Below are 144,179 nucleotides of genomic sequence, written 5' to 3' on the forward strand. Positions count from 1 at the left end.
TTCACATGACGCCACCCGGTGGCCTAGCGGTAAGAGACTTTCAATCTAGAGGTCGCCGGTTTGAACCACGGCTCGTACCAATGAGTTTTTCAAAAAAACTTAAGAACGAAATGTCATTCGATATTTGTCGGTAACGGAAAATATCCTGAGGAGACCAGACTAATCCCAATAAGGCCTACTTTGGAAGGTCAGATACTTAGCACTCTTAGCAGTCACTTTCGTAAAACTAGTGATTCCGATTCAATAGTTTATACCATTTATCATCTCATAATGATGAGGCCGTTGGGACTAAATATATTGTTTCCTGAAAATAACTGCATCAAAATTAAATATCAAATGGGGAAAACCACACTCGCAAGTTAATGTTTCGATTAAAAGTTAAAGTACGAATATCAGTTATACGTATTGTTTCCTTAAGGGCTCACCCTTACTACCCCCTTACCTCTCAAGGTACCTAAAGACATAACAGGGCCTCCGCATGCGAAGACGGAACTGGGATCCTGTACTAGACAATCATCTCAAAAATTTCCGTCATTACCTACCCATGGGCCTAGATTGTTTATTTATGTACTTAAGTATATATATATTTTTTTTTCATTTTTGTAATTTAAGTTAGGTACTTACAGGAACGGTTATTCGTGGTAAGCACACAATAGGTATTTAATAACTGATTTTTTTTTATTATGTCCGGAGCCTACGACCACTTTTGGAACTAGTTTTCAAAGCGGAATTAAGGCTCCTATAGAAATAAAACTAAGAGCCGCTAAGTTTTATTTCGTCATTAAGGTTCTCTAGTATCTATATTTTCTTAATTATAACAATTATCCTATATAGGATATCTCACGAAAATCGACTTATATTACTAAATGTTGGTAACAAAATAGGATCAATTAAAATTTGCTGACGTGGCTATGTACAAACTTTTTGAGAACTGCTCACGTAAGGAAGATAATGTAGTATATTTTCACAAAAAAAAGTAAACAAGTTATTTTCAGTTTTACAAAAGAGGAAACTGTATTTGCAGTGCTGTATTTATTGAAAAAACGTTATTGTGATAATGGATTTCTGGAAGGCAATGATGTTTTTCTTAAATATACGTCTGTATTTTTTGCTCCACGTGTGGACATCAAAACAATCTCAGTTTTTGTTGATTTAGAGTCGTTTTGCCACAGTGCCCAGATATAAAAGCTATTACGTATGCTAAAGAGAGGACTTCTGATTTGATTCCAGTGAGCATAGCCGAATGCACAAACGCTCACGAAACGCTCACCATAATATCTCTTTCTCGTGACAGAGCCAGACTACATTTCTGCGGCATTTCGCGTCGCAGAAATGCTATTCGGCTACAGGGTCAGCTCTGGACATTTGGTTATTCAATTTTCTTCTTGACATGGCATTTATTTCGTTTAAAATAACATAACAGCCTTCCGCACCGAGGTTTACTTATTACGCACAATAATTCTGCTTTGATTCATAAATTAGATTACCACAAAATGAGTTTAGATGCGCAATCACAGTTTTTAAAGCAATTCTGATGCCATCCAATTTTGAAACACGGCCGCATTATATCAAGTCCATTATGATCCACAATGTGGAAAATTACCCTCTATTCGGTCAACCCCAAATGTATAATCACTTATTGAATAGTTTTAATGACACAATAAAAGTATTATGCCCTCTAGACAAATGGCTTATAGTTTTTCAGAATTGAAGCATATCTGATATACAAAATGACTTTCTATAGGCATAATCAATGAATAAATAATAGTTAATAGCGTACACAATAGAGACTTCCTACAAAAGTGAGGTTTGACAGCAATTGAGGGACAAATATGTGTCTTTTTAATGCATGGCATTATCCTTTTCAGGTATTTAAGCTTTTCAAAGTACCTAATTATCTTATCTGTGGTTGTGCTCGCAAAGGGGCGTCAAGTACAAGTAGCGTGAATGTGAATGTTGAGCAGAGTTCATTTAAAGCGTCTGAAATTGTTGGATTTCAGTAAAAAAAATCATTAAGAAAATATAGTTTTTAACCCCCGACGCAAAAACGAAGGGGTGTTATAAGTTTGACGTGTCTGTCTGTCTGTCTGTCTGTCTGTCTGTTTGTTTGTCTGTCTGTCTGTGTGTGTGTCTGTCTGTGACATCGTAGCTCCCGAACGGATGAACCGATTTAGATTTAGTTTTTTTTTTGTCTGAAAGCTGAGTTAGTCGGGAGTGTTCTTAGCCATGTTTCATGAAAATCGGTCAACTATGTCGCAGTCGGGGGTTTTTTCAAAATTTTAATTTTGTGGTTAGGTTATTATTGTATCAGAAACTGTCTTTGGTCACGTTATTTTAACTTAATTGTCGTTAAAGACATGAGTTAAATATAATGTATTTGAGCTCCGGACAGTTGAAAAAATCTATAATAAATGTAACCCTATTCAATATCAACAACAAACAAAGTATGAACTTTGTCGACAACCTCACTTTCTCGTTCTCGACACGTGGCAAACCAAGAACAAACGGGCCTCTCGCTTGTTTTTGCCCAGAACGTGCAAGTTGTGGAATGAGCTTCCTTCTAAGGTGTTTCCCTTGCACTATGATATGGGATTCTTCAAGAAGCATTAGGGTTCTCAAAGGTCGGCAATGCATAAGTGGCTCCCCTGATGTTGCTTATGTCCATGGGCGGCGATGATTGCTTCCCATCAGGCGGCTCGTCTGCTCGTTTGCTGCCTATTTCGCATAATAAAAAACCGGCCAAGAGCGTGTCGGGCCACGCTCAGTGTAGGGTTCCGTAGTTTTCCGTATTTTTCTCAAAAACTACTGAACCTATCAAGTTCAAAACAATTTTCCTAGAAAGTTTTTATAAAGTTCTACTTTTGTGATTTTTTTTATAATTTTTAAACATATGGTTCAAAAGTTAGAGGGGGGGGGGGGGGGGGGACGCACTTTTTTCCTTGAGGAGCGATTATTTCCTAAAATATTAATATTATCAAAAAACGATCTTAGTAAACCCTTATTCATTTTTAAATACCTATCCAACAATATATCACACGTTGGGGTTGGAATGAAAAAAAAAATCAGCCCCCACTTTACATGTAGGGGGGTACCCTAATAAAACATTTTTTTTTCATTTCTTATTTTTTGCACTTTGTTGGCGTGATTGATATACATATTGATACCAAATTTCAGCTTTCTAGTGCTAACGGTTACTGAGATTATCCGCGGACGGACGGACGGACGGACGGACGGATGACGGACGGACGGACGGACGGACGGACGGACGGACGGACGGACGGACGGACGGACGGACGGACGGACGGACGGACGGACGGACAGACAGACATGGCGAAACTATAAGGGTTCCTAGTTGACTACGGAATCCTAAAAATAATAATAACTATTGAAAATCACACAACACCATTTTCAAAACCGTATATTTCAGGGCGTACACTTTATTGCAACGAAAGCGAATGATAAACGACCCTCCCGCGGTCAAATTAAGCGTCGGACGGTATAAATTGCTGATATTAATCTGTGTCACTTAATACTCCATGATGCTCGAGCGAGACGAATTACCAACGTCTTGATAATTGCACCCTGGGAATGCCAAATTGAGGCACGTGATGTTCTGTTTGTTCAAATATAACGGGAACACGAGCCGGCTAGGGAACAGCAACTAACATGAATAAAATTTTTGACGATTTATAATACCCTACAGATGTAGTGCATAATAGTTTTCCATCGTATTTTCTCGAAAACGTTCGTATAATTTGTCGTATTAGTTCGGTCAACGTTAGCCATTAAGACGATGATATAGGAGGGGTCGATTCTCCATACAAACGCTCTCGACTATTTCCTCCCTGGTTTTTGAAGATAGAACAATGATATTTTCAACACAGATTATTATTATTTTATCTGTTTCGGACCGTTCGATTTCCAAAAACAACAAGGTGCGGCATTCAAAATTGGTAACAATTAGCCAAAAAATCTAAACGGTCCGACTCAGATTATCTCATTGTTATTCAGATTCTCAAAGGAGGAAACACGAGATCGGAACCTCGATTTTAAAGATTTTTTCGCAATATCTTTTAACTGAGTTGTTCTGAATGGAATTTTTTTTCTAGAAATCTAGTTAATAACACTAGTATATTCAACTAAAATTCTCAAATTGAAAGGGGGGCTCTTTTCCATTTTGGCATTTTCGCTCCTGTAGCGCCTTAACTTAACCCAAGATTCTAAAGTTTTCGTAGAATCTTCCGCTTGTAGGTACGAAGCTCAAAATATCATATCAAACTCTCTTGTACAAATAACTACGAGTAGTCGAGTATACTGCCTTGTGTGCAGAGAAGATAAAACTAAATGATCTTGCTTCTACTAAGTAGTAATTTTTATTTAACCATGATCCAAGAGGATCGAGTATTATAGAGAAGTTACTGTCAAACTAAAATGTGTAATCACAGTGCATAGTGCCACCTCTTGACACAGGCTTAAAACTTTTGACCCTCAGTTTATTGACAATTTGGCCCATAGGTATTCTTAGATTGATATATGTTAAAATGTCAAAAAATAATATTATCGCCATCTATCTGCCTATTTATAAGTACATATTTATGTCTTTGCCATTGTTGTATAGTCTATGGTTAGTCTGTGGTCGCATGAGAAGAAAAAAATAAAATTGTCTTTGATCTGAACTGGTGTTTGAATAGCTGCGCTCCCAATTCCCAAAATTGAAATAAATTAATTAAAGCCATCTACGGTCAACGCCCATCGCCAAGGAACAATACAGCCATGACTTAGCCAACATCCCTTAATAAATGCATTTTGTGTTATAAAAGTGGTCGGAGCTATAATCATATTTCCCCAAGACAAACTAAACCGTTTATAAGCCTGACAGTAATAAAATGTCACAAGTAATAGTTTTTCCAGTAAAGTAGCCGTAATACTTTACAACGTGACATGTTTTATAGTTACGGTTACAACACTTAGATACTAACTACCGACAATAATTTAAACGCTCGCAGTGGGGTAGCTTTTTACTTTTTGGAAGTCTTCCAAATATAAAGAATAAATACTTACCCTTACGCCGTGTCTTGCGTGGGCGACGGTCGCGTGACCGTCGCACGACCGTCGCCGTCGCGTCTCATACTTCCATATCGATAAGGTTTGATTTCGTATGCGTCGCATCGCCGTCGCGCGACCATCGCGCGACCGTCGCCCACGCAAGCCACAGCGTTATTCATAAACGTTCACTAACGTTATCAAGCCGATAAAGTTCGTTTGTCCCTTTCTATCACACCAATACGTCGGGACAAACGAACTTTATTGGCTTGATAACTTTAGTGAACGTTTATGAATCCGGGTTAGTATGTATTATTAGGTATTGCATAGATATACAGTGCATTTTTCAATCTGGAGGTCACGGGTTCAATCTCCGGCTCATACACATTTGTTTTTCGGAACTTATTACGAAACAACAATTTATGTTTAACCTTAACTACTAAATGCAGAGGAGACCCTATGCTCAGCAGTGGGCGATTAATGGCTGAAATGATGATGTGATGAACTAATCAATCCTCCTTTACTACTTAAACTAGTCAAAGAACCCACCAAGCATCGTTCCCGACGCAAAGGTGCCCATCACACTTGCTGCTGCGTTTCCGCGCAGTATATGTATCTTGCCAATACTTATACTGATTATTTACTTATGTCACATCTCGGACACTGGCGATTAAATCTATGAAAGAGGCGCGTTCCTACCACACATTCTAAGCTCGTAGGTGAACGCGTACTTATGCTTGTATGAGTGAGAGATACTGGCCATACGGTACAATAGTAGGTAGGTTTATTATACTGTGCTTATGTACAAAATATAATTTGATATTTACACTGAAAGTAAAGGAAAACATCATTAAGTGTAAGCTGAGATTAATTATATGCATCGAATTTTATATTTATATTTTTTATACATTTGAGTGGCAAATGGGGGTTAAGTTTGTATGATAAGTCAATTTTGCTTGGCCCGTCGTCTAACTTCCTAATAATATGTTATTGTCTGTTTCTATGACCATCAAGGCGGCTTAGTTAATAAAGGCAGTTTCTCATTTGCTTGCCCGCCGGGACCGTGGTCAACGGCGTGTGATATTGGTGTTATAGTTGCTAGAGGTAATTAGTATTGAGGTAGTTTGCAGTACATTAGACAGCCAATAGCTGTATTACGTACTCTCTATTGCTTCCCATAAAGTCGTAAGTCATAATGTATCGTTTGCCCACGTTAATCATAATTTGGTTTTTCTCAGAAACGCGTAACTTTTCAGGATTCCTACAAAAGAAACCTAACCTAAGGCGGCTGAAATGATCTATTGATGAAGATTATGAAAAGTTAACCGTTTCAGAATTTTGACATTTATGACTTAATGATAATCTGGCAATTATTACATTATGACTATCAATCGTTATGTCAAACAAAGGTTATCGTTATGCGGGTTATCTAAATATATAAAAGAAGAAACTGACTGAATCGCTGGTCCTAGAGACTCCAAATTTGGCACGTACGAGTGGGTTCATTATAAGGTGTAGAGGAGCACCTAGAAAGGATTTATCAAAATTCACATCCTAAGGGGGTGAAATGGGGGTCCAAAGTTCAACATTTTAACTAGATTATGCGGGCGAAGCCGGGGGAAAAAGCTAGTTTTATAATTATGTATCTAATAAATAATAAAATTATCTTCACGTCGGGTTAACATAGTCCAAAACTTAAAAACGTACTAATTTAACGCAGTTCATGTATGTTCGGTGAAGGAATGATTCATAATGTGTTATTTATTTAGGACAAGACAATTAAGCATTCAAGTTGTGGTTTTAAATCTTAGAACACAAACATCATCTAGATCAACCCTATTAATATGCGATTGTCCCAAAGATAATGTGCCGCTGCAACTGATATTCCGCGTCGACATTCGAGCGACTGGCGACATGAGCCCGCTTTGTCAATATCCAACGTGTGTTTCAAATTGGGACTTCAACAAGTGTCGTAGTCACGCAAGCGTTGGACGTGTTTTCAAGCGAAATGTCGAAAGAGAACGGGTTAACTAGTGCCGAGGGTGTCACGTCATTCATCGTCGTCCGGTGTAGTGCGATGCGAGTATGGGCTGTGTTGTGTGAATCAATATGCAGTTTGGGCTTGCGATGGATTATTCGAGTAAAAATTTAACAGAATTTGTTCATGCATTTAGGCGGCCTTTATTACCAATGATGATAGTCTAACGATGACCGTTTATCAATCAACTGGTAAGTACCTACTTATAGTCTTTTTTTCTTTTGGATGGATCCATTCCACAGAATTGAAGTTTATGTGAATACATAATTTGAATACACATATGTATATTTGCGATATATGTGAACGATTGGTGATGTTTTTTTGTAGGGAAAATTTGGGTCTAGAGTGCAAAATTATATGATGAAAAATATGCTCCAGCCACTAACTATACTGACGAAAAGTGTCTTAAAGGCATGGTAAGAATAGTAATAAAACTTGGGAAAGAAAATTTTAAAATTAACAGAGCTGAATTTCACTAGGCAACAAAAATATTTTTCAAGCGCGGTAGGTGTTGAACAATATTTTTCATTTCTGAATATGGTCTATATTGTCCCAGACTGCCATACTCATATTAATTAACGTTATTGATTAAGCTTCTAAAAACAAGTACATAGCAGCAAAACTGACCTGAAGGACAGCGTAGTCAACGGCCTGTAGCTCTTATGGCTGTTCACATCACTCATCGGCGTACCCCAGAAGTCATTCTCGAAAACTTTCCGCAGCGGATTCGTCCCAATCACATCCGGGTTCATCACGACCGCAGGGATGTCGTCATGCACGAACTCGCCATTCAGGCTGTTGATATAGCTGAGGACGGCGGTGATGACCACCGTGCCGTATAAGGCCAGGTCGCGGTTGAAGCGTGGTGACTCCTCGCGCAACGTGGGCAGGGCCGCCGCCGCTCGTCGCTTCATCTTGAGAGTTCGTACACGCAGTGTCACATTTCGGAACTTGCACATTTAGGTTACTGGAACAAGAGAGAGATCTATTTTAATACATATTTTGTACACATACCTGCAGCGTGTAAAGCTAATACGGGTGAATCTCTTAACCGTGGTGTATAGGACATAAGAAATGTATGTACTTAGATAATTTCACAAATTGAAATAAACAATTATTTTTTATATTAAATAATTCGGCCCGTAATGTAATGAACACACAGCACACACACTCACTTCGGACGCTCATTGAATGACTCCTTTTTAAAAAAAATGGCGCATGATATAAATAGGTATGAACAATTGAAAAAATTTACTGAAGCATCCTCTTAACTAAATACGTTAACATAGACTAGTAAAAACAATCAAAAATTCTACATTTCCGCCTAATAAAAATTATTAAATCTAATAATTATATAACTAAGAGACTTCGGGCCTAGAGACTCTTGCTAGGTGGTTGGATCAAGGGTCAGATGCAGAAGGCGGTGATCTTAGACACGGCGCGGATAGTCCGACGGTTCCTCTCGCTGCAGCCCTAACCACCGGCGCCTTGGGCCCTGTTCCGCTGCTGTTTATATATTTTTATATATTTTTTTATTGTTTTGTAAGTGGTTTTGTATTTTACTTTTATATTCGTATTATAAATAACCTAGCCTAAGACTTAAAAGAAATAAAGAGAATATAATTAAATCTATTTTTCTACCGAAAATATGCCAAACATTTAGATACCTAAATAGCCACCGCCAGGTGCGAACATTAAAATAATAAATATTTATAAAGTGTGAAACTACAAATAATAGAATTTGAACGCAAGTTACGCAACATTGCAGTCCCGAAATCAAGAGTGTCATGATTTTACTTATTTATTTTTTATCTACCATAAACTGCGCATTTTGTGTTCTACGTAGTTTATGCTTGATAAATGCTTCACCGCTCGCTGGCATACCTTGAGTTTACATTTTAGAGCCGCAGTAAATGACCAAGTTTGTACGCCGTAAGTCTGGATAGGATGCACAATAATGTCAAGGTGTTTACGCTTAAGACTCAGAGGAAGGTCACCCTTCATTTGCGCTTTCATGGACCAGTAGCTCTTCCATGTACTTATTTTCATCTATTAGGTTCAAAGATATTGTGCCAGTTTAAAGTTATTTTTCAGCCTAAAATCAGTCATACCCTCGAGAGTAATATACACACACACAATACAAATACTCTTTATTGCACACCTTGTAAGATATAATACACACATATATATATATATATATATATATATATATATATATATATATATATATATATATATATATATATATATATATATATATATATATATATATATATATATATATATATGTGTGTGTGTGTATACCTATATTATATATATATTTATATATAATATATTATAATATAGGTATATATAAATGTAAATGTAACCGGCGGCGGCGGTAAGGCGTGGCTCACTCCGCGATTCTTTCGCCGAGCTACAAGTACATGCCGGCGGCCGCGAATTCAGTAGTAACGACCTTAGCGCCGCCCATTACAGTTCAATGTCAGCTTCTCGCCTGCGGTCCGTTTGTAATGTAGGTAAAAATTTAGAATGGCGGCATTTTGTAACCATCAAAGGAGTGACGCTACTAGAAATGGGTAACTACCCAGGTAAATACCCGACGGTGGGTATTTACCGGGTAAATACCCGATATTTACCTACCCGCGGGTAAACACGCGGGTATTTTAATTTTTCTTCCAAATTTGACGTTTTTAAATGGTGTTTGGGCTAAAATTGATTAATTTAAGTCAGTCTATGTGATTTTACACATAATGTTTATTCAAATTGGGAACGGATAGGTTGCTATGAGATAAAATGTGATTTTAGTGTATCACTCCAACTATAAAAATCGTGTAATATCATTCTCTGACATACGGAAATAATTTCAAATGCTTTTAGTATAAATTATAAGTCTGATAAATTAAAACTGTAAATTAAAAATATGTGAATACAAATATTTTAAAAATCTCTATTTGAAGCTCATAACTCATACATAGTATGTTTTATGACAAAAATGCATATAAACTTTTTTGTAGGAAATTGTGTCTACTTTAGTTCGTACATACAATACTTTTCGATATTAATGATAGTTTCCATGAAATATGAAAAAAATACATTTTACCCTTTGCTGTTGGTACTGCCTCGCCAGCGGCTTAGTAAAGAGGCAACCCGCTTCCGCATGATAGCCGCAAAACCGTCAACTTGTGCCTCCGCAAACATGCCGGATGCACTACAGTGACGAGCTGACGAGGCAGCCCCATCAGCATCCTGAAAGCGTTGTTGTACTGCACACGCAGGTCGCTGTACGCGCGCCGCGTATAGCTACTCCACAGGCTGCACGTATAGAAAGACTGGCAGTAAGCTTTGAAAAGCGTCACTTTAACTGCGTGTGTGCAACGTGCAAACCTGCGGACAAGCATATTGCACCGCACGGCCAGCGACCTGCGTTCCCTCTCTATATCACAGTTATCACTAAGGTCTTCAGTGACCCAATGGCCTAGGTACTTAAATTTGCTTACTCTAAGCAGAGGTGTGCCACATAGAGATACCTCAGGCAATTTTGTGTAGGTCTTAGATTTGGGCTTGAAAACCATTAGCTCGCAATTTTGTGTAGGTCTTAGATTTGGGCTTGAAAACCATTAGCTCGCAATTTTGTGTAGGTCTTAGATTTGGGCTTGAAAACCATTAGCTCGCTTTTTTTTTTTACATTGTATTTGAGACCATGCGTGTCCGCATAGTCTTGACACATTGAAATAAGCCTTTGCAGAGCCCTGATTGAAGGGCTTAGTAGCACCATATCGTCAGCGTAGCTTAGGTTATTAACGCATACTCCTCCTTAGGGTGTTGCATATTTTATCAAAGTTAAAAAGTGCTATGTCTCACCCCCTCAAATTGTTCTCTGGTACTAAAAAGCTATTGTAATTTTTTTTTTTAGAATTTTTCGATAAATTTTAGAGGTCGCTACTACACAATGAAAATTTTAATTTTTCATACAAAATGATTTTTTTAATATATTTTTTTTTTCGTTTTTTCTGTCTAAAATAATGTTTTAAGGTATTTAAAGCTATTTTTAAGGATTTTTGATATTAAGAATAATTTCGTTTGATTTTTAATAATTTTTATTCCTGTACTGTTGGTACAAGTCAATAAAATCCACTAAAATCAGTGTTTCCTACACCTAAAACACGAATTTTATGCGTAAAAAAAAATTAAGCTGTTATATCAAATTTTAGGTACATGAATACAATGATTCGTCATAAGTATCATAAAAAAAAGAAAAAAAAGTAATAAAAAAATCATTTTGTATGAAGAATCAAAATTTTCAACGTATGGTAGCGACCCCTAAAATGTAACGAAAAATTCTGAAAAAAAATTACAATTATTTTTTAGTACCAGAGAACAATCTGAGGGGGTGAGATATAGAACATTTTAACATTAATAAAATAAGAATCACCCTACTCCTCCTACATGGCAACCGACTCCGGTGCTACTAAGCTCCTCAATCAACTTGTTCATATAAAGGTTGAAGAGCCTAGGAGAGGTCAAACCGCCCTGCCTCACACCACACTCCAGCCTATACTCCCCAGCAGAGACCACGCTCCCCCACCTGACTTGGTTTTTTTGGTGGTTGTACCAGTACTGTAATAAAAGTATGCATTCAGGTGCCAGGGTAGTTTCCTTCCTCAGCTTATCCCACAGCAAATCGTACGATACCAGATCAAATGCTTTAGAGAGATCTAAAAAAGCAGAAAATCAGAGTTTTTCTGGTCGTATAGTACTGCACAGTCTGTTTGAGGCAAAGGATAGCACTCTCCGTTGACAAACCGGTTCTAAACCCAAATTGCGTGTCGTTAAGTGACACACACATTACAACCACTAACTTAGTATTTATCTCCATTTTAACACAAATCAGCATGTCCAACATGAAATGAATCTACCCGTCAATTTGGGTAGATACGGGTAAATACCGGGTAGATAGGTATTTACCGGGTAAATACCTGGGTGGGTAGATTGGGTGTTTACCCACGACCCATCTCTAGACGCTACTGTACTTGTACTATTATATTTATATTCTGTGATGTAACGTAATATGAAGTAAAGCGGGGCAGACAGAATGCCGGATTTGATATTTCAAGCACGTCCCGCTCGTAGGCCGGAAAATTCATAACAGCGGTATTGCTGCGTTATTGAAAAATAGTTATTCAGATTAGTTGGCTGGCATGATGGACTTGTGCGGTATTGTGTATCATCACATGTAATGTAAAGCTGGGACCGACAAAATATAAGCAATACCTCATTTTAAATGAAAATTCTTTTCATTCCCCAGTTAAGCCTAGTTACTTTATTAATTTTAGATTTCCAAAAGCTTTTAGATAGCGTAGCGTTAGCGGAGGGTGAGCGGAGCGCAAAGATAGCGGTGCGCCGGCGGAACGCTGGCGTTCCGCTCGCAATCCGCGCTCGTTAGTTCCTGCCAGCGTCCGCTGGGCGCAACGCCAGCATTCGTCCGGCGCACCGCTATCGTTGCGCTCCGCTAACGCTCCGCTGCCGCTCCGCCTATGCTATCAAAACGCGCATGTGTGGCCTAGCTTTAAATGAAAATTATTTTCACTCCCCGGTTAACCTACTTATTTAAGTTTTTATTGAGTTTATGCTTTCAAAATGTATGCACAGTTGTACACCTCTTGAGATAGGGCAAACTCAAATCATACCCATTTAAAACCATATTACAATATTAAGACGATTACAACCTTGCTGTCATATTTATTCAAAAGATCTAATTTGAGAAACCCATTTTAATTTTTTACCGACTACTCAAAAGGAGCTTTTCACTTATACTCACACACACATACGGGTCATGTGTGTGTGAGTATCTTGCATTTTATCAGAGCCGCATTTGACGCTAATTTCAGAAAAGTACCTATGGAAAAAGTTTGATAGACATGGATAGTTTGATTAAAAAATTATAGATAGTTGGAAGTAGGTGGCACTGCTATTGATACACTAGAATTATTAATAGCAACAACTACTTGTACACTAACTTCTTTTACTCACCTAGTAGGTAATAAGTAGATTATGATTTATAATTAAAGTTTATCAATACAATTAGCGTCAAAAGCCTTTTGATTGACGCTGAGCGCGCTTAGTCGTGTCGCAATTAAGTAGCTTTCTCCCGCGGTTTCACCCGCGTACTATATAAAAGTAATATTATTCAAATTTGGACACCGGTTTCACCCCCTTAGGAGGTCAATTTGAAAATTATAAGGAACCTATTTACGTGCCAAATTTGCCACCAACCAGCGGTTTCGGCTGTGCGTTGATATGTCCGTCAGTCAGTATCTTCTGTTATATATTTATAAAGGACTAGCAAAAGCTAGCTAAAAACCCGCGTCTTCGCTCGCGTTAGAAAGAGACAAAAAGTAGCCTATGTCACTCTCCATCCCTTCAACTGTCACCACTTAAAAATCACGTCAATTCGTCGCTCCATTTTGGCGTGAAAGACGAACAAACATACAGACATACACACTTTCCCATTTATAATATTAGTATGGATTATTCGTGGTTTTATTCGGAGATTTTAGAGAAAGAAAACTAGTATTCTTGACTAACGGACAAGCAAAAAGGCGCCAGAGGCGACGGATAAAAAATATATTTCTAAAACAACTTAACAATTTATATGTGATTTTGTTATTCTACGTGTTGTCATGTCTTTCCGTAGGTACCTACACGCTATTCCTTAAAAATCGCCTCTAAAACTATAAGTAGGTAAGTAAACTTTATTTGCATAAAATGTGGTTTACAAAAGGTCTTAATTATAAACGGATTAGTATTACGCATTTATCTCAGTTGCAACATGCGATGGTGTTCTTTGTTCTTTGTTCGGTTGTCGTTTGTTTCCTTTCTTTTAGTGAATATTTTAAATACATGATTTTGACTCATGGAGACCATATACATCTCTAAGGAGAATTAGATTAAGTAGATATACATTTTATCTTTAGTTGTGACATTTAGAGTCATTTGCACCTCTAAAGTAATTTTAGACTTTTTTTTGTATTTGTACTTTTTATATTTAGTGTATTCTTGGTTGTAATTCGACATTTAGAGACCTTCTACATCTCTAATTAATTGTATAGGGTTAACTTTAGTTAGAACTTAGAATTAGTATATATAGTATCAATTGTAATTTCAACTCAATTTTAAATATTTTCTAAATATGTACATGTGACGTGTAAAAGTGCCCCTGTGGCCTATTTGCTGAATAAATTATTTTTATTTTGATTTTGATTTTGATTTTGGTGGTGAACAGGCCTTATGAAACAAGTAGACAACATTACGTACCGTGCAAACTTGAAAGTGCTCGCTTGGCACTCTTTGCTGAACTTGCTTGCTCAAGAAGCACATGAATTTTGCACCACAAGTACTTTCACTTCGCCCACTTGTTTGAGTTAAGATTATTGCGGCTACAATTTGACTGGATTTATTTCTGTATATCGAGCGTTTACTGGTGAAACCCGATAAATCGAGATCATTTTTCTTTGAAATGAGAACATTGTGGAAATTGCACAATGCACATAGTTCGATAATTCAAAAACCAGTTTGCTCAACTTATCGGGTTTCACCAGTAAACCCTCGATATACGAGTAAGTAACGTTTCTTTCTACACACAGCGATATTTCAGAAGTAAGGATTTGTGTTCGTTTTATATAAGTATTTAATTTGTGTTATAATGAGATTCAGAGGCCTGTGTGGTGACGGGTTAAGAATTTCACCACCCCTTTCTTCCCGTGGGTGTCGTAGAAGGCGACTATGGGATATGGGTTAAATTGTGGCGTAGGCGAGAGGCTGGCAACCTGTCACTGCAATGTCACAGTTTCGTTTTCTTTCAACCCTTTATTTGCCAAGAGTGGCACTGAAGCTTTAGTAGTTTCATGTGTTCTGCCTACCCCTTTATGGGAAACAGGCGTGATTGTATGTATGTAATGAGATTCGTGAAATCACGCGCGCGGTTGGTCGCAGCAGTAGCGCCAAAAACATAGGTTTATATACAGGATGTCCCAAGATTATGGGACATGAAGAGAAAGTATATATCGTAGACTACACATTCTTTGACAGTCATTCTCTATGTTGGCAACGTTCGTGACAGAGTGGCGCTGATTGTCATAAACACGCATCATCTTTTGAGCATGTCCAACATTAATGCTAGCGGCGGCCGTTGGAACTAATTTAACACCATACCATGGAAAGCCGACAAAATGAGGGCAGCACCAGTCGTGCTCGTAGCGGATACTTAATTGATTCTCTTTGGTCGCAAAGACTTCACGCTTGGCTCGTATTTGATACAGCATTGTTACTGACACACACTCACACATCCATATTTTATTTCACAGGTAAGAACCTGACGTATTTTAATATTTTTAATTAGCACGGCGTATCACATAATAAATGATCAGAATTATAAAAAGGTAATTCAATACGAAAACTATTAGCAATATTGGCTAAAAGCTCATTAAAATTGATATGTTTCATTATGACCACTAATTAGCTCTCAGTTGGCTATTTGACACGTTCACTGTCCCGCTTTGAATTGTAAACCATACGGCTTTGTAAAAAGACCTGACAACCCGTATGTGGAAACACTGGACAGTGAATATGTTAACATTATGTTAGTGTTAGGTATTTATAAAAGCTTAGCCGAGCTTCTGGTTTATTCTGTGAAGCAAATATTTTCTCTAGTGGTGTTAGCTAAAACTGGTTATCTGATAATGTGATAATACATAATATGTATTAAATTATAGTGTATGTGTTTAATTATAGTGCATACTTAATTGTTAATATTTGAAGATTGTACAATTTTTATTTAACGCAATAATTGATGGGTTTTTAAAACTAATATTTAAATGAGTAACATAGCGTTTCCTTATTACTACATTAAGTAAGTAAGTAAGTAATTTATTTATTGTAAGCTGTGTACATAAAGGTGTACAATACATTACGAAAAGAAGTTCGAAAAGAGCGCCGTTTCGTGTGTGGCGGCGATTCGGGCGGCATTGATCGGTTACCATCAGGCGACCTGTCCTCGTTTGCCTCCTATCCCATAAAAAAAAATCACGACCGAAGAGTAAATCGACACAGTTTATGAATTTAAGTTTATATTGTGCGATGATTTACAGTACATAATTATGGACCTTTGGTTTTTTTAGACATGTACATAAAGTGTAGGTACTGCTTTGCAAGAAAAACACTCCAAATATAGTACTGTAAATATCCGAATACGTCTCCCAATTCAGTTTAATATATACTTCAACTAGGTCAGATAGTGTAATAAAATCGGATAGGTACGCTATCTTCGTCGTTGAGAACCGGACGGTCCTTCGAGTATGGGCCTCACGTCACGTCTATAAAGTACCCGCTAAATTAAATTCATGGCGGCCGTCCGCTTGATACAACAATGTGTGGTTTAAAACTTACTGGCTTAGATGCTAGGGTATTTTACTGTTTTTGTTGGGTATTTTTATACTTGATTTTAGTTGTGGTTGGAATTTAAACGCGATTTAAGGTCAGGTTAAGACGACGGCGATGACGGCATGCACGAATTTCGATATTTTAACCTCTAGGTATGAACAATTGAACAATTTTGTTCTTATTCTGATACATATAGTTATAGACTTACATTAATCACAAATATGCCGAAACGTTAAATTTTTAGACCAATTATTATTTTAAAAATTGTAATTGAAAAATTACATTTAAATTTCAGGCTTATATCTAAAGCCGTGTCTTGCGTGGGCGACGGCCACGCGACCGTCGCCATCGCGTCTCATACTTCCATATCGATAATATCAAATATATCTCGAAGCGGGTGTATAGACTAGTTTTCTATACTTAAAACAAAATATTTTATGCAGTGCACGAAATAAAGCACCACATAATTAGAAGAAAAATGTAATATGGACAGTAGTTATGTTTAAACATAATTTATATTTAATAAGTAATAAGTCAAAGAGAAAGATATAAAGTAAATGAATTGACCGTGACGTCACTCCTCAGTATTTCATAGTAATTCCATATTACCAAATCGTTTTGACAGTTCTTAAAAAGAAACTGATTTGACTAGTAGGAAACTAGCCTATTGACACGCCTCGGACAATTGGCGATCAAATATATGTACTTAATAGGCGCGTTCCTACGCACACAGTCGTGCAGTCTAAGCTCGTGTAAGTGAACGCGTACCAGGCTCGTATGAGTGAGATATGACAGGACTGTTTGCATTTTTGATAGGCGGTAATTATGAGGTAACCGAGAGCGAGTGGGCGGCACTTTCAGCGGGGAGCGGGATTGGTCATACTCATAGTTACTGTACGATAGTACTTTTATATACGTGGTATTGACTACGGTACTTTCCCAAGTAAATACACCCCTCATGGCATAAAGCAGCAAAACCCCGGGCCCCGGTTCGGAGTAAAGGCTTCTGGTTTTAGGAATAACGGAAATTAAAGGGCGTAACCCCTCAGGAAATAAAATACTAAAATATAATGCAAGCGAGATAGACGCGTTATAAATCTTCGTTGATCCTGTTAGTGTAAAGTAGTGTGTTTAGCGAAAAATAAAGTGAGAATTGAAGACAAATATAAGATAGATGTTAATGATTAGTGTAGGAAAATACATAATTTTAGTTGACACAAAACATTTAGCTCCACTCGGAAACTTGGTTTTCAATTTAATTAAATAAACATGTACATACTTGTTTAGGTAAATATATATATATATATACATTTACGAGGAACATAGAGGAATTCAATCAAGGAATTTAATTGTGTATTAATGTAAGGTACATTTAGTTTAGCGGGTAATTTCAATTACCTAATCGTTTTTTCTCCATGTATTACATTTTTTACAATATTACATATAATGTCCACATGCACTGTTCACTGGTCACATATAGCACTCATGTTTAGTGAATCACTCCCAGTTAATAGTGTAAAACATTGCAAATGTTTTATTAGTTCTTGAAATCTTCCACTAGTCCCTATTTGTTTTTTTTTTCGATTGGGATTCCTATATAATATAAAATTATTGTAACATTTAGGCCCACTTGCACCAACAACTTAACTCAGGGTTAGTGGGCTGTCAACTGTCAAATTCCATATAAAATGATGGGTTAACCCTCGGGTTAACCTTCCATTTTCGTTGGTGCAAGTGGCCCTTGGTATTTTTACAAGCTTTTATTCAACTTGCCTTGTTAGTATAGGTATACTAGGTATGTTAGTGTGCGTCAAAACGTAGAAGCTAGATTTGACCCACTTCCCGGTTTCCGATTGAGCTAAATTTTTTCAAACATATGTAAATCACGTGACAATGAAATATCATGGTATTGTGGAGCTGATCTGATGATGGAGCAGAAAGGTGGTAATAGGAACTCTGTTATGAAACGTCGTATCCCCATCGAGTAAAGTGTTTTTAGAAACGTCTCGGAGAGCAGTAAATAGATGACTGTTGAAAGAAAGGTACAGTCGGCGCTAAAAGCTTGTACCAAAACTGAAGTTTTTGCAAAAAAACTTATTATTAAATAACAAATTATAAAAGTGGCTACTCAAGAACATGTACGTTCTTCAGAAGCATTCTTGATGCTATCTCTATTGCAAGTGCATACTTATCATGCGCGGGCATAATTTGTATGCGCATGTAATGGAGAGCAACAGGCGAGTCTATGCAAGAAAATCCTTCTAACGTTTCTTCTTTATGGACTAAGAGCCCAAAGCTGCCAGACTTTCCTCATTTTCTCAAGGACGAAACTTTGGGATAATGTAGGAGATCGGTTCGACGTTTAAAGTCTGCATATTACCTAGTTCGGCCCATCGGCCATTTTTTTGCTAAAAGGATTTTTTAACACTAACTTTCCTTAAATTCCCAAGGCTTATTCTTATATAAGTATTAGAAAATACTGTAAGGATTTAATAATCATCATTTCCTGACCATTTCCGACGGCCGTTACTTTTACCAGACACTTGAAAGTCTCTCTAACTTACCTTAATTTCTCAAGCTACGGCCGGCGCAAATGGTTAGGGAATGATGATTATCAGTTCAACAGTATTTTCTAACATATACATAAAAATCAGCCTTGAGGATTAAAGAAAAAGTTAATTTTTTTGGAAAAAACTTTATAGCAAAGAAAATGGCCGACGGGCCGAACTAGGTAATATGCAGACATCTACATTCTCCCAAAGTTTCATGCTTGAGAAAATGAGGAAGGTCTGGCGGCTCTAGGATCTTAGCTTAGTCCATTAGTAAGTCTTTATAACCAATGTTTTTTAGTTTCAATAATATTTGAAAAAAAAACATGCTAATATTGTTTCTGTTCGCTGTAAATGCGTTTATCTCTTCGGTAAATTGAGGCGGAACTAAATAAAACAACGGGCACATACAATAAATTCTCCGATACCGATGTTAGGGCTGTCCGCCGTGACATTTAAAGCTCAGGCTACTAGTTTCTAAGTAGGTATACGAAATCAGCAAATAGACAACACTTTTATAAGAACAAAAACTTTTTCCAATTACGGAGAAAATAAAGTAAATTAACACTGTATAATTAATACAATTCAGGGCCTTATTTTTCTTACAGTGGGTACCTATTACTTTGACTATTTTTGTAATAAACGAATAAGATATGGAAAAAAGGCACCTTTTAAAATATCTTAACAGAGTACGAAATTAATGAACTCAGGCATACTTTTTAATGAAGTCTAAACTAGATGTCTCAGTTTATTCATTTAGAAAATAAAGGAAAACAAAGCTGTTCATCACAACCTGGCAAGACAGACCAGACAGTCCCTTTGAAATCGCCGTGTGTTCTAAGAAAACGGGACGACACCACAATGTGGGCACATTTTCCATCCATTTCCATTTTTTGTCCATTAGTCCGTTTTATTTAATTTTGATATTTTTAAAGAATTATTTACTATTTCTACTAATTACTTTCACTACTACTCAGAATTACGAGCACTTTCTATCCCAATAGGAGAAAAAAAAAGTCCCAAAATTACATTACTTTATTTTGTTACCCCATACCTACAAACTATATATATGGAAAATGGTAACACAATAGGAAAAAACATAATGAGACACTTTTTGACCTATTAGGACTTTAAAAGTTATTTAAGTGATTCTGAGTAGAAAATACATATATTCATTAAAGATATCACATTAAAAAGGATGAGCAAAAAATCTTTCAAAATCTCCTCTCTTTTGGCAGGCTGTAAACAAAATTTGTGCCAAAAAGAGCAGAAATTAAAAAGTGGCAACATCGTAGTGTCGGTCAGTTTTCTTACACATATTGATTTAGAAAGGGATGCCAATGTTGCTACTTTTTAATTTGTACTCTTTCTGGTCAGGATTTAATTGTAATCTTATATAACAACGACGATAACAATATAATATACACAAAAACTAACGACACACAAACAAGTAACCATACACACAAAGGCTAACAGACAAAAGTGCCACGAAATGGTCTCATCTCAGCATGTTGCTGGCGACTTCCAGCGCTGGTCTTCCGATGAGGCCATTCGGTGAAAACAATCACGACAGGTAACAATTTATGAATACAACACTAATAAAAATAAAAAATAGCAGAAAAGAAAGTATGCAAAAGACAACAAAGATTTATTACACAATATTATCGGGTCGGACTCGTCATAGCTGTACATTAAAATATGACTACATCTAGCGCCATCCGGCCATTAAGGGAACTAAAATGACATAACAAAAAGCACGAGTACAAGGACAAACAAAAATTGGCAATGCAAAGTTAAATTATTAATTAATAGCAATAAAAGGCTGAGAATATTTCAGAATGTAGTGTGCCATGGCAATACAGACGGAACATAAACTATGTGGTAAGTAAAAACAGAGACTACAGGCAACTTGTATCATGTAAGCAGGTTTCCTGGTTGAATTGGTGGCTAAGCATGTATTGTTTGAGCTTTGTTCTGAAACTATAAATACTTTGCAGGTTCCTCATAGGTGGTGGGACATTATTTCAACACTTTGAAGTGTTATACCGGTAGCTGCCCCGGAAGGCTGCCGAAGCATGGCGTGGCGTCAGCAAATGAATTCCACAATTGCGGCGGTCGCGGTTTTTCAGTACAGATGCTGCTTTTTTTACGCACTAGTGCGAGACGTGGTTTATTTCTTGTCAGGTTGAAACTTCGGAGGGCCATCTGGGCCATTTTATTCAAAGTTGTCCACCCCGAAAAAAGTTGATATGAAAATGAAACCGATAGAAATTTATTAAAAGCTATTTTTATAGATTCTTTAATAAATAAATTTATATAAAATATAGAAGGTTCACTTGACTTTTAAGTAATTAATGAAAAAAATATGTTTTTGTTTAGTTGAGGGGAAGCGAGTGTTCCGTTCCGCAACCAAATTTAATCGCAGATAATGTAAATATAAAAGGTTTGGGAATTTTACAATATTTTTATTATTCATTCTTAAATAACAAATGAAGAAATTACACTTTCATTTTCACATAAATGCGGACTACTATTTTTTAAAACCCATATATATATCCGTTCCGTTACTTTCAGTACAAAATAGAGGAGAATTTTTAAGATTACTATACTGTTTCACAAGTTTATAGGATGCCATCACTTGTAATCAATAGTTTAAACGTTACTATTTCAATATAAAATAACGGAAACGTAGTTTAATAACAAATTGTATTTAATTTTTGCAAATAAAACTATTTGAAACATGGGACAGTAACGGATCTGACTGTATGGGTAACGGATGAAAGCTAAGGTCTCGTCTACACTTGAACGTGGGTACCTAAGACCTCCAAAGCATATCGCGAGTAATGACTAAAACAACCGGAGTGTGTAATCCGTGATTGATTACCATATTTTAGATGAGTTTTAATCCCATACGTTTTTCTTTTATTTCCCGCAATCAAATGAAACTAAAACATCACATTAAAACCACGTGAATACCGCTTTATACTTCCATTCCGATACGTTTTTCTTTCCGCCTATACGAAACCAACGATCTAGTATCGGATCGGAAGTAACGGAACGCTACCTCCGGCGATATTTTACTTAATTATTTATTAAATAATCACAAATCTTGTTTTTAATTGGCTTATTTGGTTTCAATATTAGTACTTTGTTTTAGGAATCGATGTTAAAAGGTTGCATATTACGTATTTACCCGCAAATTTGGTTTCGGGAGGTGGAATGAGAAAATGTTACCCCTGAGTACGAGCTACTTTGATGCGTGTTTGGCGGCAACTGGCAAATGCAAGATGACGGTATTGAGTAGTTTTAAATTAATTTTGCCAAGCTGAATAAAATGCTACCAAATGTTAGGAACTTTCTTTTAATTTTAACAGTCATTCTGCGGTTTCGGAATGGAAAATTCCACAATTACCAGATTCCGTCTCGGCAAATTATACTATATTTTAAATAGTACGTTTATTTATTAACATGAAATATTTTATAACATAATAGCGTATAACTCAATCTTTTCAAATTATGCCGTCATCAATATTTAGTACAATTAGTTATAGAATAAAATCCATAACAAAAACGATATTTGACGTGGGACAGCAAAAAATTGCCCATTTTTTATCACATTATAATTTTTAACAAATACATAATTATAATAAAAATTTAAATGAATATTGTAAATTACTGTCAACTAAATTTGGGTTCGAATAAAAAATAGTCTTCATTAGTTTAGACTCTTTAAATACGCTAAATATTATATCAAAAGTATGGGACAAGCCAAAAACGGGGTGGACAACTTTGAAAAAAATGGCCCGTCTGTACTGAAAAACAAAAAACCTCCCTTCGGTCGTGTTTTAATTTATCGCCCCTCATATTGACCGGGATAGAGACCGTGATTACCTTTTTGATTTTTGTCGAGCTCCCGATATTTGGACGCAGTTGCATGTAACATGTAGATCGCGCAATGTCTAGGTACGCAACTTTCATTTGACATCCAGTGCCTTCGTCAGTTTTCCGTGATCACGATGCATGCAACTGCATCGAAATATCGGGAGCTCGACAAAAATCAAAAAGGTAACCACGGTCTATATCCCGGTCAATATAAGTCTAATGAAAATAACCGTGAATCATTCAAAACTCTTATCGCCACTCGTTTCGAACTTCCACTTTTTCGCACTTGTATCGTAATGTACTATTTCAGTGTAGCAACCCTAGTAAAAATAAAGAAGATGGCACACAAGAGGCAGCTGATTGTCCGAGAGCACAAAGGCGTGACGCATCCTAGTTTCGCTATCGAGCGTAACGATGCAATGGCTTCAAATGACACTTTCAACAAACGTCTTTTAATTGTGTTGATGCTCGGCCATTAAAGTAGTTTTATTATTTAAACTAGCTTTTTCCCGCGGCCTGCTGAAACCTCCATACAAATTTCCACCATTAGAATGAGACTAAAAGTCACTCTGTATCCCTTCATCTATCTAAAAAAATCACGTCAATTCTTCGCTCCGTTTTGCTGTGAAAGACGGTCAAACAAACAGACACAGACTTGCCCATTTATAATATTAGTATAATATAATATGGATGATACATAAATTAATATTATAGGACATTCTTATACAAATAGGTAAATAGTTGAAGCCCACCGGTAATCTCAGATGAAATACTGGCTAATATTGAGGAGTGACGTCACGGTTAATTCATTTACTTTATGCTTAAACATAACTACTGTCCTTATATTTCTTCTAATTTTGTGGTGCTTTATTCCGTGCACTGCATACCTAATAGCTATTTGTTATACAAGGGGGCAAAGTTGTATTTTAACGCCGAGTGTGGAATTGAAAAACGAGCAAGTGAAAGGTTTCTATAGTTGAACCACGAGCGAAGCGAGTGGTTCGAGAATAGAATCCTGAACTTGCGAGTTTTGTAACACACGAGAAGTAAAATACATTTGCACCCGAGTGTAACACAAAACTTTTCCCCTCACTATAGCGAGGAAACTACAACGCAAAAAATGCGTTTATCACTGCTTTCAGTAGTTCCACAGGTGGTAAATCATCTTTATTACTAGATTCACCTACTCGTATCAATTTTAAAGCAGTTAATTTGAATTTATTCAAGGTCAAATTACTTTACCCACTAGTGGATAAAATGCGTTTTTACCCGCTGGTATTAAAGGACAAAACACGTGTTTTCGAGCTAGTGAGGGGAAAACGTCTTTTAATTGTGTTGATGCTCGGCCATTAAAGTAGACAGGCAGTTGTCATTCGTTTTTCATGTATCAAGAGAACCATCACCACTATCACCAGTTGGTGTGTTAAAGAATAACTGTTAGGCCGTTATCATCCGGCGAACTGATTGATAGTCAGTGAGCCCTTTATAAGTTTTTTTAAACGGAACATAATTATTGCGTTTATTTATTTAGTTTAACCAGCAGTTCAGCAATTCTCTATAGGAGTCGTATATTCTCAAACAACTCTCGTGGAATTTAGCGAGCAGCTCCAATAAATAGGTACTTATATAGATTTATAGTCGTTTTAGTTCCTGCACTTTATTTTAAATGACAGAGCCATAGAGGTATGCGCAGTTCACATATTTACATAGGTACATAGTTAAGTATACTCACGCCTGTATTTCCAAAACAATAGACAAAGCAAATGAAACTGATGAATTTTTAGTGCAACTTTTAGCAATTAAAGTGTGAAATATTAATTGAAAACGTGTAGGTTGTCTCAGGATACTTAAATACCAAGTTAGAGTTAAAAGTTTCCAACCATTAACAGTAACCAATCATTAACATTACCTTTTTTTAATCTAAATAGGTATGCATTTTTTCTTTTTTTTTCTTTTTTATGTACAAAATGTACCAAGTAAAAATACATTTTCATACGGAACAACATAATACCTATTCACAAATAACACAAAAGCCTTACAACTCATAAAAGACAAGATTCAGATTCGCTCAAACAAAATTTATGGCGCTAAGTTCTTTTATAATGAAACCCCAAGAAAAGTCATAAAATCCCCTAGTGCTATAATCACCCCATAGTCGGTAGCCCTGAGATGTTATGCCCGTAGCTAACCATACACCGGCGACACTAAGGCATTACTCTTTTTTGACTATATCTGATTGCTAATAGATGTTACTGATTTGGGGTTCACCTTACACTGGTTCATGTAAAAGTTTTCTCGTTCTGCCTGTCTCGAATACATGCCCTGTTAACGTCGTCCATTTATCGGGCATAAAAGGCGTAAAAATGGCGGTAGTTCTCCCATCGTACAGCTCCGAGTCCCTTCTTGCTATAAGATCTCTCGTTCATTAAATAAGTATGGTAGTTACGACTATTTAGACGTGAGGTGGTTTGGTGAAGGAAGCTTACAGGAGATTAACCGGTGCTGTAAAGATGAGATAAAGGAGGGTGATTTTAATTATGTGAATATAGGGATTTTTAGACGAATAAATGAGAAGTTAGTAGGCGCCTATACGAAACCATTAGGAGGATACAATGATTAAAATAATGACAACAGTGGCGTATTCTAGATCTCCAATATCTCCATCTTTATTAGTACTAGCCCCTTTGAACGTGAAACTGGACTTCGTGTGTCTGACTGACTGTCCGGTTGTTTTAAATCATAAGCTTAATTGATACGTACCAAAAGTCTTACCTAATGTTTGTGAATTTCTGTGAACACGTTGGATAATTTAAAGTATTTTCGACGAAACGAAGGTTATCGGAAACAAGAGTATGTAAAGTCAATATTCTGAGCAAAGATTATTTTGCATTATGAAATTATTGGAAAACATTTTCTACAAAACAAAGGCAAACCAGTCACATTAGATTATCTAATGTAAAATGCTAAGTAAGCAGCAAGTATTTAGTATTATAATATTGTGTGATTTTTTACTGTACCTAGAGCAAAAATATTGTCGAATATCTGGGCGTTTTAAAAAGAAATGAAAACCTGATTCTCACAAATCCCACTTCTAAAAACAGACATCAACATCTGGCCGTTTTACCTACCACGTCACGTTTTAGTAAGAATTTTTCATCTGTTGCACGTGAAGTGTAGGTACATAGTAGCACAGTATAATAAAGAGTACTATCGTACAGTATGGCCACTCCCGCTCCCCGCCGAAAGTGCCGCCCACCCCCTCTCGGTTACCTGACAGTTACCGCTTGTCAAAAACGCGAACAGTCGACCTGTCATATTTCACTCATACAAGCATAGTACGCGTTCACCTACAGAAGCTTAGACTGTGTGCTAGGAACGCGCCTCTTTCATATATTTGATCGCCAGTGTCCGAGGTGTGATAGTAGGCAGAAACTGATACAATTTCCAAATGTTATTGAGTTTCTTATTATCACGGTTGAACCCGAGCTGAACGAGCCCGGAAATACCAGGAACTGTGACAATCAGGTTTTAGGCATCTATTTTAGATTAAGCCCGTCTTTGCCAACATTGATTTAAACCATCAAATTATAAGGTTCTCCGAAAAACGTCGCGCGAGTGACTAAATAAGTACACACGCGTATTTTCTCATAAATTCTAAATTAGGAACGTCCAGGCTAATGGTATAGTCGAAATTCTCATTAAATGGAATAACTGAAAGCCTGGAGCAATTACTAGCGCCTCTGTCAAGCCAATCAACGCGATAATGAGTAATTTCGTTAGCGCTACAATTCAATGGCGCTGTTTGCACGAATTAAAAAGCGAACTAACCAAGAAGCAGATTCTGACTCAGGGATTTATTAAAGCATCGTTTGGACCATTTCTTTTGGCACTTTTGGCGGACTTTTAACAGACTCTGTGCCTTTTATAAAGAGGTTTACTAACGAAGTGTTTGATATTCACGGATCAGGTTAGTTAAACCCGTTACAACCAGTGCTATGCCATTAGCTAACATTATTGGTCAGCACATCTCTGGTGAAAAGGCGTTCTTAACTAATTGTGTGTACCAATGTAACTAATAGTGAGCTATTTTAAAATAGTAGGTATGTACCTAATAGCATAGTCAGACCAATATGCATTTAATCAGAATAGACCTCATTTTAGGGCTTTATAGGTGGTTTTGACATTCCTTTTTCCTTGTACATAGGTAGTAGAAGTAGACATGTATCGAATACCACAAACGTGATAAGGTAATAAGTAATTTTATCAACAGTACAATTAACCGTCGTAGCCGAATGGCAATCGTCGACGCCAGACGCCGACAGAAATTCTGTCAGGCTCTGCGCGCCAATACGCAAGAGCGATAGAGATAGATAGCTACGAAACAGATATTATCGTGAGCGTTTATGCATTTGGCTACGTACCCATGCTATTTGCACGAGTTGTTTCGCTGAGATAATGTCATCAGTCTTAACAAGGGCACTAGCTGATTGTAAGTTATCCAATTGCGAAAGAAACGATATACATAAGTTCCTTGCGTGGACATATTTTACGGATTCATAAAGGTTTTTTTTTTATTGAAAGTTCCTCTCCTTTTCAGAAAAAATATCATTTAAGCGAGCGGCTGGTTTGAGCTGGAGCGAGGCCACAAGGGTCGCTGAAGATAAGTCGTGGCGCGAGCTTGTGAAGGCCCATTGCACCTCTGGAGTGCCTTAGGACTACAACAACAACAACAACAACAACACGCCCTATCTGTGTTGTTTTTTCTTTATTTAAGATATTAATGTTTCATTCGGTGTATTTAAATATAAAGTTTGAATCATAATTCGAGTACGTACGAGGTAAGTAGCTGGTACTGGGGAGCCCCTGCCCATAACCGAATACAGCATTCTAGGTTATTATATGTATGGGAGAACGTACCCCTTATAAAGCATTTACTTGTCGGCATCTCTGTCCTTTTCCACTCTGCACAATTGACAACATTTCATATTTTTGAGTACTACTTTTTATTGTTTGGTTTGAAAAAACTCTATACTAAAAGATACACGTATTTTTTTATTTTTCCAAAAACTGCTATTTTAATGAGAAAATCCCTTCTTATTACTACTTCGAGCAGAAAAAAATTTTAACAGTCAGCTTAAACAGTCCGGTATGTCTGACTGTGTCAAGTGTCACTGTCAACCAATAGTGAATGACTACGAACCAAAGACTAACCCATGAAATTTTTAACGTCTTTGCTACGAACTGTGATAAGTGTCACTGTCAAACTCAAGTGACATCCCAACTGGAAGATTCTTTTGTTATAGTGGCAGCTCTAAATCAGCTATTTGACGTCACTTCCCCTTTAAACTATTTTTAAGATTTTTTTATACTAAAAATACGGAAAAAAATTACAAAAATTATTTATGTGATCTACAAGCGTATATCTCGAAATGGTTTTCGATTTAGGGACATTGAAAATTTTGAAACGTTGTCAATTCAGTTCAGTTCGGATCTAAGTTTAAAGGTCTGAGGCATATTTGTACCGTCGCCTCTCTTGTGATAGAGGGTCTACAGCTCCGCGTGAAATCAAAATAAACCTAGAACTAGTCTGTGGTGATTCATCTAGTATCCTACTCTATTGTCAATACAACAAGAAGGTACTCGCAGATACACAGATCTTTTACGATGTCTTGTACGACCGGTCTGGCCTAGCCCGTACGCGTACCCTGCCTGCTAATCCGCGGTCCCGAGTTCGAATCCCGGTAAGGGAATTTATTTATGTGATGAGCACAGATATTTTTTCCTGAGTCATGGATGTTTTCTATGTATATAAGTATTTGTATATTATGTATATCGTTGTCTGAGTACCCACAACACAAGCCTTCTTGAGCTTACCGTGGGACTCAGTCAATCTGTGTAAGAATGTCCTAATTTATTTCCGCCGCTTATTAGACCGCCTCGACCCAAGTGAACGAGCTGGTCTTATCTGCTCTTACTTGGCTGTGTCCCCACCACTTGTTGAACCCACACGGTGTGCCAGTAGTATAATATTATTTTCCCAACAACCCGTATACATTTAGGGTACCGTAATAATGTTGCCACACTTCAAATGTATTTAACTGCTATCATAAGTGTAATTATAAATAAATCATGACATTCGACATACAGAAGGATCGAATAGTGTGGGTGTAAATGTTATTGGTGGGAGTCTGTTTTTAGGAAACGTAACTGTTCACTGGCCGATTACACGGGTTCTGTTACCGTGAACTGTGGCCGGGGTGTAATTTACCAATGGTTAAAAATTAAATTGAAACGTATTATATAATAGCGTTCGTAAAATAAACCCACTATTTGTTGATTGGTCATTTATAATTCAACAATTCGTAGGGTGTTGGGAGTTGCACAGAAAGGATTAACCTCGTTGATTTAAATACATAGGGATGTATGAATATCAAATAAAGTGTGGGGTAGTTAGTAAAACAAAATGATTCCATGATAAGCATTGTTAGAAAGACATTCATTGTGATACTTACTCAGGATTTATGGCACCACGTTTCTGATGGTATAATAAATAAGGTAGCGTTGACATCGATTTTTTTTGCCGAAAACAATGTCTTGTATTAAAATAGTACATTACGATACAAGTGCGTAAAAAAGGAAGTTCGAAATGAGTGGCGATAAATTAAAACACGACCGAAGGGAGTGTTTTAAATCGACACGAGTTACGAATTTCCTTATCGCACGTGTATCGTAAGACGTTTTTCAGTACAGATGGCACTCCGAAGTTTCGACCTGGCATATAATGAACCACTTCTCGTACTAGTGCGTAAAAAAACACCATCTGTACGGAAAAGTATTTTGTATTTAGTGAGTTTACGCGACACTGTCTTTTGACCTCATGGTTTTCAATAAATAAAATAAATTATATTTCTACCTATTATATTCATAACCATCAAATATTGAAAAGAAATTAAAATGATCCTTAAATAGTTACCTACAAAGAATATGTCGCCCTTATTTTCACACTCACAGACCTGTCATTTCGCTAACGCTTGATGAAATGTGCGAAAGAGAAAAGCTATCACGTTTTAAACATCCCACGAGTGCAAAAGAGGATGACTACATTGACTTCATATGAGAAAACGTGATCATTTTTAACTTCGACGCCATTTCAATTCCATTTTGACAGATTAATCGTACTTTTCAGCTCAAAAAGTTATATTTGGGCCATTTTTTTCAAAGCTGTCCAGCCCCCTTTTTTGTAACATGGGTATTTTTTACGCGATTCATACAGAATCGCGAGGTCTTTCGATCCTGATAGGAGAAAAACATGTCCCAAGATTTCCATACATTTTTCAAACCTTCCATTCCGTTATGGCCATACAAAATGTATGGAAAAATGGTAACGGAATGGTAACGGAATGGTAAAAAAACCTTGGGACACCTTTTTATCCTATTAGGATTGAAAAAGCTAGCGATTCTGAGTGGACACCACATAAAAATTCTAAATTCAAAAAAACGTGGGGGGGGACAACTTTGAAAAAAAATGGCCTATTTCAAGGATACAGTAAATGTTTTGTATTTCGACTAAAACTGTTAGAAACGCAAATGATTCACGTAATCATATATCACTTCTGAATTTAGTACTCCCAACGACACTCGAAATTGCTCCAGTTTTTGGTCGCGCTTTTGATATTTGGCAGTTATTCTTTGACATCCTATTTCCACGGTCGCACTATACTAAGTGTCAAACTAACATGTTTCGCTTCACATGATTGTGAGCTAACCCTTACGGCCGGCAGTTTGCACCCTTCGGTAAATGCGCGCACGGGCCGCGAAATGGGGAGATTACCGCCGCACTGGCCACTTGCCTCGACCACAGAGCGGCCGGGAAACGGCCGGTTTCTGATTTATAAAGTGCTCAGATTGTCCGAGCGGTAACTCGTTCTATGATGTTTACATGCGAAATGGGTTTGAATGTTGTGGATCAGGAGGCTGATCCTGTTTCAAAATTTTGGTGTTTGGTTTTAATCTTTTTCATTGATATCGGCTTGTATTTTCTTTGCTTGCTTGACATGACTAAAAGAAGCTTGCGCTGTTGATTAAGTACCCATTTATTGAATAAATCATAACCGTTAAAAAAGTGATCAGTTTGATTTACATAATTCAATGTTTTACAGTTAATATTAGTATGGTGTAAAATTTTGTGTTTTTTTTGATTCAAAATTTGTTTCATCTCGCCTTGTTTAAATTTATTAAACGAGCCATGAGCTCAAGATTCCACATTCTGAACCCGCTACGCTCGCTTTTGGTCGGGTAAGTGTCAATATTGTCACGTGCACAACTTTGGCCCCTTGTAAAACAAATAACTTTTATTTCTATCATGATATTCATGATGCACAGAAATCGCTAGAAAATTTACGATGTCTGTGTGCGTAGCCGAATGGACCAAACGCTCACGAAACGCTCACGAAACGAAACGCACGTAGATCGCTCTTGCGTATTGCCACGACAGAGCCAGACCACGCCAGACTAACTTTCTGCGGCGTTTCGATTTCGGTTTGCGTCGCAGAAATGCCATTCGGCTACGGGGCCAGGCCGAATGGCATTTCTGCGACCCGCTGAATAAACGAATACTAAACGAATACTAGCGGTCGGTACTGTCATGGTTACCGCGCTGTTTTCCAATCGTTCGGGATTGAGGTCAGCTGACAATACTCATTACTAATGAATGGTATTCAGTAATTGAAACAGCTTGGGCGGTGTAATTCAGTTTTAATTTATGTCGCTATCATATTATGTTCCGAACCCAATATGGGTTTAAAATTAATACTCTCAATCGATACCTAAGTACATAAGACGCATATCAGATAAACAAATGAACTCTAAGGTTATCTATCATTCGTTAAAAGTTGTTACTCAGAGTTACTTTCATATTTCAGATTCTACTAATAAAAGAAACTAGTCCCGTTAAGTCCCGTTTTAATTTAATAATATGAGTGAAGATCGTGTTAGTTTAAATCAATATAAAGTATAATGAATCAAAAGATTGAAAAGTTCCTGCCTTGATTAGGATTTCACAAACTCGTTTGGTGGTAAGATTTGCTGGCTATAGATTAACGCAGCACACATAAGTGCATCGTTCATCTATTACATATCAGACACAAAAGAAAAAGCGACCAAATTCACTGATGGCCGAAAGAATCGAACCCGGATTCTTCAGCTTACGCGACTAACGTCATTTCCACTACCAATGTCGGACCTCTACTTTTATAAAAACAAGTAAAAATAAGAGATCTTTCTTCCTTTTAGCAAAAGACCGACATGCCAAACCATTAAACCTCCGCCAAAATAACCACCTTTCACTGCCCACATCTACTTTAAAAATATGTCACTCCGGACCACATATGATGTGCATAAAAATATTTAATAAACTTCCTCAATCTATAAAACAAATAGACAGTATTAAATTATTCAAAAAATCCCTTAACACATATCTAATAAGCAAAACCTTTTATACATTGCAAGAGTTTTTTGATGACAGAATGTTTAATTAATACCTATTATAACAAAATTAAGTAGCTAAAAGTATTATTAATAACTTGTAAAACCTAATTTGTAATTTATTTATATACCTACTATTAAGTAGTTGTAAGATTGCTGCGCCCTTGCAGGGTCATATTACTCCCACATGTTATATGTTTGCAATAAATGCTTTGCTTTGAGTGCTTTGCTTTGCTTTGCTTTTTGCTTTGAGATATTTAATGAAGTTATTGTTCCCCATTTGAGTACTTACATCTAAAATATTTCTTGTTCCCTACTCGAGTAATATACCACGGTACATCGTATTTCTACCCACGACAAATATCGTATGCAAATAGAATCAATGTAATTTAACAACATTCCACAAGCAGCGGTATCTGTACAGATTCAAACTGTGTCCCAGAAAGTTGGATACAACAATCTGATCCCAATTGAAACTCGGTTGCATTGTGCCGCGCTCTCACTGAAACAAGTCTAGCACTAATTACACGTAGTGTAAACATATGTAGCAAACTGTTGCTCTCGTACCTACAACTGTGCAGAGTATATAGTGTTTGGGATTAGGTAAGTCTCAGCGGTATGTAATCTTTGAAAGTAAGTTTATGCGAAGTAGGTATTTACTCAACCAAGTCGACAAAAATCGTCGGCGAAACGAAAGCCAATAGACAATAGATTTGGCAACTTAGTGGTAGATGCCTATCAAGAGGCGTTTATGGGGAACCGACTAGTTTTAGTCCAGGGGGTCGATCCAGGCACCTAGAGGTACTGGCAAGACAGTGTAGCGTAGGATCAAGTTTAGCTTCACTATAGTGACTAGCAGGTGTTTATTAACAAGTGTCTCCGGCGCATCTTGGGTATTTACTGGCCGACAACTATTTCAAACGCTAGATTGTGGCAGATGACGGGACAAAAACCCGTAGGCCAGGAAATACGCGCACGGAAGTGGCGATGGATAGGGCACGTGCTACGCAGAGCAGACAACCACCTGTCCAAGCAGGGTCTCTGCTGGCAATCACCTGGCAGTAGACGGTCGGGGCGGCTTTGTACCACGTGGAGGCGGTCAGTGGAGAAGGAGGCTGGCGCAAGTGGACTAGGCAGGAAGGATTTGGAAGCAGTCGCCCAGGATCGTGAAAAGTGGAAGATTCTTCTAAGAGCCCTATGTCCCTAGTGAGGGATAACAGGAACACATCATCATCATCATAGTGACTAGCAGGAATATGAGCAAGGTTGGGACAGGTGTTTTGGAGGCCAAGATTATTTTTGTACACTGAGCCACAATAGTTAACTGTCCCAAATTATGATTTATGATGCTTGATATTTTACACTATTTTATGCCTTTTTATATTATATAATTAAATTAAATTAAATTATGCTAGCTTTTGCCCGCGGCTTCGCTCTCGTCAGAAAGAGACAAAAACCGGCCAAGAACGTGTCCGGCCACGCTCAGTGTAGGGTTCCGTAGTTTTCCGTATTTTTCTCAAAAACTACTGAACCTATCAACAATTTTCCTAGAAATTCTTTATAAAGTTCTACGTTTATGATATTTTTCATATTTTTTTAAACATATGGTTCAAAAGTTAGAGGGGGGGACGCACTTTTTTTTCCTTTAGGAGTGATTATTTCCGAAAATATTAATATTATCAAAAAACGATCTTAGTAAACCCTTATTCATTTTTAAATACCTATCCAACAATATATCACACGTTGGGATTGAAATGCAAAAAAAAAATCAGCCCCCACTTTTATTGGCTGATTTATACAAAATAAAAAATTAAAAACCGGCCAAGAGCGTGTCGGGCCACGCTCAGTGTAGGGTTCCGTAGTTTTCCGTATTTTTCTCAAAAACTACTAAACCTATCAAGTTCAAAACAATTTTCCTAGAAAGTGTTTATAAAGTTCTACTTTTGTGATTTTTTTCATATTTTTTAAACATATGGTTCAAAAGTTAGATGGGGGGGGACGCACTTTTTTTTACTTTAGGAGCGATTATTTCCGAAACTATTAATATTATCAAAAAACGATCTTAGTAAACCCTTATTCATTTTTAAATACCTATCCAACAATATATCACACGTTGGGCTTGGAATGAAAAAAAAAATCCGCCCCCACTTTACATGTAGGGGGGGTACCCTAATAAAACATTTTTTTCCATTTTTTATTTTTGCACTTTGTTGGCGTGATTGATATACATATTGGTACCAAATTTCAGCTTTCTAGTGCTAACGGTTACTGAGATTATCCGCGGACGGACGGACGGACGGACAGACAGACATGGCGAAACTATAAGGGTTCCTAGTTGACTACGGAACCCTAAAAACACTTTTTTCAATTTTTAATTTTTGCACTTTGTTGGCGTCATTGATATACATACATATTGGTACCAAATTTCAGCTTTCTAGTGCTAACGGTTACTGAGATTATCCGCAAATTGTAACTTGTAGCTTTGAGAAATGGGCCCCAGGACCTACTTATATTACCTAAAGCATAGTTAATTTAGAATTCGTACGCGATGGGAGGAATTTAAGTTTTAAATGAAAAGAAAAAAGTAAACAATATTTTTTATTGCAGAATATAAAAGATCGTTTATTAATTTATAGCGTGTCACATATATTTCAATCATTCAGTATGTTTATGCACAAAATTACGGACTTTTCTGAAAATAGTATTCATCATCCTCTGAACAAGATTTTCATCCATCTTTTTTGTCTGTTGATTCCGTGTGGACCGCAAGGAGTGGATATTTTGAATTATTTTGCCACTATTATTTAATTGTCCTTTAATGAAATGATTTGGGCAATAATTATTGCCTAGTAGTTTTCTGGAAATTCAACAATTTAGCAATCATTGACCCAGACCAAGGGGATTTTTCACGTATTTGTTCACAGTGCATTTTCGCCGGTCAACGTCCATCATCAATAACTTACAAACGCAAAAAGTTAGATCAACCAAATTTCTAATATAGAGTTATCAACGTATTAAAATTAAGATGTGATTATCAGTTTTTTTTAATTTTTAAATTTATTTTTTTTATTCGTCGCTAAACGCGTGCCAATACTATGTTAACTATGCTTTAGTATAATAACAGGCCTTTGCATCTATAACAGATGATTCAAGCAGCATCCTTGCGACACTTACGTTCGTGGCTGTATAGCCCAATTCGAGACCTATTATATAATTACAATTCTTGGGGTTAGTTGCTAAGACGACTCTAGGCTCCCATGAGCCGTGACAAAAAACCGGGATAACGTACCTAAGACAAATCGATATTCTTTGGCATGTCACAACTTCACAACACTTATTCATTATCATGATATTCCTAGGAAAATTGCTAGATCTCGATGTGTCAAATTTTACCACTTGCCAGCCACTACATAGTACTAGGCATTTATAAATGTACCTTGTTTCTCAAAGTAGATCGGGCAAGCGGTTTCACTGCGCGTTTTTATGTCAAGTACCACTCGGCCTTAGTTCTAACAGCGACTACTTTTTTTTAACCCTAGCCCTGCCCTCTAAAGAACAGTTGCGAGTTTAAACTCGATTTAGAATAATGCTTTTATGATGTAACTAGAAAGGGCCCCAAGGGCAATTTACATCAATCAATCGGACGAATATCGTGGCGATCGATCGGTCACATCGAAAATGCCAGTCATACACGATGCGATTTATCGTTACAATTGAGTCATACACGACGCAATTGATCGTTACGATTGATAGTTTACTCGAACGGAATAGGCACTAAACCGGGAGTCATGGAGGTTAAGGGGAGAGGCCTTTGCCCAGCAGTGGGACACCATTACAGGCTAGCTAAAAAAACGAGTTCTACTAGTTCCATAAACCTAGACTATCTCGTTCTTTTTCGAGTGATATGTCCGTGCCATTAGAAGCTCACAATATTGCTTTCAAAGTCGCCTTAATTACAGTCCGGCGCTTTAATAACAAAATGACTAAAATCCAGCTAAAATATTGCTCAAAATTCACTCTCCTCCAAACCAGATTATTCTTTTGATGCGCCAATACGGCGCCGATAAGGCCAGAGATCTTGAATATAATAGAGCCTTTAATCCTCGCAGCGAAGTAATTTAAAGAAAAATAACATTAGCAATTCAAATTCACGTCGGAGGCATTATTACGAGTAAGTGTCAAAGTAGCAAAGTGTGGCAAATTGACTTTGGCGTCCTGATTTATCTGATCAAGGGTTTATTAAAGACTTCGACGGACTATTTTATGCTTACAATATAAATAAAAAATATGTATTGTAAATTGAATTGAAATATACATACAGTTTGAATTGAATACTAGTCCGAGATCTTAACCAGATGTACAGTCCGGTCTGGCAGAAAGCATGAAACTTGGCATGTATATAGCTTATAGGTTTATAAGAAAATATGGAAGTAGAAACACGCCGAGGTGTCAATGTTTCCCCTCTTTCCCCCCACTTTTGTATCCCTGATTTCAGTTTTTTAATATTTCCATGAAAACCATGAAAGCTATCATCACAATGTCTAGGAGAAGTATAATCTTCATAAAATTCTCTACAATATTGTCTACGTAAGTATAAAGCTAGAACTTATAATTTTCAAACTATGATCATTTTCCCCTAACAATATTTCTCTTTGATGACCTGAAGGATAAGTAAGACTAGCGACTTTGCTCTTTTACCTGTGGCGATGTTGCTTCACAAAATTGTTCCTTGGGTGAAACTGATCCGATTTAACTCAATAGTCATGAAATCGCACGTCACTACCCCCCACAAAGACAAAGGGAAAGGGCCGGTTTCCTCGGTGAAATCTATGCATTACTTCTTTTTGCTCTTAGCGACTAGGGCAAATCGTATATCATTTTCATGTAATATAGGGACGAGTTAATCATTTCTGAAAAAATCGTTGCACCTTTTCATACAAAAATAACGTTTTTATTTCCACGAATAAAAAGCCACAAAGGAAGGAACTGTAAACATTTTGTGTGGAAAATCTCACGGTTGTAATTAAAACATTAATTTTGACATATAAGAGACCCGATATAATATAATGACATCCCCGTATACATTTATAATGCGGTTCAGACGTAGCACCAAAGAGAGTTTCGGCTTTCATAATTATCTGGCGAATCCACATTATAATGTAGGTACACGCAAATTAGCCGGGATGTTTTATTCCGCCTTTCTCGGGGCATGTAAATAGGTCTTAAGTACCGCCGTTGCTTTGATTGTGGATGTTCTCAGATGTACCAATTACGGGAAAATTTAGGTACACGAGACTTATTAAATATTATGGTAAAATTTTGGTAGCAAATAAAGGACGAAAAATACGTTTTCAAAAGTTACATTTGAACAGATGTGTCACAAAATAGAAACTCTATCAAAATCGTTGCCCAATTAAGTTGATCTCTCTGGTATTCGTTTTGGTTATTAGCAAGAAAGTTACAGTTTTAGTCATTAACTACACATAACTACATTACTAACTTTGTTAATCTCTTCACGGTACCTACTTTGTACCTAATCGGCACTATACGAATTTGGGCATGTTTATTTTGACATAATACGATTTTGGTATCTACTTTGCTAAATTGATACTACGAACTTAAGCATATCGTCACTACATTTAAAAAATCTCGTATCTCACGCTGTTCCTCAAAGTTAAAACGCAGTAAGTCTATATGCATTCCATACATACTTACTACAATTTTCCTTTCATTGACAGACGAAGATACAAGTTTTTTTTAAAGTAGTGACGATATGCGTAATTATGTATGTTGACAAACTACGGATTTTGTATTAAAGGGGAAGTCTCGCAAGTTTTCCTCCGTCAGTCACTGACAGCTGACTACCCACACCTAACGAGCCGCCGATATCGAGACCCTAATGGAATACAATCGGATCGGCGGATCAATATTTGATGTTTGCGGACACTTGAATCCGCCGCGCCTGTGGCACGAATAGTTTTTTTTTTTTTTTTTTTTTCATTATCTAATGGGATTTCACTTGTCCTGAAAATGTGTTCTGAAGAGTTGTAGGTTAGAAATTATAAAGACGCGTCTAAGGCGTCTCTAAATACGATACATGACTTTATGCTGCACGCTACGATAGCTGAGTATTTAAAAGACGGTTAGTGAGGCATCAAGATTATTAAACAAATCGAACGTGATTAATTAACAATATCCGAGCGTGTTTCGTATCATGACATGTGTCGCCATCTAGTTCAAAAAGTCACATCGAGCGAAAGAATTCTCAGCCTTAACAGGTCGACTACTCCACACGAGATGATTTTAAACTCAAATAGTGTATTTTCTTTTTCACCCCCAAAAACCCCCACATAACAAATTTCTGCGAAATCGTTAGAGCGGTTTCCGAGATCGTCAGTGTAAATAAATATATATATAAATAAATAAATAAATAAATAAATATACAAGAATTGCTCGTTTAAAAGTATAAGATAATTTTACCTTTTTTTTCAACGTTTCGGCCAGGTTTCACTGGCCGTGGTCGCGCAACCTGGACGGGGACGGAAAAGGTAAAATAATGTTAATTTATCGCGTTCGACTTGTATGTGACTTTACATATGTGTACAAAGTGCGAGAACTTAAAGTTTATACCGTAAGGGCATTATACTTACTAGTGGCATCGATTCTAAGGCACACATTGCCGACGTTTCTGATTGTCAAAAAGTTCTATGTGTATTTATGTATGATATTTATAAGGTCCCACGTCCCTCCCACCGCCCAGAAGGATAGAACCACTCTACTGCTAGAGTGAGAGAGAGATATCCAAAAGCCGTGAAATCGTCTCACCCAAAACAGTACTTTTTTAACCGTCGCCCCAAATCTCGAGGTAGGGGTTCTCAATTCCTCTGTATGTTTTGTTTTTGTTTGTTTTTATATTTGTTATTCGATATGTCCGTCGTTACTGGACCGATTTAGATTTTTTATTTATTTAATGTATATAAATACAGATTGGTCTCATTTTTATCAGAACCCAGTTCTGATGATGGGATCCTGGATAGATCGAGGGAAGTCCTCAAACCTGAACGGCACACCTATAGTGACTTTGGTATTTTTATAAGAACAGCATGCATTTATGTTTAGAACAGTGAAATTTGGTGCAGTAGAACTACTGATGATGAACTACACACACATTTCTACATAATCTAACATTCGCAAGCTTGTACCTTTCACCAGAAGCGGTTTTTTTCTTAAAAATTATGCACTGTCAACTTTTCTATCGGTATAGAATTACTGAGCGTTATCAAATATTATATAAGGCATATAATATTATATAAGACCGAACGCACGTACCACTGTTTAGGGCGATTACAGTCCTCGCGCACGTCTTCGTTTTACAGCCGCCACGTGTGCGGCGGGGCTTACGCTATATTATTCATACAACCGTCTATACTTCGACACGCAATACAAAGTCGTGTAAACGAATTCAAAATGTCATTAATTTCATCTTTTCCTGTGTTATCTTGTTTGTAACTATCGTGTCACGGTCCTAAGAGTCTCAGGTAAGCTCGACATTATATTATGTACATTCTGATACAATGAGAGTTTTCGTTCGCATTTAAAATAGGTACCTAAGGCACTGGCTGGTCCCATCAAAAGTGAGTTTTCGTTAACGGCCTAAGGCCTGGTCCCATCATTGGTCTAAGCGCGACAGCGGTGAGCGGCGGCCATACATTGGAACGAGACAGCGATGGGGCTTTTCATTCGCACGTATGACTGCCGCTCACCGCTGTCGCGCTTGTCCAATGTCGTGGCCGGGCTGTAAGCGATGAGCTATCGCCGAAAGAAACGAACATAAGATATCCGCTCCCGTGAAAAATAAAAGAGAGAGCGAGCGATTTCTATCGCCGTGGTGGAACCAGTACCTAAGACGAGCTGGATAGTGACGAAGCATTGCACATAGAATAACAAGAAATGTGTTAAGCAAATCAGTTTTATATTACCTCAGTTATAAAATACAGACAAAAATAATGTATTTTGTATGAAAAACTACGTTCACTGTATTTTCAAGTACCTATGATATCAGTGTGCGTAGCCGAATGCACAAAGGCTCACGAAACGCTCACGATAATATCTCTTTGGTAGCTATCTATCTCTATCGCTCTTACGTATTGGCGCGACAAAGCCAGACTACCTTTCTGCGGCGTTTCGATTTCGTTTCGCGTCGCAGAAATGCCATTCGGCAACGGGGACTGACCTTACTGACCTTCAATTTCAAAGGAGAAGCTAGCACGTATTGAGATTATTTCGGTTTCTTCATCTTCATGATATTTTCTTTTGCCAAAAAGGAACTAATAAGTAATTTTATTATATTTATAAGTAGGTAGATAGTAGTCCAAGTCTTTATTTCTATAAGAGCTTCATTTTCATACGTTGCATAACTTAATAATTTCTAGAGATGGGCCGAATATTCGGTATTCGACAAATTGGCCCATTTTTCAATGTTCGTATTCGGCCGAATAGTTCGGTTACATTGCCGAATATTTACCGTATAAACAAATAGCGTAAGTTGTTTCGTAATTCATCGTATTTCAGCATTCTAAGGAACAACCAAAGGGAGTTAAAAATGCGTTAAAATATAAAATACAATAATTTTTAAAAACGTTAAAATAATATATCTTAAAAAACAAAAACCAAAATTTTCTTATGCACTAAATTATAGGAACATTAAGAGCCTTGGTAAGATAAATTAATGTGTAATTAATTACCAATAATTGAAACATTTTTAACTCTAAGCCAGGATGTAAAATATGGCTCACCGAATATTCGACCGAATGTTCGGTTCGGTAACTGCTGAACCGAATGTTACGCCGAATATTCGTATGCGACAGAGTCCGTATTCAGCCCATCTCTAAATTAATTTCACTCTTCCAGGGACCACCCTGGTAGAGGAGATTTTTTCTGCATATTATGGCTGCTAAGGACTGTATTGTTAATTATAGGGACAAAACAAACCTCGTCTAAATTGTATTATTATGGTCCGAGAGTATGATCTGAAGGTATTGGTAAGTACTATTTGATATAAGAAGGTCTGATATTTTTTTTATTTTAGGGACTTTATGGTACTTTCATTAAGGTCTAGTAAATAAATTTCGGACAACCCCTAATCTGGCTTAATTTGAGAATATCTCAAAGAACCTTTGTACGATTTCGACAAACAAAGGTTAATATGCTGCCAAAATATATTTTTTAAGAGTCCTCTTCATGGTTGTTCAATTGGGTACTTGCAGAATAAATGCGGTGAATTTATATAATTAAAAAAAACGCATTTTTGAGTAACGTTCCGGATTGCCGTAAATTTTTAATACAAGCAGGATGAGAGAAATAGATAAAAAAAATTAGGCATAGGCCAATGTCTAATAGACATTCATGGTGTTTGAACAGTGCCTAAACCAGATCGATATAAACAGTGTATGATAGTTAAATTCGACATCAAAGTCGGAGTTAGCGTAAGCGCCATGCCATATTCTTTAAATGGCCGCCATACACAGATCATGAACTTTATTTTTTAAAAATAACAGTGGCTAGACTATGTCTAGATATCCTGCTTTGCGGATCATGTGTAGTTGAGGTTCGCACTGTACAATTTTTTTTCGCAATTGTGTCGTCTTGTAAGCACTTTGTGAATTTTCTAGTAGCATTTGTCCGAAATCGTAATTGGTACTCGGGAGGATTAAGTCAATGCTGTCTAAACCACATGCTTGCGTCGAGTTTCTAGGACAAAATGCGTACCTTATTATGTGCCTTATTAAGCCCATGTCTTGTTATAAGAAAAAAATATAATAGCGAATAAATACGGCTACTCAAAGTTGTATCCATATTTAACGATACAGTCTTTATGTTGCAATTTAAATAAATAATAAATATGAAATACATTTACCAAAATAATCAGCTACTCCCAGTGTGCAAAGCATAAATAAGTACCTGAAACAAATAAAAATAATGTTGTTAAAGGAATCATGAAAAATGCTTGTGAGACGCGTATTAACAGTCTGCAATAAATACAATAATTTTATTAATGATTAGAATAGAATAGAAAATATTTATTTGGCATATAGACTCTCCTTCAAATGCTCAAAGGTTAACTGGAAGAGATCCCTTAAAGGGATAAGTTCGCCTTTGTACTGAAACTTTTTATTTTAAATATTATGTGCTGTATTATTTTCCTGTACAATAAAGTGTTTAGTTACTTAATAACTAGTACACCAAATAGGATGCCACTCAGCGAATACCGTGTCTAATAGACGCGGCACAGGTTTTCAGGGCACCGAGAAAATTAATAACTAAGTCCTATTAACTAAACAGAACGTAAGAGCACTTATACAGAAACTATGTTTGGACGTGATAGAGAAAGTGTGAGTGTGTTTACTGATTAGGTACCTACATAGGTATTACAGGGACATTTGTTACATCACATCTCACCTTTGTTATTACTTATTAATAATTTTTAAGAGCCCACACAAAAGAACTACTTTTATTAAGTAAAAGTAAAAAGTAAAAAGCATTTAATCGTCCAACATAGGTAATATATAGGTACATAAGTACAGGTCTCATGATACATTTTTGTCCCACTATGTGGTGCCGTGAGGCGTACAACTTTTAGTAAGTACTGTGCTGCATGCTGTGCACAGTTATCACGAATTATTAATATTCACTAATACTATAATAAGATTTATCAATTAAAAATTTAAATACCTTGCTTGCTTTAAATTTAAGATAGAAGAAATAAGTAGAGGTATAAGTTCTTTTTTCTGTATCTTTTGCTGAGCTGTGCCAATAAAGAGTATTCTATCTATCTATCTATATTGTACATATATATAATAGATACATGTATGTGTATATTATGTGACTGTAAATTATATGTGTATGTTTATTTTATTGAGTATACTTTTTATTTCATACAACAAAGGGTTGTTACAATTTACTGTTGAAATTGTAGGACCGCTCACAATCTCTCTGCTCAGCCTCGTGGTTGACTGGTATAGAATGCTTTAGAGCATTAAGTCCGCCTTTTTGTACTGCAAGATTTAATTTTGAGCAATAATGATTAAATAAATTAATCTATGCGATGTAAGATGTGAGTAGATGCGGACTAGCCAAACTTTTTGACTGGGTTCATTTGAAACGCTAAGTAGATATGTTTGGATGGTAGGTAGTGTTAAAGAGGTTCAGAAATGAGACAAAACTTTAACTAAAATTATTTAATTTTTATAATCGTAATCTCAAAGGCTCAAACGACGGTGCGTGCGCGCTGTAAGGCGGGTCGCGGGCAAATGGACGAGCTCACTCTTGTGCTGTGGCGACTGCGGGGCGCGGTGTAGGGGGAAGGGGAGCCCCGGCGGCGGGGCGACAACTCCGGAGTTCACCTTCCCTTACAGTCGACCATCCTGATGGTAATACGCCCACGGATTACCTGAAATTCATAAAATTCCTATAGTGGAAGTCAGAGGAACGTTACAAATGAAAGACCCATCCAAAAATTCACCGAGCCCGCCTCAAATCTAACTGACCTTAGCCTATCTGGCCATGAACGTTGTCTAACTGACTTCGCTCACGAGGCGAACTCTTTTGAATCTTGTCTGTGATCTCTCTAACTTATTTGGTCCTAATCTTTCTGATCAAAGACCTATCCAAAAATCTGTCTAGCCCGCCTCAAATCTGACTGACCTTAGCCTAACTGGCCATGAACGTTGTCTAACTGACTTCGCTCACGAGGCGGACTTATTAAATCTCGTCTAAGATCTCAAACCTATCTGGTCTTAACCTTGCTGGTCATAGGCTCCATCTATCTGATGATACTGAGCCTACGAGATCTAGACAAAAAAAGAAAACACTTTGCAATCTGGTAATCCAATCTAAACATATGTCTTCGTAGGATTTTATTCCATCTATCTGATGATCATGAGCCTATTAATAAAACACAAGATATTACGTCAAGAACTTCATTGCAATCTGAAACTGAAAGCTATGGTTCTGTTGATGAAATTACTCCAAAACTTGTAATCAAAAGTGGTAAATATCAGACACATTTTTTTTAGTTAGTAAATTAAACATTTAACTAACCTTAGACAATATCGGACGTGAACTTCAAGTATGCGTATGTCACAGTATCGCATTACTATTTCTTTCGTTGATGGATGATTTAATAAGAAATAATATAGCACAATCTGCTTCAATATAATAATATTATTTAAACAAATAAACACTTCAACGTCATTAACATAACAAAATACAACAAAGTCATAATTGACTAATCATAATAGTTTACTATTATTGAAGACAGCTACGATATTTTTGTACGTTATATTCAGAAATTTAAATGGTAAATCTACCTGATACATTTTTTTTTTACTGGCAGAGAATATCACTCAATTTTCAGAATATTTTCAAATAAACTAGAATTCTCTTTAGTTATGAACGGTTTTGCTTTGTCTGCGGCTGTAACACTACACTTCCACGAGAGTATCCCGTATAGTCTTATAAGAACCAGTATTTTAATCGATTTATTTTCACTATTAATCTTTCGCCACTATTTTACGCTCAACTTAAACTAAATCATAATTATCATTAATGTTAAATTGTAAATACAAAACGCGTTAATCATTACTACGGTATTACGAATCTTATCGGCAGCGTTGGAATAGGCTACTTAGCTTCTAGTCAAATCAGCGTCTTTTTAAGAACTGTCAAAACTAATTTGCACGATTTGCTAAGGAATTAATATGAAATCGACTTTAGTAATGTCATGGTATACTCATCTACTTTATATCTTTGCATCCGACTTAATAAATTGGGTTTACAAAATAACTATTGGTCATGTTTTCTTATATTATCTGACGCATTATTTCGTGCGTATAAAATATTTTATTTTGAGTACAGGCAGATAATAGAAACTATTGTCTTCATGTGAAAATGTGTCTACACAAGGAACTGAAAATGAAGATGAAAATAATAAACTTTTCGGACTTTGCCTTATAGGAGTCATTAACCGTTAATATTTAATGCCACTTTATACCTGAGTATCACTGAAATAATGCCAATATGTAACCGAGCATTCTCAATACTCAGCCCATAATTTTCTTTGGGTGGTATTTAAACGAAAATCAAAAAAATAACTTTTTTTACGCAAAAATAGTCCAAATTCATATCAAAAATACTAATTGAACAGCAAAATTTCAACTCAAAATATGACTAAATACACTTCATTATATATTCGTGCGTACATCTATTTTAATTTTTAGTAAAGGTTTTTCATGAATGCATCGCTAATAATTTACTAACGCACATTATATCTAGCAACGCTTTTTTTTTAAAATGTAGCATCTATTTTTACATATTATACAGCAGTTTATCTAAATGACACAGCAATTTATTTTAATTGCATTCAATTTTTTTATTAACTACAACATAAAGTGATCAGTAAAAAAACCTAAAATTTAAAGCGCATTGGTTCTTTATTAAATGCACAGAGAGGAAGAACGGCTTTTTAACACGCTTTTATTAGGTCGTCGTGTATGTAACTATGTATGTAATGGAATCTGCGGAAGCTAATTTAACCATCTTCCAGGAGTCGTAGCGTAATGAAAATTGGCAGCTATATGTAGTTCCGATGACAATACAATAATATGGTACTGTTGAGCTGATCTGATGATGGAGTCGGAAGATATGAACTGGAACTACATGATGGAACATCGTATCATAGCCGTTTTTGGGTTTCTTAGAAAAGTCTTGTAATGAACTTTGACTACAATTAGGTTTCAAGGTCTGATGATGAAGCCGAAAGATATGAACTGGAACTACATGATGGAACATCGTATCATAGCTGTTTTTGGGTTTCTTAGAAAAGTCTTGTAATGAACTTTGACTACGATTAGGTTTCAAGGTCTGATGATGGAGCCGGAAGATATGAACTGGAACTACATGATGGAACATCGTATCATAGCTGTTTTTGGGCTTCTTAGGAAAGTCTTGTAATGAACTTTGACTACAATTAGGTTTCAAGGTCTGATGATGGAGCCGGAAGATATGAGCTGGAACTACATGATGGAACATCGTATCATAGCTGTTTTTGGGCTTCTTAGAAAAGTCTTGTAATGAACTTTGAAAGACTACGATTAGGTTTCAAGGTCTGATGATGGAGCCGGAAGATGTGAACTGGAACTACATGATGGAACATCGTATCATAGCTGTTTTTGGGCTTCTTAGAAAAGTCTTGTAATGAACTATGACTACGATTAGGTTTCAAGGCCTGATGATGGTGCCGGAAGATAAGAACAGAAAAAAGGGGGGGGGCTCGAGGGGGGAAGCATGAAAGAAAGATCAACGTAGTATTTAAAATAAGTTGGGTTAAGGTTTTCTTGTGATCCTTAAGAGTAAATAAAAGGGGGGCTCGGGGGGCGAAGCCCCCCGCATGAAAGAAAGATCAACGTAGTATTTAAGATAAGTTGGGTTAGCGTTTTCTTGTGACCTTTAAGAGCAAACAAAGGGGGGATCGGAGGGCGAAGCCCCCCGCATAAAAGAAAGATAAACGTTGTATTTAAAATAAGTTGGGTTAAGGTTTTCTTGTGATCCTTAGGAGTAAATAAAAGGGGGGCTCGGGGGGCGAAGCCCCCGCATGAAAGAAAAATCAACGTAGTATTTAGAATAAGTTGGTTTAGCGTATTCTTGTGATCTTTAAGAGCAAAAAAGGGGGCTCGGGGGCGAAGCCCCCGCATGAAAGAAAGATTAACGTAGTATTTAAGATAAGTTGGGTTAGCGTTTTCTTGTGACCTTGAAGAGCAAACAAAGGGGGGCTCGGGGGCGAAGCCCCCCGCATAAAAGAAAAATTAACGTAGTATTTAAAATAAGTTGGGTTAGCGTTTTCTTGTGACCTTTCAGAGCAAACAAAGGGGGGTTCGGGGGCGAAGCCCCCGCATAAAAGAAAGATCAACGTTGTATTTAAAATAAGTTGGGTTAAGGTTTTCTTGTGATCCTTAAGAGTAAAGAAAAGGGGGCTCGGGGGCGAAGCCCCCGCATGAAAGAAAGAACAACGTAGTATTTAGAATAAGTTGGGTTAGCGTTTTCTTGTGACCTTTCAGAGCAAACAAAGGGGGGCTCGGGGGGCGAAGCCCCCCGCATAAAAGAAAGATCAACGTTGTATTTAAAATAAGTTGGGTTAAGGTTTTCTTGTGATCCTTAAGAGTAAATAAAAGGGGGGCTCGGGGGGCGAAGCCCCCCGCATGAAAGAAAGATCAACGTAGTATTTAGAATAAGTTGGGTTAGCGTATTCTTGTGACCTTTAAGAGCAAACAAAGGGGGGCTCGGGGGGCGAAGCCCCCGCATGAAAGAAAGATCAACGTAGTATATAAGATAAGTTTGGTTAACGTTTTCTTGTGACCTTTAAGATCAAATAAAGGGGGCTCGGGGGCGAAGCCCCCGCATAATAGAAAGATTATCGTTGTATTTAAAATAAGTTGAGTTAGCGTTTTCTTGTGACCTTTCAGAGCAAACAAAGGGGGCTCGGGGGCGAAGCCCCCGCATAAAAGAAAGATCAACGTTGTATTTAAAATAAGTTGGGTTAAGGTTTTCTTGTGATCCTTAAGAGTAAATAAAAGGGGGCTCGGGGGCGAAGCCCCCGCATGAAAGAAAGATCAACGTAGTATTTAGAATAAGTTGGGTTAGCGTTTTCTTGTGACCTTTAAGATCAAACAAAGGGGGGGCTCGGGGGCGAAGCCCCCGCATAATAGAAAGATTAACGTAGTATTTAAAATAAGTTGAGTTAGCGTTTTCTTGTGACCTTTCAGAGCAAACAAAGGGGGGCTCGGGGGGCGAAGCCCCCCGCATAAAAGAAAGATCAACGTTGTATTTAAAATAAGTTGGGTTAAGGTTTTCTTGTGATCCTTAAGAGTAAAGAAAACCCCCTTTTCTTTACTCTTAAGGATCACAAGAAAACCTTAACCCAACTTATTTTAAATACAACGTTGATCTTTCTTTTATGCGGGGGCTTCGCCCCCGAGCCCCCTTTGTTTGCTCTGAATGAAAGAAAGAAATATGAAAGATCAACGTAGTATTTAGAATAAGTTGGGTTAGCGTTTTCTTGTGACCTTTAAGAGCAAACAAAGGGGGGCTCGGGGGGCGAAGCCCCCCGCATAAAAGAAACATTAACGTAGTATTTAAAATAAGTTGGGTTAGCGTTTTCTTGTGACCTTTCAGAGCAAACAAAGGGGGCTCGGGGGCTCGGGGGCGAAGCCCCCGCATGAAAGAAAGATCAACGTAGTATTTAAGATAAGTTGGGTTAGCGTTTTCTTGTGACCTTTAAGAGCAAACAAAGGGGGGCTCGGGGGCGAAGCCCCCGCATAAAAGAAAGATTAACGTAGTATTTAAAATAAGTTGGGTTAGCGTTTTCTTGTGACCTTTAAGAGCAAACAAAGGGGGCTCGGGGGCGAAGCCCCCGCATAAAAGAAAGATCAACGTTGTATTTAAAATAAGTTGGGTTAGCGTTTTCTTGTGACCTTTAAGAGCAAACAAAGGGGGGCTCGGGGGCGAAGCCCCCGCATGAAAGAAAGATCAACGTTGTATTTAAAATAAGTTGGTTTAGGGTTTTCTTGTGACCCTTAAGAGCAACGAAAAGGGGGCTCGGGGGCGAAGCCCCCGCATAAAAGAAAGATCAACGTAGTATTTAAAATAAGTTGGGTTAGGGTTTTCTTGTGACCCTTAAGAGTAACGAAAAGGGGGCTCGGAGGGCGAAGCCCCCGCATAAAAAAAAGATCAACGTAGTATTTTAAATAAGTTGGGTTAGCGTTTTCTTGTGACCTTTTAGAGCAAACAAAGGGGGGCTCGGGGGGCGAAGCCCCCCGCATGAAAGAAAGATCAACGTTGTATTTAAAATAAGTTGGTTTAGGGTTTTCTTGTGACCCTTAAGAGCAACGAAAAGGGGGGCTCGGGGGGCGAAGCCCCCCGCATAAAAGAAAGATTAACGTAGTATTTCAAATAAGTTGGGTTAGCGTTTTCTTGTCACATTTAAGAGCAAACAAAGGGGGGCTCGGGGGGCGAAGCCCCCGCATAAAAGAAAGATCAACGTTGTATTTAAAATAAGTTGGGTTAGCGTTTTCTTGTGACCTTTAAGAGCAAACAAAGGGGGGCTCGGGGGGCGAAGCCCCGGGGGCATAAAAGAAAGATCAACGTTGTATTTAAAATAAGTTGGGTAATGGTTTTCCTGTGACCCTTAAGAGCAAATAAAGGGGGCTCGGCAAAAAAGAAATACTTAAATTTTGTTTGAATTAGTTGAAATGTGACAATATTTTCTAATCGAGTCAAACAAAATCCCACTAGCTGAGAGCTTCAAAACAATGTATGGCGAAAGTATGTCTCTCTAATGTCTTCAAAAAGTCCGCGATGGCACATGTCTATATTGTCTATATTTTACGGATAACTTACTTGGTATAAATATTTTTATGATAATACCGTAATAAGAAGGTAGCCGCTAGTTATTATTAAGTAGCAATTAGCAATAAGTACACGTTAAGCCACAAATGGCATGTAAAATCCGTCTACTTGAAATAAATTTATGTATAAATCTTAAAAGTATTTCATTATTAATGACTAAAAAGTATAAAATAAATTAATAGTTTAAAAAACACTATAAAACACGCTTTTATAAATGCACGTAAAAGCCAAAAATAAATTATGGATCGTTCAAGTTGTCTCTATTTGTGAGCTGAAGTTTAAAAACTATGTGCTTTTAATTATAATATTTGATTGTAAAAGCGTGGGGCGCTGGAACAGGAAAGACTTTCTTGTAAACAAATACTAATCCGAACTTCCTGGCGAATGAAGTTGCATAAGAACATAACGTTTACATATGCCACCTAAGGGTTACCAAAGAGAACCAAACATATCTCGTCCACGAACAAGAACTCTGCATCCTGTCACTGTAGACACTTTCCCCTTTTGTACTTTGATTACCGGAAAAAAGCGGCGTTCTAAGTGTCGGTGACTGTCGACTCTCCTCGCTACTAGCGCATATTTTGTCTGAGTTCGACAAACTGGTACCTACTTTGAACACTGACTTTTAATTGATTTGACTGTTTAATGTAGAACCTACTAGTCATGCTGCAACTCCAGTTAGCGCGTCAATCTGTGGTAACCTCCTTCCCGTAACATAGCATAATTTGATTTATCAGCAAGTTATACAAAAAGTCTTTCCTGTTCCAGCGCCCCACGCTTTTACAATCAAATATTATAATTAAAAGCACATAGTTTTTAAACTTCAGCTCACAAATAGAGACAACTTGAACGATCCATAATTTATTTTTGGCTTTTACGTGCATTTATAAAAGCGTGTTTTATAGTGTTTTTTAAACTATTAATTTATTTCATTGCATCGAACAGCTTTTACGGTTCAACGCATGTTCAACGAGTGATAGTCGCATCCCTACGCAAGACGACGCGATTGGCGGATCGAGAAAGATGGCGAACTACTGTTTGACAAGTCTTATGACAGTCGTAATTGTAAATAATATCCCATCAAAAACAAAACTTGTAAAAACACCAAGTCTCGCAACTCAGTACTTCTGGCGTAAAAAGAGTTGAGATCCCTTTAATACCAAGTCGGTTAATTTATTCAGTCCCTACTTAAAGGACCTTCTGCCGTAAGTTATTACGTAGTTTACCCATAGCTAACCTAATAATATCTTATAACGACCATATGTATCAGTATTAAATATATTTCATGTTTTAAAGAAAATGGACTGACTTGGCAATCGCAATTTACACCGTTGACAAAATTGTGTCATGCGATTGCCAAGTCAGTCCATTTTGTTTAAAACATGAAATATATTTAATACTGATATGGTCGTTATAAGATATTATTAGGTTAGCTATGGGTAAACTACGTAATAACTTACGGCAGAAGGTCCTTTAAGTAGGGACTGAATAAATTAACCGACTTGGTATTAAAGGGATCTCAACTCTTTTTACGCCAGAAGTACTGAGTTGCGAGACTTGGTGCTTTTACAAGTTTTGTTTTTGATGGGATCTCATTTCTTTTTGTAGACCCTCTGTAGTCCAACTTTTTTTCTTCTTTCCTATTAACCTCCTCATACACGCATTAATAGTTAATAGGTATATGGCCCTGGGGCTGATAGGGGATATCGTGTTCATGTTCCTACACGTGACCCAAACGCGAAATTTTGACTAAGAGTATGTAAGTAAAAAATGCATTCTGACTACCATTTCAAAGATATTTATTCGATGGGAATAATAAGCGCGAGCGAAGCGAGCGCGAATTTTTTTCATATTATTGACTCAATTTATAAAGACTCAACCCGCTAGTGGAGAGGAAGGTGGGATTCTATCAAAACCCTTGTCTTTCATAGGCCAAATGTACTTGCAGGTCCATAACTGTATCGGGATGCCCATTTCGGTGTTTTTTTTCAGTAGGGCCCTTCGGTTTCCTAGTGCACATCATCACGCTTGCTCCTTTGACTCTCTGAGATGTTTTTTTTTTATGGGATAGGAGGCACACGAGCAGACAGGTCGCCTGATGGTAAGCAATAACTGCCGCCCATGGACACCCGAAACACCAGAAGTGTTGGAGGTGCGTTGCCGGCCTTTAAGATGGGTGTACGCTCTTTTCTTGAAAGTTTGAAGGTCGTATTGGTCCGGAAATACCGCAGGCGACAATTCTGCTGGCATAAGTTTTATGAAGAACTCCACTTCGGACAGTATTTTAGACACATGATATTTAGATTAGGTACGACGTAACTTTGTAACTACGTAACTTTAATTGATGCAAGACAATACCACATAATTGATAGGTACAATTTCAATGGATTATTGTCTTTCAAAGGTTTGTCAATTACTAAAATCCTCCTTTCATTTAATTGCACCTTATGAATGTTGTACACTGCGACATTTTGATACATCGTTCCACAATCATTTCAATATCTGAATTAATTCCTGAGACTTCTCGCTAGCTGGTGGCCTATCGGTAAGAGCGTGCGACTTTCGATACGAAGGTCGCGGGTTCGAACCCCGGCTTGCACCAATGAGTTTTTCGGAATTTATGTGCGAAACGTCATTTGATATTTGCCAGTCGCTTTTCGGTGAAGGAAAACATCGTGAGGAAACCGGACTAATTCCAATAAGGTCTAGTTTACCCTTCGGGTTGGAAGGTCGGATGGCAGTCGCTTTCGTAAAAACTAGTGCCAACGCCAAATCTTGGGGTTAGTTTTCAAAGCGGACCCCAGGCTCCCATGAGCCGTGGCAAATGCTGGGATAACGCAAGGAGGATGATGGTGACCTCTCGCTATTTTGGAATATGTGCGCGCCCACGCAATATAATATTTTTTATTGGTTTTTTTTCACATGTAGGTACGATTTTGTCGGCCCCCTTACCATTTGGTGCCTAGAGCGGTCGCTCCACTTGCTCTAGCCTTAACCAGCTATACATTTTTTCACCTTAACCCATTGCAAATTAGTTGAAAAAACGTACACATATTTATGATCTCGACTGTACCTACTACGACTGTAGCACAAGTTTTTTTTATTACATTTGAGCATAATATTTAAGTACATACATAGCTGGGCATTAACTCGTTAATCCGTTCATCGTTAATTAACGAAGTTAACATTTCGATTAACGGATTAACTTTTAAGTTAACTTGAAAAAATGTTAACGGACTCGTTAACTTCCGTTAAATTTCTCCGAGTCCGTTAATCGTTAATCTAGTAGGGCACAGGCGCCATCTGCGCTGCGAAAAACACGTTCTGAACGCTACTATAAAAGCCCGAAGTACGGCAAATCCTATGATTTGCCGGTAAATCCTAGGTTTGTTTAATGTCGATTGCTAAAAGTCCGAAATATTACCTAAAAAAGTATTCTTCACGTGGATTTGCTTTAACTAACTTTGATTCGGTGAATCCTAAGCTTTACCATGGCGACTGTTGTAGTGATAGGGCAGCAAATTCGAGCCCTATTTACGACCACATTCGCTTCCCTAGCCTCTACCGCCCAAAGTGCCACAACAGTCCCGTCACCGCCAGCATCTCTCCTGACACAGCTCTAGGCAGTAGCTCAGGCGATCACTGCCTTCCACGTGCAGCCTAGAGTTCAATAGGCTAGCTGTACTTCGGCCTTTTATAGAAATAAAATACGTTATAGTGGATACTGATGCAACTAAATATTTAAAGAAAAGTTCATTTTTTTTCACGTGTTAACGGATTAACGATTAACTTTAACTTTCGTTAAATCTGTCGAAATGTATCGCTTTAACGATTAACGAAGTTAACTTTTTTAGTAACGTATTAGCGATTAACGAAGTTAACTATTTGATTAACGGTGCCCAGCTATGAGTACATATTTATATTTAATTACATTTTACAACACATTTACAGGTACTCATATATTTATATGGGTATATGAAGTTGGTGATGTAGGTAGAATTGCAATTTACTTGTTTTAAATTTTTGCTGTACTTGGCGAGGGCTCGCCCTCATATCTATATACATACATAAAGTCGCGCATGTATTTTTCCAACAGGGTACGCACAGCACACGAACTCGTTTCAGTGCAACTGTTGGCAAAATTATGAAGGGGTTGTCAGCCTATTCGTCCAGACCACAATGGAACCCATATCCCATAGTTGAATTATACGACTCCCACCATGTAAGGAAATAGGGTAGTGATCGTGAGTGAGACATCGGGTATCTGTATAAATTTACATAGACAGGTACACGGATTTATTTACTGTAAATCAACTGCAAATATAACATGGTAATCCCATATATTGATATGAGATTACAATGTTATTTATGCAGTTGGTGTATCTGAAAACCTGGAATGAAATTGCAACATTTTTTAATTTTTGTGTGATTTATACACTAAACACTAACTGTAATCTAAATTTAAAGCTTCCAAGTGTACTAGAAGTGTCTTATTATCATTGATGATCGTGTGTCAGTCAGCCAGTGAGTGACAAAACTAAGAAACTTTGGCTAGTAATTATTTCTAAACTATTGGTTCAAATTTAATGAAATTTGGAATATACCGTGTTTATACAATGACTACTTGGGTGCTGAAAATTGAGGCTTCTAGTTTTATCCAGAACGGAGTAACAGGGGGTTGAAAATGGTCTGAAATGCTTCGAGAAAAGGATGGTACGGCCGTGCCTCTTTTTGCTCGACTTGGTGGGGGCACTGCCGTGCCCCCAGATATATAAGTATAAGTTTTTAGGTTAACACGCCGAAACGCCGGCTCAACGCAACTTCGAATGAATGTAAACAATAACAAAAGCTCGATGACTGCGTAACACCTAGACACTGACAAAATATTTCTATTTCACTCTTACGCGCGAGGCCTACGGTTAACTCCCGGCACGGTGCGGCTTAGTACTATCTCCCTTGCTCGCTTTAATCTGCAGGGATCTTGTGTCAAAAAAACGCGCAAAAACATTTTCAGTGAATTTGTTCTGCTCCTTAAAAATATTGCAATGAAATAAGATATTGTAGCCATAATAATTATTATATTTGCTGAACGCGACTACTTAAAAAATAAGACAAAAATGATGAGCATGGTTAGAGGTGCTTATTAGGATGTATGGTCATCGAATTAAATAGTTTGTCATGAAGACGGGTAAATTTGCTGTGCAATTAGTATTTTTGATAAGACTGTTGTATTTTTGTTAGTAAAGGAATTTAATTGTCTTTCAATAGAGGAAAAAAGTAATGTTGTGCTGATGTGTATTTTGGAATAATCTGCAGTACTAGTTTTGTTAATCATTTAGTTTATTTGCAATGAAGTAATTAATTTGATGTACAGAAGTATATTATTGATGACGATAAATTGATGTGCGATTATTTTTTTGCTGTGCGGTTAATAATATCCCATTTTCTTTATGCAGGTATTATGCGACTTATGCAAGTGTACACAAAAAATAACTGAGTAAAATAATACTTGATCTAGTAAACCGCCAAAAAAAATTGTTTAACTTCAGCTTCTTCTTGAAATGACATACATTTTATATGACTGGTAGCACGAATAGATAAGCGTCAAGTTTTCCGACACATTAATATAAATAAATTAAACATAGCCCCTATAAAATGTGCTATTACGACCACGAGGAATTCGCACAATAACTGTATCATCACAGTGTCCTTAATTATCATAATTGGTTCATAACAGTTTAAGTAGAACTTTTTTTAACATCTTGAGAAGAAAACTGTGTTGTACCAATGATTAAATAATATCCAATCATCAATTCATCAGATGCCAGATTAGTACTACGGTACTCATCTAACCTATTTCTACTACAGTATCAGCTGATTGACTGCATAAATAACTCTGTAGTTGACTCTTGATCTACTGCAATACGAGTTATGAAAATAAAAGCTGTCATAAGGTAACTTCTAACTTTAACAGCAAACCCGTACGACCACGACCGCCTTAGCAATAGTGTTAATAGTGCTGCCAAAATTCACGGGTGCGATTAACTCAACATGATTGATTAATCAAACAGTTTTGTGATATTTTCTGTCATATACATCAACATCTTACATTTTAAACAATTTTAATAGGTTTGTCTTTCTTGCGAATACAGTTGGCAGCAACGTGGCCCCACTTGTCGCAACTAGTACAATGTCTGTGCTCTTTGCAATCAACACTAACGTGCCCATATTTAGAACAACGATCACATTGCTTTACATCAGTTTTTGTGCAAATCGAAGAGATATGACCTTTAATACCGCATTTATAGCAAGTGACGTCATCGCGCTGAGGCTGTTTTCGCCCTGTGTAAGATCTACCCACATCGTTGCTAACTGAACTAGCCTTACTTTTATTTGAACAATCAAAACCAGAATCTGTTAAGTACTTCAATAAACTTTTAGTATCACGGCAAGCGGCACCCCGCGCGCCGGTCGTCAACAAAGGATCGTTCAACGTAAAAATAATGACGTCGGTTATGACATGATCTGGTTGATCACATTTTGTTCCTAGTAACAGTTTTTTGCAGTAGAAGTCCAACACGTTTTCATTATTTTCACATTTTACGGTAACAAATTCATACAATTTTGAAGCTATGCCTCGTCCTTCAGGAAAATCACATATTAATTTTTGTTTCCACTGGTCCCACGAATAATCAATGTTTTCTAGGGAATTAAACCACAATCGAGTATTACCAGCAAATTTAGTCGTCATTTGATAAATAAGAAATCGTTCATTCCAGTTGAATATTTTTGCTAGTGCCTCTAAACGTCTTATCCAACATTGAACTGTCATGTCACTTGATGCATCACCGTTAAAATCAGGTATATTATCAGAGCCCGATAGTAATTTGTTCATCTGACCTTGGTCCTGTGTACAAACTGAGAAAGAGTTGCAGCTCGCTCTCGAGCACGAAGCCGCGACAGGCTGTCTTGCCGCGCACCGGGCCGCGGCGGCGGCAGCTGGCACCGGCAGCAGCGGCGACCGGGGTATGGCGCGCTCCCCGCACGCCCCCGACGACGTCAAACCGCCCGCCGACAACACAGCGCCATCGCTGCCAAGCTCGGGAGTAGACCTTGCTATCGGTGGCGTAGTTGATAAGGTAGCGCCATCATTTGTCGGGTCTACTGTAACTGAAATGGCGGAGGTTATGTTATTTTGTCTCTTTGACTTATTTTCCACCGTCGTCGAGCCTTGAGAACTTGAACTTATCATTTTTTTTCATCAAATGTTCTAATTTGTTAAGCCTTGTATCTAAATCAACATCAATATTAATCGACTTTCTACTTTTTGGAGTACGCCTTCTTGATCTACTTTTACTATAATGTCGCCTGGTACGCGATTTACGTCGCGAACGTCGCCCAGAGCGCGAACGCTGCCTGGAGCGCGAGCGCGAACGTGATTCTTCAAAATCTTCATCCATCACAAACCACAATAACAATATTTGAAGGTAGTGGGCGGGTAATGTTTACTTATTAAAAGTAAGCTCGATCCCACTTCTGAACTGTTAAAGAGGTTCAGAAATGAGACAAAACTTTAACTAAAATTATTTAATTTTTATAATCGTAATCTCAAAGGCTCAAACGACGGTGCGTGCGCGCTGTAAGGCGGGTCGCGGGCAAATGGACGAGCTCACTCTTGTGCTGTGGCGACTGCGGGGCGCGGTGTAGGGGGAAGGGGAGCCCCGGCGGCGGGGCGACAACTCCGGAGTTCACCTTCCCTTACAGTAGATATATAATAAAATCTGTGGCCTATGCTACTCTAGAAACGGCTCCTTCAAATCCCTTCGCATATACCTATTCGTCTAAGTAAACAAAATCTCACCTAAAATAAAATAAAAAAATGTTTCATCACAAGTAAATTAAAAAAATAAAAATAAACATCTAAAATTAACCTTCTGTTAAAATCCGTTTGATTATTTAAAACAAAATCTCAAATTAGACAATATTACGTTCGAAAATTCGGAATAAAGAAATATGATTTGTTTATACTTAAGTACAGTCAGCATCAATATAATACATGAAACAACACACCAAAATTATCTGCCATCCTGAATAACTTCTCTGATGAATGATAAATCTCTCCCAGATAAATCTGTACCGTTTCTTGTCAGAAGTATCGTAATCAAATTATTCTACTAACTTTAAGGAAAGATTCTTTATCTCTAAGAAACAAGTGTCTTAACTTTTTCAGTTATGAAGTTATTAAAATAATGAATTTGATTAGGTACTGAACACGTGTGTGGTGTGATCTCCTTATACCATTTTGACATGTGCCCTCAGATACCTGTTATGTTATGTTATGTTATTCTTAAGAGGATACGGTAGCGAAAATGCTAAAATGGAAAGGAGCCCCCCTTTCAACTTGGGAATTTTAATTAAATTTAATATACCTACAAGTGTTATTAACTAGATTTATCGAAAAAAAATTGTCCATTAAGAACAACTCAGTCAAAAGATATTTCAAAAAATCTTTAAAATCGAGGTTCCGCTCTCGACTCTTTCCTCCTTCAAAACTTAATCAATCGGAACGAAATTTGAGAATCTGAATAGCAATGAAATAATCTATGTCGGACCGTTTAGCTTTTTTGGTTAATTGTTACCAATCTTGAGTATCATACCTTTTTTTGCGCCACAATGAAAAAGGCCGTTTTGGAAATTTTTGATTGGCTCTAGTCTTTAAAAAGCAGAATATCTAAAAAATCAAAACGGTCCGACACAGATAAAAATAATAACAATCTGTGTTGAAAAAATCATTGCTCTATCTTCAAAAACCAGGGAGGAAATAGTCGAGAGCGTTTGTTTGGAGAATTGACCCCTACCGTATCGTCTTAAGGCCCTCTCACACTAATAAATTCATTTATTAAGTACGAAAACGAAACAAGTTTTTTTTTCGAATTTCACAAAAAGTGATAATATACCAGTGGGGTATTTCACCACAGTGACATTTACACTTGACACTGGCAATTCTGAGCCTACTTCTGGGTTGATAAGTGACATTGTTACTCAGCGTCAATATTTCCTTGCTGAACAGGCAATGAACGGCGAAGTCACTATCGGGCGACAATTGTCACTATTGTGACCTATGTCACAGGTGGTTCCTGTCAATGAACCTAACGACGTGTCACATTTAACGGAAAACGGTTTTACGAGTATTTGTATACACCGTATTTTTATTGAATTCCGTTAATTTTAAAGGAAGGTTCTTTAGATCAAATAGAACTAATTTCTCTAAGAAACTAGCGTCCTAACTCTTACGGTTATCGAGTTATTTAAAAAATAAAAATTATTACTGTACACGTGTGTGACAGTAACAACTCTTACCACTTCCTAAAGTTATTTGTTTTGACATGTGCCGTAAATCACTTGACACTAACTTTAATGTTATTCTAAAGGGTCTCACACACTGATTAATTTATTTATTATGTATGAGAGGCTGGCAACCTCTGTCACTGCAATGTCACAGTTTCGTTTTCTTTCAACCCCTTATTTGCCAAGAGTGGCACTGAAACCTGAGTACTTTCATGTGCTCTGCTTACCCCTTCATGGGACACAGGCGTGATTGTATGTATGTATGTATGTATGAAAACGACAAAAAAAATGTTTTTTGCGAATTTAACTAAAAGTAATACACAGGGTGGTTCCTGATAATGAACCTAACGACGTGTAGAATTTAACGGAAAACAAAAAAAAACACGGTGTATACACACTTCTGTTTTTGTTTGGCGGTTATAGAATGGTAGTGGTGGTATAGTAGTGGTATAGTAATGGTATATAATGGTGGTATAGAATGGTGATATTTTTCATGCGGACTGTACACAAAATACAAAACAAAAGAAGCCCACCTTCAGCGTTGTTATTTATAAGGACGGTTTAGGAACCAAGAAGCCTCTTAAATGGAGTTGATTGAAAAGTAAGTAATTGATGTTTTTGGTTTGTGAGAGGTTATTTTTGTACTATCGTTATTTTATTATTATACCCGCGTGGTGACGCACTCTCCTCGCCTCGGCAGACTATTACTTGTGATCTTATTTACTTTACTATTTACTTTACATTACCCCCACAAAAACTTTAAGGAAACAGACTATGTAAAATAATTAAAAACAAATATTGGGGGACACCTTATGTACACAGATCAACCGAACTAAGCAAAGCTTGTACCTACTATGAGTGTTAGGCGACGATATACTTACTTATATAGATAAATACATACATATATACATAGAAAACATCCATGACTCAGGAACAAATATCTGTATTCATCACACAAATAAATGGCCTTACCGGGATTCGAACCCGGGAGCGCGGCTTAGCAGGCAGGGTCACTACGCGCTAGGCCAGACCGGTCGTCATGTAGGTACCTACTTAATCCAAAAACTTTAGTTCTATCTGATTGTAAGATTAGCAATAATTGATTATAGAATTAAAGAATTAGGCGAATGAGCCTTCCGAATAAATAAACTCATCGCTCAAAAACGAAATCGGAGTTGCACGAATGATCCATAACTAAAAACCTAATCAGGCCACATGGCATCGCGGCCGAAGGCAATTAATGCCACTGCAAAAATTAACAACTGCATTGCGCTTATGACTCGCTATTGCTCGACAAGTCGACACCGAACGCTGGGAGTCAACTGTGAAAAGCGGATTTTAGGGTTCGGTTTTGACAGGAACCAATTGTAGCAGCAGAAAGTCTGTTTTGTTTGTATGTTGAATTATGTAGTAATATTCATAAAATACATTAATGAAATAGTATACAGAAAAATAGAAAATATAAATATTTATTAGGTAAGTGGCAAATGGGCCATTTTTTTTTTTTCAAAGTTCTCCACCCCACTTTTTTGTAATATGGGTATTTTTACGAGACTCATACTCATAATTGAGAGGTCTTTCGATCCTGATAGGAGACAATCAATGTCCCAAGATTTCCATTTAACAAAGTGGCACGATCTTACCACCTTTACTTGAACTTATCATGCTGAGATGTCATGAATATGACTAAATAGATCGTGCCACTTGACCGTGTCGGGCCCAAAATCATGCTTTGTAGTTATTAAATAATATCAGTCGTTTTCATTACCCACCATACCGTTCTGTCCCCGGCTAACTGAGAACGAGTCGACAAAGAATCAGTTCAGTATTTTCAAGGTGTCGATAATAATATCTACTCACATCCTACAGTACTTAAATAGATGTGTTATAGATGGTCAACATATGGTAGACATACACGATAGAGATCGAAGTGGTGTTCTACGTGCTTTTTTTCGTGTTTGATCCTGTAGGGTCGGGACGCATTGGGCATCATGAAGTGGATTAAGCCATGAAACTGGCACATCAAAAGGACTTTGAGAAATAGTACTGAATTATGACAGACGAAAGACGAGGGAACACACTGGCAGACAACTGAGTGATGTTCACGTTTAGTTTGCTTAGAACTTTCAACTTGGAACATTTACCACCGTTCACCGGGTCAGTCAGTTTATCTATTTAAAAAAAAATCTGCAGATTTATCCTAGGGAGGAGCACGTTCAATATATGTAAGTAGCAATTTATACATAATGTACAGTCAGCTGCAGAGAAAAGTAGACCCCCTTGTATACAAATTTGTGTGCAGGTGGGTCTACTTTTCTCTGCAGCTGACTGTACTACTAGCCATGTCAAATAGACATCAGTCCATATAGTACCAATTCATACAAAATAAATGGAACAATTACCGATTTTTTGGCAGAGGCTCTTTAAAAATGCATCCATTTGAATTATAAGCGCTTTGGTGAGTAAAACATTGTAATGAGCGCCTAATTCAATTGATAATTATTGCTTTGTTGTTACAACTAAAATATTTACAGTGCAAATTACCTCATACAGCATTATTCTAAAAATGCTTCTATGAATTTAAATTAAACGTCATTGCGATATGATACCGATTAAATAGTCAGCATCAAAAACTACACTTTAACAAACATTTTTGTCATTTTTGTATCGGATCCATATCGTACCTCGCGCGTGATTACATCAAGTGCGATTCGACGTATGAAGTCGAGAGCGCAAGTTGTACTAGTGAGAGTCCATATACCAAAATACAGCCAATCCTATAGTGACATGTCTCCCATGTTGCAACGAGCACCCTCCAGAAACAGGCCACGGACGCAACAACCGTTTCGTATTCTGTAGTACCCTGGACGTACACACACCATGTACTAACGTGTTACAGCCAGTTGTGTTCTACTCTCGTAGAACCACATTCGGATGTAGCACATAGAGTGCCAGCACGCTACGAGCGTAGCCAATAATATTTAAAATTCCGTAGATAAAAAACAGCTACGCGTTACGGAGAGAGCGCCCGCTTGGCGGGAGTAAATGTAATAATTGAGTTTCTGTAGTGATTGCATGTTTGATATAACACCTATATCGAAATACGTTTTTCGAACCATGGATCGAAAACCCACCATGGCTTACGGCTTATCAAATAAATATAATTATGCTATGACTTATTAATGTTTAATACTTATTGGACTGGCGCGCTAACCCGAAATGAATTTTAGCATCCGATACTGAGGCACGACATTTTAATCGATATTATGAGGGGTATCGCGCCAGTTCTCGCCGACGCCGAGTTCACGGACCACCCTGTCCGCCCAATGATACTTTTGGCGACCAACAGTGTGCGTAGTCGAATGCAAAAACGCTCACGATAATATCTCTTTCGTAGCTATTTATCTCTACCGCTCTTGCGTATTAGCACGACAGAGCCAGACTGCTCCGTAGCCGAATGGCATTTCTGCGGCGTTTGGCATCTGGGGGCCGATTTTTGAGTCTCACTGTCACTAAAATACCGGTTGAAAACGGTGAATTGCCTATTATTTTCAGTGACAATTTTCTGAATTCGAACGCCGTGAGACTCAAAAATCGGCCCCCAGGACGGCATCCGATTTGTCGACCGACCCAAATAAATTAGAAATACTTGTAAATAAAGACACATTTTTCACATTTTAACTGAATTACGTTTTCACACATGCAATGCCTTTCCGTGTATAGCATGTATTTCGGGACTATATTCATATCAGAACGCTGAACGGCTGGTTTCAAAGCGACCAAGAAGGAAACAATGATTGTATGAAAATTATGCTGATACGCAATAATGTGTTACCCACATGAGTTTTTCAATTTTAAAATTTCAACTTTAATGTCAAATTTTTGAGTTGATATATTATTGAAAAATGCATGTGGAATGACACATCAATGCGTATCAGCATTCAAAATGTAATATTTTGGCACAACATATATACAATACTTATAGCTATTAGTAATAAATAAAATAAAAAATATTGGGGACACCTTACACAGATCAACTTAGCCCCAAACTAAGCAAAGCTTGTGCTAAGCGACGATATATACATATTTAAATAGATAAATAAAACTTACCTATATACATAGAAAACATCCATGACTGACGAACAAATATCTGTGCTCATCACACAAATAAATGCCCTTACCGGGATTCGAACCCAGGACCGCGGCTTAGCAGGAAGGGTCACTACCGACTGAGCCAGACCGGTCGTCAAATAGTAGTATAGTTCCTTCTACAATGTGCAAAGAAGGTATATAGCGACGTAGCAACTATAGTTGCGACTGCTAAAAAGCAGTACAAAACAATTCACAGGCAGGGATCTCTGAAAGGTCCCGCCTCGAGCGATAAATTAACTTAACAGTACGAAAACTTTATCTAGAGGTACGTTTATATAGAATAGTTCCGACAAGGGAGAGCTGCAATTTGTCACGTTTTTGTTTCGCGTGCGTGTTCTTTGAGTTATATTTCGGATGTTTTGGTAAAACTAGAGAATTGTGATCAAGGTTAAGGTAGGGGAAACAAGAGGTTGTCTCAGGGGGGTACAGAAGACCAGAAATATATGACTATTAAATAATATTATTTAATATGTAGTTATACGCGATTAAGTCCCGATTTTAAAAATAATGATGTGTGATAATCGTGAAAGTTTAAATCAGTATATGACTATTGTCAAGAGGGCGCTGTTGTTTTGATGTACACGGTGACAGTTCAAGTATGAAGAAAATAGTTCTAATTAAATTCCGCAACATGGTGCGTAATCATATTTCTGGTCAGGCTATAATATTGTGTTGTGTGATAACTGATAATAGTACATTACAATACAAGTGCGTAAAAAAGGAAGCTCGAAACGAGTGGTGATAAATTAAAACACGACCGAAGGGATTGTTTTAAATCGACACGAGTTACGAATTTCCTTTTCGCACGTGTATCGTACGACGTTTTTCAGTACAGTATGAGCCTCCGAAGTTTCGACCTGGCATATAATGAACCACTTTTCGCACTAGTGCGTAAAAAAAACACCATCTGTACTGAAAAGTTGTATTGTTTAGTCTTCCCAAATTAGGCTTATATGGATATTAAACAACCTTTTGTATTGATTTTCGTTAACAAATGAAACAAATATCTCTTAAAAAAAACTCTAGTATTAACTCTTACTGTTATAGAGTTATCCAAAAATAAATTTAATAACTGAACACTTAAACTTTTTGTTTCTTGTTACATTAAAAACGAATGCCGCCGAATGAAGATTCGGGCTGTCTATACAATTTCGACATCTGCCGGCCATTTTCAGTTACCCCTGATCACGATGCATGTAGCTGCGTCGAAATATCGGGAGCTCGACAAGAAAGTAATCTAGGCCTATATCCCGGTCAGTAAAAATCCGTAAATCAATAAAAATACATACATATATTATATGTTTGTGTACATAATAACAGGCCTTTGCATCTATAACAGATGATTCAAGCAGCATCCTTGCGACACTTACGTTCGTGGCTGTATAGCCCAATTCGAGAGAGGATCCCTCGTCCGCACACACATTTGTGTACATATGTATGAATAAAATAGCAGTGTGATGCTGATAAAACAAGTGAATATTGTGGTCAAATGATTTAACTTTTTCTCATCAAAAAAAAGTTTGTTACATACCCAGAAAAAGAGACGGCGAGGTTCTAAACCTAGCAAAGGCCAAAGGCCGAGCTCCGTGTAGGACCGAAGTCCCGGAGCGTCCCACAAGACGCGCGCTAGCGAACGAGGAAGTTAGAGTTTAAACACTACCCAATGTTATATGACAGTGTCATAAATATAATACTTATGTTCCAAAAAACAATGACTGTTATCTAGTTTGCATCAGGATCAGCGACATCTATAGGAAAATGGTCTTCAAACTAAATACTCTATACCTACTGGCTCGAAAATCGTGAATCAATCAAAGCTCCTATTCCTAAAATAGTATAATGTCGATAGATTACCTAGACAAGTAGACATACTTAAGAAACACGAAGGAGCAGCCTAAACTTGTAACATATTGTATCAATCAATCTTGGCAGGCGTGGCGATACCATCGGGGCGCGGCGACATACTTAATGTGTCTTTGTACCACGTAATGGCTGCCGAGTAACAAATTGATATATAATTATGTTTTCATGGCCCTATACAGTTAACCGGGCTTTCTTAACTTGGCGTAAAAGGGTGTTATTAGGAAACTGATCATGATTTTTTTGCATAGGTGAGTTTTGGCCCCAAAACCTACTCGTACTACGCAAGTTATTCAGTGCTCTCGTTCAGCGTTCGCAAAACGTTTTTAACCCCCGACGCAAAAACGACGGGGTGTTATTAGTTTGACGTGTCTGTCTGTCTGTCTGTGTATGTGTCTGTCTGTGGCATCGTAGCTCCCGAACGGATGAACCGATTTAGATTTCTTTTTTTTGTCTGAAAGCAATTAACAAGTCGGGAGTGTTCTTAGCCATGTTTCATGAAAATCGGTCTACCATGTCGCGGTCGGGGGTTTTAAATTTTCAAAATTTTAATTTTGTGGTTAGGTTATGTATTGGAGTTTTCATCGACTTCTGCTGCATTGCATTAACGTTTCTTTTGGCTGTGGGTGATACTACTGGCTGTAACACGGACCGTTGCCGGCCAACGAACTGATAGAAGACCCTTCAATTCCAGTCCATTCTAACTTGGAAGAGAGAAAATAATCTTTTAGGTAAGCATGTTCATCTTAGTCTGCATCGGCATATTTTGAAGTACGATATATATCTGCAAGGGTGATTAAATTTAAAGTTAAAATCTGAAAAGTTTTTTTTTATAAAAAAAAAGTTAAGTTAAGTTAGTCAAACATGTAACTCTTAATTTTCCCTTTTATATTTTTTTTATTTAACTGCAATGAATCATATATGTAGGTAAATCTTTTCATTTAATATTGACACAGTCCCCGATTTCCAATGAAGACTAAATCTTGCGCATTAATAAATACATATATATAACAACGCAACTGTGTTTAAAGACAAGTACATTTTAGCGATTTAAGCATATACCTAAAATTAATGTTTTGGCAAAAACTTATTTAGGGCGTTCTAATCTCTGAACATATTTATGCTTTTGAATTACATGAAACCCTCATAATCTCTGCCACGATTTAAAATGGCCAAATATGATGGCGACAATCCCTGACTTTACAGCGATAATGCCGCCCTTTAAGCTTAAGTACTTACCTATCATTCCCACAGCTTTTTGAATGAACCAGTTTCAACATGATCCTCTATAACTGCCTGCTTAGCCGAATGGCAATCGTCGACGCTAGACGCCGACAGAAATGCAGGCTGGCTCTGTCGCGCCAATACGCAAGAGCGATAGAGAGAAATAACTACGAAACAGATATTATCGTAAGAATTTGTGCATTTGGCTACGTACCCTGTTACGGATCCTAAGACGAAAGGGAACGACCGACCGCCCCAAAACCGATTTTTCATATAATCGTTGTTCTGAATTTCTTAGCTTGATATTAACATTATCTATATAAAATGTTTTAGTAAAATTTTATCTTGTGCACATAAGTTCTTCATTTTATAGTTATTCTAAAAATTAGAAGCAAAATACGACTTCATACAAAATTTTAAATGCTCCTGAGCCTGACTCTCATTTTAATAGAAAATAGATATTACGGCAGTATTCTGCCGTCAGACAGCACTATCACATATACTAAATAATAGAAAAACTTATGCATTCTATCCAGACATCTTGTTTGAGAAGTTTTAATTATGACATACTAGCTTTTGCTCGCGGCGTTAGAAAGAGATAAAAAGCAGCCTATGTCACTCTCCATCCCTTCAACTATCTCGACTTAAACAATCACGTCAATTCGTCGCTCCGTTTTGCCGTGAAAGACGGACAAACAAACAGACACACACACCTTCCCATTTATAATATTAGTATGGATGTAGAATTGTAGATGTATCAAAGCGGTTTGTTACGGATGACCTACGGCTAATGTACGAGTGCGTCAATCAATGCACAGAACTTTGTGTATTAGTCTCTATTGAAATTTGTAAAACAAATTAAACATATAGGTATTTTTCTTAACAAATTAGTACATCAAATTGTATAAACATAGGTACTTTCCATCGTCTCAATAAGAGGGAAAAATAAAGACTACATTTGTATGGAGAATTGATCTTCCTACCCCTTAAGGTCTTGGATACACTGGATGACTAGGTTAAGGGCTCGGCAAGCAATCGAAACAGGGTATATAAATTGTCCCGCTCGGTTAGGTCCATGAATTAATTAGGGAAGTGGGGGAATCTTAAGATTAAGTTACGACTGATTTATTTACTGACGAAAATAATGATATTCATTAATTCCTTGTACCAAGGGGTTTGACTCATAATGCAATATTTTAGGTGTATGTAATATATAGGTACAAAAGAATATAAAAATATCAAAATCTAGAAGATAAGTTTGCCAATCGTGAATACGTGTTAGTCAAACCCGTATACTTAAGTACTTGCGTATTTTATACATGCTATGAATATTGCTAAATTTCCCCATTCAACCAACTAACATATTCAAAATTAACATTGGCCACCTTTTATTCAGATTAAATTAAATAAATTAGGGACAAATAAGAATACATTATACAAAAATTACAATTCCAACATTAAAATAAAACAGTACTTAACACTACTCCCATGTGAAAATGCATCCGCAACGCAGGCTTCGTCAGGTGGCCACAAATCCAAATCAACAACATGCTTCGTCAAACAAACCAATGATGATATCCGCAGGCTTCGTCATATATAAAATAACTAGCTTTTGCCCGCGGCTTCACTCGCGTTAAATTCGAAAATTGCGGAATGCTCCATAGAAACTTCCACCCCCGATTTTAAGGAAGTGGGGAGATTAGAAAGAGACAAAAAGTAGTCTATGTCACTCTCCATCCCTTCAATCGTCTCCCCTTAAAAAATCACGTCAATTCGTCGCTCCGTTTTACCGTGAAAGACGGACAAACAAACAGACACACACACTTTCCTATTTATAATATTAGTACGGATAACTTTAAGCTAAATGAAACCGTCCCAAATCATACCTGGTTACCTTTTATTCATAAACTTCCTTTATGTACGCAACTAACAGATAATATAATATAATAAGCAGTATACTGAAGCGAAGTGAAGAAAAAACCCCCACTCTAAATCGTTTTCCAATTACTATTTACGAGCCCACAGAATAAGCCCGACTTTGGTCTCCCGGCCCGTAAAATTAGGTTGTTTTTTCCTTGCCGGCCCGTTTCGGTGCTGAAAGAGTCCATTTAAGGTTAACGATGTCTTATTAGCGATAAGGGCACGATTGTTATTCATGTTCTTTTGTCAACGAAATGCAAGGGAAATGAATTAAGAGCTTTTTTTAATTGGATCAAAATTTGGGAAACCTTTGTTATTTTTTTTTTGTTTATTCTATCGCTTTCGCAAATGGTTCTCACTTTCTTCTTTGTGAAATTTCTGAGAGAATAAATTATAAGTGTCATGTTGATTTATTCTAGCCAAGTTTTAATAGTCTATTCACACGATTCGGTTATAATGGCTCAGTTAACGATTTAGGATTTGTATTATTAATTTTTATTGTGTAAATGGGAACCTAGTAGTATTCGGTACCGCGATATTTAATCATGATATATGATAATTATAATATGAAAATACGATGTTAACGACTAAAGATGTAGACGATATTAATTGTGAACTTAGTCGTTATTTAGTTCAATTATGACATTATTATTTATTTATGTATTGAATTATACAATGACTAGCTGCACAAAACTATGTATATAGTTTGACTTTGGAGTCAACATACCTGTCAAACTCTTACAAAACATTTTTTATTATATGCATACCGAAATAGTACATTACCATACAAGTGCGTAAAAAAGGAAGTTCGAAACGAGTGGCGATAAATTAAAACACGACCGAAGGGAGTGTTTTATTTAAATCGTCACAAGTTACGAATTTCCTTTTTGCACGTGTAATGTACGACATTTTTCAGTACTGATAGCCCTCCGAATTTTCGACCTGGCATATAATGAACCACTTCTCGCACTAGCGCGTAAAAAAAATACCATCTCTACTGAAAAGGAATTTTCAGTGCCAATATTAGGAATAATGAAAAATGTGGCATTGCTGTGACATAATAGAACCCAATCCCACAGTCGACTTTTAACCCGTCACGACATGGGGTTACCACGCCACACCACAAAACCACCCTTTTAACATTACTATCAGCCTGAAAAGCCAAGTCTCAGGTAAATAGTTCAAATATTACAAGCACTTTTGATTCAAGCATTCACCGCACAAAATGTAAATGAAGGGCCCGCTACACTGTACTAAGACTGGGTTTATCAAAATGTTCAACCCTAGCAGAGCTTACTTCGGCTTCAATTGTAATCCACCCCAGGGCTGGCACTGACTGAGTCCACAAGATAAAGCAGACCCCATTCGAAGGTAAGTAAACATGTAATTCATACAAGGCTGAGACAACCCTGCCCTCGTTTAGGTAATTGTTAGGGTTGGTTATTTCAGTGAATTTTGGAGTTTAAACTGAGATTTAAATTACGAAACTATGCAAATTATGTCTGGCAAATTAATAAATTCCTTGAATTTCGTCACTATTATAAAGAGGTGTTATAAATTTAGTATCTAATCGATGTACGAATATAAAATTATGTACAGGTCTAGTATTTGCATGGTGCATGCGACCGTAGTAACCTACCCCACCACTATAGAGTCGTCACAAAAACTTAAAAAAATGAACGTTGAGTTTTTTTTTTCTTTTAGGATAATGCTACAAATTCTGATGTAGTGCGAAAAGGGTTTCCTTAGTATTCTGGAAACGTTCGTATTTGTCATGCTAGTTCAGTCAATGTCAGTACATCTTGTACTGAGACTGACTGAACTAGCGTTACACGTTCGAACAAAATACAAAATCAATTATTCAGCAAATTGGCCACCGGTGCGCACCAGCAGCACATGTCAACATTACAGAGTATTCATTATAATTTATAATTAAACAAATTAATAGAAATATTAACAACTGAAAATATTATTCCAGAGCAAAGTAGCTACTCGCCGATATAATTAGTTAGAGATGTATAAAATCTCTAAATGTTATATTATTCTAACTATCCATACTAATATTATATATGGGAGAGTGTATGTGTCTGTTTGTTTGTCCGTCTTTCACAGCAAAACGGAGCAACAAATTGACAACATTTAATATTTTCGAATACTACTTTTTATTGTTTGGTTTGAAAGAACTCAATATTTAAAGATACACGTATTTTTTATTTTTCCCAAAAACTGTTTTTTTTAATGCGAAACCCCTTTTTATTACTACTTCGAACAGAAAGAGCGTAAGTTACAAACGTCAAGACACAGCGTTCTGACGTCACATGTGTTGTTTCATACACCTAAGAAAACGACAAAATCATTAAAAAAAAATAGTTTTAACAGTCAGCTTAAACAGTCCGAGATGTCTGCCTGTCAAGTGTCACTGTCAACAAATATGAGCTATGGAATGTAGACTATAAGGAGAGAATGACAGATTTCTCTCGAGAAGTAGAACAGTCGAAAATAACGTATCAAACCTTTATGTCCTTGCAATTGCAGCGCCACCTGGTTTTATATCTGCACTTCTGAAACTTAGCTTCCGCTCCTTACCTCTAAATCTCCATACTACTAGCGATGATAAGTGTCACAGTCAAACTCAAGTGACATCCCAACCGGAAAATTTTTTTGATTATAGTGGCAGCTCTGAATAGTCTGACTCAGCTCTGCTACGTAACGTCACTTCCCCTTTAACTATTTTTAAGATTTTTTACTAAAAATAAGGAAAAAAATATTAAAAAATATATTTTTATGATCTACAGGCGTATATCTCGAAATGGTTTTGATTTAGGGACTGAAAATTTTGAAATGTTGTCAATTGACGTGATTTTTTAAGTGGAGATAGTTTAAGGGGTGGAGAGTGACACATGCTACTTTTTGTCTCTTTCTAACGCGAGCGAAGCCGCGGGCAAAAGCTAGTACTTAATACATAAATAAATCACAAACAGATACAAAAAAAAAATTTATAATAATTTTAGAGTTGTAAATGAGTCTGAGTTGTACGTTAATGATATGTAAGTACGTTTCCGTAAAAATACGAAGGCAAATGTGTCGCTTAACTTCAAAACTGGGTAAATCCATTCCACTATAAGGTTGATTATCTTTCAGATCATATTATATTTTTTATATATTCAACCTTAAAGCAAAATGGATTTACCCAGATTTGAAGTTAAGCGACACTAGTTATTTGTTATACAAGGGGGCAAAGTTGTATTTTAACGCCGAGTGTGAAATTGAAAAACGAGCAAGTGAAAGGATTCTATAGTTGAACCACGAGCGAAGCGAGTGGTTCGAGAATAGAATCCTGAACTTGCGAGTTTTTTAACACACGAGAAGTAAAATACATTTGCACCCGAGTGTAACACAAAACTTTTCCCCTCACTACAGCGAGGAAACTACAACGCAAAAAATGCGTTTATCACTGCTTCCAGTAGTTCTACAGGTGGTAAATTATCTTTATTATTAGATTCACCAAGTTTTATCAATTTTAAAGCAGTTAATTTGACTTTATTCAAGGTCAAATTACTTTACCCACTAGTGGATAAAATGCGTTTTTACCCGCTGGTATTAAAGGACAAAACTCGTGTTTCTGAGCTAGTGAGGGGAAAAAATCTTTTCGCACTACATCTGTAGCTAATAATAATACAGAAAGTAAATATGTCACGTGTCTTTCTTTGTTGACACTTTCTTGTTATTTACGCTGACACTGCCATATTATGACAGGACATAGGATAAGCTTTGTTAAAATTTCCAAGGCCAGTTTGTTATGGAACTAACAATGTCTCGGATAGAAGTAGATTAACTTAATGGAATCTCTAACAATAACAAGCATTAGGACGCGTTCACAAAGGAAGCTACCCTGAACAATTGTTTACTTTCTGTATAATGCCTGGATTCCCACTTTATAATGTTTTCTTGTCTGATTTATGAAAGTGGGTCTGCTTTGTGTTTTGAATAGATTATGAAAGAAATCCATTTTTTATAATCTGCACTTTTTAACTATTAAAATGCATGACTATGCATACAACTTAATAACTAGGTTAAATCTAAAATATACCAATTAGCTACGTGTTTTCCTCTAAATTCATAGCAATATTTTGTTAAGACTCGAAACATTTTTTCACTGTTACTTCCTCAGCGACCCAAAAAATTCATAGCAATATTTTGTTATGCTCTTCTCACACCACGATCCTCTCCCACTTTCAGGTGGAGAGCAGTCGTGTGGCTTTGATTTTTCACTGGCTAAATAAATAAATAAATATTATAGGACATTCTTACACAGATTGACTGAGGCCCACGGTAAGCTCAAGAAGGCTTGTGTTATGGGTACTCAGACAACGATATATATAATATATAAATACTTATATACATAGAAAACATCCATGACTCAGGAACAAATATCTGTGCTCATCACACAAATAAATGCCCTTACCGGGATTCGAACCCGGGACCGCGGCGCAGCAGGCAGGGTCACTACCGACTGAGCCAGACCGGTCGTCAAATAAATGATAAGATAAAATATTTGCTTATGAAATAATGTTAAATATAAATTATTCTGATTCTCCCTGCACTGAATATCGAACTAATCGATAGAATCTGTTTAATGGACAAACTCCCTAGGGATACATTTTACTTATCTTTCTAGTGGCCTAATTTTTTTAGAGTTTGGCCTTTTAAAGTAAGGTAAAAAAAAAAGATTCATAGACTAATCTCAAGATTTGGCGTAGACACTAGTTTTTACGAAAGCGACTGCCATCTGACCTTCCAACCCGAAGGGTAACTAGACCTTATTGGAATTAGTCCGGTTTCCTCACGATGTTTTCTTTCACCGAAAAGCGACTGGTATATCAAATGAGTCAAATGACATTTCGCACATAAATTCCGAAAAACTCATTGGTGCGAGCCGGGGTTCGAGCCCGCGACCTCCGGAACGAAAGTCGCACGTACTTACCGCTAGGCTACCAGCGCTTCTAGGCCAGACCGGTCATAATAATGATATGTACTCGAATATCCAGTTAGTACAATCCTTCAATATGATAACTGTACAGCTAACTGGCATTAAATATTGAAATTGACGTACCTATTCACTTCACCTTGTCGCATACAAATAACTTGCGAAAATAGCTCGTAAAAAATCCACAAATTATGCCACGTTTACTCGTAGATGTATTCCAGTAGAATCACAGTCCAGTAATCGTTCCAGCACTGAACTGTTTAAAAATGTTTATTTTTATACGTGAATTTAACAAGTTCGACTTGTTGCGAGTTTGAAACAAAAGTATTTTAGAAAACGGAATAAATCACAGTATATTGATGATACAAGTCAAATTTGTTCGAACAACAAGGTCAAACTTGCTAAAAGATATTTGATTGAATCAGCCAAACATATATTTCAAACAATATGTGGCATGTTGCTTTTATAAAATCGACTTCTTGATTCAAATATATTGTTGATTCAAACGACGAGTAACTTGTAGAATGTAGGTACTAGTTACACAACAAAATCTAACTTGTTGTTTGAGCCAAAGAGCACGTAGGCGCTATTTTAACCAAAAAACTTGTTAAAAAATAATTTATTCAGAGACCATATATTATTCTCAAATCCGCAACGCAGGCTTCGTCAACTGAATACAAAATCCGTTATTAGCTACAAGCTTCGTCAAAAAGTAAGACAATGGAAAATCCGCAACATGCATCGTCAATAAACTAACCCTATAAGTACATACTTAAAAAAAACACACACACGCACACACCTACAACTCAAAAACACCCTGCAAGTCGCCACCAACAGGCAGCGTGCCCAAAAGGCTGGCCGCATTGCCTCGCTGAATGGCGATGCTTATTCTCTGAGCAAAATACTGGCCAGCCCTTTTGCCACCCGTCAAAAACTTGTTGAACGAACATGAAAACTGGTTGTTTTTTCTCTCAGTGTGAATCTAGTACTTAGCATTCCAGTGCTGGATCCAGCCCTTGGACTAGAATGCGGTTGGAGATGTGAACAGAGCATAAAGGCGGGCAGGGGTCAGCGTGGCGTGCCACGTGGCCGCTGCATAATAAAATGTTTACGATCATATTTCATACGACGTCGACGTCACCTCCAAAATATTAGTTATATAACGCTCCTTAGGAATTCTTTAATGGGTGGATTGGATGGGCTAGTTTTTTCAAACTCAGAATCGCGAGGTCTTTCAATCCAAATACTTAGGAGAAAAAAATTTTTTGTCCCAAGGTTTTTTTCCCATTCCGTTACCATTATTTTATACATTTTGCATACAAAAGGTCCTTTTGTATGGCTCAGAGACGTGCTGCCTTTACAAATCCGATATAAAAAAGCTGGATACCTATCATCTGAGATGTCTAAGACACATACTTAGATTCAAATGGCAAGACAGAGTCCCAAATTCTGAAGTCCTGTGTCGTTCCGGGCTATATGGGATGGAGGCTCTACTAATGCAGCGACAGCTAAGGTGGTGTGGGCATGTCCTTCGTATGGATGACCGCCGCTTGCCTAAAACTGTATTCTACTCTGAATTGGTGGAAGGCAAGCGGAAGCACGGCGGTCAGCATCTGCGCTACTAGGATGTGCTCAAACGACAGCTGAACGCCTGTAACATCAATCCAGAGCGTTGGGAGGAGCTTGCTACAGACAGGTCATCTTGGCAATCTACCATCTTTAACAGTGTTAAATCGTTTGAGGAAAACCGCCTCATGACGTTAGATACCAAACGCCAACAACACAAAGAAATACCAAAGCCCTCCTACTTTTATACTTACAATACGTCTGGCCAACTCTATTGTAACGCCTGCAAAAGAGTCTTTAAGACCAAGTTGGGCCTGGCCAGTCACATAGGAGCCCATAACAGGCAAAATAATTCATAATCTGCTGAGGTCGCCGCCATCGAAACCGATGAAGAGGACTATATATACATTTTGCATGGCGGCATAAATTAAATATAACAAGATCATACCATCCCATACATTAAAATGCGACCGCCTATGAACGCGCTTACACTCCACCACACATAGATGGCGCCACAAAAAATGCCTTGTTGCCACCGATTGTTTGTAGATTGGCATTAAGTGTCAATTCCGAGCCGTAAATCTATGTCAAAAGTGACACTTAACGCCATCTACAAGTATAATCGAAAGCTACAAGACATTTTTTTTGTGGCGCCATCTATGTGTGGTGTAGTGTAAGCGCGGTCTTAGGCGGTCGCATTTTAAGGTATGGTGGTATGATCTTGTTATATTTAATTTATGATGGCGGTAACGTAATGGAAGGATTGAAAAATGTATGGAAATCTTGGGACATTGTTTTTCCCCTATCAGGATCGAAAGACCTCGAGATCCTGAGTATGAGTCGCGTAAAGAATACCTATGGTACAAAAAAGTGGGATGGACAATTTGAAAAAAATGGCCGGATATGCAGGGCTGATTAGGTTAAATATTTAAGTTGCGTATAAGTAATTAACAATATACGAAAAATAAAAAATGCAAATAAAACTGTGTTTCACATTTTTTCTTGAAATTGTTACTTATTAGCGGTATGAAGACGAAGCAGAGGATAATTAAACTAACTTACCTTAAGTAAAGTTCTATCATAATAATTATCAGACTTGCTTCGTAGAATATATTAGAATCCCGCCCTCCCGTTGACATTTACCCCTACTATGAAATACCCATCTTCAACAAATAATTACCTTTTGAAATAAATGGCACTCCCGTGGTCGATTAACAAAAGAAACCGGCCCAGAGCGTGTCGGGCCACGCTCAGTGTAGTGTTCCTTAGTTTTCCGTATTTTTTTCAAAAACTGTTCAACCTATCAAGTTCAAAACAATTTTCCTAGAAAGTCTTTATAAAGGTCTACATTTGGGGACAAAGGTCATATTTTTTAAACTTATAGTTTAAAAGTTAGAGGGGGGGTACATTCTTTTTTACTTTTGGAGCGATTATTTCCGAAAATATTAACAATATCAAAAAATGATTTACGTAAACCCTTATTCATATTTATCTTTAAATACCTATCCAACAATATATCACACGTGAAATGAAAAAAAGCACTCCCCACTTTACAAATAGGGGGTACCCTAATAAAACATTTTTTTAACCGACTTCAAAAAAGGAGGAGGTTCTCAATTCGACTGAATGTTTTTTTTTTTTTTTTTTTTTGTATGTATGTTACTCGATATCTCCGAGAATCGTCGACCGATTTTCAAAAATTTTTTTTTGATCGAACCGGTATAACCCCGAGATGCTCCCATTGGCACCAAGTCAGGGTCTGATGATGGGATCCTGGAGAAATCGAGGGAACTCTTCAAATGTTATAGGCACATGTAATGTTTTTAGTCTATTTTTCAAAGGTACACCAGTATTTACGTCTAATGGTAATAATTTGGCTGAGCTGATGATGGAAGGTCAACTCCTCAATGGTTAGGAGTTAAAGGATAATTCTTTCACTACTGTACATGTATTCGGACGGATACATATAATATCACTAGGAACCACTAAAAATCAACAAATAAATAAACTTTTTAACAAAAAATAAAACCGCCTTCAAAAATAAGCGCGTTACAAAACACGGAGAAACTAAAAAGCCAAAAACAATAAACCTTTCAATTCAGATTTCTTATCGTATTGCAATAAGCTAAACATCCAAATTATAAACAAATCAATTATTTTTGGAGTCGGTACCAGCCTGTGTATGGTTGGGTGGGGCAAACAGGCAATAGCAAGGCGACGAACAGGTCTGGTACCGACTACAAAAATAATTGATTTGTTTATAATTTGGATGTTTAGCTTATTGCAATACGATAAGAAATCTGAATTGAAAGGTTTATTATTTTTGACTTTTTAGTTTCTCCGTGTTTTGTAACGCGCTTATTTTTTTCCACTTTTTATTTTACCAGTTTGTCGGCATGATTATACCTATATACATATCGGTTCCTAGATGACTGCAGAACCCTAAACTCTGAATGATTTTCTTATTACAAATTTGTCCCTTTAAACATTTTCGAGGAAACAAGTTAATTTCACGATGCTTTTGAAATGCTGAAAACAACAGGCACCTCTTCAAAGTACTGAAGTCGCGTTAAACATCTTTAAAAAGTTATAGAATATTATTGAATGAACATTTTCCTTTGCGCGACGCTACTTTGAAGCCACTTACAGGCATATTAATCCATATTAATATTATAAATGAGAAAGTGTGCGTGTCTGTTTGTTTGTCCGTCCTTCGCGGCAAAACGGAGCGACGAGTTGTCGTGATTTTTTAAGTGGAGATAGTTGAAGGGACGGAGAGTGACATAGGCTACTTATCTTTCTAAGGCGAGCGAAGCCACGGGTAAAAGCTAGTTCATAATAACGTGTGTTCTCTAAATCGTTCAATTTGTTCTGAATCATGTTATTTCCGTGTTGAAAAGGTTGAATGGTGGAGAATGCCATGTAGCATTACGTCCGCCTGTTGTAACTGTGTATTTTTACTGTGCAATATACCTAGTTTAAATAAATAAATAAAACATTGGTCAAAACCAAGTTAGCGTTTTTTTTTCTATCAGAGTGAAGATCACAAAATCAAGTTTTACATCGTGCATCGGTGAAAACACTAGAGTACTAATTATGTATCACTCCAAGCTCTACCAATAAAATATATTGACCTTAACCTCTACCAATAAAATATATTGACTCTAACCAAATTTATTATTTATATCCACTTTTTTTGTTCATTTTCCTCCCAAGTAGTACAATAATAAAAACATAAAAATTACCAGAGACCAAGAACGATATATTACGGGACTGCCAAAGCCCACACAAAACAGAGTACCCATGAAATGTATGGGTTTTTTAGGCTCAAAACTAGATGGCGCTGTTTCGCAGCCTGGAAGTAGCAAAAATCATATTTTCGCCAAATTTTTTTGCGTGTTTTTATTTTTTGTAAGAACAAATGACATGCTTCTTTATTTTATTATCATGATATCAAGTCAATACACATTTTGAAAAATAAAAATATTTATAGGCATCATCAGTGTAGTTATGATAGTATTTAATAGGTAGCGCTAAAAAAAATTGAAATACGATTTTTAGTATGAAGATTCTTCTTCTTCCTCTCTCCCTCTCCCTCCCTCCCTCTCTAATTCTTCCCTTATCCCACGTTATGTGGGGTCGGTACAACATGTCTTCCTCTTCCATTCTCCTCTATCTTTCGTCATATCAACACTCACATCTTTCTTTCTTTCTTAGTACATATATTATCCTTGCCTGAGACCAAATTTTGTTATATAGTTCGCGTGATTGAGGAAATCAGAAGTAAATTAATTCCTGTGGCAGACCTACATATATAATTAACTTATAAATAACTTATTCGTAATTGGTAAACTGTGTTGGTAAATTATATATTGTGTCTGTTTTTTTGTTCAACGAAGTTATTAAGTGAGTAACAGTAGGAAGGTGTTTTAAAAAATGACAGATAAATACAAAATTCATTATCTACGAGTTTCCACAAAGATAAGCCCTTTCCAGAACAATTTTGTTCCGGAAAGAAGACCTTTCCAGAACCATTTTGTTTTGTATATATTTTTAGACTGATTTGTCTGGCTTAGTTGGTGATTCTGCCTGCTAAGCCAAAGTCCTTGGATCGAATCCCGGTAAGGGCATTTATTTGTAAAGGTAATGAGCAGATATTTCCTTAGAAAAAAAAACTTGAATGTGTGAATATAATCAAAATACAGGTTATTTTTATAAGTTGCTGAACATACTTTTACTTTAGGAGGACCAATACTTTAATTCATTGGTCCTATTACAGGACACACCTGATATGTGTGTGTTACCACCCTGCGGACATTTATTAAAACCATAGTAATATGATCCACTAGCAATCGTTTGCCTGTATCAGCAAATCATTGTTATTTAAATTTAAATAATAAAAATAATTAATACAAAAGCAATTATCTACAAAAGTAATTTTCCGATCCCCGCACATTGTTGCTAATAGTTACGAGCTGTCAGTGCCATTACTTGACAAGTGTCTAGGTATGTACATATAATGCTGGCAATAACATTTTAGTTATAAAGTATAATTATAAAGTATTTTTTTTATTTGTTAATTAAATTAAGGGAATGATTACGTTAAATAACCATGTTAGATTACGCTCCTTTAAAAAAGCTCCCTTGACACATTGTATAAGATACGTTGTTTATTTACTGACAATTGTCGGTTCTATTTCAATTTATAGTCTACTAGCTTTTGCCCGCGGCTCCGCTCGCGTTAGAACGATACAAAAAAGCAGCCTATGTCACTCTCCATACCTTCAAATGTCTCCACTTAAAAAATCGAGTCAATTCGTCGTTCCGTTTTGCCGTGAAAGACGGACAAACAAACAGACACACACACTTTCCCATTTATAATATTAGTATGGATAGGAAAACTGGAAAATTTTGCTAATATGAATTGGTATACAGCTAATAATTAACTTTATGAGATAACAAAATCAAAAATGTAAAACATATCCACATAACTGGAAGGTATTATCTTTCTCAGAAAATCTGATTAAGTACCTTTTTTTTTTTTTTTTTTTTTTTTTTTTTTTTTTTTTTTTTTTTTTTTTTTTTTTTTTTTTCACGGAGTGGGAATGCTGTTGCGCACGCTGTGTGGGACTCGCCGTTGCTTTCCCTTCTCCTGACGAGAAGGGGAGAAACGGCCCTACCCACTAAACCCACTCCGGCATTTCACCCTCTTTTCCGTTGTGAGAGCGCACTGGGTTCGGAACGTTTCACTTCACCACTGCGCTCTCCGGTAGCCCTGACCAGGGCACCCGCATCGTAAAGGAGGATCGGAAACGCTTGATCCCCCTTCCCGGCATCACATATGGGGCATGGCCCCTCTAGGGCTCGAGGCGAGCGTACGCTCTCCGCCTTCGACCCTGCCGCTTTCGTCGTAGCGGAGGAGCGTCAACAGCTGCCTCTCGCTCTCTCTCTGCTTCCTCCTTCCGCGACATGACTGCTTCGCAGAAGGAGGCCACCGCCTTCCATTTTCTCTCGCTACCCAGCATAGTCTCTACTACGCCGCGTAGCGAGAGGTCCGCCGCTCCCGTCTCTGCCCTGAGGGTAGCTCTTTCCACGGCCCAACGAGTGCACTCTTCCAGAGTGTGTTGGGCCGTGTCGTCCGCTACACCGCACTCGTGGCACTGAGGCCGCGGTTCTCTCTGTATTTTATGCAGATAGTGTCCGAAACACCCGTGTCCGGACACTATCTGCGTGACCCGATAAGTCAGGGCGCCCTTCCTCCGATCAACCCACCTGTCCATTACTGGGAGAATAGCCTCTATAGTTCGGGTTCCATAGTGGCTATCCTCCAAGGTAACCCTCCACCTCTGACGCAGGCGCTCCGCGGCTGCTCTTGACGTTCTTTCGGCCTCCTCCGCGTCCGGGAGCTCGTCACGCCCTCTGGCTTCTGCCCTCAGTCGGTATCTCTCCGCTAGTACCTCTGCCTCCAACTCCCAGGGTGGAGTGCTGGCGAGGAGGCATACCGCTGCGTAAGAGGTAGTACGGTAGGCCCTCACCATCCGCTGAGCTACGAACTTCTGGGGCCGCCGGAGCAATACCTTTGCGCGTCTTGTCAGGTGTCCAGACCAAATCGGTGCACCATAGAGCGCCATACTCCGGACGACTCCTGCGTATAACCGCCTACATGGAGCATTCGGCCCCCCCAGATTAGGCAGTAGGCGACCCAAGGCCGAAGCAGCACCTACAAGACGGGGAGTCAGTCTAGCAAAATGCTCCTCGAAGGTCCACTTCCTATCCAGGACAAGGCCCAGGTACTTAATGTGGGCTCTGACCTGGACAGACTCACCTCCCACCCTGACTGAAGTGCCCTCCGGCAACTGTCCCCACCCTCTCGTCCGTCCGAGGACCATGGCCTCGGTCTTTGGCAGGGCGACTCGTAGCCCCAGGAGTTTTATGCGTTGCACCGTAAGCTCGGTCGCCACCGCCGCCCTCCTGAGTAGCTCGTCCAGCTCCTTTCCCCGTACGGCCACCAGTGTGTCGTCCGCGTAGCACACGGTGATCATGCGGGGAAGCTGCACCCTCGGATCACCCAGTCGTAGCCGAGGTTCCACAGAAGGGGACCCAGCACAGAGCCCTGGGGAACCCCGCATGTCATCGCCCTCGCACTCCGAACACCCCTCTGCTCATAAAGCACTACCCGCCCCGTCAGGTAATGCTCCACCACGCGCGTCAGATAACGGGGTACTCCATGGTAACGGAGTGCCTCACCAATGACGGTGTAGGGTAGGGACCCGAATGCGTTTGCGATGTCTAGTGACACCGCAACCACTCCCTCCCTCTGGCTGGCTGCTAGCACCCCGAAGTCCCTCAGAGCGGCTACAGCGTCTATGGTGGACCGTCCTCTGCGGAACCCGAATTGTCTGATTAAGTACCTGGGTAATAATTAAATACAGTAAAACCTGGTTAAGTGGGACCTGGATAAGTGAGAAACCTCTTTAGCTGGGACCCAAGGTGCGGTCCCGACACTTTCGCACCGATTTACCTCTGTTAGTGAGACAAAACAGACCTCTATAACTGAGATTAGCCTTTTCGATTTTTTTGTCACATTTCCCTCTATTAGTGACACAGAGTGTGTATTTTACCTCTGTTACTGAGACTATATTTGAAATGTATATTCACTTAATTGATTGTTAAGAATTTTATAGAAATTTACCTCTGTATCTGAGATACACTCAATCTATGACCTCTGTAACTTGGACTTTATTGAAAATCTATTTCCATATTTTTAATAATTCTTAGCCCATCTGTAAATTACGCGATTGATTCTTGGTTTTTAGGTGAGTTTAAGGGTTTTCTTGGTTATTTTAAGTAATTAAAACTAAAATTTCGATTTGTAACATAAAAATTATAAAATGAAATATAACTTTCATAATATAAAATTTCTATGACACAATGACATTAAAGTCTTATATATTATTTAAAGACAAGGCTTATTTACCTTTTCTTTTAGCATGCAACTAATAATAACTATATGAAAAACACCTTATCACCTCTATACATCCCCTATTCTGGCCTCTATTAGTGATACCCTCTGTAAGTGAGACAAACTTTGTATTATACCTATCTAACTGAGACCCTGAATAAGTGGAATACAGCAAGTGAGATAAATTTTGTCGTCCCTTGAAGTCTCACTTATCCAGGTTTCACTGTAATACACAATAACAAAAATATTTTTAAGCTAAATGGAAACCAACAGACAGTTCAGTATACTGTCCAATTGTCCATAATCCTAAAAAATGTGACATAAAATAAACCTAGGTACACCGATGCGTAAAATTTCAAAACCAACGTGCAAAAATCTAGATTGGTCTTCCAAGAGCAATGTATCGTTAGAGATCAAATATTCCCCTGCGGTAATCTGTTTCTTTTTATCATCATCATATAATCAAATGATTGTCTGGTAGAGAATGTCTTATTTTTTGTAAACAAATGTGCAATAAAGTTCAAATAAACAAATAATAATAAGTAAATATATTTTGAATACCTAACGCTTCATCAGTTGTAAACTTACCTATTTTCAGCATTCGACCAGTTGAGATGTCCAACACTCACTACGAAACGACAATAGTGACGAAGAATTGTCGAAACAAATCGAGATCGTACTCGACACGCGACAGGGGGCGAAGGTGGGCGCGACAACCCCGCTCGGCAGCTGGCTATCGACTGACAACCGGAACAGCCTGCTCCACAATCGCCGACAAGCTGCAGTATCAACAACGCATGCGCCCTGCATCAGCTCCATCCTACAAACAGAAAGTCGTAACAACCTTCCCGTTTCCATCACACATAAGCCTTTTCTCAGTTCTGTCAAACACGATCTCGTAACATCTTGCAATCAACTTTTGCGTACTGTAAAATTAAGGTAATTTGAATTTTACCGGATTGCGATAAGTGTTTTTTTACTCGCGTTTTATTGGAGGAAGTAAGTTTGTCACATGTTGAAGTTCACAGCGTGCTCGTGTTATCAATGAGGCCTTGAAGATGTGCGCAACTGAAATTCATTTAACAGCTTAATCGCATTACAGAATAATGTAGTGCGAAAAGGGTTTCCTTCGTATGTTTCCGGAACCGTTTGTATTTGTCATGCTAATTCAGTCAATGTCAGTACATCTTGTACTGAGACTGACTGAAATAGCATGACACGTTCGTACGTTTCCGTAACAATACGAAGGCAAATCTTTTCGAACTACATCTGTAATTATTTTGCCCTTTGTCGGAATCGTCATTACATTATACACGGTGCTCGTGAGTATTGCAAGAGATTTTAACCAAGCAAATCTGAGGCCAAAAGAAAGAAAATAAACTAATATACCGTGTATAATAAATAGACTACTTACCTATAGGAATACCTATATGATTATCCATTTTCAATGAAAGTCATAAGTTATACAGCTTATATTTTATAACTTTATCGTTGAAAGAAAATAAATAGCGACTTCTACATACATAATATATAATGATAAGCAAGCAAGTGGGCCTTATGTAAAATATTATCCCCGGGTATTCTAAATCGGTGCCAAGGACTTTTAGGCCCAGTTGCACCAACCACTTAACTCAGGGTTAGTGGGCTGTCAACTGTCAAATTCTATATAAAATGGTGGGTTAACCCTCGGGATAACCTCCATTTTCATTGGTGCAAGTGGCCCTTAAAGTATCAACGCGCTATAAAAAGGAATGCCTGAAAGATAATGTACGTAAATATTTGAGTAGGCAGTGATTTTTAAGAAAAGAAAAGAAAAGTTTTCTCGTGGCCTGATTTTATTTTAGAGCAAACTTGCTTATTCTTCATATATAAAACTTTTGATATAAAATATATTCCACCAGCCACCACTGATCCAGTAACTATCCTAGAGTGCTAGACTCAGGCGAACGTGCCTGCGGTGCTAAGTCCCTCATATTTCTAGAAAGTTCGATGAAAAATGAAAAATGACATGTAAGCAATATTTCACGTTATCTCGTATTGGGTAGGCATACAAAACGTACTAGTAACATTATGACTTCTGTTTTACAACAGTTTTTATAAGACGAATAAACGTAAGTACTAAAGATTTTCCATACAAATTTTAAGAGGCAACAAACGTTCTCGACTGTTTTCTCCGTGGTTTCCGAAGCTAGAGGATTTCTTTAGAACATAGATGAATATTGCCAATATCTGTGTCTTGATACTATTTTATATAGTATTTAAGGTCTCTAGCCCTACCAACATGAGAAAAAGGGTTATTCCTGAGAATTCGATTCTGGATGTCATTCCCTTGGCGTATTTTTTTAAAACAAATTTATTTCTAGTTGTAATAAAATATGAAATTATATTTAATCATAAGCATATTTATCGAATAGGCATCACTTTCAATTAATTTAGTTCAAAAAGCTTAGGAAAATTATCACTACCCTGTTTAAAATCCAAGGGAATGAGAAAAAAAGTATGTTTTTTGTCAATTTTGCAGAAACTGTAATTAATATGAAGATAGCTAAATAATCAATACATGCAGTCATCCATATACTATTATTATCACTAAAGCCGATAAGCTTATTGTAAGTAATACATTTTATATAAAAAATCTTGGTAATAATAATCACAGTGAACCACAGCCAGGGAAATTATATATTTACCTTCATAGCTCAGAACTCCTACGACTTGTCATATCCCCTCCCCGTGGTGTCGGGAGCGTTACGGTTGCTTATTAGGCACGGTGGGCTCAAAGCCTTGAAAAGTGTTTAAGTAGGGATATGCACGTTTTTTAGTGAGGCACCAAGGGAATGATAGCTAAGCCCCGGACAAACCTTTCATTGCAGATGCTCAAGAAAATACAGTAAACACTTTTTTTTTTTAAATCATAAACTAATGCTGTAACGATTTAACTTAAAACTATAATATATATTGAATTCAATCCCTGACTTATTCTTTTTGTAGTAGTTTACTCAAAAAAAGACGAATGGACGCACCAGGGTAATGATGTTTCAGGTGTTTGATTTTTTTTTAAAGTTAATTCTACTAACCTTAAATAAAAATGCATTCATGCCCCAGTTAGATTATATGGTACTATAATGATAGAAAAATAGTTTGATGATTTATTTCAATGTTACGGGTACTTATTTCCCGAGGACGAGGAAAATTTACACTTTCAAGAATCACCCAAAAACGGCCTCATTGACTGTGACAAAGAGAGGCGTGATATTAAAATAAATTATTTACACAAAAAAAAATTTCAAAGTGAGTACCTATTTATTTTTATGCCGTTATGACTCGTACCCCTCGTCAAATCATAGCATTTTATGATGTATAGATCCCCCGCAGTTTTTATCGCCCTAAGCTGACGCCCTTGCATAGCTGTACCCAGTATAATGGTGCTTGCACACTGCACCCGCGCGATGCCATAAACTTGGCACGTGCAGTCGAATGCAGATTATGAAACATTGTTAGCAGCTCTGAGATGACTTTTTAATTTTAAAATTAAAAAATACAGAATTAGCAATGGACCAAAGGGTAATTTTTGGTAAAAACATACTTTATTTTATATTATTTTTTAATAGTCGTTTATAGTATATTTTTCAATCGTCACAAAAAGTCAATAATCAGTGCAAGAATAAATAGAGCAATCCCTCTCTAACCTGCTACAGTTATAAAAATAAGCTTTCTTGTGCAAACATAAAATAAAGGTAAATTCTTCAATAAGTTTTTAAAATAAAAAGATACACTTAACAAATATCCGTACTGGGCGGGAAGAAGTTGACATCTTCACTTACGTTATTTTTTTTTTATTGGCGCAATCGATTCCAATGGGTCTATATTTATATGTATAAAAAAGACAGCCAGTTTAATACATTAATTTTGAAGTTATTGGTTTTGAAATCAAGTGAATATCTCGAAATTGAACGACATTTATTTGACGAATCGAGTTATTATGCCTTTTGTTTTATCACTTCTCGGTTCATACATGAACATGTCTTACTGTTAAACTTCGCTAAAATTTATAACATAGTACATTATTTGACATATTTACTTATGCTTTTTGTCACAATCATTGTATTCTTAACTTGCATTTTGACATAACGACATATCAAGTTTAGTGAAATGTTATGCTATGATATAACGACATATCAAGTTAAGTGAAATATTATGCTAAGCGTGCAAAACCGAACAAATTAAGATATCAAAATGGACTTATTAAGCTCCTCCGCTAACATTTGAACATGTCTTTATATGAAATAAAGTTCAAATGCGAATCACAGTGCATAATCGTATAAACCTACTTGTACAAATAGTAAATTGTTTGAATAGAATAAAAAAAATGATAAACTGAGATATCAAAGCGTAGCCCTCAATGCTATTCTGTTAAAATGTGAATATTTATTTAAATGTCAATTGGCGCTCAAAATAGAAATCAAATGCGTAATAGGATTTGAACATCGAAGGAGATTATGAGGTTCAAACTAAAATTATGGAGCAATCAAGTTATCAATTTACACATACTCCTGAGCCTATGTGTAAACTCTTTAGTAAAACTGTATTCAATTGTAATTAATTATTAACATCAAATGTTAATCATACTATGTCAAAATATCTATTGAAAACCAACTAAGTGTACTTATATTGACCTTCCAAGATGATCACTTATTCATTATAAACAAGTGTAGTGTAAATCATGTCAGTCATGATCATACCAATAAAATAAACCTCTACTGATAGGAACATGACTATTAATCTAATAAACCGCCTTAATGTTTTAATTGTGTAATAAACCATACTTATCTGAAAAAAAGATGAAAATAAAAGCCTAAAATGTATAAATATCTTGTTTCGGTGTATGCAGAAAACTTTTTTATTAACTGTAAGTGCAGCTAAGATCACAACGAGCTAATTTTAAGCGGTTACTTAATATTTTACTCAATTGATCAATAGAAAAACTTGTTCCTCTTATAACATCTTTTAGGTAAACAAATGTCTTATATTGCATATTTTAAGTTATCAACATTTGCACGGTAAAATGTTACGGAAACTTATTGAATAGATCCATATATCAAATTAAGTACCATCACTTGATAGGATTGAGTAACTGCATATGTCACATATTCTGATTGTAATACTGTGAACATAAATAAATATTTCAAATTATCTAGTTGTTCATATACAAAATTATTTATTTTCATACTCTTTTGTAGACATGTTATAAAAATACTTCAAAATAATGTTTTTGCCAGTTGAATATTTCTAGTTATCAAATTAAATACTTATGTACAAATAATATTTAATGAGTTATCAATGATGGATTGATCAATAATTGTGCAATATCTATAGTTATAAATAATTTATCAAGCAGACCCTACAATATTATTATGTATGCAAAATATTTAACTATCTTAATACGTGTAGCTGATGGCCCCGGTGACATCGGTTTGCTTCCCAACAAGCCATATAGACTTTTGTGTTGAGATGAGACCACACCACTGCATCTGATTTATTCTTAGGCGCGCACGAGCTCTCGTTCCTAACAATACGGAATCAGTGTCATTCCTTGGCATTACCATGTTGTTGGTGGCAGATGTATTGGTAGACATATACCCACAGTCATAATACAAGGTCTAAAAGATAAAAGGTCTGTAAATAAGTTCCAAATAATCCTCTACAAAAACCTGAACAAAAAGTATAGTAGTAGTACTAGTAGTAATAATTACTGTATTGTGTACAACAGTCTAAATATACAATTTGTAGGAATAGAGATACAAGTATATGGAAGTAATGTTGCCATAGTTATAATCTGTTTTATTTAAGTTTCTTTCAACTTCAATACATAAATATTCATGCTGTGAATGTAAATTTGGATTCGTGTTTCACAAGATATGAGTATTGTTTGTTTAGATTAAGGCGGCGTCTCAAAGAGATGAGGTACCTTTTATTCCTGCGCGCACGCACCTCGCTTGGCAATCACAGTGCATAGGTGTGACAGAAATGGCAAATGATGTCGCTCACTCTCGTCTTAAGCTGAAACGATTATTACCTGCGATTACCATTATACCTCATTTTTTTAGCATTAGAGAGAACGTAAAAGCACGAATCACGAGGTCTTTTATATGAGACATTTTTGCCACAACTAATTACTGTCATTCATCAACTGTCAGTCTCAGTATTATAAACAGATGTTAGCGCGGCGGTTTGTTAGCTACTTTAATATAAACTAAATTAATTTATTAATAATGGTAACATAATGGTAACTTTATTAGTGATAGTCACTATCAAAAATAAAGACTTGGCTTAAAGGTTTAGATACCATGCCATAAAATTACAAAAAAAAAATGTCAAATTATTTTTTGGCGAACCGGACAGAGAATATTGGCCAAAAAGTTTGTTTGGTCCATAGATTTTATATCTCCGGTCCCAGGTTCGGCCACATGAGAGGACAAAGTTTGGGCTGGTGTCTCACATGCACATTATAGACATTGTGCGAGTGAGGCACCAGACCAATCTCGTCGCCCTCTCACGTGGACCGTTTTCGATACAGACGACTTTATGGCTCAGTGATAAGATTCAATTTAACATATTGCAAAAAATATGACAGTGCAGTCCCTATTAAAGGCCCCATACACGGTACGATTAATCGCTTTGATCGACTGGGCGAATATCGTGGCGATCGATCGCATTGAAATTGCCAGCCATACACGAAGCAATTTATCGTTACGTTCGAGCCGTACACGAAGCAATACACGTTACGATGGATCATTTACTCCTACGAAACGGAATAATGAAGTCACTTTAAGTACTCAATTTTAAAAATGGATTTATAATTTACGAACTTTTTTGCTACTGTATGTTGCGTTATATTCTTTCATTCGGCTACGATTATATCCAAAGATAAAAAGAAAAAGAACTAAAACAGAGTATGTTAAAAATTTCTCCTAAATCAGAGGCTTCTAGAGAATTTCAAGTAGGTACCAAGTAGGTCGTTTCGATTAAAGGTGCAACCACACCGTGACTTAAAAAACGGCGACGGTATACGAAATCGCAGTGACGCATCGTATCCGTACCATTTTTACTGCATGCTCCCCACACCGTGTCCCATACGAAAGTCACCGCGTTTCCGTACCTACCGTCTGCGTATTATAATCAGCGGTCTGTGGACCATGCGGTAAAAGCGGTACGGATACGATGCGTCACTGCGATTCCGTACCGTCACCGTTTTTTAAGCTGCAGCGCTGTGGTCGCACCTTAATTTGTAACGGGTGGATAGCAAAGATGAATCGTACCGTGTATGCGACCCTTTATAGGTTAAAGTCATCATTCTCCTGCCCTTATCCCAGTCACTTGGGGTCGGCGCAGCATGTCTTTCTCTTCCATACATCTCTGTCACTCGTCATCTCATCATTAACTTGTTTTAGTTCCATATCATGTCTCACACAGTCCATCCACCTCTTCTTCGGTTTTTGTTACTTCCACCACCTTCCACATTCATTCGTAATACCTTTCTCGTCACATGCTTTCATCCCTCCGCATTACATGTCCATACCATGCTAGTCGATTCGCTCTTACTTTTTCAACAATCGGTGCTACTTTCAGGCTTCCTTGATATACTCATTCTTTATTTTATCCATTCTTTCACGCCACACATCCATCTTAACATTCTCATCTCTGCTACGTGCAATCTCTTTTCATCCGTCACCTTTAGGGCCCAACACCGATCCATACATGACGACAGGTCTGATGACTGATTTATAAATTTTGCCCTTCAGTCGAAGAGGCATCCGGGCGTCACAAATGGTTCCCGTGACCTGTCGCCATTTCATCCACCCCGTGCTAATACGGTTTTTCACGTCGCGGTCGATATCGCCATCACACTGTACGAGCGAACCAAGGTACTTAAAGTCGGAGCAGACTGGCAATAAAATACCATCGAGTTCTATGGCAGCAAAACCATATTTTTATAGGTTAAAGTAGCAAATCTTAACTGTCACTTGTCACTACCGTATTTCAGGTATTAAGGGCTATTTTTCTTATAATTTGTATCAAACTATCGCCTTATCGACTTTTGTTCTGTAACAGTAAAGCCCACTTGCACTAAACATTTAACTCGTGGTTAGTGAGCTGTCATCTGTCAATTACCGTATAAAATGGTGGGTTAACCCTCCATTTTCGTTGGTGCAAGTGGCCCTTAGTATGGAAGTATAATAAAATTATTGTATTTGTTTCAATATTCCTCGAAGTTTTTCCATAGTTATTTTCTTTCCATATGAACTTTCCCTGGACTTCTACGAATATTTTAAGACCACAACTACCTAGCCAAATCGATTCAGCCGTTCTCGAGTTCTAGCTAGACTAACGAACATCATTAGATTTTTATTTTTATAGATAGAATATAGAAAAAGTAAATAAAATTGGGTCAAAACTTGATTTTTTTTCATCATTTGTCTAATGACAATCCGTTCATATATAGATAAGTTGTTGGTACATTTGTTGATATGTCTAATATCTTGAAGATGACTACAAGTTTTTAATATGTCTTCATATAATATGAAAACTTGCTAAAAACTATTTTTAAATCAATTTTTGTCTTCATTATCGCCAGAAAAATGGATTTTTGCGATAAAGTTAAATTTAATTTTTAACGTTTTTTTCGCTTTTGTATGGGGAAGAACATAACAAGTCCATGGTACACATTTTGATAAGTCCTATATCTCATAATCTGTAATAAATTAACCCATTTACATACAATTATCTGATAGATTGTATAATTTTATCCTTAAATCTAGTTTCAAACCTAAAATCTAATTAAAAATGGATTTAGGAAAAAATCACAAAGTTTAAAATTGCCGCCCTGTAAAGTTGTCATTTTAGAGTTATCAACTTCTTCCCGCCCAGTACGGAATTATATAATATATACAATTATACATCCTGAGTAGTTTCATGTGCTCTGCCTACCCCTTCATGGGACACAGGCGTGATTGTATGTATGTATGTATGTATGTATGTATGTATGTAATAAACACGAACCCGAATATATTATTCTTGGTTTCAATTCCTTGGAGGTGAGACGCAACACTTGCTTGCTAAGTTTTGCATGTCGGGTCCTGCGTGGTGAATCTGACTGCCCGGAATTGCTACAGAGGCTAGTAAGATTCTTTGTACCGGACCTAAAAAAAATAACCCTCAGACCGCGAGTGCGGCCTTTGCTGGCGGTGCCAACGGCACGCACGGTGGCGTATAGAACCTCGCCGATACCTCGTGCCTTAGCACTGCTGAATGCGCTCCTGGTGTCAACACCTGAGTGTGACCTACTTGCGTGGCGATGGACGGATGTGTGTAAGGTATGCCTGAGATTTTGTGAGGTGATGGATAAGAGGGAGTCTAGTGTTTTTAAAGTGTTTTAATTTTATTTTTAGTTTTACGTACTTATAGTATGTCATTTTATCGTTTAACAGTGTATTAGTCCTAACTGTAATGCTGTGTAAATAGTAAATAAAGAAATGAAATGAAATTAAATTATAACCTTCTTCTTTCAGGTAAAACAGTCGGTTGAAAATAAAAAAAAGTTTTGTATAGCCTGACAAGTTTTTATTTGACCCTCGCCGCGTTGCGGATTTTCAGCTGAACTAATTTCTTTTACTGGCAAGGAAGTGACACCGTCATCGAAAGTCATCGAATGTCAGTGATGTAAACTGGAAGTAAATAATTTAAATTTTCTAACGGTTTCATCGCAAATGTACCCAAAATAATATAAAACAGTGAAAATAATTATACTGAACGTGATAAATTACGTAGAACAAAAAAGGATGAAGGATTTCACAGCATTTCGACAACAATGTTCCGAGATCGGTTGTTGACATGTCCGGCACTGACAGTTTATAGTGCGGTTTTCCTGTATTGATTAGTTGGTTTCGATTTAGCTTCATATGTTTTTTGTTCTTATTTATGCTGTCTGTAGCTCTGCCGTTAAAAATATTTAAAGAAATAAATTCCGCCGTTCCATCATTGCCACTAGTACAAAACAAGGTCCCACGTAAAAAGAAAACAAACATCGACGACTTCTATAAAAGTACTAGATTCATGTATTTTAGGCTGTGCGGAAAGAAGTAGCAAGTCATAAAACCTAGCTTATTAAATTTTGATTCTCTAAAACCATGTTTTAATTTTCTACAAATATTATCGCGAAACCAGTAGACACTGTCCCCATTATATATGACGTCCGCACATTATTGCCATATGAAATCGGTTTATGTAGCGACACTCTCTCAGGGTCAAATAAAAACTTGTCAGGCTTTAACTGGTTTTATTTCAATCCCAACGTGTACCTACCTAAAACTAGAAAATAATGTGAAAATTAATTGGAGTCCAACATTTCTTTCTGAAAAGTAATTTAAGGAAGACGGATGCAATATACTCTTTTTCAGTCGTATCATATAAAATATGGCGGGGCAATTAAAACTACCAAATAGTCGTAATTAGCCTCCATCGCAATTTAAGGAGGGCAATTTAAACAATCAGAAGATTGAAGGACATGCAAACATAAAAAAGTTTATAAATATGCAACTAACTGCAGAAAAAAATGTTAAATCACATTAAAACCATATTTTTTATGGAATGTTTGAGAGGCTGTCTCTCACGCGCATATTACCAATTTCGTCGAAAACTTCACGGTCGTGTAGATCGGAGATCATTAGGACTATCAACACCATCTAGGGTGAAATGATGAAAGAGCTTATACGCTATCTGGACATATATGGAACTGCAGCAAATGATGTAAAATATGGAAGATATTTCGATTAGTTACAATTGCCCCGTAGTTACTATTAACCCGACTGACCTTACCACTTTTTGACACTATGTCAGTGGAACGAATACTAATGAGAAGCTTTTCTCAGACTAAATAAAATAAAAACGTGAGAATTATGTGTGATCCAAAACATTTCTTACTTTATTACTTTACTGGCCTATTACATTATGTAATTTAATTACAGAACGCCATTAATCGCCACTCGGATTTCTTTTTTCCACTCTTTTATCGTAATATACTATTTAAAGGTATTAATTATCTATCGCTTTTAGCATCAAAAGTAGTAAGTGGAAGTTACATAAAAGGTAGTACTTTTTAACTTGATTTAAGTAAATATAAACAAGCCTTTGTAACTGTATGTTGTAAGTAAACATCACTGAGTCTGTGCCTATCTGATATTTGTTTATTTTAATTAAACATACAACACTAAGTTTTACAAACAATCGAGAGCAAGCGCTTCTTTTTCTTTTTTTTTTAATTTAAATTTTAAGATTTTGAACATTTAACTCAGCAGTGTTCGGACTTATTCAATACTTATATATGTGTTTAGGTATAGATATATATTAAAATGCAGCGGGGCAGTTACTACTGAGGGACAATTTTCAACTAATAGATTTTTTTACAAGTTTTACAATTTTTACATTATTAATAACCCCAACACAAAATAAAAAAAAAACAAAAACTCCCGACATAGTGGACCGATTTTCAACCGACAGGAGACACGTGAAACTGTCGTTTTTGCGTCGGGAGTTAAAAGAGAGTCCACTGGTCATACAATCATAAATTGCCCAAGTCGTAATTGTCCCGATATACCTAACAGTATTTATTCACTGTTTCAGTTTTTCTGCTGAACACAATGAAATTAAATTCCCGTTTCTTTGGAAAATGAAACAACCGTATAACCTTATACATAATGGGAAACGATACAGTCGAAACACCTGGCCCTGAAAACCGATTTCGGGACTAAAAGGGCCGCGTAGCCACCGTGACAATGACTTGCGCTCCGGTAAGTAACTGTCACTGCTCATGTCGCACTAATATCGAATGATAAAGATATATTAACTCAAACATTTTGGCTACTTGGTAAATCCTTTGAAAATTATACATTTTTTTCTACTCCCGTTATTCGTCATTTACAGGGCCGTGCATAGATCTTTAAAACCCTACATAAAAGTCCATTCCCCAAAGCCAGCGTCCGCCGGCTTCCCGCGCATGCGCGCAGTAACGAAAAAATTGATAACGCATTGTTTGGCCCTGTAACCATGGCAACGCATTGATATAACGATACTGCGCGCATGCGCGGGAAGCCGGCGGGGAATGGCTTTGGGCAGCTGGCTCGAGCGCTGGCAGTGCAAACCTTTGCGTCAAAATACAGGAAACAGTGTGAATTTCACGAAAGTTATTCTAGAAAACTATTCAAAACTAAATTCATGGTCGTAGAAAAAGTATTATATTCAACGGTGTTTAACTGAGTCAAAAAATACTCGTGGCGTCTTTATTAACAATTTTCGGTTTCGTCTCAAATTGTTATCCACGCCACTCGTATTTTCTGACTTGCATAAAATACAATATTATGTTACCTTAAAACACCGTTTTACTGGACAGTCATTCTCGTCAAATCTAGTTATAACTATAACTACAGTTTATTGCGAATAAGTATGAAATTCGACATGTAAAAAGTATAATTTAATCGTAAACATATTATTCTCAATGGGCAGATGCAATAATGTGAACTAAGTATTAATTTTAAAGGTACAGTCATGATTAAGACTACACCAGAATTATAGCAGTACCGTATTACACATTACTAGCTACTCCATTACTACGTGAAACAAATGAAGTCGTCTGGAGTACAAAGGATTATTTATATAGGATTTATTTTTTTAATCTTCATACTAAGAATCGTACCTCAATTTTTAGCGCCACCTATGAAATACTTTCATAACAACATGATGCCTATTTTTTTCAGAATGTGTATTGACGTGATATATTGATATTAAAATAAAGAAACATGTATTTGTTCTTATAAAAATTAAGAACACGCAAAAATATTTCGGAAAATATGATTTTGGCCACTTCCAGGCAGCGAAACAGCGCCGTCTAGTTTTAAGCCTAAAAGGCCCATACATTTCAGGGATAAGCTTTTTTGTATGGACTTTGTCTGTCCCGGTATTATATGGTCCTTGGCAGTACTTAGGTAGTTTTGCAGCGCGGGTTTACTACTAACTTCTGACATTTGCGCCAGCAATTGAGTATAGTTAATATTTTTATTGAATAAACCACAATAAAATATAATTTAGGTAGGCAGTTTGTGTATTTTCTATTATAATATTACGCAGCAATACTGTTAACGTAATGTCCATGAAGTCGAAATCAGAAAGGTACCTTAAGGAAGCGAGAGAAGTTTATTGCCCGCGAATAAAATGACGGAAATAAGGACGATTTATTTCAATAGACAAACAGTTTTCTTAGATTTATTTTTGCAATAAATTCTGGGGCCCCTTTGTATGTTGTTTGATTAAAAGGTGCTGCATTTTTAAAAGTGATTTTTTTAAGTGGAGATAGTTGAAGGGATAGAGAGTGACATAGGCTACTTTTTGTCTCTTTCTAACGCGAGCGTAGCCGCAGAAAAAGCTACTTTACTATAGATTAACCATTACGCTTAATTGATTTCCCCATCATCTATGTAAAATATTGTGCAATATTTATTCTATCACGAAACGAATCTAGGAGTCTGAAGTCCGTGAAAATGTTTATGAAGTTATTTGAGTTTTAGCGGGCCGATTTTTGAGTCTCACGCGTTGGAATTCAGAAAAATGTCACTGAAAATAATAAGCAAGTCACCGTTTTCAACCGGTAGTTTAGTGACAGTGAGACTCAAAATTCGGCCCCCAGGTTTTAAATAAAAACAAGTCTGTTTGGAAAGTCAAGAGTCGTGAAATGTATGGGGTCCAATATCCACTGGGGGACAATTATAACTGATCCATTTTTTCCATTATTACACTACTAGCTTTTACCCGCGGCTTCGCCCGCGTAATAAAAGTATTCATTAAGATTTTCATTTGGATCCTTAGGTTTCTCTGTAGGTATATTTATCTGCGATTATTTCGATTGCACATAATACTTTTGCTTGCAATGATTGTAGAAATATTACACATCGACCACAGCGTAGGTAATTCTATATACGCTGGGGAAACCTTTATAAACATCCCACATAGCCCGTATTTCGACACTATGATCGGTGGGTAAAAAGTACTTTTTTCTATTATCTCGACAGTTTTTTACATTTTGCTTATATTTATCGCAAACGTAATCTTCAAGCAAGCAAACAACGATCGTCTTAGAGCACATTGATTGTAAGAGACCGCCGACCGATTATCCGTATCCCTCTAACGATACCCATATTATCCGTATCCGTATCCGTATCCGTGTCCGTATCCGTATCCCTATCGCTATCGCTATCGCTATCGCTATCGCTAACGCTATCGCTATCGCTATTGCTATCCCTATCGCTATCCCTATCGCTATCCCTATCGCTATCCCTATCGTTATCCCTATCGCTATCCCTATCGCTATCCCTATCGCTATCCCTATCGCTATCCCTATCGCTATCCCTATCCATATCCCTATCCCTATCCCTATCCCTATCCCTATCCCTATCCCTATCCCTATCCCTATCCCTATCCCTATCCCTTATCAAGATGTTTAATGATATAACACTTTAAGTTCTCGCGCTTTGTACACATTATTAAAGTCACATACAGGTCGAACGCGATTAATTAACATTATTTTTACCTTTTTTCCCAACGTTTCGGCCAGGTTGCACTGGCCGTGGTCGCGGAAGACTGACGTCCCAGCAAAATGTCACCGGAGATGTAAACAACACAAAACTACCCGATATTAATTTATATAAATGTTCGGGGTAGACAAATAAATATAATCTACCCGCTTTTAGTTAATGTTTATTTCCCACCATGTTTATTTTAAAGGTAAAAATAATGTTAATTAATCGCGTTCGACCTGTATGTGACTTTAATAATGTGTACAAAGCGCGAGAAATATATATGTTTTATGTGTGAAATATATGTTTAATGATTTCTTATCAAGTGCTAAAATATAAAGTTTCATGGTTTTATCTTTTAAAATTAAGAAATCCCATACAAACTTTCAACCTCTTTTTCAACCCCTTCATCCCTTTTTTTCGAAATAAAAAGTAGCCTATGTTCTGTCTCAGGGTCTAAAGATTGTCTGTTCCAAATTTCATCAAAATCGGTTGCGTGGTTTAAGCGGGAAAACGTAACAGACAGACAGACAGACAGACAGACAGACAGACAGAGTTACTTTCGCATTTATAAATATTAAGTTATTATTATTACACTATTAAGTTGAATTCCACATGTATCCACTGAACACGCAAGACATATATAACCAGTGGACACTCAATTTGATAATTCAAACATTGTAAAACATGGAAAAAATGGTTGCTTTAATCCCCAGTTGAAACTACCTCGCTGTACCTTAGCCTTTTTTTTGGTAATATAACTTTATATTGTTGGGAGGTATGATTAGGGTTGCAAATAGAAAAAAAAAACAATTTTTTTTTTTCAGAATTATGAAAAAAAACATGAAAAAACCAGGAACCATAGTTTTTTTCCTAAATATGTTTTTTTTTTTCAGATTAACAAATAATTCTGCAATAACGGTCTTTCGTGAGTTGTAACGTGTTTCAATAACAATAACGTATATTTTAATTCGATTAACATTCAGTATACAAACGTTTATTGGGGAATCCCTGATGCAGCATGCAGCGTGGAGAGGCGGTGGTGTTGCCAACAGTAAATAATGATAACTACCAACTACAGATTTCGTAAATGTTACTTTTATAAGACCAAAAATAAAGTTATTTGATTAAATTCGTGTAATAGTTAACATTAACTCTAAAATACCGTATAATAGTACATTGTGCAACAAGGGGAGGAAGTTGAATATTACTAACGAGAGTAAGTTAAATCGCGACGGCTTGCCGGAGCTATTTTAAAGACTCGAGTTTGTAATATTCATACTCCCCGAGTTACACACAATGTTTTTCATCACACTCGCAATGTAGAAAATGTGTAAATAGATTTAAAAAAGATAACCCCTCAGGTGGCAGAGCTACAAGTTGCATAGGGGAGAAGTGGCGCGGTCATTTTATAAAACATTCCGTTAAGTGGCAGGCGCCGGGAGCCGGACTCTGGGAAAAACAAGCTGTTAAGTGGCAGGGACCGGCTCCCGGACCCCGTGCGACGATATACCTAAATATATAAATAAAACCGTCTAAAACTATATCTAGCTTCCTCATTCTTGCACGAACCATTCGTCACTAAACAAGGACGGCATTCAGTAAAGGTTCAACACCTTCAACTTCAAAACAACTTGAAATATGACCCAATTTGATTGGACCATCCGCCTGCCATGTTTGAGACACGTGTTTAAAAACCGTCTTTTTCGCAAAAATTGTACTGTAATATATTAAAAAACCGGCCAAGAGCGTGTCGGGCCACGCTCAGTGTAGGGTTCCGTAGTTATTCGTATTTTTCTCAAAAACTACTAAACCCATCAAGTTCAAAACAATTTTCCTAGAAAGTCTTTATAAAGTTCTACTTTTGTGATTTTTTTCATATTTTTTAAACATATGGTTCAAAAGTTAGAGGGGGGGGACGCACCTTTTTTTTCCTTTAGGAGCGATTATTTCCGAAAATATTAATATCATCAAAAAACGATCTTAGTAAACCCTTATTCATTTTTCAATACCTATCCAACAATATATCACACGTTGGGGTTGGAATTTAAAAAAATATCAGCCCTCACTTTACATGTAGGGGGGGTACCCTAATAAAACATTTTTTTTCCATTTTTTATTTTTGCACTTTGTTGGCGTGATTGATGTACATATTGGTACCAAATTTCAGCTTTCTAGTGCTAACGGTTACTGAGATTATCCGCGGACGGACGGACGGACGGACAGACAGACATGGCGAAACTATAAGGGTTCCTAGTTGACTACGGAACCCTAAAAAGAGATATAAGAGTAAATAAATTTGTATATTTAAGTCCCTGAATTACTTTTTTCTCCAATTTACTGTTTTTTTACCTAAATAAAGTTACTTTAACAAATGGAAGTGGAAAATGTAGCCATCTGATATTTGATAGAGTCTAGCAAAACTCACATAAATGGAATGTATTTTTTTTCTATGGAATGATTTTAGCCGTTTCATAATGAATCCAGTGATATATGGTTTATGCACAACATCCCTACATTTTTTTAACCGACTTCAAAAAAGGAGGAGGTTCTCAATTCGACTGAATGTTTTTTTTTTGTTTTTTTTTTATTTTTTTTTTGTATGTATGTTACTCGATATCTCCGAGAATCGTGGACCGATTTTCAAAATTTTTTTTTTTGATCGAACGGGTATAACCCCGAGATGGTCCCATTGGCACCAAATCGGGGTCTGATGATGGGATCTTGGAGAAATCGAGGGAACTCGTCAAATGTTATAGGCACATGTAATGTTTTTTGTGTATTTTTCATAGGTACACCAGTATTTGCGCCTGATGGTAATAATTTTATGTGGCTGAGCTGATGATAGAAGGTCAACTCCTCAACGGTTAGGAGTTAAAGGACAATTCTTTCACTACTGTACCTACATATATTCGGACTGATACATATAATATCACTAGGAACCACTAAAAATCAACAAATAAATTAACTTTTTAACAAAAAAATAAAACCGCCTTCAAAAAAAGCGTATTATCCAAATTATAAACAAATCAATTATTTTTGGAGTCGGGGCCAGCCTGCGTATGGTTGGGTGGGGCAAACAGGAAATAGCAAGACGACGAACAGGTCTGGTACCGACTACAAAAATAATTGATTTGTTTATAATTTGGATGTTTAGATTATTGCAATCCGATAGAAATCTGAATTCGAAGGTTTATTATTTTTGACTTTTTAGTTTCTCCGTGTTTTGTAACACGTTTTTTTTTTTGAGTAATTATAATTTTTGTAACATAAGTAACATTCGCGATAACCACCCGTGAGGGCCCCGCCACTCAAGGGTAAACTTTTTCTGTCATTTTAGCAGTATCCTTGCCACTCAACAGCTTTTTATTTCAAGTCCGGCTCCCGGTTACCTGCCACGTTACGTGCGGTCGGCTCCCGGATTTCGCCACCTGAAGGGTTAAGTACGGTACAAAAAATTTCATTACTCCCTTGGGAGAACGATTTTTCTATAACTCACGCTCCGCCTGTAGCACATTTAAAGTGCGGGTGTGATGAAAAAGTATTAACTGCTTTGCAAATTCTGATATTTCGTAGTTTGGAAAAAAAACTGGTTTTTTTTCACGGTTTTTTTTTTCAAGTTAGAAAAAAAACCGTTTTTGCAACACTAGGTATGATGCTGAACGCCTTAAAGTTGTAATTATAAGCTTAACAACAGCAGGAGAATCGAAATTGCTTTCGATCTTGCTTCTACCGATAGTTCCTGATTGCCACTTTAACTACACAAAAGTTTTAATTATGAACAAAGAGGATCGAGTATTATAGAAAGTTACAGTCAAGTAAAATGTGTAATCACAATGCATAGACTGCCATCTCTCGACACAGGCTTAAAACTTTTGAACCTCAGTTTTGACGTTTTCACTTTAGTCTACCTACGTTTACGAATAAGGGGTAATACTTTGTTTATGTTAAACTGAGTTATCGGCGTTATCGCTATCCATACTTACCAACTTATCAACCACTTAACACTTAACTTTTCAACAGTTATGATGTTTTATGCCATTAAATTTTATACTTTGTTGGCGCGACGACACAAAGTGAGTCTTGACCTTCAACACAAGAGCACGCCTCTTTACGCGGTCCGGAGCGATATATCGCCAGCCCTCGCTGACGCCGAGTTCATCTGCCTCAACTCTATCCGCCCAAAGATACCTATTTAGGATGGCCAGCAGGAGAGCTTCCATTAAATTTGTATAGTAATTTTCAATTGATATTAAAATTGGAGACGGTAAACACGAGCGAGACTCGATCACGCCATTATCGCCGAATGATCGCGGGGTTACTCCGAGCGTCATTAAAATGTAAAACCGTCGCGAAGTAAATAAATGCCCTTAGAATAGCCCGCTGTAGGAAGGAACTAAACCAAGTATCCCACAAGTATTTATATATTTTCAGTTTTTTTTTAATAGTCAATTATTTTAAGTACGTATACCTATAAATGTTGTAGTGGTCGAATGCTGTCACGGCATTGTCATAATTTTGCATTGAAAGTTAACCAGTTGAATGTGCTCTGCCTATCACGCTTGGTAATACAGGCGTGATTTTATATTTGTGTGTATTTGTATATGTTTTGTTTTATTTAAAAAAATGTTACTTGGAACCCGCATAACTTTAACAGCGTATTCTTGGTCACATTTTAAGACTAAAATGTCATACAAATATTATAAACTTTTCTAAATTTCAGACTTGCCGATCTGTTACAGTAGGCCTAGCACATGATTGCCGCGGGAGTATGTCGCCGCGAGATAGATGACACGTCTTCTTCTAACTGTGTTAATGACATAAGGACGGTTAGTCTATCTCGCGGCAATCATGTGCTAACCCTACAGGTGTTGTAAACCTGTATCTCACAAATCCTGCAGGTCTAGCACGGTCGCATGAGCCTATCAAGTCGGTGTCTCCCTATCGCAGTTACTGCGCAAAAATGACGCACCGACCGTGATTATTAGCCTGCGTGCGTAGCCGAATGCACAAACGCTCACGAAACGCTCACAAAACGAAACGCTTGTAGATATCTATCTCTATCGCTCTAGCGTATTGGCACGACAGAGGCAGACTACCTTTTGCGGCGTTTCGTTTTCGTTTCGCGTCGTAGAAATGCAGCACCACCAGCACCGGTCCGCATCGCGGATCTCCGCCTCCGGAGGCACCTGTTTGCCTCGCCCTTTTCAAGGCCGTTGTTACGGCCTTCACCTCGGGACCTCAGATTGTACGGATGGCAGGGACGGGAACGCCTGAAGAAGAGTTGGCAGAGACGCCTGAAGAGAGAGATGTTCGACGCGCTGCAGAAACGTGGCAGTCTCAACAACAGCCTAAACGCATTATTATATTGGATGCGCAGGGCATTGTAAGCCCGATGAGTATATCTAACCCACAAACTTGACGTGTACAGTAAGCCCTAAAGAGAATGATTTTGGCGGGTCAAAGCCAGACTGCATTTCTGTGGGCGTCTGACGTCGACGATTGCCATTCGGCTACGCCGGCATTTCCCACTATTCAAAACTCCTCTTAGCTGCGAGGCTCACTCGGAATTTCACTAGGCATTCAGCCCTTCACAAACTTGCCATATTGAGCGCAACCTCGCCGAACTTTCCCCACTCTAAAACCTTAAGGACCGGATCTAATTCTTTAATTATAAAATGCAAATTCCCTTGAATCTGCGACGGCAATCAATGTCTCCCCAAAGACGTTTATGGGGTGGAAAGTTGATAGAACCACTAAAATCGTCTGAATAAACTGCTTTAAGAATTTGCTACGGGGTTCCCTACGTGGGCTGGGAGACGATAAGGGCTAATGTTTTCTTGGAGCGTACTCTTTTAAATAGTGGGTTCATTCCGACTGTAGCTGCTGAGGGTTTTAATAAGGTGACTAAACAGAACGGATCGGACGGCCCACAAAACTTTTTGGGTTTCAGAAAGGGAAGCATTGAAGAATTGATTAAGTAAAAATAGTATGAACGTAAACTATTACATGTATTTATAGGTATGTACTTGTATATGTAGAGATGGGTAGTAAGTAAATACTCAAGAGTAAATATCGAGTACCTAAATACTCAGTATTTACTCAAAATACCCGTATTTACTCGTTTTTACTCAAATTGGTGGGTATAAACTATTTAGCGTGCTGAAATGGAAATACAAATTAGAAATATTGGTGTATTTTGTTATCGGCTACTAAGTTAAGTAATCAAATTTATATTAATTTTATTTTAAAGACGTGCTCTCCATACATGTAACTATTTTTCACAAAAATAAAATTCAGAAATTACCAGTGTGTTATACATCATCTGTTAGGTCTTTAAAAATTAATTGAATGTTTCTAAAAAAGTTTTTTAATAATATGAACAGTTTTGGAATAAAACGATAATTAAGGCCGAAATAATGTTTATACCTTTATAACTTTCGAATTCGTTGTTGGAAAAATATCCAGAAACCGTCAAATTATTGCCCATATAATACAAAACACAAAACTAGTACTTTAAACGTCATCAGCTGAGCCATTTTTGAGTTTTCTTTAGAAAACCCTTAATAAAAGGTCGTAAGTGCCACATTAACAATTACTTCCGAACGTCATGCCGTTATCTAGAACATCAATTTAATTTAAGTCTCATACTTTTACTGTAAATACCTGCTTTTTTAAAACAAAACTGCTAACTAAACATTATCACTATTTTTTTCTCACAATGATTACCTCTTTTTCGACAAACTAAGCATTATCACTATTTTTTTCTCACAATGATTAACTCTTTTTCGACAAACCCATAAGCTTCTAATAATGTAAATATCATTTAAACATGTCCACACAGTTAAAATAAAGACGACTAAGTACTTAAATCTCATTTTTTAAATTATTTTTAGGTAACAGTTTCTACTCACCCAAATGAGTAAATACGAGTATTTACTCGGTGCTTTGAGTAAATTACCAGTAAATACTCAGTATTTACTCACCCCTACCCATCTCTATGTATATGTAGTAATAATTCAAAACAGTGATCTTTCAAGAAGAGAAACTGATGATAAAGATAGTGTGCGACATTTGACAGAAGACATTTGTTCTCTTCGTTATGTTTATTGAGCATGTTGGGTTTTCAAACCACATTTTGGCCAAGCTCGAGTTCTGATGACGGGATCCATGAAGAATCGAGGGAGCTCCTCTAATATTAACGGCATACGTATACGTTTAAAAGAAAAACACTTTCTAATTTTCAGAAGACTACTTCCTCCCGTATAAAGTAACATAGGGATGGTGAAAGAGATTACTGTAGAAGAAGTAAAAATGGCAGTGCAAGGTATGAAGAATGGGAAAGCGGTAGGGCCAGATGATATACCAGTGGAAGTATGGAAGGTTCTGAAAGCGGATGGTTGGAAGTGGCTGACTTTATTCTTTAATAAGTTGTTGCAAGAAGAGGCGATCCCTGATGAATGGTGCAGCAGTGCATTGGTGCCCATTTTTAAGAATAAGGGTGATGTACAGGATTGCAACAACTACCGGGGAATAAAGCTCATGTCACATAGTATGAAGATATGGGAAATAGTGGTAGCGAGACGAATAAGAGAAGAGAGTGAGGTAACACAGAACCAATTTGGGTTTATGCCGGGCCGGGGAACCACGGACGCCATATTTGCACTTCGCCAACTATGCGAGAAATACAGAAAAGCCAAAAAGAACTTGCACATGGTGTTCGTGGATCTGGAAAAGGCATACGATAGAGTTCCGCGTAAGGTTCTGTGGTGGTGTATGAGAGAGAAGGGAGTGCCAGAGAAGTATGTGCGGCTTGTGCAGGCGATGTATGATAGAGCTAGTACTCACGTCAGGTCTGAAGCTGGAGTCACCGACAAGTTCAATGTGGCGGTAGGTCTACACCAGGAGTCGGCTTTAAGTCCGTATTTGTTCCTCCTGGTTATGGATGCTCTGACATCGGACTTACAGGAGGAAGTACCCTGGTGTATGCTGTTTGCCGATGACATTGTTTTTATTGGGGAAAATGCACTTGAGGTCCAGAGCAGACTGGGAAAATGGCAAGAAAGACTGGAAAGTGTGGGACTGAAAATCAGCAGAACCAAAACTGAACAGATGTTCTGCGATTTCGGTGGTCTATCCAGTTTTTCCCCTATTGCCTTAGATGGTGTATACCTACCAGTCTGCTCCGACTTCCGGTACCTTGGATCATTATTCCAAAATGACGGAAGCATCGACCGTGACGTGAAAAATAGAATAAATGCGGGATGGATGAAATGGCGACAGATCTCAGGGACAACATGCGATCGACGGATGCCCCTTAAACTTAAGGGGAAAATCTATAAGACGATTGTAAGGCCTGTTGTATTGTATGGATCTGAATGCTGGGCGACAAAGGTGGAGGATGAAAGGAGAGTGCACGTAGCGGAAGGGATATTAGGGGGAATAAATACAATTAGTTTGGGTTATTTTAACATAGGATTGTTTCTTGTAAATTTTGGTTTTGTAAATTGTTCCTTGTCCATCATAGGAGGTAGGCAGTTTTTCGGGTCCAGTAATGGACACTCGCAAAATAACGTCATTTCTTTATATCTTTGGAGCAACAAACTAGTATGTTTTATACCTTATCTCATGCTTAATGCAGTAAGTAAAACGCATTCAAGATTACACCGTGCGTTATTTTTTTATTTTTTTATACATGAACTCATCTCTCTTAGCAACATTACTAAGAATTCGTCTTGATATTTTTTTCAGTTAACTGGTGAATTTTATCTTGTCTCCAAATCCTTCAGAAATAACCGAATTAATTGAAACTTCAAAATTAAACAGCTCTACAACTCTAGTTTATGGTACATAGCCGTCAGTTTTTGGAAACTTATTTTAGATACTTATTTTTAAGGATTTGTGTTTTTTTGTCCATAATGGCATCACCGTCCATTATGGGGTATTTTACCTTAAGGATTTGTAGTACCTAATAAAATTATGACCATTTTCGCAATACAAATTGGGTGTTTATCGACTTGTTATGCATAATTTAATAATCAGAAAAATCCAGTTATCACTTAACGGCCTTACAATGAAATAATACCCACTATGAAAAATATAAAGCTCAGTTTTTGTAAACATTTAAAATACCTTTTTTGCTTAACTGGGAACAAGATTTAATGTCCTGCAACCTTCATTAATGCGTACATTTAATACAGAGTACCTTCTTATTTTTTAGTCACCTACAATCATTAACATTTACATTTTTGGTATATTGTATCAATATCAATCCCATATACCAATTATCAAACACATACCTACATTGATTGTAGGTGAAAAATACATTTGAAATTTCCAGTGTCGTCATATACATAGACTGATGTATAGTCTCGCTCGGACCAATTTTCCCGGGTCAATTTTTCCGATCCGAAAACTTGAATGTGATTTTGTACTTTTATTGTGTACGCCCAGGAATTACGAGGATAGAACTCCTAGTAGCTATTATGTCATCATCCTCCTTGAGTTAACCCGGCATTTGCCACGGCTCATGGGAGCCTGGGGTCCGCTTTGACAACTGATCCCAAGATTTGGCGTAGGTTATTAGGGGATATTAGGGGAAGTTTGAAAGTTGCGCCTATAACGGAAAAGATGAGGAGTGGCAGGTTGGCGTGGTACGGTCATGTAATGAGGAGGGATGAGTGTCATATAGGCAAAAGAATGTTGGAGATGAATGTTGATGGATGGAGAGGGAGGGGTAAACCCAAACAACGATGGATGGATTGTGTGAAAGAGGACATGAGAAAGAAAGATGTGAGTGTTGAGATGACGAAAGAAAGGGGAGAATGGAAGAGGAGACATGTTGTACCCACCCCACATAACGTGGGATAAGGGTAGGAGGAAGAAGACTTATATAATAGCTACTACTATTTATTGAAGCTTACTTTCATTCAACTAAATATTTTTATTAATTCTGAAAACTTTATTTATTACGATACCAAGTACCTACCTATGCCATATTTCAATATTAATGACCTGAAACAATGAATGCCGAGGGTTAACCTTCAGGTAGTTCAGGTATATTTTGCAGAAGAAAGAAATCGATAGTGTTTTTTTTTTTTATTAATTAGTCGGGCATATTAAAAAGTTTTGTCACATTTTTTCCCAAACCACTATTTATTAATCAAAACTTCGGTAAAAATAACTTATTAGGATTCACTTCATTCTTGTAAAACTTAGAGTTTTACTAATACAATACATATGCAAGGCTATCCTCAGACGCCAAAGCTTTCGTTAATTTCGTGTTCTTTCTAAACCTGTTATATAAGGTGTTTATTTATTTATTTACATTTATTAATAGATCCAACAGCTATGACATAAGTATATAAGACACAGTAGATACGGGAAGCCAATTACAGGAACTCAGTGGTAGCGACAATTTATATAAATATAATAGGTACTATAAATTGCGCACTATCGCAACCACAAGTGAAAAACCGGCCAAGAGCGTGTCGGGCCACGCTCAGTGTAGGGTTCCGTAGTTTTCCGTATTTTTCTCAAAAACAACTGAACCTATCAAGTACGAAACAATTTTCCTAGAAAGTCTTTATAAAGTTGTACTTTTTTGATTTTTTTCATATTTTTTAAACATATGGTTCAAAAGTTAGAGGGAGGGGGACGCACTTTTTTTTCCTTTAGGAGCGATTATTTCCGAAAATTATAATATTATCAAAAAACGATCTTAGTAAACCCTTATTTATTTTTAAATACATATCCAACAATATATCACATGTTGGGGTTGAAGTGAAAAAAAATATCAGCCCCCACTTTACATGTAGGGGGGGTACCCTAATAAAACATTTTTTTCCATTTTTTATTTTTGCACTTTGTTGGCGTGATTGATATACATATTGGTACCAAATTTCAGCTTTCTAGTACTAACGGTTACTGAGATTATCCGCGGACGGACGGACGGACGGACGGACGGACAGACAGACATGGCGAAACTATAAAGGTTCCTAGTTGACTACGGAACCCTAAAAGCTGTCGTACATATCAACTTATACACTAATATAATCATGTTAACAAATTAGTCACATATATTTGAAGGGACGTTAATTAACATCAAAACAATTAACTTTCACTAGAAAAAAAATTTCATATATTTTTAAACCATAATGTCATTATGGTTTATCGGAAGGTAATTTGGACATCGTAATATGAATATAATTTTAGTTTGTAAGTGGATAATGATAACAAGATGGCCAATAATTTACCATAATAACAATAATTACAATGTACACGTGTACAGGGAAAAGCTGTTTTGATTTGACTGATACTGATAGATGTTAATATAAAATTATAATAATTAAGAAAGAGAGAAACATGAGTCCAGCACGGTCACGTAATAAAGTCTATCATCCGAGGCCGTCCTTTCCGCACTATTTGTAAATGTGATGGAGACACACCGACGCGATAATGTTTATCACACCAGTGATTTAAGACTTCGAACTTTATACCCAGAAACGCTGCCAATTAACCATCAAAATCATTATTCTTTCCTCCTGCCGAAAAGCGTCAAATTTCAGGCCGCTGCGCTAAACAAAGTTACCGTTTCCCGGCTCCGTTTATAACAAAATCTAAAAGTAAACTTCGTATTCAACTAGGCCTAAAGTAGGCCAATAGGGCCTATGATCTATGCAATCGGGCTAAAGGCAAACAACAACTGTTTCGAGAAAAACAAGCCAAGTAGGTATTTCAATTACAAATTGAGCTTCCGTCTTTTCTCATTTTGTCAAGATTATCTTCGTATTTGATATACTTAAAATTCAGGTAATTTATAAGGAAATGTCTAATTTAATACGGATGATGAATTCGGCCCGATGGAGGGAAGATTCTGCGCAGTTAATATCGTTTCGTGATTTTGGATTATGAAATATCTCGTGATTGATGTTTTGAGCCGTTTGTTAAATCTATTTACTTTTGGTATTTATATATTTTTCTTAATCCACATTAAGATGATATTATGGAGTTTTTTATAATAGGGCAATTTGATTTTGTATTTCCGGGCTACTTCCTCTACAGTTCGTAAGTTTCTCCTGTAGGACAAGATTATTATGATGAAATAGATTTCTTATCGATACAGATATCCTTAAAAATGCATAAGTGGGCATTAGGGTGGAGCGAATTTAAAAATTTTGGAAATATGCAATTGAATACCACTCAAAGAATGCCTAATTTTATGTAGATTATGAGAAAAATAATAAAAAAAAATCTAGTTATATACTTTTGGCCCTCTACCATTAATTTAATAAAAAAATATTAATATTTTTTTGCAAAATATATTTTTTTAATTTTACATATTTTTTTTTTTATATATATATATTAAACACCACCTTTGGTATCAGAAATGATTTTAATTTATTTTTTTTACTTTAAAACATTTTTTTTCTGAGACCTAAATTTACTGTAAATTTGTAATTTTCCAAAAAATCCTATTTATATATAACTCGTGCTTAAAAAAATATTCTAAGCATGTGACAGAAAAGCTATCAATCGAAATAAACTCATAGCATATTAAACAACATATCAGTCCAACCAAAATTTTTGGTTATAACGCTTCAAAGTATGCTTAAATTGCCCAATTAACGCCTAATATGTCAGTTTTGGTCATCATGAAAAAGTAGGAAAAATCAAGAAAAACGCAAAAACCCAAAGCATTTTATTTATATCTAAAGATGTCCTTTCATATAAAAGACAACCCAAAAAATATATTGTACTTGTTACTTCGTTTATCGTATTTCGCATGATAACGTGATCATTGAGTCAAAAATGAAATATTGAAGTATCATTATTTACTATTATTTAATAAATTTAAACATTATTATGGTTAAATTCACTTAATAACAGGTTCTTTTATATCATAAATTAATAATAAAAAATAAAAATTGACATCCGACATTTTAATTTATTTGTTAATTTTACCTTATTTTTTTTTGCTTTTACGGCTGGTAGAGGGCTAAAAGTAGTACCTAATTTTAAATTTCATACCAGAAATATAATCTATAATTTTTTCCACAACTTTCGATACCTATTCCGTTATGAATTTCTAATTTTTAATTTTCTCCATACAAGCACGCTCCACCCTAAAAGCTGTACAATACTTGGGAATAAATTATTTAAAAACACAACCTTTCACAACGCCCCTCCGATGGGCCGTGTTAATAATAATTCAGCCTGTATTTGTATGCCGTCGATGGCCGCTCATATTTCCCTTGGCCTGGCGTTCATTTGTTTTTATGCCGCAGTAAAATATAACGAACTTTAAAATATTAATAAACCTGCAGGTAGTCATTTACATTGGGCGATTGTGGTTTTTACAATGCTTCTGTACGTTTTGTTCTTTTTCTATTTTGTCGAACAATGGTTCATATAACAGTTACATTAAATTTCTTTTGTCTGAGTTCATAAAATAATTGACACGCTTCATATTTATTAATGGGCGTTTTATTCATAATGAAAGTGCTGTGATACAGTAGAGTTCATAAATACCTGTACATTTTTTCACATTGTTGCTAGGAGTTAAGGTGAAGAAATGTACAGATATTTATGAACTCGACTGTACCTAGCAGATTTTTTTATCTTCATTAATTTGTTGTGAAACGCTATTAATCACTCATTTAATGAGGCAAGCATTTCTTAAAATATTTATAACGGAAAATAGATGTATTCAATACGTTGACAAACGATTTTTTTATATAACTCTAAGATTTTGCTCTCTATTGTACTTTAGGCCCATTAAACAATATTTATCATTTAATCCTTTGAAATTGAGAAATTGAAAGTAAAACGAACTCAATTTTGTCTTGAAAATACATCGAAACAAGTGATCATTTCTCCGAAAATCTACATGTTATCGAAGTTATTTTAGTATATAAATAATCTGCACAATGTGCTTAAACTGCTGTTATCCATTTGTCGTTATAATATTTTATCATGATTTTTTGCCAATTTTTTGAAAACTAGCCTTCCTGTCGCTATTTTACCGGCGACGGACGCCTGCGATTTCAGTGCCGCGCCGGAGCTCGAGGAGGTGAGACGTATGTCGCTTTGGTCTCCGAGTTTTCATCGCAAACGTCGAGAATATTTATCGTTGTGTGGGTCGGACGCCTTGTTTATACACGGGCTATCCTCGCATTGTGTGTGTGTAAACAGCGACCAACGAATTTGATCCTAGATCCGTAAATATTTGCTTTTGTAATACTTTGTTATGTTTGAATGTTAAAGTATTACAACATTATGATGATAAAAATGTGAAAATTACAATACGGTCAAGATGATAAGACACATCAAGATGGTACTCGGGATCTGATGATGGAGCCAGAAGGTGGTCACCAGTACCAGTGAACCATGTAAGTAAACGACTTCGTGTTTAGGCTCGTTGGGTTCGTCTCAACAAGACCTTTGACAAGAGGTGGTACTCAGGGTCTGATGATGGAGCCAGATGGTGGTCACCAGTACCAATGAACCATATAACTAAACCCAGAGATGGGGAAATCGTAATCGATTCCGGATTACACGATTACTTGATTTTACTTTGTAATCTGACACTACTGGGTGTCAGATTACTTGTAATGTCTGACACAAAAGTCGTCATGGGTGTCGTAAAATAGGTTTTAGGGGGTGCTGATTACAAAATGAATGACCAATTTGGAATCTGACATTGCTGACTGTCACTTTGACACAAAAGTCGTCATGGGTGTCGTAAAATAGGTTTTAGGGGGTGCTGATTCCAAAATTAATGACCAATGTGGAATCTGACATTGCTGACTGTCACTTTGACACAAAAGTCGTCATGGGTGTCGTAAAATAGGTTTTAGGAGGTGCTGATTCCAAAATTAATGACCAATGTTCAATCTGACATTGCTGACTGTCACTCTGACACAAAAGTCGTCATGGGTGTCGTAAAATAGGTTTTAGGGGGTGCTGATTCCAAAATTAATGACCAATTTGGAATCTGACATTGCTGACTGTCACTTTGACACAAAAGTCGTCATCCGGGTGTCGTAAAATAGGTTTTAGGGGGTGCTGATTCCAAAATTAATGACCAATGTGGAATCTGACATTGCTGACTGTCACTTTGACACAAAAGTCGTCATGGGTGTCATAAAATAGGTTTTAGGGGGTGCTGATTCCAAAATTAATGACCAATGTTCAATCTGACATTGCTGACTGTCACTCTGACACAAAAGTCGTCATGGGTGTCGTAAAATAGGTTTTAGGGGTGCTGATTCCAAAATTAATGACCAATGTTCAATCTGACATTGCTGACTGTCACTTTGACACAAAAGTCGTCATGGGTGTCGTAAAATAGGTTTTAGGGGTGCTGATTCCAAAATTAGTGACCAATTTGGAATCTGACATTGCTGACTGTCACTTTGACACAAAAGTCGTCATGGGTGTCGTCAAATAGGTATCCGGAGGTGTTTGAAAACTAATGACCAATTTGGAATCTGACACTGTTGACTGTCACTTTGACACAAAAGTGATCATGGGTGTCTTCAAATAGGTTTTCATGGGTACTGATCTCAATATTAATGATCAATTTGGAATCTGACATTGCTGACTGTCACTTTGACATAAAAGTCGTTATGGGTGTCATCAAATAGGTTTCCAGGGGTACTGTGCAATGTCAGGTTCCAAATCGGTCATTACTTTTTAAATCATTTCATTAATTTTGGAATCAGTACCCCTAAAAACTATTTGACTACAACCATGATTCCTTTTGTGTCAAAATGACAATTAGCACTGTGAGATTCCAAAATAGTCGTTAATTTTGGAATCAGCACCCCCGGAAACCTTTTTGACGACACCCATGACGACTTTTGTGTCAAAGTGACAGTCAGCAATGTCAAGATTCCAAATCGGTCATTAATTTTCAAATCAGCACCTCCGGAAACCTATTTGACGACACCCATGACGACTTTTGTGTCAAAGTGACAGTCAGCAATGTTAGATTCCACATTGGTCATTATTTTTGGAATCAGCACCCCCTAAAACCTATTTTACGACACCCATGATGACTTTTGTGTCAAAGTGGCAGTCAGCAATGTTAGATTCCACATTGGTCATTAATTTTGGAATCAGCACCCCTAAAACCAATTTTACGACACCCATGACGACTTTTGTGTCAAAGTGACAGTCAGCAATGTCAGATTCCACATTGTTCATTAATTTTGGAATCAGCACCCCCGCAAACCTATTTGACGACACCCATGACGACTTTTGCGTCAAAGTGACAGTCAGCAATGTCAGATTCCACATTGGTCATTAATTTTGGAATCAGCACCCCCTAACAACTATTTTACGACACCCATGACGACTTTTGTGTCAAAGTGACAGTCAGCAATGTCAGATTCCAAATCGGTCATTAATTTTTAAATCAGCACACCCGAAAACCTATACTCGTGGTATATGCACTTGAAATGTGAAAGTGAAAATGCTAGAATGACATGTAAACCACGAAGTTGTATAGTCATATTGTTCATTAGTATTGGTGACCACCATCTGGCTCCATCATCAGACCCTGAGCAACCACCTTGAAGTAATTAGAATTGTATTTGTCTTATTTTATCACTAGCTTTTACCCGCGGCTTCGCCCGCGTAATAAAAGTATTCTTATTCAAACGTTTACAAAAAATAAGATTTTCATTTGGATCCGTAGGTTTCTATGTAGGTACATTTGTCCGCAATTATTTCGATTAAGGTGCAGCGGGGCATTATACTTCTACATGTATCCACTGAACACGCTTACCATATATATTCCCCGTCCCCGTCCCTCCCCTATCCCTATTTCTATCCCTATCCCTATCCCTATCCCTATCCCTATCCCTATACCTACCCCGATCCCTACCCCTACCCCTACCCCTATCCCTATCCCTATCCCTATCCCTATCCCTATTACTATACCTATCCCTATCCCTACCCTTATCCCTGTTCCGGCTCGTCCCCTCCCGTCTCGTCCCGTCCCGCCCCGCCCCGCCCCGTCCCTGTTCCTGTCCCTGTCAAATTATCATGTTAGGCGGTGAATTTTGAAAAATCCTTTCTTAGTGCTCTTCTAAGGAACTTACGTGTAATTTGAAATCTCTTGAACCAGAAGTAAACATAAAAAAGAAATCCATATGGCTATTTTCGATATTTAAACCCCATTGCACCACAACAGGGGAAAAGGTATTTCACTTCCGCCACGTCAGATTTTAAAAACGTTGTATTTATCGTGATCAGCGACCCGATAAACCATAAAAACGATACCCATATTGGTTTTTTGACATTATCGCCCCTTTTCACCCTTTTAAATGGTACATTTTTAAAAAACTTGAAACACGTATTTAGTCATATGTCTTTAGCAATCCTCCTGTGAAGTTTCGCATAAAACAGTGAAACTAACATTGTTTCCCCATACAAACTTTGAACCCCCATTTGACCCCCTTAGGAGGCGAATTTTGAAAAATCCTTTCTTAGTGCTCCTTTACACTATATAAGGAACCAACGTGCCAAATTTGACATCTCTAGGACCAGCGGTTTCAGCTGTGCGTTGATATGTCCGTCAGTTTATATATTTTTTTATATTTAAACCCCATTGCACCACAACAGGGGAGAAGGTATTTCACTTCCGCCTCGTTAGATTTAAAAAACGTTGTATTTATCGTGATCAGCGACCCGATAAACCATAAAAACGATACCCATATTGGTTTTTTGACTTTATTAACCCCTTTTGACCCTTTTAGGGGTAAAATTTTCAAAAAATCTAAAACACGTATTAAGTCATATGTCTTAAGGAATCTTCCTGTGAAGTTTCGAATAAAATAGTCAAACTAATCTTGTTACCCCATACAAACTTTGAACCCCCATGTGACCCCCTTAGGAGGTGAATTTTGGAAAATCCTTTCTTGGCGCTCCTCTACACTACATAAGGAACCTACGTGCCAAATTTAAAATCTCTAGGACCAGTGGTTTCGGCTGTGCTTTGATATGTCCGTCAGTCAATATATTTTTTTGATATTTAAACCCTTTTGCACCACAACAGAGGAGATGATATTTCACTTCCGCCTCATTAGATTTTTAAAACGTTGTATTTATCGTGATCAGCGACCCGATAAACCATAAAAACGATACCCATATTGATTTTTTTACTTTATCACCCCCTTTTCACCCTTTTAGGGGTTAAATTTTCAAAAAACCTGAAACACGTATTCAATCATATGTCTTAAGGAATCTTCCTGTGAAGTTTCGAATAAAATAGTCAAACTAATCTTGTTTCCCCATACAAACTTTGAACCCCCATTCGACCCCCTTAGGAGGTGAATTTTGGAAAATCCTTTCTTAGTGCTCCTCTACACTATATAAGGAACCTACGTGCCAAATTTTAAATCTCTTGGACCAGCGGTTTCGGCTGTGCGTTGATATGTCAGTCAGTCAGTCAGTCAGTCAGTCAGTCAGTCAGTCAGTCAGTCAGTCAGTCAGCTTCTTCTTTTATATATTTAGATCATATTAATATATACTTTACTCTAATACTTATCATATAACAAAAGCAAATATTTGGGATGGGGTCTACTTTTATAATTATTACTTTAATTTTTTAAATAAATTATAACATAATTGATATTATTTCGCGCTATATTCTCGTATTTTCGTACAAAATAATGTTTATTAGGAACCAAAAGTTTATATCGAGATAGTAGATTGTGGTTGTTATCAAAATTCCATAGAAAGGATCAAGATTGTTTTGTCCATTATTGTAGTGCGAGCGAGTGATAAGACGTGCTAGAAAGGGTCGGCATATTGGGCTCGCGCGGCGGGTAAAATACCTAATTTCGCCCGACGCCGAAATGTTATAACGCTCTTAAGATTGCGGAGCAATATTAACTTGGGCGAGGAGATTATTATAGCGTCAAATTCCGAGTTCTACGTGAAATGTAAAAATCTTAGCATATTTCCTTTATTGACAGGCAGCCTATTACCTACCGCGAATCGCAGAAAAAAAACCGGCCAAGAGCGTGTCGGGCCACGCTCAGTGTGGGGTTCCGTAGTTTTCCGTATTTTTCTCAAAAACTACTGATAGGTTCAGTAGTAGTTCAAAACAATTTTCCTAGAAAGTCTTTATAAAGTTATACTTTTGTGATTTTTTTCATATTTTTTAAACATATAAATTACTCGCGGTCCCAGCACAAGCAATCCTAGGAAGCACTTCCTATCTAACCGTGTCGTACGCGAGTGGAATAAACTACCAGAAACAGTCATAAGTGCTCCTTCAGTGAACAGTTTCAAAAACAGACTTGATAAACATTTAAAACTAAAATATAAACAGTAGTAACTTAAAAACAAGTGCAGTGATATACACGCATCAACTATCAGCTGCTAGTGTATCAAATAATATAATATAATATATGGTTCAAAAGTTAGAGGGGGGGGACGCACTTTTTTTTCCTTTAGGAGCGATTATTTCCGAAAATATTAATATTATCAAAAAACAGTCTTAGTAAACCCTTGTGTCTCTCTCTGTCGCGCCAATAGGCAAGAGCGATAGAAATCGATAGCTACGAAAGAGATATTATCGTTAGTGTTTAGTGATCGTTTGTGTATTCGGCTGCGCATACAGGTCATCCCTATCGCCTTCGCTACATAATATGTCACACGGTACCAAAATTATTTTATCCAAATTCCACCTTGGGCGTTAATACTTGAATCCCCCGCTACGCTCAGGATTCTATTTTTGCTCGTGATTCAATTATAGAATCTTTGCTTCGTTCAGGAAGTCAGGATTCTGTTTCAAGAAGTTCAGATTTCTGTTCTCTTTGCTCCCTTGTTACACAATCTATTTTCATCACACCAGCACTTTAAATGTGCTATTGCACGCAGGCGGAGCGTGAGTTATAGAAAAATTGTTCTCCCAAGGGAATAATGAAATTTCTTGTACCGTACTTAACTTTTTTACATCTATTTACATATTTTTTACATTGCGAGTGTGATGAAAAACATTGTGTGTTAAATGTGTGTAACTCGGGGAGTATGAATATTACTAACTCGAGTCTTTAAATCGCTCCGGCTAGCCGTCGCGATTTAACTTACTCTCTTTAGTAATATTCAACTTCCTCGCCTTGTTGCACAATGTACTATTGCATGTACGCAATTCATATTCACATACATAGCTTTGACATGTAGTGAACATGGAAATTTTCACATGCCCTGTGGCAGAGCATATTAAGGATCTCCAATGTAAACACTTTATAACATCTACTGTAACGCACCATATGTTCTTGTGAATAAACTTTCATTCATTCATTCATATATGTATCTGTGTCGTATAGGCATCGTATTCATCGTATTCTACATAAAACTTTTATAAACTCATAGTAGTGGTTCTGATAGGCGCTCAGAAACAGTTGCTGCGTAAGGGACCTGTACAGGTGCGCTTACCCTACCGGAATCTAGGGTCCCGATAGTTGCTTACATTGCTTCTATCTTGCTAGACAGGAATTTGTAATGTTTTTTTTTTATTTCACTTTAAACTGTCATGATTTACTACGCTCAAACCCTACTAGGAGAGATCAAAACACCACTTTTCTGTTAGACAAGATCAGTTTTTTTTTTTTTTTGTGTAGGTAACTCAATTTGTTTAAGTAATGTTTTGAAATATAAAGTATATACATTATTTTTCCTCATAAACGATGTGAAAAGCAATACAAATACAGCTAGTATCACGTCACATGATACCTAGCATTTTTCTACACCTTGGGCGTTCACACTTGAATCCACTACGCTCACACTGAGAGAAAATACAACCAGTTTTCATGTTCGTTCAACAAGATTTTTGGTTAAAATAGCGCCTACGTGCTCTTTGGTTCAAACAACAAGCTACTTGTCATTTGAATCGGCAATATATTTGAATCAACGAGTCGATTTTATAAAAACAACCTGACACATATTGTTTTAAACATACGTTTGGCTGATTCAAACAGATAAACCGCAACAAGTCGAACTTGTTAAATTCACAATGCAAATTTCTCTCAGTGCAGGGTTATATTTCTGATCCCACGCTATGCTCGGGATTCAGTTCTTCGCTTCGATCATGATTCAGTAAACGCCTTCGTCATGAATAGGTATATCATTTTGCTTTCTTATGACACAATTTACTATTAAATTTCTTAAAATACTGCTGGTAACTGAACATTTTAAAATGTTGACCGCGCGCCGCCCGCTTGAAAGTCCGCTTGCAGTAAGGCGCGGTATATAAATCACATAGGTACAGTCTAGTTCATAAATATGTGTACATTCCTTCACTTTAATTGGTTGAAATAAGGTGAAAAAATGTACACATATTTATGAACTCGACTGTACAATTGAAAATTATATAAAAGCCAGAAATAAACAGCGTTCGAAGGGACAAATCATTCCAAAATTTCGCTGTGCAAGACAGAAAATTTTAATTTCTACTAAGTGTCCTAACCCGCCAAACATCGGAACAATACCAGCACAGGTTGCTGTAAAGTGAACATTTTAACACGTTGGCTGCTAAGCCCGCACGACGCTCGACCGTCCGGTTGCGGTAATATTTAGCGATAAGACACGTACGTCTGTTTGTTTTCCTCGCCTTTCCAAATGTACTGTGAGTTGCTGGGCTTACATGACCACTGTGACGTTTTGTGTATTTTACACATTTTTAAGTCTAAGGAAAAATTCACACCTCCTCCAGGACTCGAACCTGCGATCTTCTGCTATCTGAGGAAGGCTGCTGCTGAAGGAATAAAACAAGTCTTTATAAAGCAATTATAAGCTATATTAAGTGGAAATAACTTTAGGTATAAAACGCGAGTGACAAACGGTAATGTCAGAAGAATGTAAACAAAACTGTCAACACTATGCTAGCAACCAGTGTGATAAAGAGGATTGCTCTGCATAAAGGTCTATGCGTCCATATTTCCAACAATTATCTTGATTTTTTTACTATTGGCCCCATTTGAACTGAAGTACCTACTAAAAAAACTCACGAAATGTTAGCCCGGGGCCTCGCAAAGACTAAAAGCCGCTCCTGCTACCTTCATAATTATTATGTGATAGGAATGCAGCGCTAAAAAGTCAAACTGATCAGAAACCCGCTGGCAGTCGACAATTCGAGTCGCCCTCCATTACAGATAAAGCAGCTAGTACCTACTAGGGTGCCATTGCAGAGTAACATTCATATTAAAAGTAGATTTATTTAAGTCCTTCCATCTTTAAATATACCAATCCTATAAAAAGGTATTAAAAGGTAAGTGGAAATCCTTCCTAAGAGCCCTATGCCCCTGGTGAGGGACAGCAGGATATAATAATAATCATCATCATCATAAAAAGGTTCAGCTGTTTAGCTGTTCCATAGCGTCTGTTCGGAGAAGCTTCGTGGATTGTATGGGACCCCATACATTTCATGACTTCTTTTTCCGAACAGACTCTAAAAGAAAACTAGACAGGTGCTACTTTCTTATTTGAGTTATTAAAAGTACCTAGTGGTAGTACGTTAAATTTTACTAATTACCTAGTGATAAGTACAATGAAAGTCATGTAAACCTACGCTTTAATTCCGTCGTTAAAATAAAGGGCTTATTAATAGCCAAAACGCTTCGGGTGGCGATTTAGATAACATGAATGTTAGTTAATTATTTATAGTGACTAGACCTGCAGAAAATAATATGTATTAGGCAACAAACTTTAGAATGGAACATAGGTATTACTCAACTAGAGCCTTACCACGAGTTTCACTTTGATGTCTGCATAGCTTACTTTTATTTTATGTAGCTCGTAATAATAATTATGTTACTACCGCAAAACTCGTAGTACGTATCACCCTTTACGTGTATCATCCTTTTACGTGTATATTTATAACATTTGCTCAGACTAGGAGCTGACTTAGACAAAGGTATCTAGAAGGAAGAGAGTGACTGAAGCATAAAAATCAATAAGTAATCAATAAATTTTTATAATATCTATTTAAATTTATCATAAAAATCAAGTTTAGATTTAATTAGCCGCCTTTACACAGTCGCTCTATCGCGCGTTCCCGGAGCGTACAGGATAGAGCGCGATTGCGCGATTGCGTGTTGTTGGTTTTTAAGGTTCACGTTCTTTCGCGCGTGATTGCGCATCGAAGTTTTTGAGAACGAAAAGAGCGTGCGTGTAAAGGCTAATCGTGCGCGATATACTGGTTATTATTGTTATTAATAGTATCGATTTATAAAGAGCAAGTAATTCAACCACTTATTATTTAGTCCACGAGCGTGTGTCCGCCATCTTGCGCGCGCGAATGAACGTACGTGACTACGTGTAAAGACAACCTCAACCACGCGATTGCGCGTCCGCTCCAGCGCACGCAATCGCGCGTTCTTTCCCTTCCCCTCCCGTCGTCTTTACACGCGCATTCTTTCATACGCGATTGCGCAATAGAGCGTCTGTGTAAAGGCGGCTATTAGTTGTGTTATGTATATTTGAAAGATGACGATAAGGTTAGGGACTGCGGATACTATAAGCGCTTTACTCCTTAGTTTTTTTATTATCAGGGCCCATAACTTTCATGTCGATGAGGTAAAATTGACGTCACGCTGCATATAGAATGATTCAAGAGTTTTATTTAATAATTAATCATTATTCATCAATCATTTTAATCATGACTTCAAAACTAATCTATTCATACGTGAAATAATCAATACCTACTTGATACATGAAAAGTAAATTAAATTATTTGTTTATTTTTTTACATTGATTTTATTAAATATGTTTGTTACCATATTTCAATAAAATATTAAAACAAAACAAATTGTTTCCTTTTCGTTTCACGTATTGCAAGTAGGCATTAATTATTCCACGTATGAATAGTTTACTTTTGAAGTCATTTGTACTACATGATAAAAAATGATTAATGAATAATGATTAATTATTAATTTATTACAATAAAACTGTTTGAATCGTCCTATAACTATGCAGCGTGACGTCAAATTGATGTCGTCGGCATGAAAGTTACGGGCCCTGTTTATTATTCTAAACAAAATACTACACTATATATATATAAACACGCCTGCACTCCCAGAAGGTTTATGAGAAGCACTTAAAAGTGCTTAAGTGTCAGTGCCAGTCATAGCAATTCAGGGGTTCAACTAAAACGAAACTGTGACATTGCAGTGACAGGTTGCTAGCCCATCGCCCACACCACAATTAAACTCATTGTCCATATCACAATTTAACCCATTGTCAATCACACAATCTTCTTCAACACGGGGGTGGTGAAATTGTCACCACATGGAAAAAATGTGGCATCAATGACATCGATCGTCCGACGTACCTACTTGCGTTAAGGTCCATTCACGTCAGACCACGACGCTGCTCTACGGTGCGCCATCGCCTCCTGGGTACGTAGCCGAATGGCACAAACGCTCACGAAACGAAACGCTCGCAGATATCTATCTCTATCGCTCTTGCGTATTGGCGCGACATAGCCAGGCTTTTCGTTTTCGTTTCGCGTCGCAGAAATGCCATTCGGCTACGCCTCCTGTCCGACACCGGGCCGTACGACTCGAGTATACATCGTCCCCTTACTGCAAATACCGACTATGTGCAAAAAAGTGATTTTGAGATAATGCGATTTTAATGTTTGAAGGTACGATTTCATATGAAAACATGAAAAAAATTACTATTTGTATACAGCATTCTACAGCCCGTATTGTGTTGTTTAATACTTAATCGTAAACAATATCCAGGCTTGATTTGATTGCCGATAAAACTACGATTTAAAAAAAATAGTAGCAAACTTAGTTGGTTTTTCCTGTAGAAATAAAAATTTGTATATTTCTCTTATTAATACATATAAAGCAGTGTTTCCCTTTGATTAAGCTTTGCTTTTAATACACTTTACTTATGATTTGCAAAAAACGAAAAAATATACAAAAGTTTTGAACTTATTTCAAAATATATTAAATATTCTCAATGACATAGGCGGTTTTAGTTGCAGGAAATATAGCTGCTCTAATTTTATGTTACAAAACTTCACTTATCATTGTTAATTTAACTGGTACATTTGTAATAAAAAGTTTTTTAACATTACTAACCATTAATAATACTTTATTTATGGTTTTGAAGAGTTATTCTCAAAAAAAAAATTTTGAAAAAAATCCTCTTCAACCGGTTTTAGGAGATTTTTCACAAAATACTTTAACCGATTTCAGTAAAATTTAACAAGAAGTAACGCAATAGCATTCCCTTGAAATCACAAAAAGAATTTTACAAATCGGTTAATGCGTTTTTGGGTAATAGCATAATATGCATAGGTACTTACTACATACTAGTTCACTGTCTCAGCAATCCGAAGTCCGCCATAATTTATGTTCGAAATTTCACTATCTACACTGTTACATTTAGTATAGGTAAATAGTTTTTGTACGCTCAATAACCTGAAGTAATAGTTTATTTAAAGTTTTGTAGTATTTACGCCAAAGTCACTAAAATGTAGGCGTAGATGAGGTAATAAGTAAGAAAAAGTAATGTGTAACGGTAATTACATAGGTTTCTGGGGCGATTTAAAGCAATCATGTTTGCAATATTCTTACGCCCCCAGTTACACGCAGTGTTTTTCATCACACTTGCAATAAAAAGATAAAAAAGTATTTATGGTAGTCCAAAATACAAATTTAAACACTCTTTTGGGAAAAAGTTTTTTCTTTTACTCCTGATACGCCTTCGTGCGATTGCACACTTACTGCGCAAGAGTGATAAAAAGTTATTAAACAACATCTTCATCGCTGGTGGAATTCGATACAAACACGTCCGTAACACGGCTGACAATGCTAGACTAACTAGGTATTAAGTGATTGGAAGCACTCATGGTACTATTTAGTTACGATACCTTTGTCAAAAAGTCTGCGTAAGTCCATTTTCTTGAACGCAGAGATAGCTAGTTGTTTATCGAGCTTTAGACCGAGATAGAAATATGATATGATACATTAAGAGGTTTGAGGTGGTTCTACTGAACTGGAGTTTAATTTGTGGCGTTGGTTTTCTTGCCTTGTGCTACGTCCAGATCTCGACATGAACTTAAGCCTAGTGCCCACTAAGCTCGCCGAGTCGAATCTCATTAATTCGCCTTCTGCATTTCTTATGAAACTACGTCCATTAGCGACGCGTCGAATCGGATTCATCGTTCATTGTAAATGTATGCAGGGCTCGATTCGACGTGCCTCGACTCCACCTAAGTGTCCTCAAGACTTTATTCAGCCTTTGTGACAGAGATTTAATACCTAAAGGGTACCATGAGTGGTTTCAACCACTTAATACTGCAGTTGGTGAAGTGGTACACAGTTGTGACATCTGAAGTCTACTCGTACCGTAGGTATGCTAGTAAGTAAAGTAAAGTAAAGTTTATTCATTGTTAACTGTGTACATAAGATGGTATGATATACAGGAAATACAGTATCAACAGTGCCCATTTCGAGCGTACAATATTCTTAAAAACTACTGACTATATTAGCTTACTGGCTAACTTATAATTATTACCCGGTATATTTCAGAAAAAACTCATTTAGGTTGTAGAACATCGTATGAAAAACGAAGCTTTATTTAAGACAAACAATGGGTTATAATTATGTATAAAGAAGAGAAATATGCAAACATTTATTTCTACAGGAAAAACCAACTAAGTAGGTATTCGACTGTTTCATTAAATCGTATTTGATCGTCAACTAAATACATTCTGAATATATATACGACAAAGTAGTAAACAAAAAAATATAGGGTTTAAAATGCCATACACATAACGTAAATTTCTTCATGTTTTCATATAAAGCGTGCCTTCAAACTTTCAAACCGCATTATCTCAAAATCGCCTATTTACACATAGTCGGTATTTGCAGTAATAGACCGTTATCCTTTCCTTCGTCACATCACATGCAAAACCAATTATAGTCCCTATACAACTTTTTGGTAGAATGAAATTGCTGATGTTTGTAAACAAACATCTTCTGGAAAAACATCTTAAAGACATTTGGTGTATTTAGCCTGGCTTAAAATAAAGAATTTTGTTGATAGTTTTATTTGCAAAAATCAAATATGTACACATTAAACTTTTTTGTAGAACATAAGATGGCTACTTTAACAAAATGTTTAAATGCAAAAAAACACTATACACCATTAAAAGGTTCTACTTGGCGGATAAAGCATAAAAGTTTATATTAAATATTCATATTACATTCTGGCAGTTTATAATGCAACAAATTGACCATTAAGTAACTTTATGCGGAAGCTATCTTTTGAATGCAGCGTCGTATCAATACATGGGTTTTAACATATTGTAGCCCTTGAAAACCTTATTCTATAGGTGCTAAAAACTCGATTTCGTCAAAAAGTCACTTAGTCGGTATTTGCATTAATGGGACGACATGACCTTGACGTAATCGTTGAGTCTACGTTCACGACACGGAGCAGGGCCTCTACGTTCACGACACGGAGCAGGGCCGTCTGACAGCGGGCTGTCCGACCTAACTGAGTCGCCTGAGCAACGGACTGTTTCTTTATGTCAAACTAGCTTTTGCCCGCATGCAGCTTCGCTCTCGTTAGAAAGAGACAAAAAGTAGCCTATAATGTCACTCTCCATCTCTTCAACTATCTCCACATAAAAAAATCACGTCAATTCGTCACTCCGTTTTGCCGTGAAAGACGGACAAACAAACAGACACACACACTTTCCCATTTATAATATTAGTATATGGATGTCAATCATCCTTTAAGCAAATAATCAATTTGTAAACAGGGTTCGTAGCCAAACGGCACAAACGCTCACTAAGCGAAAAGCTCGCAGATATCTATCGCTATCGATCTTGCGTGTTGGCACGACAGAGCCAGACCAGCCTCCTTTCGCGGCGTTTCGTTTTCGTTTGGCGTCGCAGAAATCCTTTATTCGGTTAAGGACAGATTCTGGTTTGGGCAGATTCTGGTTTGGGCAGATTCTGGTTACGGCAGATTCTTTTTAGGACAGATTCGTGTTTGGGCAGAAATTGGGCAGTCGCGACCAAAAACTTTAAGTCGATCAGAACAATCACATTATGCAATTTTTTTTTTCATTTTCGTACAAATTGTATGGGGAAAGTTTTCTTCAATTTGTGGATTTTCTAACCGGAAAATTTTTTTTGGTTCCATACTAGCTTTTGATCCTGGATGGAAATAGGATCGAATGGCATAAAAAAAGTTTGTCACAAATTATATTTTTCTCGCACCCTGTATGTTTTTTCCAAAATCTGTTAGGCACTGGTCCCACCGCGAGCTAGTAAACTATGAGCTATCGGCTATTTCAAGGAACAATAGATAATCGCTTCCGTGAATATAAAAGTGACAGAGATGTCATAGCTGGGCGATGAACTATAGTAGCCCGGCTATGATATCTCTGTCACTTTTAAATTCACGGGAGTGATTATCTTTTGTCTTTTGAAATAGCCGATAGCTCATAGTTTACTAGCTCGCGTTGGGACCAGTGCACCTGGTGGGAGCAAGACGAGCATACTTTCGATTGCCAGAGTCGTAATCGAATACAACTCATGGTAAGCTCACTATACACATGAAATAAAATAACAATACACTCCTTTTTTTTGGGCAGTCCTGTAAAAAGTTCTATTAGGGTTCTAGACACTTTTTTCGATGATTGTATTTCTGCCCAAACAAGAATCTGCCATAAAAAGAATCTGCCGTAACCAGAATCTGCCCAAACCAGAATCTGTCCTTAACCGAATAAAGGGCAGAAATGCCATTCGGCTAGGCCTCCTGGTCTTCAAGCAAGTACCTACTTACGCGCTTGTAAATGCCTTATCAGATAATCGATGGAATCAGGCGTTACTTAACAGAAAACTATAATAATCTTCTTGGTTTTTGAAAGCCTCGTCTTAAAATAAAATTATTATGTCCAAAATACAGTAAATTAGTACCCCAGAACTCCGCCTAACTTAGTTCCACTTCTCGAGTTGTCGTGGCGCTTATTTAAACCCCTTGGTTCACTTGAGCTGTGCTAAAACTTGCTGTGATATTTGATTATATTATTAAAGGTTAAGGTGCGAACACAGTGGTACCTAATTGTACTATTTTTATTATCATATAAATACAAGTACTTACGTTGTGTTAAATGGGAGCAACATGTCATATTTTTACAATAAAGGCGTTTATTGAATCCTCATCGAAGTGAAGGATACTATAATTGAATAGCATAGTGAGGTTCAAAGCGGTGAAGGAAAACATCGTGAGGAAACCAGACTAATTCCAATAAGGTCTTGTTACCCTTCGGGTTGGAAGGTCAGATAGCAGTCGCTTTCGTAAAACTAGTACCTACGCCAAATCTTGGGATTAGTTGTCAAAGCGGACCCCAGGCTCCCATGAGCCGTGGCAAATGCCGGGATAACGCAAGTAGGATGATGAGTGAGGTTCAAAGCCCAGGGTGGAAATAATTTTGCTACCATGTGACACATGCTGCCTTTTTCATCGCCTATCTATGAGGAAATTATGTTCCAAAATAAATCTATGATGATAAAATCTATAATGATCTATGATAATAAAATCTATGATGTGCAAATAAGTAGTACGTATTTAGTCAATAATAAAATTGTATTCGACTGCATAATAAAATTATATCGTGTGCAAATTCTTTTGGTTGCGTTAATATTTTATACTGGCAACACACGGACTTTAGTCCTTGAACACAGAAGTGCGACTTTGAACCCTCGTAATAGGGAAAAAGTCACCTTTTTGAATTACATTTTATATCAAACCTAAAATTATATCGTCATAAATGATTATTTTATTTTGGAATGCTCACGCTCCGTCTTGCGTGAGCGACGGGCGAAGCGACGCGACGCGACGCGATGCGACGCGATGCGACGGCGATGGCTCAAGGTCATCGCGTATCCATCGCGCGAAACTTCGGCACTAGCATTTTGGTGATTAGAATCACAAGATTCGCCGTCTCTCACAATGTGCAAATGGTCTAGCGGGTTTGACTTCTAGGTGGAATCGTTTGCGCCATGAGTGTCGTGAGTTCGAATCTCGGCTCACGCAATCTTTTTGCATTTTTATTTACTTTTTTTCTTTTATGTTCTACTAGCTTTTGCCCGCGGCTTCTCTTGAAAGACGGACAAACAAACAGACACACACACACTTTCCAGTTTAATCAGTATGGATTATTTGATTTTGTTTACCTGCTTATTTCTTTCTCTAAGATTCTACTTTCTTATTTTTTTTTTAAGAACTCCGGGTTTTATACTAACAAGGAAAGTTTTAAGTAGCACACAATAATACTGCATTTTGTTTTTATTAACTTAATGTTTATTTTAATCGATACTAATATTATAAACGGGAAAGTGTGTGTGTGTCTATTTATTTGTCCGTCCTTCACGGCAAAACTGAGCGACGAATTAACGTATACTATTTACTTATAACGAATGCTATTTACTTAATGTTGAAATGAAAAAATGTCATACAGTGTAACCCAGTGTTTTTTAATGCTGCCATCTAGTGTCGACTGGCATAACCACTACACTAAGAGCCCTTATTCCTTAGAGCGTTCATCAATTTCGTGAAATAGCCATTGATAGATGGCGTTGGCTTGGCGCTCGGTACGCGAGCCACCGGTAACGCAACACACAGGCAAGAATGATCTTGATAGTTTTGAATTTAATTGCTAGTAGTGGAGTAAAAGTAAGGTACCCTGGACATAATTCAATAACTCGTCCTTTTTGATATTTTATTGGGTATTATTATTAAGCATCAAATAGTAATTATGTACATAGATAAAAAAAAATACGATCGTATTCATATCTTATAAAAATCATGAGATAAAGTACATTATCCCACTTTTCGCTAACAGCAAAATAGTTAACCGAAAACTTTGTTAGATTAACTTTGTGGTGCACTCAGATGCGATCAGTTATTAGCGATATTACACAGAAAATAAATCTGATTGTGTACTTTTTTTACCGTTTTCATTTAATGTGAATATCTAGGTAGGTAAAAATGGTGACCATGATATATATATCAATTTGCATTGTATTAAGTATATATAGACATTTAACACCGATCTTAAACATATATTTTTAACGCTTAAATAAACATGAATTTCTCAGTAGGTATAAATTGTAACTGAGATTTTTTTGCTTAAGACCAGGTTTTTGTGTACTATAATCATGATTTTATCAAAATTAATACTGTGAAGGTCGCGCTTAAGAAACTGTAAATGTCAGTAATTTAAAAGGGTGCAAAGTTGTCGTAGAGCGGCTGTCGCGGGGCGGGGGGAGCGCGCGGGGCGCGGGCCTGGGAGAGCGCGCCGCGCACCGGCCGCGTCACCGCGGCGGATCGGTTAATAGGTTAGGGACGTAAGGTACCGGCCACACCAGAGCGTCGCGTGTCTCGGGGCGCGCAACGGACGTCCGCGCCACGCCACCTGAGTGTAATTCAAAAACCGGCCAAGAGCGTGTCGGGCCACGCTCAGTGTAGGGTTCCGTAGTTTTCCTTATTTTTCTCAAAAACTACTAAACCTATCAAGTTCAAAACAATTTTCCTAGAAAGTCTTTATAGAGTTCTACTTTTGTGATTTTTTTCATAATTTTTAAATATATGGTTCAAAAGTTAGAGGGGGGGGACGCACTTTTTTTCCTTTAGGAGCGATTATTTCCGAAAATATTAATATTATCAAAAAACGATCTTAGTAAACCCTTATTCATTTTTCAATACCTATCCAACAATATGTCACACGTTGGGATTGGAATGAAAAAAAATATCAGCCCCCACTTTACATGTTGGGGGGGTACCCTAATAAAACATTTTTTCCATTTTTTATTTTTGCACTTTGTTGGCGTGATTAATATACATATTGGTACCAAATTTCAGCTTTATAGTGCTAACGGTTACTGAGATTATCCGCGGACGGACGGACGGACGGACGGACGGACGGACGGACGGACGGACGGACGGACGGACGGACAGACAGACAGACAGACATGGCGAAACTATAAGGGTTCCTAGTTGACTACGGAACCCTAAAAATCGTCTCCTCAGTACATTTTGTATAGGAAGGACGTAAGACGCGCCCCAGGCGGCGTGGCGGCGGCGTGGCGCGCGCCGCGCCGCCTGGGGGCGCGTCTTACGTCTAAAATAAACACAACGGACGTGGCGTGGCGCGGGCGTGGCGAGGACGAGGCGCGGACGGGGCGCGGACGCAATCTAAATTACACACAAGAGGCGAAAACACGGCTCGATGCGTCATTATACAGGCTGATTTCGTTGCGGAAACGTCTTCCTCGTCCGATGATGAAGATGCGTTTGCCTTGCTGCAAATTCTCAATATGCAGAGGCACAGGAGATATTGGGTTCACCCTATGCGAAAATTATCCGAACATTACAGATATTTCGAAACCATGGAAAAGTTGCATGAATATCCGGATCTTTTTCGTACAGTTTATAAAATGTCAAATAAAAATGCAAATAATAAACCTTTGAATTCAGATTTCTTATCCCTCATGCCTGTTTGCCCCACCCAACCATACCCAGGCTGGCCCCGACTCCAAAAATAATTGATTTGTTTATAATTTGGATGTTTAGATTATTGCAATACGATAAGAAATCTGAATTCAAAGGTTTATTATTTTTTGCGTTTTAGTTTCTCCGTGTTTTGTAACGCGCTTATTTTTGAAGGCGGTTTTATATTAAAGAAAAATTTATTTATTTATTGATTTTAGTGGTTCCTATTGATATTATATACGTACAGTAGTGAAAGAATTATCCTTTAACTCCTAACCATTGAGGAGTTGACCTTCCATCATCAGCTCAGCGACATTAAAATTTTTACCATCAATCGTAAATATTGGTGTACCTATTAAAAATACACTAAAAACATTACATGTGCCTATAACATTTGAAGAGTTCCCTCGATTTCTCCAAGATCCCATCATCAGACCCCGACTTGGTGCCAATAGGACCATCTCGGGGTTATACCCGTTCGATTAAAAAAAATAATTTGAAAATCGGTCCACGATTCTCGGAGATATCGAGTAACATACATACAAAAAAACCGGCCAAGAGCGTGTCGGTCCACGCTCAGTGTAGGGTTCCGTAGTTTTCCGTATTTTTCTCAAAACAATTTTCCTAGAAAGTCTTTATAAAGTTCTACTTTTTTGATCTTTTTTCATATTTTTTTCAACATAAGGTTCAAAATATAGAGGGGGGGGACGCACTTTTTTTCCTTTAGGAGCGATTATTTCCGAAAATATTAATATGATCAAAAACCGGCCAAGAGCGTGTCGGGCCACGCTCAGTGTAGGGTTCCGTAGTTTTCAGTATTTTTCTCAAAAACTACTGAACCTATCAAGTTCAAAACAATTTTCCTAGAAAGTCTTTATAAAGTTCTACTTTTGTGATTTTTTTCATATTTTTAAACATATGGTTCAAAAGTTAGAGGGGGGGGGGGGGACGCACTTTTCTTTTTCTTTAGGAGCGATTATTTCCGAAAATATTAATATTATCAAAAAACGATCTTAGTAAACCCTTATTCATTTTTAAATACCTTTCCAACAATATATCACATGTTGGGGTTAGAATGAAAAAAAATATCAGCCCCCACTTTACATGTAGGGGGGTTACCCTAATAAAACATTTTTTTCCATTTTTTATTTTTGCACTTTGTTGGCGTGATTGATATACATATTGGTACCAAATTTCAGCTTTCTAGTGCTAACGGTTACTGAGATTATCCGCGGACGGACGGACGGACGGACGGACGGACGGACGGACGGACGGACGGACGGACGGACGGACGGACGGACGGACAGACAGACATGGCGAAACTATAAGGGTTCCTAGTTGACTACGGAACCCTAAAAACGATCTTAGTAAAAGTAAACCCTTATTCATTTTTAAATACCTATCCAACAAATCCAACAATATATCATACGTTAGGGTTGGAATGAAAAAAAAAATCAGCCCTCACTTTACATGTAGGGGGGGTACCCTAATAAAACATTTTTTTCCATTTTTTATTTTTGCACTTTGTTGGCGTGATTGATACATTGGTACCAAATTTCAGCTTTCTAGTGCTTACAGTTACTGAGATTATCCGCGGACGGACGGACAGACAGACCGACAGGGGGAAACTATAAGGATTCCTAGTTGACTACGGAACCCTAAAAAACATTCAGTCGAATTCAGAACCTCCTACTTTTTTTGAAGTCGGTTAAAAAAACAACCTTTATTGCCGGCCGGCAAACGGCTAACCGATTGAAACAGAAACATAAATGAAAAGAGAGGGCGAACGGCGACACCTGCGTGTCGGCGATTTCAAAGGTAAGCGCACGTGCACCCGATCTCGCTACCTACGCCCAGGTGCGGGCGCGGCTTTCGACCTTCGCGCCGTGCAATAGAATTTAATGTCGGCTGCTCGTGTGCGGTCTGTTTGTTTTATAGAGTGGCGGCATTTTCAACATCAAAGGGTGAGCCTATTTTGTGCAAAATTCTGTTATATCAATAACTTCTCACGTCACTAGATTATCGACTTTGAATGTCGAGTATATTTATAGTATCATCACTTTATTTCAGTGTACGAATTTCGTATGTGTTAAAAATCATTGTTCTAGCTTCATAAACCAGGGAGGAAATAATGGAGAGCGTTTATATGTCTTGTTTTGCCTTAATTCAATATCATCACATATTTTTGTTGCTATTAAAATAATACATCCTATATATCAAGGCCTTGTAGCTCGGCGAAAGAATCGTGATCGCGGAGTGCGCCGGCACTGATTATAATTATTTTGTCCAGTTATTATAATAACCTATACAAAAAGTACCGATAGAATAGGTATATTAGGTATTCGAATCTATATCTGCATAGAACTATTTAAAACAAACCACAAAAGTTCATAGTTGATCGTTATTGGTACAGTCAGCAACTCAGCTGTGAATACAGATAAAGTGCCAAATATATGTATACACACACCTTAATGTACCAAGTACCAACACTTGTACAGGAAATAAAATACTCTACACGGTGTTTCCGGTATCACTCAAAACCTCAGACACCCCAACTGATTTTTATTTTTTTAAACTTATCTAGAGTATTCATCTTTTAATCTGATCGTTACTTTTTTTTAAATTGAATTTTTAATTTTCTGTACAGCTCTACTTGACTTTTAGCTCTACACTCAATAAAATAATTGCTAACTACCATCATAAACCATAAGACTATTTATTTGTGTACGTTACTGCAACGACATAAGGTTTACCAATAGACAGCTAAGATGTTGTCACTGTAAAACACTTTAAAGCTTTGTCACAGTAAACTTCAAATTGGACAGGTAATCGCAGTAAGCAAATAAACTCAATATTCAAAATGACAAGGTTGTAATTAGGTACGAGTTCAATTTATGACTTATGATAAACATTAAGATTAAACTGACAAACAACGTCAAACTAGCAGCGGAAAAAATAATCGTCCAAGTAACCGGCCAGTATTAATACCCCTAAATACAGAAAAAAGGTAAACAACCTCTAGCAATGCGATATACACAATGTTGTATTACGAGTACAATAGAATGGGCACGTAAAAAATAACTAATAATACTAATTTAAATAAAAATATTACCCCCATCAAGATATAGCTCAATCGATTCTACTCTCGATTCTGAACAAACTGTTTTCAGGTTTTTAGTGTTAAGTGAAACACGGTGTATACATATTTTTGGCACTTTGTCTTGCCAGCTGTGTTGTTGACTGTACACGATCTAAAAAGGAGCCGAACGGTTATTATAATTACGCGGTGACTTGCGTAGTCGGCGGCCGCGCGATACATAGTGCTGTCTCTGTTCAGGCCCCGTAGCCGAATGCCATTTCTCCGACGCGAAACGAAAACGAAACGCAGTCTGGCTCTGTCGCGCCAATACGCAAGAGCGATAGAGATAGATATCTACTAGCGTTTCGTTTCGTGAGCGTTTGTGCCATTCGGCTACGCACCCTGTTCTCACTACCACGAATTTGAAGAACAATATTGCTGTCTCTCTCAATCTTTAGGCGTCATTCATATATTACGTCATACTAAATGTGACAATCCATGTTAAAGGATTAAAAAAGCGTGACATTGGGGGGTCCAAATAGTAGTCCATAAACCACGTCTTTGACCAACGTGAGTGATATCTCTGTCACTCTTTACGTCTTTACTAACAGAAATTTAAATAACAATAGTGCTATCTCTGTCACTCTTTACTAACAGAAATTTAAATAACAAAAATGCTATCTCTGTCACTCTTTACTACCAGGAACTTAAATTATTATAGTGCTATCTCTATTCTCTGTCACTCTTTACTATCAGGAACTTAAATTGTTATAGTGCTATCTCTGTCACTCTTTACTACCAGGACCTTAAATTATTATAGTGCTATCTCTGTCACTCTTTACTGTGTGCGGGAAGTGCACATACCACGAGTTTGACTAACATGAGTGCTATCTCTATCACTCTTTACTACCAGGAACTTTAATTATGATAGTGCTATCTCTGTCACTCTTTACTACCAGGAACATAAATTTTATTATTACAGTGCTATCTCTGTCACTCTTTACTACCAGGAACTTAAATGATTATAGTGCTATCTCTGTCACTCTTTACTGTGTGCGGGAAGTGCACATACCACGAGTTTGACTAACATGAGTGCTATCTCTGTCACTCTTTACTACCAGGAACTTAAATGATTATAGTGCTATCTCTGTCACTCTTTACTTCTAGGAACTTAAATATTTTTTTCTGTTTCGGTTTTGGTCTTGGTTTCGGTGTCGGTTTTGGTGTAGGTTTCGGTGTCGGTTTCGGTTTCGATTTCGGTTTTCGTTTCCATTCCCGTTTCGGTTTCAGTTTTCGTTTTCAGTTTTGTTTTTGTTTAAACTAACAGAACTAAAACCAAAACCAAAACCAAACCAGAAACGGGAAACCGAACACGGGAAACCGGATATCGGATACCGTATATCGGATACTGGTTACCGGTTACTGTCTACCGTTTACCGGATACCGGTTACCATCTACCGGTCACCGTTTACCGGATACCGGTTAACGGTCATTGGTTACTGGTTACCGGTTACCGGTCACCGAATACCGGAGACCTGTCACCGGTTACCGGATACCGGTTACCGGATACCGGATACCGGTTACCGGATACCGGTTACCGGATACCGGTTACCGGATACCGGTTACCGGATACCAGTTACCGGATACCGGATACCGGTTACCGGATACCGGATACAGGATACCGGTTACCGGATACCAGTTACCGGATACCGGATACAGGATACCGGATACCGGTTACCGGTTACCGGTTACCGGGTACCAGATACCAGAAACCAGGTTTTGATTTCTGGTTTCTCATGTTACAACGTGTATAGATTAGTCGATACCAAGTCGGACACTTCCGATTAGGCGATTTCGGCTCGCATTGTTACGCAGCATTCGAGTGTTGAGTTTCTCACACATGAGGCCCCCTAATAAAATTTGTACCACTCATATTATTGATTTGACTCTCGCAACACAAACACCTCATGCCCACACAAATACACACAAAATAAAATCATTCACAAACTTCAAATCATTCAAAAACTCAACAGTCACACGCGCTCCTCGCGGTCCTCTAAGAACTCCCTCGCGAGAGTCGACACTTCAAAATGAAGCGACATCGCATCGGCTCATCGTCCACAAATCCGAAAAGATCCACCGATAAATTTGTACCGGAAAGACCTCACCGCGACAATGTCACATTACCCAAATTACTTCAAAAATCCTCTGAAAGTGAAACAGTTCATTAGGTTTACCGTAAGAGTGAGTGAGACAGACACGCACTGTGCTTCAAATTTGCCTCGCCAAAATACGTTACACACGACTCGAAAGAATACAGTCTTAAGCGCCGCAAGCTTTCATACATATTACGTTGTTGTGATCCAAGCATCTCGTCAAGCTCGATAGGTACTATTATTGAGCTAACGACTTGACCAGTTTAACGTGACCTATCGGACTAATTGATTTGTATGACTTTTGTCACTTGTAATAAGGGAGCTCTCTTATACTGGACGGTGAAATATTTGTTATCGAAGCGTTTTGAAAACGCGGCGCCCTTGATATCGCCGAGCGAAACACGTGTTGACGACTCGCCGCCCGTTCCCGCTACTACTATACTAGCTATACCTACTCTGTGCACGACCTTATTCTGCAGGTAATAACGTTCATATTAAAGCGCAAGTAAGAAAAATATCAATTAAGTAATGAATCTTACATATTTGTTGTTTAATTGATTTCGTATAGTACTAAGAATATATTAACGGCAAAATTTACCATCTTTCAATTTAGTTAGGTATTTTTCCTTTCCTAAAATTATCAATATTTAAGATTTTGAACAAGCGCCAAAAGTATTGGTATAAGTTTTAATAATTTATCAACACACGTAATATTATATTCATAATAAATTGCAGGATTACGGTTAACAATATTTTCTAGTGAAATACGCCTGAAAATGTGTAACTTACTAAACCTTCTTTATAAATGATAGTTCTGTATGAATTATTTATAAAAATTAGATGTTTTTATATGAAATGCAGGTGTCACAACATAATACAAGCACTTTTTCCGGATTACATTTAATACTTTAGTTATAAAATCAAAAAATATTCAAAGTTCGTTTTTATTTTTTTTAAATTGAATCAGAACCCTAATTTGATTAATAATTTGTATTTTAACTATCACTAATGATACTTTATACGACAGAAAAAGAAAATTACGGTTATCGAATTATGTCCAGGTCAAGCTATTTTTCCTGGTCTATAGTAACAATTCTTTTGGTTTCATGTGTTAACTTTTTTGTAAAGTTTACAAGAGATAAGAATATATTATTATTATATGGTACCTACTAATTGTAAGTAACTTAAAATAAACAGTTTCAAAGAGCTGAGCTGTGTGCAAAAAATTACATGTGTTATTGGCTCGGCTAATGAGATCAAACATGGTCGAGTTACGATAAGTAGAATAGCAGTTCTGTTATTCATTTCCTGACTCGATCATGTGACCTTGGACATCATCGAGATTCGACGCTGCTCATCAGCCCAAATGTAATAAGCCCAAACATAGTGGAGTTATTATGAGTAAAATAGCAGTTTTGTTGACCATATCCTGACTCCACCATGAAAACCAGATCCTCATCCTGGGGGCCGGTTTTTGAATCTCACATATGGGATTTGTCACTAAAATACCGGTTGAAAACAGTGAATTGCTTAGTATTTTCAGTGACAATTTTCTGAATTCGAACGCGTGAGACTCAAAAATCGGTCCCCTGGTCCCGAAATATAATAATAATTCAAACTCTCATCAGATTTCAAGTAAAATTTCTTGGATAAAATTGCATGTGTAAAAATCAGGCGGACCGTATGCCTGTTTGCCACCAACAGGATCAAGATTTGTTTAGTCGCAGTACCTATACAGCACTTCTCAGAACTATCTAGCTGCTTACGCTTACGAGAGCACGGTGCGCCGGACTATCGAACGTAGGTCCACTGTCTATGAGCGCTGGGCGCAGACTGAACTGAACCAGGGTGGCTAGCCGAATGGCACAATCGCTCACGAAACGCTCACGAAACGAAGCGCTAGTAGATATCTATCTCTATCGCGCTTGCGTATTGGCGCGACAGAGCCAGCGGCGTATCGCTTTCGTTTGGCGTCGGAGAAATGCCATTCGGCTACGGGGCCAGGGTGGCTAGCCGAATGGCACAATCGCTCACGAAACGCTCACGAAACGAAGCGCTAGTAGATATCTATCTCTATCGCGCTTGCGTATTGGTGCGACAGAGCCAGCGGCGTATCGCTTTCGTTTGGCGTCTGAGAAATGCCATTCGGCTACGGGGCCTGAGCAGTGAGCGGGCCCGTGTCAGCAGTGTTTTTTTTCGAATTTTATGTGCTTTAAAATAGTACATTACGATACAAGTGCGTAAAAAAGGAAGTTCGAAACGAGTGGCGATAAATTAAAACACGACCGAAGGGAGTGTTTTAAATCGACACGAGTTACGAATTTCCTTTTCGCACGTGTATCGTACGACGTTTTTCAGTACAGATGAGCCTCCGAAGTTGCGACCTGGCATATAATGGACCACTTCTCGAACTAGTGCGTAAAAAAACGACCATCTGTACTGAAAAATATCTATCGACACAAAGGTATGTCTTACATGTATTTTTTTTATATGGCAACAAGAAGTTCTGGTTTAGGATAATATTATTATTTAAGAGTTACAATAAATGCAGGAATCGCAGGAATTACAATGAACGCCCCATAAAGAGTAGTCTAATTATATTTTTTTTGTATGGGTACCTTTCCTTGTTAGTATAAAAGCCGGAGTTATTAAAAATAAAATAAAAATAAGAATGAAGATTCTTACAGAAAGAAAAAGTAAACAATCAAATAATAGAAAATAAAAGAAACAAAAATAAAACTGCAAAAGCACGCCTCAGCCGAGGTTCGAACTCACACCGCTGGCGCGGCGTCCAGACGTCGAAACCGCTAGGCTACGAGCCCGTTGTAATAACTAGTTAATTTTGTGATCCTATTCACCAAAGTCAAGTGCTAGTACATATATCGTAAGGTCATCGCACTAGTGTTTCATATTTTTAGTTCACACTTAAATTTTAATATTTTACGCAGACAATCTCGTATCACCGTGCACATAATCAAAGGCTGTCAATACAAGTTACAAAAGTTGTAATTTCCTTACTTTTTAGGCACATTACTCCTTTGGTCAACTTATGTTAATTTGAATATTTTGAATTTTTATTATAAGAAAATATAAAGAATGAAATGTGAGACTAGTAATCAATCGTTGTTTCTCTAGTCCGACCTCTCTACGTATTGAATTTGCTTCAAAAAATCAAATAGCTTGATCGCGCGCCCATCGCCATCGCATCGCGTCGCATCGCCGTCGCGGGCCGTCGCGGGCCGTCGCTTACGCAAGACACTCCCATATGAACACAGCGGTTTGATCGCATCGCGTCGCATCGCGTCGCTTAACATTCGCATGTTCATCGCTAGTTCGTCGCGTCGCATCGCCGTCGCGTTCCGTCGCCCACCTAAGACAAGTCCATAGAGATAGAAGGTTTGATTTCGTCGCATCGCATCGCATCGCGTCGCCGTCGCGGGTTCGTCGCTCACGCAAGACGCGGCGTCAGGAATACTCATTAAATGTTTATTTTATCTAAAACAAAGATAAGATCGTAAATCTTCCAGCAACTTCTTTTTTTTTTTCAATAATACAAAATAGATAATTTTTCGACGAAAAATTTTATTACAATTTAAACTCGCCCTTATATCCGCTCGAGACGCTGCGCTAAATAAGTTAGACTAAGTTACTGCAGAGCGCTGTAAAAATGAACTTTACTTGTGTTACTATTTGGATACTTTTTTGGCGTAAGTGCAGAAATGTGTGGAGCAGTACCAATCCACTTTTTTCTCAATATGAAGCATTAAACAAAGGTTTAGCTTAGTATCCACGAAATCGTACCGTGAGTACTTCCCAAACAGAGGGGAAAATGTCGGTTTCTCAAGTACAATCTATAGTCTATAATCACCAATAATAACTCTCGTCATTTTCGAGCAACTTAGGAACAGAAAAAAAATTCAATATTTTAATGGATAGATTCACAGAAAACTAAAATTACACACGTTTTCGTGATAATTTTTACCTAATTACAAACACAGAGAAGTGATAAAAAAAAAATTGTACATTTATTAATTATTCTGAAAATAATCACTTGGGTTCATAACTTTTTTTCATATTACATAATATTTTTAGAGTGTAGCAGTGACCATTTCCGTTGAAATGGAAGTACCACAGAACTAAATCAAGATAGAAGGAAAAAGTGTATCTACTTCGCGTGCGGAAAAGTTAAATAGCGAGCAACATTTTTCGCCGCGCACGACAGTCTGCTCCCGACCGCTGCCCGCGAGTGACATACAGTGAAAAATACAAAATGGGTCGGTGTTCGATAATTAACTGTTCAAACACCACCAATAAAAGCAAGGGTGTTAAGCAAAGTATTTCCTATCATCGGTAAGTACCATTTGTCCTAAAATATTTTTTATTAAATAAAAAACACGATTTTCCTATTTTTATCATCAAAACATTAGCTGACGTACGGCCGTCAAACTAGTTTTCCATTGCGGCTTTAATTTGACGAGTCCGACTTGGCGTGCGTTTAAAACAAGCGATATAAAAATAGGCTATTCAAACTGTCGAGACAAAGTGAAGGTAGATTTGTTATTTTGTCCGTCGAACTCACGTCGAACTTAAGAATAGTGGTGCACCACGGAACTATATCGTCATGTATGCTGCGATCATGGACTATAGGGACTGAGCTCACACTTTTTTGCCACACTAAATTGAACTTTATCACCGGTGCAGAAAGGCGTTCTTATCAGACTAGTAAAAGTGTGTCCACATGAGAGAGTCAAAGTTGGGGCTGGTGTCCCTCTCGCACGTGTGACCAGTGTTAAAGAGATTACTATAGTAGTAGTATTTTTACCTGTATGATGATAACTAAGTTTATAAACTTCTTAAATTATTTTTGTTTTATATCGAGGCAAGGATATTAATACCTTGTAACGAATTGGTAAGTCATTATTATGAAGCCATGAAACCAAAGATTTGCGCAATTAAAAAAAACTTTTAATTCGGTATTAGTAGATTTGGTAGTAACTTTGAATATTGACTGGTATCCCCAAAGAATGACAGTGATGACGTCATTCAAATAATTTTGACAGTGGCAATAAGTGCGAGAGGGACACCAGCCCCAACTTTACCCTCTCATGTGGACACACTTTTTGGCGTAACAACTCAATCTAGCTTAATAATATATAAATCTATGGCTGCGATTTCCTTATTCTATTTAAATCGATTTTGCGAAGCAGTGGAAATTATAATTATGTTTTTATATTGTTATGAAACTATACATATAAAGTACGAGTGAAAAGTAAATTTAACTTAAAAATAGGTTACAGTTACGGTATTAACGTTGAATTTGTGGTCGGCAGAAAAACAAATACAAACATAATACACTCTATATTTATTATGAATAAAAATAACTAAAAATGTGTTAATGGTTAATTATATTTATATATTACTAAAAGTTGTAATAAATAACATGAGGATAATGCTGTGAGTACATGGTCGATTTTATTAAAAATATTACGAAATATTAACTAGTATTAATACCTACCTACTAAAATCTTTGTTCCTGGCCTTAGGCGAATTATATACCCATCACTAAAGTACACTCGTGACGTCATAGGCTCGACACAAAACGTTACACGCTCGGTTTCGCTGTTAATCGCCGAGCATTTTCCTTCTATCTTGATTTAGTTCTGTGGGAAGTACCTAATACGAATAGAGATAAAGAAAACGTTAAAGAATAAATTACATACTCGTACTTCTATCAAATATTGGCAATTACTTATAATAATAGCGACTGGTAATTATACAACATGTCATAGTTATTTACCGTTTTTGATCACGAAAAATATTCTCGAAAGAAACATTAAAAAAAAAACAACAAGACATCAGGGAAGTAATCATACAATTTATCTCTTCGATCTTCAATTCTTACAGCCTTAGCTTTAAAAATAAATAAATATACTAGCCAATCACGCTCACAGCAAAATCGATACCTCTGAGCGTCAAAATCTATTAGTCCAAATTGAATAAAGCAGCGGGGATATCACTGATTAAATTATAAAGCTATTACACAACGACCAGTCCCGATTACCGAGCGTTGGCTAGTCAGTCACGCGCGCACATAAACATGGTAAAAAATATATCCGGAAGGTTTAAGGGTGTCTTTTCCACCAGAGATATGCTATGTAGCGTACATTGATGGATGCGTCTGATATCCGCCAATCAGCTTAGTCGAACTGGTTCCCACTAGCGCTATGCTTTGTGGAACAATGAACATGATTGGTGGATATCAAACACATATATCCACGTGCCACATCTCTGGTGGAAAGGCACCCTGATGCAGGACCTAAATAACTTTATATCCAGGAACACTTTCATAAAGCATACCATATAATATATAAATACACAGATATATGTAGCTACTCTAATCGATCTTTAGTACATTTTACCGTAAGTTGTACCCTAGAAAACTATTGATACAATCATGAATAGGAATAAAATCCAGTGTGGTAGAATAGAACATACAAATTATATAGGAAAAGTTTTTATGTCGCTTTCGTAGCTGAAAATTTTCTTTCAGTCCCATACAAAGCTTTTGATCCTAAATAAAGAGGTCGATTGTCATCAAAAAAGTTGGTCAAAACCTCACCGTGTTTTTTCGAAAAACTATACACGCCAATTTTCATAAATTAGTATCTAATAGAGAAAAGGTCTCCTAAATCCGTTTTCGCTTATCGAAATTCACCCTGCATAAGTATTTTATTTATGTTTATCTATTTTTATATAAGTACTAGCTTTTGCCCGCGGCTTCGCTCGCGTTAAATTCGAAAATTGTAGAACCCCCCGTTGTGGGGAAGTGGGGGTTAGAAAGAGACAGAAAGTAGCCTACTGCCTATGTCACTTTCCATCCCTTCAACTACCTCCACTTAAAAAATCACGTCAATTCGTCGCTCCGTTTTGCCGTGAAAGACGGACAAACAAACAGACACACACACTTTCCCATTTATAATATTAGTAGTATGGATTGTCATACTATGTATGTCACTTAGTACCCGTAAGACAAGCTTTGCTTAGTCTATCTGGGGACGCTATTGCTATGTCTTGTATGGGAACCCTGCATTTTATGATTAAGCACTGAGACTTGGCACAGTTGTTCATTGGGTGGTCCTGAGTAGATAAAGATCGGGAGGCATCGAGAGCCCCCTTAATTTAGGAGGGAGGAGGGGGGGGAAGGCTGGTGCCTCCGCGCTTCCTTTGAAACCATATTTCTCTAAAACTATACAAAATAGGGCATGCGATATATCATTTTCGGATAAATGAAGGACAAGGAATTCATTTTTGGAACAAAAAAAATGTATTTTAGTACAAAAATACAAGATAAAATAGGAAAATCTGAAAACGATATTCTTTTTTATACATATTATTGCACATTTTATGAAAACTGTAATGGTTTTTTCTAAATAAAAAATATTATTTAATAGCTACATTTATCTAGTTTTAGAAAATGTATAATTTGTTATAGAAATATATTATAAGACGAGTGATAAAAAATAATTTACATCGCCCGATAGGGTGATTTGAATGCTCTTTTCAATAAGTTTTGTCAATGATTTCAGGTATAATCATTATTTTTAACACACGAAAGCCGTAATCATTGTATTTTATGGCTATTTTAGTGATTAATGTACTTAAAATAAAAAAAATACAAAAATTAAAAAAAAAATGTGATAACTTTTTTATAACATTATCCTATTTTGTTATTTCTATACAATATATATCTAAAAGCAATAAATATGAATGAAAAGCCACATTTATGTAGTTTATAAAAATATATAGTTTGTTATATAAATATATTACGAAACGCGAGATAAAAAATAATGAAAGTGACGTGGCAGGGCGATCTTGATGTACGGTACGGGTCAGCTTGTATGATTCGATGAGGTGAGGTAAAGGTACTCAAAGCTCTCAAAAAGTGTAGTTATTTAGAGTACTTCAAATTAAACAACATACTCCTATATAGTCTGAATTTAACTATTTATATTACATGAAATGATCGATTGATATGATAGGTCAGATATATACATCTGATCTTAATACATCTTGTGAAATAGTAGTTATCTATATGATTTGCCTAATTTATGGATAATTCTTACTTGACATATTTATTATTCCAAATCTGCGTCCTGTACTTTGGTTAACGAGTGCCGAAAATAGTTATTACTTAACCAAAAAACCGGCCAAGTGCGAGTCGGGCTCGCGCACAAAGGGTTCCGTAGCAGCAAATATAATAAACTTATTATGTCAATTTATACACCTGCCAAAATTACAGTTAAATCAACCTATCTCAAAAACTATAAGAGATACTTTGATCAAACCAAAAATCGTTGAAAGAGTTAATTAGCATGCATCACCTCTATTTTTTTTAGAATTTTATACCCCGTAGTTATAAAAATAGAGGGGGGGGACATACTTTTTACGACTTTGAGAGCTGATATCTCAAAAACCGTTCACTTTAAGAAAAATGTTTTTAGAAAACTTTATATCATTTTAAAAGACCTTTCCATTGATACCCCACACGGGTATGTACATCGAAAAAAAAAATTTTCATCCCTCAGTTACATGTATGGGGGCCCCACCCCCAATTCTTTTTTTTACTATTTAGTGTCATAATTTTGTAGCGGTTCATACAACACATATTCCCATCAAATTTCATCACTGTAGTACTTATAGTTTCCGAGTAAATCGGCTGTGACAGACGGACAGACGGACAGACGGACAGACGGACAGACGGACATGACGAAACTATAAGGGTTCCGTTTTTGCCATTTTGGCTACGGAACCCTAAAAAAAAGACCGCCAAATTAACAGCATTTCACCGACAAAAGCTGCCTTGCACCATTTTTGTAAGGGTTATAGGTATATCAAGGTGTCCATGTATGGGGTCAACTAAACCCAATTCAAAATTTGCTACTTGTGGCTGGACGAAAGTCTGTAACAATTGGTATTTGGGAGCCTACTTGCCCGCAACGTTGCCTGTTGCTGCAGAAACATGCCTCGAAATTGTCGGACGCAGGTGTAAAAAACAGTGCCGCGTAAGGTGCAATCGTAAAAAAAGACTTTTTAAATTAAATGTTCGGAGCTGATGTGCTTATGCAGTGGATGTTGTGATATATACATAATTAAATTCAGACTATTCATGTTGTTTTATTTGAATAACTCAAAATAGCTACACTTTTTGAGAGCCTTGAGTACCTACTAGCCCCGATACACATGTTTTCGTCTAGTCAGACCATTTTTTGAGGTTCTCCATTGTACAAAAGGAATGTCTTAGTTCAAAAATCATTAATGTTTAATGCTAATACGAATCTAGTTTAGTTTTTATGGCACTATTGCGCAA

The 144,179-nt window shown here is 37.2% G+C and overlaps 2 protein-coding genes across 2 annotated transcripts; both read right to left on the minus strand.

The window, feature by feature from the left end:
* Window positions 1–3,526: 3,526 nt before the first annotated feature.
* Window positions 3,527–83,128, minus strand: LOC125229097 (protein O-mannosyl-transferase TMTC1-like). The gene is made up of 3 exons (XM_048133876.1): window positions 83,004–83,128; window positions 7,709–8,048; window positions 3,527–3,647 (listed from the first exon to the last, which is right to left on the minus strand). The coding sequence occupies exons 2-3, from the start codon at window positions 8,038–8,040 to the stop codon at window positions 3,527–3,529; spliced, it is 453 nt and encodes a 150-aa protein (XP_047989833.1). The 5' UTR covers window positions 8,041–8,048; window positions 83,004–83,128.
* Window positions 43,696–57,538, minus strand: LOC125228957. Its single transcript, XM_048133692.1, has 2 exons — window positions 56,797–57,538; window positions 43,696–43,885 (listed from the first exon to the last, which is right to left on the minus strand). The coding sequence occupies exons 1-2, from the start codon at window positions 57,146–57,148 to the stop codon at window positions 43,845–43,847; spliced, it is 393 nt and encodes a 130-aa protein (XP_047989649.1). The 5' UTR covers window positions 57,149–57,538; the 3' UTR covers window positions 43,696–43,844.
* Window positions 83,129–144,179: the final 61,051 nt, after the last annotated feature.

The sequence above is a fragment of the Leguminivora glycinivorella genome, chromosome 8 (genome assembly GCF_023078275.1).
Source record: "Leguminivora glycinivorella isolate SPB_JAAS2020 chromosome 8, LegGlyc_1.1, whole genome shotgun sequence".
Taxonomy (NCBI): Eukaryota; Metazoa; Arthropoda; class Insecta; order Lepidoptera; family Tortricidae; genus Leguminivora; species Leguminivora glycinivorella.

Bases quoted from the DNA above. Each gene is read 5' to 3' on its own strand.
- LOC125229097 (XM_048133876.1), bottom strand. From the start codon at position 8,040: ATGTGCAAGTTCCGAAATGTGACACTGCGTGTACGAACTCTCAAGATG. The intron at 3,648-7,708 runs GTCAGTTTTGCT...GCTGTTCCCTAG, and splicing joins TTGACTACGCTGTCCTTCAG to CCGGCTCGTGTTCCCGTTAT.
- LOC125228957 (XM_048133692.1), bottom strand. From the start codon at position 57,148: ATGATAAGTTCAAGTTCTCAAGGCTCGACGACGGTGGAAAATAAGTCA. The intron at 43,886-56,796 runs GTCAGATGAACA...TATGAATTTCAG, and splicing joins AGTTTGTACACAGGACCAAG to GTAATCCGTGGGCGTATTAC.